Source organism: Trichosurus vulpecula, chromosome 2, assembly GCF_011100635.1.
Source record: "Trichosurus vulpecula isolate mTriVul1 chromosome 2, mTriVul1.pri, whole genome shotgun sequence".
Classification (NCBI taxonomy): domain Eukaryota; kingdom Metazoa; phylum Chordata; class Mammalia; order Diprotodontia; family Phalangeridae; genus Trichosurus; species Trichosurus vulpecula.
Genome location: NC_050574.1, coordinates 338,857,561 through 338,985,187, shown reverse-complemented (window position 1 = coordinate 338,985,187; position 127,627 = coordinate 338,857,561). Strand labels below are relative to the sequence as shown.

The 127,627-nt window shown below is 40.3% G+C and overlaps 1 protein-coding gene across 2 annotated transcripts; it reads left to right on the top strand.

The window, feature by feature from the left end:
- The first annotated feature begins 34,525 nt into the window (after positions 1-34,525).
- On the top strand, positions 34,526-103,451 carry LOC118835895 (protein ADP-ribosylarginine hydrolase-like). 2 transcript variants are annotated; one of them, XM_036743190.1, is made up of 15 exons: positions 34,526-34,992; positions 38,412-38,757; positions 43,268-43,628; positions 45,469-45,586; positions 55,389-55,473; positions 60,685-60,886; positions 64,097-64,274; positions 64,494-64,602; positions 66,746-66,847; positions 78,374-78,463; positions 82,862-83,029; positions 89,924-90,013; positions 91,610-91,718; positions 100,808-100,972; positions 102,922-103,451. In XM_036743190.1, exons 2-15 carry the CDS (start codon positions 38,445-38,447, stop codon positions 103,004-103,006), a joined length of 2,175 nt encoding a protein of 724 aa, XP_036599085.1. In that variant the 5' UTR covers positions 34,526-34,992; positions 38,412-38,444; the 3' UTR covers positions 103,007-103,451. The 2 variants fall into 2 exon arrangements, with proteins under 2 accessions (XP_036599085.1, XP_036599084.1); XM_036743189.1 differs by lacking the exons at positions 55,389-55,473; positions 60,685-60,886; positions 64,097-64,274; ... (6 more) ...; positions 100,808-100,972; positions 102,922-103,451 and having other exon boundaries at positions 34,527-34,682; positions 45,469-46,606.
- The last annotated feature ends 24,176 nt before the right edge of the window (positions 103,452-127,627 follow it).

Below are 127,627 nucleotides of genomic sequence, written 5' to 3'. Positions count from 1 at the left end.
AGTGAAAATGCAGTCCTCACACAAACACACCCTTGCTTCAGGGTGACCCTACTTTTCTGAAGAACACTGCTAGGCGAAAGCAGTGACCAAGAGACTGTAGCAAAAAGCAGGAGGTGTGTGTGTGGTAACAACAAAATTCTAAGGTGATGTTTGCAGAAGTCTCTGAGGATTAGATTGCTTTGACCAGGGCTAGGTTTAGGCAGATAATCAGGAGTCCTAGAGTTGCAAGGATATTTTAGACTAACCTCCTATCCTGTGAATAAATCCTTCTGTAAGAGCTCTGACAAATGGATATGTAAGTAAATTAAAATACTATCCAATTCATCTGTGAAGAGTGTTATAATAATTCAAAGAGAAAAACCAAAAAACCTAGAGTGGAGGACATTCAGTTTCATTGATCAATATAGCCATAATCAGTAGTAACTTTGGTAAGCCTTTTTCCAAAAACTAGCAGACACAACACTGACTTTCAATGGCTAGTCTATCAATGGTGCTGCATAATTTGATGGGGAGATGGGGCACAATATGGAAACCATATAAAATGTGTGGCCTAAGGAGAAGGAAATGTGTGAATGAATGTGCCAAGACATGGATCTGAGACAGGGATCAATGATCATAAGACGTGAGAGCCAAGAGTACGAAATTGTGAGGTCTAGAAAGTTTGCCTCTGCTGCCATTCTACATACCTTTCAGAACTCTTGTCTCCTCCTTCTCACCCTGCTCCCCTCTTTTTTTTTTCCAGACACAGTCCTGTGACCCATTCCCTAAGGAATTTTCTGAGGCCAACAGAGACTAGAGGGCAGCTAGGTGTCAGAGCGGTTAGAGTGCTGGGCTTGGCAAACCACTCCAGTATCTTTGCCAAGAAATCCCCAAGTGGGGTCATGAAGAGGTGGACGCAACTGAAATGACTCAACAACAACAGCTCTTTTTCAGGGATATTACAGAGGGATTTACTCAGGGGGTGGGAGGTTAGACTGACTTGTTGTGTGACCCTGTTCAAGGACCCTGTCCATCTCTCTGGGCCTCCACTTCCTTATCTCTGAAATGAAGGGGTCGGAGTAGGGCAGTGGGGTCTAACGCAAATAAAAACATTAGGCCATCAAATTGTACACAAGGATATTTACGGGCTTCATATTGACTTAGAAAACCACAAATTAATGTTATCTATGTTTTATTGTATTTTATTTATTTTGTTAAATATCTTCCAATGACATTTTAATCTGGTTCAAACCAAGTCCTACTGTTGTGGGCCATGTGGGCCCTGTGGCCACATGTTTGACACTTCTGGACAGATTCTAATCTTCTCCTGCCCTTTCCTCCACCTCCCCAACATTCTATGTTTGTCTGTTGTTGTTTTTTAACCATTCTAGGTTACCCAGTCTCAACTCCTACCTCATGCAGGCATCCCCTCTACAAAGTACATACCCAAAGAAAGTCCTTCTGCTCAGAAATGTCTCCCTCACCACTACAATACCTAACATTCCACTTTGGGGTCCAGAGGATTTCTCAGTCTTCGGAGACTCTTATTGACACGCACATGCTTTCAGGAGATGCTACCCTTTTGAATCATCAACCTGTAGCTAACACCTCAGCAGTATGGGTTTTAAGTGAGAGAAAACTCCCCAAACAATGAGTCATAAGACTTTACTACCTGAGAAAGGAAACTGAGATGAGAAAGGAGAGGTAGGGTAGGTGTGATGGCAGCAGAGACAAATCTCTGGGCTTCATAATCTTGCCTACTGGACTCTCCTGTCTTGCTCAGATCCATGTCTCAGTACACTCACTACATTGACATGTTTATTTCTTTTCAGGTCACACACATTCCCAGCAAATTGTACAGAACCATACATAGAACAGCTATTGAAAGTTATTGTTGTGGAGACAGAGGCAAGAGGTGGAGAGTTGGCAATTTTGCCCAGCTTGCTCAACACACTTCCTCCACAACAACCTAGAAAATCTCCCAGACCAAATTGTGATTGGAAAAACTAATAAAAAGTGACAGTATATAATTTTCCAGCCCAGGGCAGCTTAGGAAGTTAGATAGAGAGGTCTGTGGACACTGAGGAGGAGGCCGGCCAGGAGTGTAGCTGTAGACCTACTGGTGGGGAGCATTCTAGTGCCCAGGCATGGTAAGGAGACTGAGACTGAACCCAAGCCTGGAAGCAGCGGGGCAGAAAGAGATCCTGGAGGCCCCTTGAATCAGAGCTGGGGACAGGAACAGGTAACAGCTGGCAACTCAGTTGCCCATTACCCAGTTCCAAGTGACAGTTCCAGAGTAGAGAGTAATGGTTGTGAGTGAGAGAGACACTAGCTATGAATGGAGCAAAGAGCAAGTTTCAAAAACTTAGATTATGACTCTGAGCCCAAGGGCAGAGGGGAAACTCAGTTTTAACCTTTAGCCACACACAAGCCTGCAGTAGAATGACCAGGGCGGGAAACCAAGACCTAAAGGGAGTCAAGCAATTCAGTCACTCTGAGCCTACAGAACTTCCCAGGGGGATCACAATGAGTCAGGCAGAGGTCTGTTGAAACTTGACCACACACAATCCAACAGATCCAAACCTGGATCAAGAACTTGTAGGGCTTATACTAGGAGGTCATTGAACAAATCTCTCCCCAGATCACACCACCTTGGAAGCACTAGAAACTTTCAGGCCCTCAGAGTGAGCTGTGAAAACAGCAGAAGGACATAAAAAGACAGAAGCTCTGGCCAGACATTCCATCCCAACTCCCAATGGGACCAGAGCCCAACACTGACAAAAAGTCAAAAGCCAAGAAGTAGGATGGAATAAATGATTAAACAATAAAAGAAGCCAACCATAAAGAGCTGCTATGGTGATAGGGAGGCTTAAGACAAAAACAGAAAAAGACAATGACTTGAAAAGATCTATACAAAAAGCCTCAAAAAAAAAAAGTAGATTGGACCCAAGCCCAATAATAATTCTTAGAAGAGTTAAAGAAAGAGATTTTTAAAAAGAGTGGCAAAAAGATTTTAAAAAACAAATAAAAGCCATAGAGAGGAAACAGGAAGACAAATGAGAGGTATCAAGAAAATTATTTAAAAGATAATTAACAACTTTGTGAAAGAGCTAGGTGGTGCATTGGACAGAGTGCTGGGCCTGGAGTGAGGAAAACTCATCTTCCTGAGTTCAAATTGGATTTCGAACACTTACTAGCTGTGTGACCATGGCCAGGTTACTTAAGTTTGCTTGTGTCAGTTGAAATGGTGAACCACTCCAATATGTTGGCCAAGAAAAACCCAAATGGGTTCACCAAGAGTCAAACACAACTAAAACCACTGAACAACAACAACTACAAATTAAGGAAGAAAGTAGTCAGAAGAAAAACAGACTCTTGAGAAAGGATAGTATAAAAAAAGAAAAAGATACGTATAAAAAATAGGATGGAGAGAAATACACAATTAGCAATCAAAATTATGAATGTGAATGGGATGAATCCACCCATAAAATAGAAGATAGCAGAATGGATTAGAAACCAGAATCTAACAATATGTTGTTTATTATAAATACATTTGAAAAAGTCAACTCTATGCACATAGAGTTGAAATAAGGGGCTGAAGCAGAATTTATTATGTTTTAGAATTTATTTAGTTTAGTACAAAAGGCAGGGATTGCAATCATAGTCTCAGATAAAGAAAAAGTAAAAAATATATCTAATAAAAAGAGATAAACAGGGAAATGATATCCCATTAAAAGATATCATGGAAAACAAATTACTGAACATATATGCACCAAATGGCATAGCACTGAAATGAGAAATTAAATGTTATAGGTGGAAATAGATAATAAAACTATATTAGTGAGGGACTTCAATTTTTCTCTCTCAAACATAGATAAATGTGACCATAAAATAAATAATAGAGAAGTAAAGAAGATGAATAGAATGTTAGAAAAGTTAGATATGATAGACCTCTGGAGAATATTAAATGGAAAAAGAAAGGAACATATCTGTTTCTCAATAATGCATAGTACCTACTCAAAAACCAATCACGTATTAGGGCATAAAAACCTCACAAAGGCAGAAAAGCATACATATTAAGTGCAATTTTTCTGACCATAATTCAATAAATATTATATTTAATAAAGGACTTTTGAAATATGATTAAAAATTAGTTGGAAATTAAATAATCTAATCCTAAAGAATGAATTGGTCAAAGAACAAATCATAGAAACCACCAATGATTTTAAAGATAATGACAACAATGGGACAACATACCGAAATCTGAGGGATGCAGCCAAAGCAGTACTTAGTGGAAAATTTGTATCTCTAAATGCTTATATCAATAAAAAAAGAAAGAGAAGATCAATCAAATTGGGCATGCAACTAAAAAGCTAGAAAAACAAAAAATTTAAGCCCCATAAAAAAACAAAATAGAAATTCTGAAAAATCAAAGGAAAGAGAAACAAAATTGGAAGTAAAAACAACATTGAACTAATAAATAAAACTAGAAAATTTTTTTTGAAGGAAAGAAAAAAGATAAACCATTGGCCAATTTGATTTAAAAAGAAAGAAGAAAACCAAATTAGCAATATCACACACACACACACACACACACACACACACAAAAGATCAGATCACAACCTTTGAAGAATAAATAAAAACAACTGTTAGGAACTATTTTGCCCAACTATAGGCCAATAAAACTGACAACCTAATGGAATGGATGAATATTTACAAAAAATGTAGATTGCTCAGATTAACAGAAAAGGAAATAGAATACTTAAATGACCTTATCCTAGAAAATGAAATTGAACAAGCTTAAAAAAAAAAAAAGAACCCAGGACCAGATAGATTTACAAGCAAATTCTACCAAAGAGTTAAGGAACAATTAATTCCAATACTACATAAACTTTTTTGAAAAAAAATAGGTTAAGAAGAAGTCCTTCTAAATTCCTTCTATGACATAAATATGGTCTTGATATGTAAACCAGGGAGAGTTAAAACAGAGAAAAATTATAGACCTATTTACCTAATAAGTATTAATGCAAAAATTTTAAATAAAATGCTAGCAAGAAAAGTACAGCAATATGTCACAAAGGTCATATTCTGTGACCAAGCTGGATTTATACTAGGAATGCAAGGCTAGTTCGATATGAGGAAAATTACAAGCAAAATCGACTGTCAATAACAAAAAAAACATGTGATTATTTCAATAGATGCAGAAAAAGCTTCTGACAAACTACAGCAACCATTCCTGCTTTTAAAAAAAGCCACTAGAAAGCACAGGACTAAATGGAGCTTTCCTTAGAATGATAAATAGCAAGTATTTAAAACCAAGAGCAAGCATTACTCATAAAGGGATAAACTAGAAACCTTTCCAACAAGATCAAGAGTGAATTAAGGATGTCTGTTATCACCATTACTATTCAGTATAACTGGAAATGTTAGCTATAACAATAAGACAAGAAAAAGAAATCAAAGAAGTAGGTATAGACAATCAGGAAACAAACTATCATTTTTTGCAGAAGTTATAATGGTTTACCTAGAGAACCCTCGAGAGCCGACTAACAAACTAATCAAAACAATTATCCACTTCATCAAAGTTGCTGGATATAAAATAAACCCATACAAATCATTAGCATTTTGGAATATTACTAACAAAATCCAGAGGGAAAAGATAGAAAGAAAAATTCCATTTAAAATAACTACAGACTATATGAAATACTTGGGAGTCCACCTGCCAAAACAAACTCTATGAATAAAATTACAAAACACTCCACACAAATAAAGACATTTAAATAACTAGAGAAATATTGATTGCTTATGGGTTGATAGAGCCAGTATAATAAAAATAATAACTAAGTTTACTTATTCAGTACCATATCAATCAAACTACCAAAGAATTACTTCTATAGAACTAAAGAAAATAATGACAGAATTCATCTGAAGGAACAAAAGGTCAATATTAAAGGAATCAATGAAAAAAATGGAAAGGAAGTTTGATACTGGGTAAAGAAGTAAAAAAGTTGATTGACAGAATAGATTAGGTATATAATGTATACAAATAAGTGAGCACAGTAACTTAGTGTTTGATAAACCCAAAGATTCTAGCTACTGGGGCAAAAACTCACCATTTGACAAAAACTTTTTGGAAAACTGCAAAGTAGTCTTGTAGAAACTAGACATAGACCAATATCTCATACCACATACCAAGAGAAGCCCAAAATGGGTACATAATTGGGACATAACAGATGATATCATAAACAAATGAATGGAGCAGGGAAGAAATTGTCTGTGAGAGCTATGGATAGGGGAACAGTTCATGACAAAACAAGAGACAGAGAGGTTCATAGGAGCTAAAATGGATAATTTTGATTATATAAGATTTAAAAGTTTTGTGAACAAAATCAATGCAGTTAAAACTAGAAGAAAAGCAAGAAAATGGGAGGAGAAGATAAATATTTGCAACAGGTTTTTCTGATAAAAGTCTCATTTCTAAAATACATAGGAAATTGAGTCAAATTTACAAGAATAAGGGCCAATACCCAATTGGTAGTTGAAGGATATGGATAAGCAGTTTTTGGAGGAGGAAATCAAAGCTATCTATAGTTATACAAAAAATGCTCCAACTCACCAAAAATTAGAGAAATGCAAATTAAAACAAAGGTACCACCTCACACTCATCAGATTAACTAAGAGGACAGAAAAGGAAAATGACAAATGCTGGAGGGGATGTAGGAAAAAAAAATACACTAATGCACTGTTAGTGGAGCTGTGAACACTAGTTTGACCATTCTGGAAAGCAGTTAGGAATATTGCCCAAATGGCTATTTAATTGTGCACATCCTTTGACCTAGCAATACAGCTAGTAGGCCTATGCCCCAAAGAGATAAAATAAAAAGGAAAAGGAAACTTTTGTACAAAAAAATCTTCATAGCAAGTTGTTTTTTGTTTTTTAATGGTGGAAAAGAATGGGAAACAAAGCATACCCATCAACTGGGGAATGGATGAACAAATTATAGTATATGAATGTGATGGGTTACTATTGTGCTATTAGAAATGATCAGCAAGATGATTTCAGAAAGTCCTAGGAAGACTTATATGAACTGATGTAAAGTGAAGTGAGCAGAAGCAGGAGGACAATCTGCACAGTAAAAGCAATATTGTAAAGACAATCAACTTAAGAAGACTTAGCAACTCTGAGCAACACAATGGCCAACCACAATCCCAAAGGACTCGTGGTGAAATAGGATATCCACCTTGAGACAGAGACCTGATGGACTCAGAGTACAGATTATAGCCTTTCTTCCTTCCTTCCTTCCTTCCTTCCTTCCTTCCTTCCTTCCTTCCTTCCTTCCTTCCTTCCTTCCTTTCTTTTCTTTCTTTCTTTTTCTTTCTTTCTTTCTTTTTGAAAATGATTAATGCAGAAATTTGTTATGTATAACTACAGATTTTTAATAGGTTTTGTTTTTCTTGTTTTCATACTGGGTAGGGGATATAATTTGGAACTGAAAGAAAAAGTCTGTGCTTTTGAAAAAAAGATACTGTTGTTAACTCTGAAAGATTTAAGAACTCTGATCAATCAATGTTCACCCATCATCCCAGAGGGCAGAAAATAAAGAACATTACTACCGTCTGAGAGAGATCTGATAGACTCAATAGGGTGAGAGATGCCAGAGAGATGGACTCAATAGGCTGAATGAAATATACATTTTTGGACATGGTCAGTGTGGGAATTTGTTTTGCGTCACTATACATATTTGTAACAAGGTGTGTTTTTTCCCCAGTGAAAGCAGAAGTGGGAGATGAGGGGAAGAGAAAAATAAATAAAAAAAATTTTAAGTTACTGTTTTTCTTGGTTTCTGGTAAATAAGAAGAGAAGCATCCAAGTGGGAAAACTTTTGCATCGAATATTTCTGATCAAAGTTTAATATCCAAATTTATACAAAGAAGACAATTTCTTATTTAATAGAGCACTGTTAAGGCTTGTAAAATACTTTGACATACATTTTCTCATTTGGTTCACACAATATCACTGGGAGATAGATGTAAATATTAGCTGGATCAAACAGCTGAGGAAACAGAGGTACAGAAAGATTAAATGATTTTCCTAGGGCCACAGAGTAAATATGTGAATCAGAATACTGACCCCAGGTCTTCCAGACTCTAGATCCAGAACCATACCATTCTATCTCTCTCCTACTCTCAACCTCAAAAAATCAGTGGTCGTGGGATATGAATGATTTTCAAAAGAAGAAATGCAAACTATCAACAGCAATATGAGATGTTGGAGGGGTTATGGGAAGTCATACACACTAATTCAAAGTAGGTAGAGCTGTGAATCGGTCCAACCATTTGGGAAAACAATTTGGGATTGTGTGAGAAAAGGGAATAACCTATTTACAATTAACATTCACAATGACATAAATATAACAAATATTCACAGCAGCCTTTTTTCGTAGTAGGAAAAAAGGAAACAATGAATGTACATTGACAGCAATGGCTATATGAATTGTGGTATATTATGCACTATAAGAAATGACGAATGGATAATTAGGAGAACTGTGGAAGGACCTATATGAATTGACGCACAGTGAAGAAAGCAGAACTGAGAAATCAAAATGCATAGGCAGGTAGGTGGTGCAATGGATGGAGTTCTCGACATGAAGTCAGGAGGACCTGAGTTCCAACCTTACACACTTAGCTGAATGACCCTGGGAAAGGGATTTAACCTCTGTCTTCCTTAGTTTCCTCAACTGTAAAATGGGGATAATAATAATACTCACCTCTCAGGTTGTCATGAGGATAAAATGAGATAATATTTTTCAAATACTTAGCACAAAGCCTGGCACACAATAGACACTTAATAAATGCTTGTTTCCCTTCCCCTATTATAAACACAAGAATATAAATGAAAACTATGCTAAAAGATACCAGAAATCAGAATATGTAAATACAATGACTAGTCTTGGTACAGAGTAATAAGAATAAAATATGCCTACCATTTTCCCGTAGAAAAGAGGTGGACTATAAGTGTAGAATGTTGCAAGCACTGTCAGTCATAAATTACTCTGTGGCTTGGTTTTGTTTACCTTTTCTTCTTTGTTATAAGAGCTGGTTCTATGGCTTTGGAAAGGTAGTTACTGGGAAGTGACTGTGTTGAAAAAGCATCAATAAAATGTAAAAAAATACACAAGCAAAATAAAGGAAGATATCAGAATTTGTCTTCATCTGTGGCCCTCTTGCCTCTTTTCTGATGAGGGTCATTCACTAACATGCTCTTAATTATGGCCTCTGAACTGTCCATAATATTATAAGGTATTAAAATTACAAGACCCATTGTGTTGATTCTTCTAATTACAGGAGGCATTTAAATAGTTCTTACCTGGACCCAAACCTTGCCTTGGTATCAAGGCCACGTCATGGCCTTTCATGCCTTATCTATTGTATATCCATCTTTATGGAATCTTAGCCTATTTTCACTCTCACCTCTAGTAATGACTTGTTTCTTACACACCCGCTTGCTTCTGATGACCTGCTCTATCTGTAGACTCTTCTGCCAGTTTGCTCTTTATCTCTGGTGTTCTCTGATTTTGCTCCCCCCTAGCCCCCACCCCTGTTTACTTTTTGCCTTGACTTATGGGTATCTGGGTTTCTTGTGATTATTGCCTATATAGTTAAACCTTCTACATCACGACTTTCCACGTCACAGTTTCCATACATTGCTGGTCAGCATAAGAAATTAGATGGGAATTTTGGGGGGAGTTTTGAAGAATCCACAGATGACACACAAAGGCCAACAGACAACACAGAAGATGTTTAGGAACTCAGAAATGCACAAAACAGATGTATAATATTGTATAATATCAACACATTTTATCTTTTAATACTGTAAACACCCTAGAAAGGAAAAATAAAAAATTCAGACTTCTTCTCTGGTACAAAAGGAGGGCAAGTCACTGACCTGCTGACTGCCTCGGTTTCCTCACTGTAAAATGCGGATGATAACAATAGTACCTATACCTCACAGTGTTGTTTTGAGGATCAAACGCAAAAATATTTGTAAAGTCCCTGGCACGTAGAAGGTGCTTAATGATTGTTTCTTTCCTTCCTCCCTGCATTCCTCCTATTGCAGGTAGCACCGTCATTTGGGCTGTGCCTTAAAGGGGGGCTAGCATTCTAAGGGATGGAGGTAAAGAGAGAGATCATTCCAGATACAGGGGCAAGACTTATACACAGAGACCCATGATACAATAACTTGGGAAAGAAAGGATGGTGGCCCAATAGAGTGCAAAGAGCTTTGGACTTGGAGTGATGGGACCTTGAATTCTAGCTCTGCTACTTACTACCTGTGTGTTCTTGGCCAAGTCACTTGACATCTGTGGGCTTCAGTCTCTTCTTTGGTAAAATGAGGGATCTGGACTAGATGAACTGTGAGGTCCCTTCAAGCTCTAGATCAGGGGTTTCTTAACTGTTCTTTATATCATGGACTCCTTTGGCAAGTCTGGTGAAGCCCATGAACTCCCTTCTCAGAATAATATTTTAAAATGCATAAAATAAAAATACATAGAATTACCAAGTAAACCAACTGTATTGAAATATGATGATCAATATATACATATTTTAAAATTCACAGGCCCCCTGAATTCTAGCCAAGTAGGTCTGGGAACCCCAGGTTAAGAGCCCCTGCTCCTATATCCATGACCCTACAATTCGAGCACTTCTGAGTGATAGGAGCTCAGAGAAGGTTTCCTGAAGAAAATAGCATTTAAATTGGACTTGGAAGAGAGTAAAGGAGTTGGGAAGTCACAAACTGAGTATGAATCAATAGAACCCTGTACTTGGAAAACACAATGTGACTGTGGGTGGTGTCCATGAGAAAGTGATGTGCAATAAACACGAAATGACCTTTCTGAATTAGTGATATTCGTGTTAAACAAGAAAGGACCTTTCTGAGTTGATAATATTCATGTGAAACCAGTGAACCAGATTTTAAAAAGATGTGGAAAAACTGAAGAGGACTCTGGGAGAGCAACAAACATTACTGTAGGAATGGTGAAAGGAATCAGAATTGGTTAGTCTGGAGAAGGGAAGGCTAAGGAATGAGCTGACTACCCTTTTTAAGGACAGGAAAGACTTTTATGAGGAAGATGTGCTGAGGTTGTTTTTTAGTTCTGCGGATGACCAAATAAGAGGAAATGGTCTTAAATTAGCTCAGAAGAGATTCCGGTTGTGCTGGCTTTACTGAAGGAAGGTTTTCTTCTGATAAAACATTGGAATAATCCCTCAAGAGAAGTGGAGTGGCCTTGATCCCTGCAGATCTTTAAGAGAAGAGCACACAGGTCTTCCATCCCCACTGACTAAGGCTGCCTTTGGGCCCTGGGTTGGAGCCGATGAGCTCTGGGATCTCTTTCCCCTTGGGTATGGTGTGATTCAGGGTTTATCACAAGCAACTCACTTAACCTGTCTTGGTCTCAGTTTCCTTATCTGTGAAATGGGGATAACAAGGGTTGTCATGAAGATCAGATGAAACAACTTTGTGCTTTGTAAACCTTAAAACACTATATAAATGTGTTATTTACATAGTCACTATTACTATAATGTACTTTATATTATAATAATCTGATGTTATGTTTAAACATATTTTTAACAATAAGTTACCACCACCTCTACCATCCAATTTTATTGCCAGAGCTGAAACTCCATTTTCAAATTTTATCTTTTGTCTTCTCTGGTTAATGATTTGGTTCACGGGCTAAGTAAAGGGTTAAAGGGCTGAGTAACCCAAAAATCAGGCAGTAGAAGAAATAGAGACCAAAGATCTGGAGGATCTACAAATTAGACAATTAGGCTCCAAATAACTTAGAGGACATTATCATCATCATCATCACCATCATCATCATCATCATCATCACCATCATCATTACCATCATCATCATCATCACTAAATTTATATAGCACCTACTATGTGCCAGGCACTGCGCTAAATGCTTTACAATTATCTCATTTGATCCAACAACCCTGGGAGGTAGGTGTTATGATTCACATTTTATAAATGAAGAAACTGTGGCAGGCAGAGGTTGAATGACTTGTCCAAGTTGCACAGCTAATAAGTGTCTGAGGTAAGAGTTGACCTGAGGCCTTCCTGACTCCAGGTCCAGAACTCTATCCACTCTGCTGCCTCCTACATTCCCAAAGTTCTCAATATTAAATTAAAACTACATTTATTATTTTTTTCTGGAACCTTGTGAGTATCCTTGCTAGACACGTGGAATTACAGATTTAGGGCCGAAAGTGACCTTAGAGAGTGTCTAATCCAACCTTATGACTTTACAGATGAGGAACTGAGGCCCAGACTGACTTAGTGATTTACCCAAAGTCACAGAGGTAGGAAGGAACAAAGGAAGGGTGGGAGTCTGATTCCCCTGTGCCGTGCTGAATCTATAGGCTAGGCTGGTGCTCTGGAGCTCACCATTTCTGATCATCTACTCATTGAAATACCTCACATATGGTAGACCAAGATATTTGTAAACATTAAGATGCAGTATGGTATGTGAGCTATTATGACTGTTCACCCACCCTGCACCTGTTTTCCTCTCTGTAAAATGAGGCTCTCTTCTCTCTCTCTCTTCCGTCTCCCCTTAGGACTGTTGCAATATGAAAGAAAGATTGTTTGATTCTTACTGAAAATCATTAAGAACTGCTTCTCCAGATTCAATTCCCTTCATAAAATAAAAGTGAAATTGCTCTAAGGTTGAGTGTATTGAGAATGGAATGGGGATTTCCCAGGGCCCCCATCTTTATCTGACAAGGTAACAGAATCCCTTCTCAGGAGAGAGTGTACAGATGATGCCTCTATTTGAAGATGGAAGATGTATATGATTGGTTCATCCACCAGGCCTGGTGGGCAGTCCCATGGATCTTTTCCCTCCCTGCAGAAGGTCCCTGGACACACATACTTTTTAAAAGCAGATGCACTTATTTTAATAAAGAACCCCACTACTAAAAACAGAACTTGAATGAGTGGAAGGTAAAAAGGACAGTTTCAATTTGAGTCTTTTTCTGGAGTCTGAGCTAAAAATTCTCAAGAGACAGAGCAGTGGAGTGGCTTCCATAAGGACCTCAGAGAAAGGGCGATGATGTCTCCCACAACTGCAATTCTGAAAGTGTTGGACTTCCCAGGGGCCCTGGATTGTGGGTTCCATGCCTTCCTTCCAAAGACAAGGTTTAGAAATGAATCTGTAACACTTCAGGTCTCATTAGTTATATGGCTAACAGCATTTTTTCAGAGGCAGAAGGGAGAGAGGGTTGGAATGGTTAGACCAACTAGATGTTCCCTCTTTAAACTCCTTTTCTCTACTCCCACCACTTTTGCTCCCCCAGGATTATTTAAGGAGAGACCGGATGAGATATCTAGCTCTTCTTTCTGGGAATTGATCTGTGCAAAGCCAAGAGGGGGACTCTTCCCTGCCCTTTGGCTAGAGGACAGGGTTTTGAGAGACAAGGGCCTATGATAGTGGTCCCCAATCTTCTTTCATTTCCCCAAAAGTCTTGAGCTTGCCTGTGGGGTGCGTGTGTGATGGCAGTAGGGGAGTGGGTGGTGTAACGGTGAAGTCCCTGGGGCATGAGGGGAATGCTGAAGGTAAAATCCTGATGCCAAGCCAAGAAAGGGCTATTCCTGTTGGCTTCCTTTCCCTCCCCATGGAAATCCCAGAAGATATTGAAGACTGAGGCTTGGTGGAGACAAATCACTTGGAGACCTACCAGGTAAGTCTTTGAGATATTGTGGTATATCCTAATAGAATGGTTACAGGACTAGTGACTATAGAATCTGGTTAAGAGGCCAAAGAAGGGGACAAAACCCAGAATGGATTTCCCCCAGACTCTCAGTGCATTAGAAACGAGGACAAGTTCCCCAACTTTTTTTTTCTTTTTTACTGCCATATCGTAGAATTGGAAGGGCCTTAGTGGTAATTTAGTCCAACCCCCACATTTTATAGCTAGGAAAACTGAGTCCCATGTTGGTAAATGTCTTGCCCTACATGATATAAGTAATAAGAATCAGACATGGGATTTGAATTTGGGTTTCCAGGGTCTAATTACAACACTTTATTATACCACGCTGCTTTATATCCATCTCTTCAACCGTCATCCCATTCCTTGATATGTAATGATTTACTTGGCTCTCTCCCTCTGTATCCTGCTAACCCTCAAAAATGAGAATACTGATTCTCCATCATAAATTCAGACCCATCTTGGCCTCCAAGATTGTGTCTCTTATCAGACAGATTTTAAGGATCCCTAGGTCAGTAGTTCAGGTGCTCAGCATTCAATGAACCTTCTTGGTTTTCTTCTGACCTTGTACCTCAGGCATAATAATAAAAATCTTACCTTGTCCCTCATTTTCCAGTTCCTAGTTTATATATTAATTCTGATAACTAGAACTTGATTTGATCCACGTGTGACTGAATTCCTTCCTTAGCTGTCTGCTTTGCTTTTCCTTAACTCCTCAGTCTCTCAGAGGACTAGAGTCCCACCCCTGAACTGCTTATGGCTGGGTTCAGCTCCTTTAAGTACTTGCATCTCCCCCACCTCCCACCCCATGTTTTTATACTTATTCTTGTAGGAGCACAGGGTCTCTACGATGACAGATATTTTTTCCCCCATATTACATTTTAAAAAATGAAACCTCTTGTATCAGCCACTTCAACTCAAAGAGGACCAGACATTTCATTTTCCTAGATTATGCTGTCATTTCACACTTGTAGCTGACATTCTTTAAAATCATGCTTTAAAAAAATCTACTTTTTCCTCATTGTGCAAGTTTCGTAATGCTATGATGTGGGCAAGTAGAATGAAAGGGAAAAGGGAGACAGTTAAGGCTTTGTCCATTCATAGTGCCCAGGAATCTAACAGACAGGACCCCAACTATAATATAGTTAGTTACAATGGGGAGCCCATAACCAAGCATGTTCTTAGGCAGAACAAGAGGAAGGGAGGGATGTGATAGAAACCATGCTTTCACAAGATGACTCTGGCATCAATTTGCATCATAGATCAGAGCAGAGAGAGCCCAGAGTAAGATGAGCCAGTTGGGAGTTTCTTACAGTGATCCAAACCAGAATTCAGCACCACTGGGAACAGAGAAATAAGAGGGAAAAGCAAATCTTTAAAACTATACTATATACTATACTTTCACTTAGTAGGGAGGCAGCATGGACTAACATGTAGAAAGCTGTCCTAGGAGCCCAGAAAGCCTGGTCAAGCCTGACTTCCATGACTGTAGGCAAGGCCCCTAATATTTTAGTACCCCAGGGAGCTCTAAAAGAGTATAAATTACAAAGAAGCTGTCAATGTACATTGGTAGAGATGAGTCCTCACCAGGAGCTTTTACCAATAAAATCGCAGGTCCAGTAAAAAACAAACAACACCCCCTCCCCCAACCCAGACTTCTAGACCAGGAGTTCCTTCTAACTTTGAAATCACAAATTCAGGCCCTCTTTCTCTGCCTTCTGCCCCTCCCCAAACCCAAACCTTCCAAATAGAAGTCATATTTGAATCAGATGAATTTGGAATTAGCTGCATCTCTTTGCATTAATATATTAAATTCTTAAAATCAGATTATTTTCTAAAAGTAGATACAAAGGTAGCAATATTCTTGTTCATGTTATTAATTTGCACACAAACTATTTCTTCACAGAAACCACAAAGGTCAACTTTATAATTAACCCAAATTTCAAGTTGTGAGGAGTTTTAATTAATTTGATTTTACCATACAGTTATGGGAATCACATTATAATAAAGAGAGGGCTAGATTTAGAGTCTGTAATACTTGGATTCCAATCTTGACCTGGACGCTGACCAGCTCTTTGGCCACAGGCAAGAATTGGCCTCTCTGAGTGTTGGGAAACTCTAAGACTTACAAGTCAGATAGGAGTTGCCATTGGCATTGGTAGAAGACATTGCCACATAGACAAAATCATTAATGTGTTACACTGATGGCTTCAGTTAATTTCTAAGTTAGGCCCTTAATATGTTTTAGCTTCTATATATTGGCTTCCTTTTTGGCCAGATCTCTGTTTAGTGGTATGGATAACTCCCAGGGCACAAATGCCCTCCACAAATTCAAAATGGCAACTCCTCTGTCACTCATAGTCTTCGAGTTGTCTGATTTGCCCTTGTCTCACAGCTAGTCTCTATCAGAGGCGCTACTTAAACTCAGCTCTTCTTTAGGCTAGTTGTATATCTTCTAGACCCTGCTGTTTCTCAAAGATTATCCTTAGAGAGCTTTTAATAACTACTGTTTCTGAGACCATTGACGTGGGAAAATTTTCTAGCCAGCGCTCAGTCTATAGTCAATTCCTATGAAATAATTTTGGGCATACTTATTTGTTCTAGATTACCTACCAGAGCAGCTAGTACTAGGGCAGAACAAGATCTCTGTCCCAAGGACACTGAAACTCAGAGTTACCCATTGCAGCACTTTTACTCCTCCATCTAGATAAGCTTAGGACGTCGTTAGTAAGAATAAGAAAACTACCAGATGTGGGATGTCTTGAGGTCTCTGCTAATGAGGTTGTTGGGCTTTCCCTCTCCCACAAGCTGATTTTGTCTTAAAATGATGATTTTGGGGGACATATTTTATGCTGCTTGCTCAGGCACATTTCATGGACATTTTCCCAGGACACCATATTTTCCAGTTTACAGCTCTGCATTTTGACCTTGCAATTTTGTCTGCTTATGAGATTGGATAAAAACTACCACATATCAATACACTTTTTCTAAAAAGGGGAAACATACTTATCAAGCTAGTGATAGGGCCTGCATTTTAAAAAGATGCCTGCCCAATATGGGGTTTGTTATTAGATATGAAGCTACTGATTTAGGAAAAGTGTGTTGTTTTTATAATTCACTTCAGCCAGCATTTAATCAGGTTGCTGGTATGTTTAGTAGTAGAAAATTATTTATTATAAGTAGTTAACTGTATATGAAAAGTTAATTCAGTAAAACTAAGGCATCATTTGTGTTTCTATCAGTTTAATGACTCTTATAAATGAAAGCCTGGATATTATGTGGTATAGCAGATAAAAAGCAAGAAAACTTGATGTATACCTATTGTATGACCCAATGAAAGTAACTCAACCTTCCAGGGCTCTAGGTGGCTCTAAGTTATGGAGAAATTGCCAACCTGTATCAGTAGAGAGGGCTTTCTCATCAGAGAGTTCCCTATAATGAAATAACAGGTCTGGGCCCAATCTCTAAAAGCCAAAGTCTGCATATCAGATTCTTCTGAATTACCATTGCCCATTTTGGGGGACGGAGGGTGAAAGGAGGGGAATGTAAGCTAATATCATTTTACAAAGAAGAAATCCCAAGTGGCTCTTTTATTTCAAGGCAGCAAAGATATTCAAACATATTTAATTAAATTAATTATTTAATTAATATTTAAAGATATTCAAAAATATTTAATTTCAGCTCTCTGGTTCTGAAGATCCTTCCAGACACTGTTCCCAAGAGGATGGCGTCAGGGTGTGTCTGAGATAAGGGTTGATGGGATTTCCCTATATATCCAATTTCCCCTAACGCCTGCCACCACCACCTTTGTGCTTTTGGTTATACTATTCTTTGTGCCTGGAATGTCTTCCTTATCCATCTCAGACAGAAATCTCATCTGTCTTTTAAGGATAGATATCATTTTCAGATGATGCAAAACTTAGGGGGGTGGTTAATCTATTGGATGTCAGAATCAGGATCCAAAGTGATCTTTGTAGGCTAGAACGATATTGTTGAGTTGTTTCAATTGTGTCCGACTCTTCGTGACCCTATTTGGGGTTTTCTAGGCAAAGATACTGGAGTGCTTTGCCATTTCCTTCTCCAGCTCATTTTACAGATGAGGAAACTGAGGTAAACATGGTGAAGTGACTTGTCAAGGGTCACACAGCTAGTAAGTATCTGAGGCCATATTTGAACTGGATTTTCTGATTCCAGGACCAGTGCTCTCTATCCACTGCACCACCTAGCTGCCCCAGCTAGAACAATGGGTGATATCTAATAAGGTGAAATGCATTAGGAATAAACTCAAAGTCTCACATTTGGGTTATAAAAAGAAACACTTTCACAATACAGGTGGATAAAGGCATGGCCTAGACAATAGTTGTGGGTATTGAAACTGAAAGCTCAATGTGAGTGAATAGTGTATTATGGCATCCAAAAAAGCTTTTGTGATCCCTTAGGCCACGTTAAAAGAGGCATGATGTCTAGTCCCTTGTACTTTGCCCTGGTTAGATCCTATCTAGAATACAGGGTTAGCTTCTGGGTCCCTCATTTTAGATAGAACAATGACAAAAGGTAAATTGACTCAGGACCATACCATATGGAGATCAGTTGAAGAAATTGGGGATATTTTGTCCGGAGATAGTCATCTTCAAGTATTTTCAGTAATTTTCTTCTTATGGAAGAGAAATTAGCCTTTTTCTACTTGCTTCCAGAGGGCAGAATGAGGAGCAATGGGTAGACATTGCCAAGGCAGATGTGAAGAAAAACTCTCTAACAATTAGAGTGATCCCAGAGTGGAATGGGTTGCCTTGGAAGGATCCCCTTCAAATGGGGATGTCATGAAAGGGATTCCTCTTCAGCTAAGGGTTGGACTTTGCTAGATGACCTCTGAGGTTCCTTCTAACTCTGAGATTCTACACTTGTAGGAAGTGTGGAGGAGTGAAATATGTAGATAGAGTGAAGATGCGTAAGTTGCAGAATTTCCCAGCATGTCCGAGTTTGTTACACATGTACCTCAGGTTAAGAAAATCGATTTTAAGAAAATCTAAATTGAAATTAAGCATGAGAGTGATTTTTAACATTGTGAAAGGAGTCTTCCCAAAAGGATTCATCACTGCCAGAACCCATTCATTTATATAAAAAGCTTCCCTTCTCTTTGTCTCTTCTTTGTTTTTAGTATCTCAATTTTTTTTTAGTGCTTTGCTGTTTACCAAGAGCTTTTCTAATAATAACTCTGAGGGACAGATAGTGAAAGTACTTTTATGCCCATTTTGCAGATGAGGAACCTAAAGACAACAGCAAGAGAAGTACTGGACCATAAATATCAACCATAAATATCTTCTTTTTAAAATTTTTATTTATTTTATTTTCAATTTATGGATTTTGGGGAATTTTATTATTATATGTAATTTTATTTATTTTATTCTTAATTTATGGAATAAAACAAGCATTTTTATAACATAATATAATAAAAAAGATGATTGTACATGCAACTGCAAATCTATTATATACAACTTGCTATTCCTTTCAAAAATATAATAAAGTTATCATGTAAATTTCTTTTTTTCCTCTTCTTCTTCTCTCTCCTGCCCAATGGTTACCATTAGATACAAATATGTATATGTATGTGTCCTTTGTAGTTAATCTGGGTATTTATAATAGTCAAAATGTCTTATTTGCTCAGATTTGTTCTTAAAACAATATTGCTGTTAATGTATACAACATTCTCTTGGTTCTGCTCATGTTGCTCTTTGTTGTTTTGTGCAAGTCTACCCATGTTTTTCTAGGATCATCGAGCTCATCATTTCCAGAGCTGTTTTTCCATTACAAAGTGCCCATGAGCGCGCTACCACCAGCCTTCTGTACGCTTCATGTTGTTTTTCCCACAGTACTGGAGGACTTATGCTTATCTGATCACATTCTTTCATTAAAAGTATATTTAGATAGTTAGATTGAGAATTCGTTTAGGTACTTACTATGTTCTAGGCACTCTCCTAAGACTGAGGATACAAAAAAAAGCAAACAAGATAGTCCCTGCCATCAAGGATTTTATATTCTACATGAAACACAGAAGGGAAGAAGGGAGGGAAGGGAGTGGAGGCACGAAGCCTGGTAAGATAAGGCCAAAATTGGCTTATCAGAGCCCAGGGAGGTTCCAGGATCAGAATTCAAGGTTCTGGTGAGGAACTGGGATTCTAGGGTTGTGGGTAGAGATGATGGCTCCAGTGGAAGCAGAATGATCCATAGACTGGGGAGTGTGGAGGAAACTTGGAACTGGGCAAGGAAAGGCTAAAGTTGGTCTATCAGAGCAGGGGGCTGTTCCAGGGGAGTAGCCCAAGGTTTCCACGGGGAAGAGGTGGAGATGATAGACTTAGTGGAACCAGCATTTACAAAATGGCAAGCTGGTTTTAGAGATATATTCTGTGATCATAAGGCAGAGTGAAGCTCTGGATTGAAGCTTAGACCTAGAGGACTGCCTCTAAGATCTTTTCCTACTTAAGATTCTGTAATCCTAAGCTAATTCTGAAATTTGCTTAATTACTCTAGTCATACTTTAATCAGCTGAACTAACAATTTAAATGCTTCTTTGTGAATCAGATCATTACTTTCTTGAGAGGACGAGTCAATCCGTCAGTTAAAACACATTTAATTAAATGTTTACTCTGTGCTAGGCACTGTGCTAAATGCTGGACAGAAACAAAACCAAAGCATTTCTATGCTATTGTTACTATCAATTGGATTGAAGATAAAGCATTTTTGGAATTATACTAAAAATCATTTGAAAAATATAGATCAGTGACAGATAACTTTTTAAAAATGATATTTTGTTTTTTCCCAATTGCATGTAAAGATAATTTTCAACATTCATTTAAAAAAATTTGAGTTCCAAATTTTCCTTCCTTCTTCCTTCACCTTCCCCCTCCCTAAGATGGTAAGCAATTTGATATAGGTTATGTATGTGCAATCATGTAAAAGATATTTCTACAGTAGTCGTGTTGTGAAAGAAGAAACAGACCAAAAGAAAAAAAACCCACAAAAAATAAAGTGGCAAAATAGTATGCTTTTATCTGCATTCAAACTCCATCACTTCTTTCTCTGGATGAGGACACCATTTTTTTCATTGTGAGTCCTTTGGAACTGGACAGAAAACTTTTAATGAGTATGATTATTGCATTTAGTTCGAAATCAGGTGAATTCAAAGAACATCAGACAGCATCCTGAGTTTGAAGTATAATAATGCCACAGGTAGCCCTTATTAAGGGACAGTGTGGCATAGTGGGTAAAAAGCCCATCTTAGGGGCAGCTAGATGGCATCATGGATAGAGCACAGGCCCTGGAGTCAAGAGGACCTGAGTTCAAATCCAGCCTCAGATACTTACTAGCTGTGTGACCCTGGCCAGGTCTCTTACCCTCAATTGCCTTTAAAAAAAAATCCATCTTGGAGTTAGGACAATCCAGGTTCCAATCCTGCCTCACCCATACTGGCTGTGTAATTGGGACAAGTAGCTTGACCTTTCAATGCCCCCCCACCCCGGGTGACTCTATAAGACCATAAATTTCAGATCTGCCTTGATAGGGGGAGTTTCCACCTGAGAACTCAGTATACTAATAAAATTACAGGTCTAAACAACAATAACTAAAAATGAATCATCCAGCCTGATCAAGGATTAGACTCTGGACCACAGATGTTTAATTGCTGGCTAACACTTTCATCACCCAATGCCTTGGAATCTTCCTGATTTTATTGATATGTATAGTGATCTACTGACAGCACAAAAGCCTTCCTATTTCTTAAGAGGAAGTTTAATGAAATAGTTTTGTTGTTAAGTTGTTTCAGTCATGTCTGACTCTTCATAACCCCATTTGGGGTTTTCCTGGCAAAGGTACTGGCGTGGTTTGTCATTTCCTTCTCCAGCTCATTTTACAGACAAGGAAACTGAGAAAAATGAGGTTAAGTGATTTGCCCAGGGTCACACAACTAGTAAATGTCTTAGGCAATATTTGAAGTCAGGTCTTCATGACTCCAGGCCCAGAGCTCTATCCATTGCACCACCTAACTGCCCCCAATGAGATACTATGGCAAAACAAACAAACAAACAAACAAAACCCCCAAACCCCAAATCGTCACCTGGTGTATAGTGTTCTGAAAATGAGGTTTTCTGAGTTTAATTAGACTTGTCCTTGGAGGATAAACATTTAAATCAGTGGTGTCAGACTCAAATAAAAACCTTAAACACATATACATAAGGATCCCTGCCACAGCATATTGACTTAGAAAACCACATGTTAACATTACCTGCGATCTATTGATTTTTATTTTCTTTATCTTGTTAAATATTTCTCAATTAATTTTTTTATCTGATTTGGGCCTGGTGTTGTAGTGTGTTTGATATCAGTCATTGCCAGGTCTATATTGCCAGGTATGATTTGTCAGAGTTTGTGGCTTAGCCTTTGAAAAACCAGGGTCATCTTAAAAATTTGAGCTATTTTTATTTTCAATTTTTTGAAAAAGATGAAAATGTTATTTAAATATATAGATACAAATAGGTTTTGTGTGAGATAGATTATAGCCCCAAGGCCAGAGACATCTATGACAAAGGAATGCTGAATAGGAAGGTGGAGGACAATGCCATCTTGCCTTTTTCATTTAGCTTTTCTTTGTCCTCAACTTCATTTGCATGCCAATATTAGAGGATCTTGGGAGTGAAGTGTATATTACACTACCAGGCTCCTCATAGCTCCTGTAGGTTGGAATTTTTTTTGGCAGAGTCCTTGAAATCAGTTTTTTGAGGGGTGCAGGATTCCCATCAAGGATTGAACAGTAATTACAAGGAATTTTCTAACTCTATGTCATTTGTCTGGTACCGTGGATCAGTAACAAAAACACATAATTAAAAGAAAAATCTTAGCCAGGGACACTCTAGTCAGTTTTTGTTGGCTGCTTGGCTGTGTGTGGTAGCTCATACGGTTTTATACAAAAGGAGTTAGGTTGCCTTTGTCTAGGGAGGGGCTTTCTAGCCTCTGTACCTTAGAAGATGGGAGCCCCGAGAATTAACAAAGTGTGAAAGAACTAAAGCCCTAAAGGTGGTAGAAGACAGAAGCCTGGAGACCAGAGACCAGGGACCAGAGACAATGCATGCCCAGTAAAGATAAAAGTAAAGATTGGGTTCATTTACTCAATAGAGAAAGCACACCCAGTGGAAAGTAGGGATGTGATATCCAGTTGATGGTAGTATGATAACATCACCAGAGAACTTTGACAGTCCTGTAGCATCAGAAGTGAGTGTTGTTTCAACCACATATGTGTCTTGGCCACTTATTTCCCTCCATACTTGTTTGTTCCTGGCTCATACATGTTCTCTGTGTATGTGTGGTATGGAAACATGTAGGAGAATATGTCCCATGGGGTGATCTTTTCCTATCACTTTATTTGCTATGCTATTTGATTAATTATCTTTTGTTTTTAACTAATGTACCACTGGTTGATTGATGAAAGTAAACACGTTGGTGGGGGCTTGTAAGCTACAATTTTGAATGGGTACTAACTCGCAGAGTGCCTTGATCCTGAAGTAGTTTTTCTGAGTGCCCACGTGAGAGGTAGAGCCTTCAGGTCCTAGATATATATTATATATTTCCTCACCTTAATATTCAGAGTATAATAAAGTTAGCTTTCTCTTGCTGACTCAGATTATCATTATATATATATGGCTGCCTATGTTTTTCTCCCAACTATCGTTGTTTTCAAGGGGTCTATTTTTCACTCCATGACTGCCTCTAACCTCTGCCACCCCTTTCACTCTCAGTCTAGGCAAGGAAGTAGTGTACTTCACAGAGAGCCAAACTTGGAGTTAGGAAGATCAGAGTTCAAAACCTACATCAGACGATTTACTAGCTGTGTGACCCTGGGCTGGTCATTTAAATTCTCTATGCCTCAGTTTCCTCATCTGCCAAATGGAGACGATAATAATCATAGCTACCTCTCAGGGTTGTTGTGCGGTTCAAATGTGATGATCTTTGAAAGGCATTTTGCCAATTTTTAAACCCACATAAATGCTAGGTATTACTATTACTGTCTGAAACCTTTGCTATTTCTTTTCTTTCCTCTCCATTTATTTTTCCCTCTTTCTTGTTCCTGGTGTCTCATCTCCCTTCTTTGTCACTGCTTCCATATTTCTTGGTTTTGGTGCTAGCTTTTAGAGCAAACAGAAGCTAACGGTAGCATTTTTTTCTTCTGGTCAGCAAACTGAGTAATTACATCACCTCTCCCGTAATCTTTTGCATCTTGGGCTTTTCTCCACTTTTCCCCCCACTACTCCTACTCTGTGGTCATGTAGCGGTTCATAGGGTTATTTCCAGGTGCTAGCTGGTTGAGGGTCTGAGCATCTTCTTTTGGTTCACAGCTTCTACTAACTTCCCATGTTTTCTTGGTTCTCCATCTCCCACAAAGGACGTCAACATTTCCCTTTAGTCTATCACTTCCTGAGATTCTCATAGTCCATTAGTTTTTTCTCTCTCATATCAATCAATAAACATTAATTAAGCACCTACTATGTGCCAAGCACTGTGCTAAGCATTGGGGATACAAAAAGAGGCAAAAGACTATCCCTGCTCTCAAGGAGTGAGAGGCACTATTTACTATTCCTTTAATTTCACTATTGCTATTAACTGCAAATAGATATCTATATATCTATCCATATATGTGTGTATATATGTATCATATCTATATATATACATATATATGATTTTCTATGATCCTGAGACATCTCCAGGAGGGCAATAAGCTGGGGTCCTCATATCCAGGAAACTCCATAGGAAGTATAGGATCTGAGCAGAACATAGCCCATCAGTGTACTTAGTGGGAGGCATGTGGCTCAAGGCTTGGTATTTAAAATCATCATCATCAGCCAGATAAATGGGGAATTTAGTATGGTCAGTTAGTCAATCAATTAGCATTTCTTAAGTGCCTACTATGTGCCAGACCCTGTGCCTCCCCTCTGTCCTATTTTTGATCTGTTTTACTTGTGGTGTTGCCTAGTGACTTTTCATGAAGTCCTTTTCCTTTCTTTTAGAGGTAATCTCAGGTTTTCAAAGGCTATACCAATGAAGCACATTCCATAAGACCAGAAAGCTTTGAAGCACAGCCCTAGCATCAGACTATATGCATTCTATGGATCGGCCTAGCTTAGTACAGAGAGGCCCATCACTACTAGGCTGGCCACTTCGTGATGAATTCTTTGGCTGTGACTACCCATGAAAGAAAGAAAAGTACAAAGCAGTCCTAAGTTCTGGTTTGCAGAGTGGTAGAAAAGAGGGCATAGGGAGCTAAGAATCACACTTTTTTGTATCATCTATAAATATCATTTTAGCTGTTGGTACTCTAAAAGGGAAAGACTTGTCCCAGAGCAATAAGTGGATATACTACTAGAGAAAGAGAATGATATCTATTATTCTGTCTTCCCTTCAAAGCATAGTTCAGTTGCCACCTCCTGGACCAAGCCTTTCCTGAAACTTCCAGTTATCAGCATTCTTTACCTTTTTTTAAAAAAAATTTATTTTAAAATGAGAAAGTCATTATGTTTCTTTCCCTCCCTCCTCCACCTCCATTAAAAGGAAAAGAAAAAAAAGGCTTTGTAAGAAATCTGAGTGATCAAGCAAGACATTAGCCACATCAGCCATATCCAAAAATGTATGTCTCATTCTGCATCTTGAATCTACCTCTCAGGTGATCGATAGCATAGCTCATCCTCAATCCTCTGCACTCATGATTAGCATTGATTGGAGTTCTTAAATCTTTAAAAGTTGTTTGTCTTTACACCTTGTTGTTATTGTATAAATTATTTTCCTGGTTCTGCTCATTTTAGTCTGATTCAGCTCACATAATTCTTTTCAGATTTTTTTGGGAAACCATTCCTTTCATCATTTCTTGTAAAATAACACCACTCCATTTCCTTCAGATATCAGACTTTGTTCTGCCATTCCCTAGCTGATGGTACCTTCTTTAGTTTCTAGATCTCTGCCAACACAAAAAGAGCTACTATACATATTTTTGAGCAGCTAGGTGATATGATAGATTGAGTGCCGGACCCGGAGTCAGGAAGACCTGACTTCAAATCTGGCCTCAGATGCTAGCTATATGACTCTGGATAAGTTATTTAACCTCTGCCTGCCTTGGTTTCCTCATCTATAAAATGGAATAAAAATAATAACACCTAACCTCCCAGGGTTGTTGTAAGAATCAGATGAGATAATAATTATAAAACTTTTAGCACAGTGCCTGGCACATAGTAAGAGTGATATAAATGTTAGCCCATTCTTATTATTACTGTTAATCCTTCCTCTGGAGTATAAGCCTATTAGAGGTTATCAATGGATCAAAGTGTACCCAAAGATTAGTGATGTTTGGGGCAGAGCTCCAAATTACTTTCCAAAGGGGCTATCAAAATTCACAGCTCCATCAACAGCCCATTGATGTGACTTTTTTCCCCACAACTCCTTCAACATCTGTTATTTTCCTTTTTTTGTCATCCTTACCAATCTGATGGGAGTGTGAGGTGAAACTCCTACATATGATGGGTGTGAAGTGGAACTCCAATAGATGCTTTAGTTTTTATTTCTCTAATTATTAGTGATTTAGAGCCTTTTTTCCATGTGGCTTTTGGTAGCTTGGATTTCTTCCTTTCAGAAACTGTTTGTTCTAATCTTTTTATCATTGATTAATTTGGAACAGTCTTTACTTCTTGAAATGACTTTGCATTGCTTTGTATTTACTTTTCATTTATTTCCTTTATATACATATTGTATCTCCCAGGTAGAATGTAACTTCTTTTTTTTAAAATTTATTTATTTAATATATTTAGTTTTCAGCATTGATTTTCACAGGAGTTTGAATTACGAATTTTCTCCCCATTTCTACCCTCCCCCCCACTCCAAGATGGCATATATCATCCCAATCAGCCCTCCTTTCTGTCACCCCACTCCTCTCCCATCCCCTTTTCCCTTTCTTTCTTGTAGGGCAAGATAAATTTCTACGCCCCATTGCCTGTGTATCTTATTTCCTAGTTGCATGCAAAAACATTTTTTTTTGTTTTTGAACATCTGTTTTTAAAACTTCGAGTTCCAAATTCTCTCCCCTCTTCCCTCCCCACCCACCCTCCCTAAGAAGGCAAGTAATTCAACATAGGCCACATGTGTATCATTATGTAAAACCCTTCCACAGTACTCATGTTGTGAAAGACTAGCTATAGTTTGCTCCTTCCTAACCTATCCACCTTTATTGAATTTTCTCCCTTGACCCTGTCCCTTTTCAAAAGTGTTTGTTTTTGATTACGTCCTCCCCTATCTGCCCTCCCTTCTATCATCCCCCTTTTTTATCTTCTTCCTCCTTCTTTCCTGTGGGGTAAGATATTCAGTTGAGTGTGTATGGTATTCCCTCCTCAGGTCAAATCTGATGAGAGCAAGATTCACTCATTCCCCTTCACCTGGCTCCTCTTCCCTTCCTACAGAACTGCTTTTTCTTGCCACTTTTATGTGAGATAATTTACCCCATTCTATCTCTCCCTTTCTCCCTCTCTCAACATATTCTTCTCTCATCCCTTAATTTGATTTTCATTTTTTTAGATATCATCCCTTCAGATTCAAGTCACCCTGTACCCTCTGTCTATATATATATATATATACACACATACATATATACATACACACACACACACACATATGCATATTCCCTTCAGCTACCCTAATACTGAGGTCTCATGAATCATACACATCATCTTTCCATGTAGGAATGTAAACAAAACAGTTCAACTTTAGTAAGTCCCTTGTGATTTCTTTTTCTTGTTTACCTTTTCATGCTTCTCTTGATTCCTGTGTTTGAAAGTCAGATTTTCTATTCAGCTCTGGTGTTTTCACTGAGAAAGATTGAAAGTCCTCTATTTTATTGAAAATCCATATTTTGCCTTGGAGCATGATACTCAGTTTTGCTAGGTAGGTGATTCTTGGTTTTAATCCTGACTCCTTTGACCTCCGGAATATCATATTCCAAGCCCTTTGATCCCTTAAGGTTGAAGCTGCTAGATCTTGTGTTATTCTGATTGTGTTTCCACAATACTCAAATTGTTTCTTTATGGCTGCTTGCAGTATTTTCTCCTTGATCTGGGAGCTCTGGAATTTGGCGACAATATTCCTAGGAGTTTTCTTTTTGGTATCTTTTTCAGGAGACGATTGGTGGATTCTTTCAATTTCTATTTTACCCTCTGGCTCTAGAATATCAGAGCAGTTCTCGTTGATAATTTCTTGAAAGATGATATCTAGGCTCTTTTTTTGATCATGGCTTTCAGGTAGTCCAATAATTTTTAAATTATCTCTCCTGGATCTATTTTTCAGGTCGGTGGTTTTTCCAATAAGATATTTCACATTGTCTTCCACTTTTTCATTCCTTTGGTTCTGTTTTATAATATCTTGATTTCTCATAAAGTCACTAGCTTGCACTTGCTCCAATCTCATTTGTAAGGTAGTATTTTCTTCAGTGGTCTTTTGGACCTCCTTTTCCATTTGGGTAATTCTGCCTTTCAAGGCATTCTTTTCCTCATTGGCTTTTTGGAGCTCTTTTGCCATTTGAGTTAGTCTGTTTTTTAAGGTGTTGTTTTCTTCAGTATTTTTTTCAGTATTTTTTTGGGTCTCCTTTAGTAGGTCATTGACTTGTTTTTCATGGTTTTCTCGCATCATTCTCATTTCTCTTCCCAATTTTTCCTCTACTTCTCTTACTTGCTTTTCCAAATCCTTTTTGAGCTCTTCCATGGCCTGAGAGCAGTTCATGTTTTTCTTGGAGGCTTTTGATGTAGGCTCTTTGACTTTGTTGACTTCTTCTGGCTGTATGCTTTGGTCTTCTTTGTCACCAAAGGAAGATTCCAAAGTCTGAGACTGAATCTGAATCCATTTTCGCTGCCTGGCCATGTTCCTGGCCAACTTACTTGACCCTTGAGTTTTTCGTGAGGGTATGACTGCTTGTAAAGAGTACTTTGTTCCAAGCTTGAGGGGATGTGCTGTTGTTTTCAGAGCTATTTCTTTACAGCCGGCTCTGCCACACCAGCACTCCTCCTTCCCCAAGAACTGCCAACCCGGACCTGACTCAGTTCTTAAGCAGGCTCTGCACTTCCGCTCTGATCCGCCACTTAATTCCTCCCACCAGGTGGGCCTGGGGCCAGAAGCAACTGCATTTGTAGTTCCGTAGCTGCAGCACCTCTGCTGTCTCCAGGGACGGGCTGGCCAAATGGCGAACTCCTTTTACTCCCCACAGCTTTTCCCACTAACCTTCTCTGTTGTCTTTGGTGTTTGTGGGTTGAGAAGTCTGGTAACTGCCACAGCTCACTGATTCAGGGTGCTAGGGCCTGTTCTTCCTGGCTCCTGGTCTGGTTGGTCCTGCCCGCCCACGCTGGGCTCTGCTCCCAGCTGCATATGCGATAGACCTCACCCAGCAACCATCCAGGCTGTCCTGAGCTGGATCCCTGCTTCCCTCTGCTATTTTGTGGGTTCTGCCGTTCTAGAATTTGTTCAGAGCTGTTTTTTATAGGTTTCTGGAGGGACTTGGCGAGGAGCTCATGCAAGTCCCTGCTTTCCAGTTGCCATCTTGGCTCCGCCCCTCTAGAATGTAACTTCTTAAAGGCAGGGACCGTTTCCTTTTTGTTTTTGTGTCCCTAGAACCTTGCACAGTGCCTTTAATGTTGGTTGAATTGAACCTTAAAATTCCTACTTTAAATGTGGAATGAGGAACTGGGTTTGGGCACTCAGTGTCTAATTCCAGTCTCACGTTACAAATGAAATCAGAAAGAGTGAGAGATGGCCACAGAACAATAACCGTTCTCCATAGAGGTCCATGAAATGTTAAGAGTGGTCAAAAGACTTGAGTGTGAGTCTCAGCTTTTATATTTCCTAGCTGTGTTACCATGTAAAAGGCAATTCAACTCTGAGCCTAGGTTTTGTCATCAATAAGGAGGACTTTCTTTTTTTGTTTTATTTTTAAAAACATATTTTTATTTTTACATGTTTTTGTTATTTTATTTTTCCTGCTTATTAGTATTTTATTTTTTCCAATTACATGTAAAGATAGTTTTCTACATTCACTTTTATAAGATTTGAGTTCCAAATTTTTCTCCCTCCCTCCCTTCCTCCCCTCCCCCCTCTTGAAGACAGTAAGCAATCTGATATGGGCTATACAGGTACAATCGTATTAATATTTCCATATTAGTCATGTTGTGAAAGATAAATCAGAACACAAAGGAAAAACTGCAAGAAAGAAAAAACAACAAAAAAGTGAAAATAGTATGCTTTGCATTCAGACTCCATAGTTCTCTCTCTGGATGTGGATAGCATTTCCCATCATGAGTCTTTTGGAATTGTCCTGGATCATTGTATTGCTGAGAAGAGCAACATCTGTTATTATTGATCATCTCATGTTGCTGTTACTGTGTACAACATTCTCCTGGTTCTGCTCACTTCACTCAGCATCAGTTCATGTAAGATTTCCAGGTTTTTCTGAAGTCTGCCTGCACATCATTTCTTATAGCACAGTAGTATTCCATTACATTCATATGCCATAATTTGTTCAGTCGTTCCCCAACTGATAGTCATCCCCTCAATTTCCAATTATTGGCAACCACAAAAAGAGCTACTATAAATATTTTTGTACATGTGTGTCCTTTTCTCTTTTTTATGATCTCTTTGGGATACAGACCTCGTACTGGTATTGATGGATCAAAGGGTATGCCCAGTTTTATGACCTTTTGAGCATAGTTCCTAATTGCTCTCCAGAATGGTTGGATCAGTTCACAACACCACCAACAATACATTAATGTTCCAATTTCCCCACATCTTCTCCAACGTTCATCATTTTCCTTTTCTGTCATATTAGCCAATCTGATAGGTATGAGGTGGTACCTCAGAGTTTTGATTTACATTTCTCTAATCAATAGTGATTTAAAGCATTCTTATATGACTATAGATAACTTTAATTTATTCATCTGAAAACTGACTGTTCATATCCTTTGACCATTTATCAAAAGGGGAATGACTTGTATTCTTATGAATTTGACTCAGTTCTCTATATATTTGAGAAATGAGGCCTTTATCAGAAACACTGACTGTAAAAATTGCTTCCCAGGTTTCTGCTTTTCTTCTAATCTTGGTTGCTTTGGTTTTGTTTGTGCAAAAATTTTTCAATCTAATCTAATCGAAATTATTTATTTTGTATTTCATGATGTTCTCTAGCTCTTGTTTGATCATAAATTCTTCCTTTCTCCATAGATCTGACAGGTAAACTTTTCCCTGCTCTCCTAATTTCTCTATGGTATCACCAATAAAGAAGGCTTTCTGAGTTTTCTGTACATCCTTCTCAGCCCCTAGCAGAATTCTTTGTACATAGTAGGTGCTCAAAGAGCCATGAAGGGAAAGTTCAATGAAAGATATCATTTAGGGATTAAAGATTGAACTGAAGAAATTATCTTATTCCAAAGCTTGGTTGGACCTAGATGCAGTCCATTCCCTAGGATATGACATCATACATTATTTTCCAACCAGTGCAAAAGTGAACTTAAGTGTCTTTGTTGTAATGTCCGGGGTTTCCTCACTCTCCTTTGCCAATTTTTGACCAAGAGGATCATAGATTTAAAGGTAAAAGAGGCTTTAGAGGTCATCGTACATGCCATTCATTTTATAGGTATGAAAACTGAGTACCAGGGAAATTAAGTGATTTGCCCAAGGTCACCTAGGTAGTGTTGGGATTTGAATCCAGATTCTTTGATTTGAGATAACAGATTCTTTCCATTGTGCCACAATGCTCTTTATGCTCTCCAGAAAAAAAAAATTAATGAATGCACAATACACTTTTTGCACTCTTGGAGATATATTAGGAACACAGAAAATCCAAATAGCTACAAAGTGTATGTAGCTAAATAGCTACAACTTATTTTAATATGCATTTTTAACATTTTCTCCATTACTTTCTTAAGTCTAGATAATAAAGAAAACAATAAATCAAGCCCTGACTTAACACTATTTCCAACATGTAAATGCTCACACTGAAAATTTAACAATAGGTTCTCAAAAGCTGGTGGAGCTGGTGCCAGAACACTTCTTGGCTGTATCCCTTACCAGGTAAGGAAGGGAGGTGTTAGGGAGCTTCATGGGGTAATTTAAATCTGTTAAATTATGGGAAAGAACAGAACTGTGAGTGAGGGGGACTGCATTCTAGTCCCAAATTAGCCAAGAACTGACTATGTGATCTTGGGCAAATGATTTACTACATCTCTCTGGGCCTCAGGCTCCTACTATGTGCAAAGGATTGGGTTAAATTACCTCTAAGTTCCCTTCCCAGCAACTAGATTGGGCCTGAAGTTAGAAAAGCTCATTTTCTGGAGTTCAAATCCAGCCTCAGACACTTATTAGCTGTGAGACCCTGGGCAAGTCACTTAACTCTGCCTCAGTTTTCTCATCTGTAAAATGAGCTGGAAAAGGAAATGGCAAACCACTCCAGTATCTTTGCCAAGAAAACCCCAAAAGGGGCCATGAAGAGTCAAAAATGACTGAACAAAAGTTTCTTTACAATTTAAACATTCTGTCTTTTAAGACCAACTATTATCTAATTTGGCACGGATGGCATAAATAGAAAGGCTACTGGATTGCACTGTGTGAGGAAGGGAAGGGGAGATGACAAGCTTGTTTCAGTATACATGTTCTACATGTATTACACATATTGAAAAATGACTGAAAACCAGTCTTCCTATAAATTCTGGAAAAGTTCCCACAGAGTTCTGAGTATATTTGGGAAAACTTCCTTGCTACTAAATAATAGCTTTTCAAAATCTGGGAAATTCAGAAATTTCAATTAGGCTAGGCCAAAAGACTTGATTTGTAACTAAATCCTGAAAGTCACCAGAGGAGTAGGTGGGGAAAATCACTTTCAGTGGTTGCTTTGATGTCCCCTGACACCTGAAAGTTGACATGGTGAACTTACCCCAGATTTCCCTTCTTAATTACAATGGTTTTGCCTAGATCAATATAAAAGCTATTTGGTAGTATCTCCCAAGAGTGAACTGAGTGGGATCCATGAGTGTAACGATTTCATGTTTTAAATACCATTGAGATAGTAAACTGAGGTTACTATAGTATGGAATCGAGGAGCTAGAAAGTCACTATCCTTAGCTAATTTTTTAAAAATCTTTACTTTTTGATGTGTTTTATTTATGGTGTTGGATAGTGAAGAAAATCAGAAGACCTAGGTCTGAGTGCTGGCTTTAGCACTTCCTAGCTGAATGACCATGAACAATTCACATCACCTCTAGGAACCTCATTTCTTCAACTGTAAAACGGGTATAACAATACCTTCATCATGGGCTCCACAGGACTATTGTGGGAAAGGGTTTTAAGGTTGAGAAATGCGAGTTTCAAATTGGCAGGTATGAACAAAGATAAATAATCAGTGTTGCAGGAGGTAGAGAAAGACTAGTACACTGCTGATGGACCTGTAGACTGGTCTGTTCTGGAAAGCAATTTGGAAATCTCTCTCTCATTCATTCTCTCTCTCTCTCTCTCTCTCTCTCTCTCTCTCTCTCTCTCTCTCTCTCTCTCTCTCTCTCTCTGTCTCTCTGCCTGTCTCTGTATTTAAATTTATCACATATCCATGTATCATCTATATACCTATCTTCATCTATCTCTATGTATCAAACTACACTGATTCCATGCCCATTGTCCCAGAGATTCCACTCCAATCATATACTCAAAGGAGGTCAAAGAAAGAATGAAATATCCCATATGATCTGAAATATTCATAGCAACATTTTTTATTTTTTGTGTAACAAAGAACTGGAAACAAGGTAGTTGCCTGCCACTGGGGAATGGCTAAACAAATTGTGGTACATGAATGTAATAGAATATTACTGTCCTGAAAGAAATGATGAAAATGAAGAATCCAGAGACTTGGGAAGACGTATAAACTGATGTTGCATTAAATTAGCAGAAAGCCAGGAAAAGTAATATATTCAATGACTACAACAATGTAAACCAAAAGAGTAAAAAAACCAAACGGAATGCCCTGTCATTGTAATGATTGGACTTGGCCCCAGAGAAGAGCTGAGAGAATACACCTCATTTTCTCAGGAGGGGTAGGGAGATTAGCAATGTAGAACGTCGTATATCCTGTCAGACTTGGTTGTTGGGCTGGTTGGTTTTCCTGAACTGTTTTTCTCCCCTCTATCTTTTTAGTCTTTTTTACAAGGTATGGCTACCGAGCAGGGAAGGATTGCATTTGGCAATTAAGGAAATATAAAAATAAAATATATCAATAAAAAGAAAATTTAAAAAGAAAAAACAAAATGAAAAGAAAGCGCCCCCCCCCCTTTGTTACAAAGGATGACTACTGAGTAGGGAAGGATTGAATTTAAAAATGGAAATGATGTAAAAACAAAATGTACCAACAAAAATGAAATTTTAAAAGAAGATGGAAAATTGCTAAATGAAAAGAAAGCACATGACACTTTTTTGCAATGGCTACTGAGTATGGAAGGGGCAAGGAGGTATTGTGAAGTGAATTGAGGTAAGAACAAAAACCATCAATTAGAAGAAAAAAAGACTTTTTTTTTTTTTAAAGAAAAAGGAAACATGAGCTGCATTAAACTCGGATATATCAAAGGCTCCATACGATCCCTTCTGAAAGTCAAACCCTCCTGACTCCGGGCATGTTTTCCACGCCATCATAAGCCTCTCAGGAGCTCCTCCCTCTTATCTTGGTTCTGCCTGACTTTTGGGTGAAGTCTCCCTGCCTTCCCGGGGCCTGAGTTTTCTCATTCGTAAAATGAGATTCCGCTTTTAACATTCTCTGGTCCTCGGACCACCTTTTACCACCTCGGCCCTTTCTGCGGAGGAGCAAGGAGAAAGGAGAAACTTCGTTCCCAAAGGTTTGTTTTGAGAAGATTCAGAAGCTAACAGTTCTCTGGGGCTCCGCCGGCCCGCCCAGCTCCGGTCCCGCCTGCGTCCTCTAAGGGTGCGGCCGTTCCGGGAATGAACCTTCCCCACTGCAGAGTTCCGGCATGGGCAGAGCCCGAGCAGGCCGGGACACAGCTCTGGGCAGAGCCTCGTCCGCCTCAGACCCGCAGACTCTTTGAACTTCACCGCGATTGGCCAGCCGCTCTAAGCTGAGCCCGATCCAGGGCAAAGGCCGAGAGCGCTTTCTCTTTCTGAACCCCACGCCCAGCTTGCGAAGTGAAGGTATTGGGGGGAGGGGAGTTTGTTTCCCCATGGAGGCTTGGCACAGAAACGGGGCACGGCTGGATGGGTGCTGGCTCCCCGATCACAAGGCTGCGTGGTTTCTGTTTGATTGTGTTTGGAGAAGGACCCTGGGCATGGCTTGCTCCGAAACCGCAGCGTCGGGCTACGATTTTCTGATTTTGCTGTCCAAAGCCCTTGAGGAGGCGAGTGAGTGGCACTCAGCCTCAGTTTTGTTTCTCCACCCACAAAGCCCAGGATTGTCAGGAAACCACTGTCTGGCCCCTATTTTAGAGCATCTGATTCCGTAGCTGTGAAAGTGAAGGGGTCCTCACCCAGCTGGCGTATTTCAAAGTCATGCTCTACCCGTGAGGAATCTCTTTGTAGGCTATGGTTTTGTAGGCTATGGTTTAGAAAGGCAGCAAGAAATTGCTGCACTGAAGGGTCAGGAGAGGTTTGGGTTCAAATCCCAATTCTGAGGCTAGTTAGTAGATCCCAAGCAAGCTACTTAATGTCTTTGAAACTCAGTTTTCTTACCTGTAAAATGTGGAAAGCAATTAGCTCCCTTATTTACCTAAGGAGGGAGAAAGAGCTGAGTCTGAGGATCTGGGTTCAAATGGTAGCTCACCACTTATTGCTTATTTGACATTGGGCAAGTCACTTAGGCTTTCTGGACCTCAGTTGCCTCATCCGTAAAATGAATTGGATTGTATGACCGTCTATCTATGATCCTATGACCTTTCATCACCCGGAATAATAATAATCATAGCTAACATTTGTATAGCACTTTAAGGTTTGCAAAGCATTTTACAAATATCTCATTTGATCCTCATAAGCAACCCCGTGAAGTGTTGTTCAGTCCTGTCTGACTCTTCGTTATCCCAGGGACCATAGTACACCAGGTCCTTCTATCCTGCACCATCTCCCAAAGTCTGTCCAAGCTCATGTTTGTTGCTTCTGTGACAGCATCTATCCATCTCATCCTCTGCGGTCCCCTTTTCCTTTTGCCTTCAACCTTTCCCATCTATGAGGTAGGTGCTATTGTTATCCCCATTTGGGGTAAATGACTTGACTAGGGTCACACCCCTGGTGAGTGTCTGAGGATGGATTTGAACTCAGGACTTCCTGACTCCAGTGTTCTAGCCATTGTACCATCTCACTGAAATGATGGGATTAGATAATCTCAGAATCCTTCTAGTGCTAAATCTGTAATCATGTGACCTCACTGGGTTGTAAAGACCAAAGGAGGAATGTATATAAAGTGCTTTGTCATATTAAGGCGATATATAAATATTAGCACCACAGGGTAGAGGCTAAAGCCCCGGAGATGGTGTCAGGAAGGCTGGGTTTGTATCCTGTCTCTGACACTAACAACATGACCATGCAGGGGCAAAGTCACTTATTTCTCTAAGTCTCAATTTGTGTATTTGTAAGAGGAGGATAATACCTGTAGGACATTTCTCATGGGATTGTTGTCAGGTTGCTCTTTGCAAACCTTAAAGGGCTACGTTTGGTCATTTCAGTTAGTGGGGTTTTCTTGGCAGAGATACCAGAGTTATTTGCCATTTCCTTCTCCAGCTCCTTTTACAGATGAGGAAACTGAGGCAAACAGGGTTGAGTGACTTACCCAGGGTCACATAGCTAGTAAGTGTCTGAGGCCAGATTTGAACTTAGGTCTTACTGACTTCAGGCACAGCACTCTATCCACTGCCCACCTAGTGGCCCTGAAGGTCTATATAAATGTCGATTATTATTTTTATGATTGTTATTACAAAGCTCATGTTAAATATTTGATGATGTTATTGGTAAAAATGACCAATGATTGTGAAAGAAGAACCATACTAGGCAAGATTGGGGTAATGGTTCTGAAAATTCCCAAAGGAAAGCCCTGAGAAAGTAGAAACCCACACAGTCACTGGAGGGATTCACCAAGAGAAGCAAGAGTATTTAAAGTAGAAAAAAACCACTAGTTCTACAGTCAGAAGATTATACATTAGGAGCTAGAGGGGATCTTGGGGGTCATTGAATCCAATGAGAACTGGAAAAACTGGGACTTGTCCAAGGTCACATGGAGGGGTGAGTGGGAGAACCTGGATTTGAGCATAGGTTCAAATCTAACCAGTCAACAAGCATTTATGAAGTGCTTACTGTGCATCAGACATTGGGCTAAGTGCCAGAGGTACAAAGAAGAGGAAAAAAAAAAGGTGTCTGCCCTCAAGGAGTTTACAATCTAATGGGGGAGAAAACATGCATACAAATATACACAAAGCATGCAATAGACAGGATAAACAAAAACAAAATTAACAGAGGGAAGGCACTAGAATTAAAAGAGGTTGGGGAAGCCTGCTTATAAAAGATAGAATTTTAGTTGGGATTTAAAAGATGCTATAAAGGTTTGTAGGCAGAGCAAAGGAGGGAGGGCATTCTAGAGGTGTGTGTGTGTGTGTGTGTGTGTGTGTGTGTGTGTGTGTGTATCTGGAAATCATCTGCATTAGAAATGAAAACTGAACCCACAGGAGCTGATGAGATCACTGACTGAGTTAGTATATAGAGAAAAAAGAAGCGGGACCAGGACAGAGCTTTGGGGGTTGTTGCTGTTTTTGCTGTTGTTCAGTTGTTTCAGTCATGTCTGACTCTTCGTGACCCCATTTGGGGTTTTCTTGGCAAAGATCCTGCAGTGGTTTACTATTTCTTTCTCCGTCTCATTTTACAGATGAGGAAACTGAGGCAAATAGGTTTAAATGACTTACCCATGGTCACACAACTAGTAAGTGTTTGAGTCCAGATTTGAACTCAGGCAGATAGGCTTTCATAAGTCCAGGTCTGGCACTCTATCCATTGGGCCCCCATCTGACCCAGAGAAAGACAGAAGAGGATGGGATGAAAAGATATATATAAAGGAGGTGGTCTTGGCAAAGAGAAAGATTACCTTTTCATTGGACACTGGAGCAAAGGGAATGCGAAGGGAATGGCTTCAATTTTTTTGGTCAAGTATGAGGAAAGACCTTGAGCTAAGAAGGTGAGGGGAATATGTGGTAGGGTGAACATAATCTTAGATAAACAAGCATTCTGTACCTACTGTGTACAGAATACTGTGCAGGGGACTACTGAAAATGTAGGGTCCAGATTAGAAATAGGTCCTCCCCTCAAGGAACTTACAGATGAAACAATACTGATAGGTGTAACATACTATATTACATATAAGGCCTAGGTGCATTAGGGAGGTACAAAGCAAAATGGCATCTGAGGAGTACAGTAATTCTGAGTGTACACTAGTTATAGGTACAGTGACTTATAGGACATTCCAAAGGTCCAAGTGGGCCAAACTGAAAGGAGAATGTTATTTGACTTCATGAGGCCTCTCACAGAATTAAACTGGGCATTCACAGATTGTATGTTCTTTTACCTTGTATGTCATACAGATTTTCCCAAAGAAGACCTTTTTGGGATCCACCATGTCCACAGCACTACTAGAGAGATATATAGCTGCCATGGTGCTAAGTGCAGTAGGTGACTCCCTGGGATATTTCAACAGGAAATGGGAGTTCCTATTGGATGGTGAGAAGATCCACCAGCAGCTTGCCAAGCTTGGAGGATTGGATGCCATCAATATTGAAGGCTGGAGAGTCAGTGATGACACAGTGATGCACTTGGCAACAGCAGAAGCCCTCATAGCTGCTGGGAAAGAAGAGAACTTGACCCGGGTGTATTCCCTTATAGCAAGACACTATAAAGCATGCATGGATGACATGGCTGGCCGATCTCCAGGTAATCATCATTTTAGGAATGGGGAAGTCAGGTATGATTAAGTGGAAGAGAAATGCTGGCTGATTAGATTGGGATGCGGAACATTCTTCTGGTCCTTCAACCATTACCAGTCCATTTTGTAAAATAGCCATAACTCTAACATGGTAAAATGGAAGAACTATGGATTAGAGTCAGAAGACCTGGTTTCAAATCCTGCCTCTGCTCCTTGCTAAGCAGGTGACCTTAGGCAAATCACTTACCCTCTCTGGGCCTTAATTTCCTCATCTGTAAAACAAAAGATTGGACTAGATGACTTCTAATGTCCCTTCCAATTCTAAATCTATCATTCTGTCACCTTATAGGGAAATCGATACAGGCTAGTTGTTCTTGTAGTACTGAAAGGATATGATTCCCATCTCATCTAATCTGGTGACCTGCTGCCCTTGCCAAGGAGAGGTATTTCCTATTTCTGGAATCTAGTCTCCTTTCATTTCTCCAACATTCCATATCTTGCACCAACTCTCTAGTGGATATATCCTCTTTGATGTCTCAGAGTAAATTTAATTAAGAACAATCCCCCCCCCTTTGAACAACTCATCATTTCCAGCCCCCCCTCACCCCATGAATTGCATCTCTCTCCTCCCTAACTTCTCCATTTCTGTGGATGACTCCACTACCTCCTCAAGTCACCCAAGCTTGTAACATCATCAGTTCATGGTATCTTTTGATTTTTCTCTCTCCCTTCCCATATACTTCCATTCAGTCACCAAGTTCCTTTGACGCTACTGACTCAGTAACTCAAGGCTTCCCATAAAGGTGGCTTGCTGGGTTAGAGTCAACATGACACAGTTCCTAGAGTGCTGCACTTGGGAGTCAAAAAGACCCAACTCCTGAGCCAAATTCCACTTCAGATTTTTAGTAGCTGTGTGACCCTGGATGAATTATTTCATCTCTCTGCGTCTCAGTTTCTTTTTCTGTAAAATGAGGGAATAGACTTGATCGCCCCTAAGGTCCTATTTAATTCTGAATTTAAGCTCAATCTCTTCCTTTCTATTCCTGCTGCATCCATAGTTCAGGTCCTCAATTCTTCTGTTATAAATTTTTATAAGAGTCTCTTAACTCATCTTCTTGAATACAGCCTCTTCCCTCTCTGATGCAGCCTATAAACCATTACCCAAATCTCCTTCCACTCTGACCCCGTCCTTCCTTTTTACAGAAAACTTCAGCCACTCTCTACTGCTCACCAAACAAAGGACAGGCTCTCCATCCTTGCCCTTATGGCCCTCCCCCATCTGACTTTGGTTTACTTCTCCAGTTTTATCTCATCAGACTCTCCTCTTACAACTGTTGCTTCTCTTTGTCTCTCATTCTCTGTATGCCACTTGCCATCTGAACCTTTATTTACACCACACCTTATGCCTGGACTGGACTCCCTCCACCCCACCCTTATCTCCATTTGTTGAAGACCCTCCTTTGCTTCACCTCAGGTGCCATCTCTTCTATAAAACCTTCCCTCAACCTCCACAGGTGAAAGGGAGCATTCTCCTTATCATTTCTCGTGGCATTTTGCCTAAACCTCTTCATCTTTTTATACTATCTCACAGCTAGGTGGTACACTGGGCTTGTAACTAGGAAGACTCATGTTAAAGAGTTTAAATCCAGCCTCAGACACTTACTAGCTGTGTGACCATCGGCAAGCCACTTAACCCCGTTTGCCTCAGTTTCCTCATCTGTAAAAGGAGCTGGAAATGACAACCGCTTCCAGTGTCTTTGCCAAGAAGATCTTAAATGGGGTCGCAAAGAGTCAGACCAAACTAAAACAACTGAACAACAGCTTCCTAGCTCTCGACCCAGCATTTTATCTATGGCAGCACCTAGCTACCATCAAGTTCAAACTCTTCATTTTGCAGATAGGAAGGCTGAATTATAGAGTAGGGAAATGGCTTTCCCAGGGTCATGAAGCAAGTAAGTGTCATAGGTGAGATCTGAACTCAAGTCTTTCTGATCCCAAGTCCTGTGCTCCATCCACTAATCCATGCTGCCTCTGCGGGACTAGAGTCCAGTTTTTCTGATGCCTGCCTCTCTTCTTCTAGACCTAGATGTCTTTCTGTGATACCTAGAAACTTTAATTGTTAAAACTCTTGTTGGGAAATTGACTCATTTGCTGACTAATGATGTTGCATGATAAGTTGAGTTGGGTGACTTTAAACTTTTTTGTGTATTTTGCCTTTTCTTGAAAGTACTTCATGAGCATTAGTCCTCCTCTTTCTTCTTCCTCATCCTTTTTCTTTGAAGGCTATTTTTGCCCCAAATCTTATAGGTGATGCAATGTAAAAGAGAAGAACACTATTACTTTTTTTTTTTTTTAGCCAATGGGGTTAAGTGACTTGCCCAGGGTCACACAGCTATTAAGTGTCTGAGGCTGGATTTGAACTCAGGTCCTTCTGACTCCAGGGCCAGTGTTCTATCTATTGTGCCACCTCATGGGCCCTAGATGGGAATCTATTTTTTAAAATTTAAATAAATTTATTATTTTTATTTTTGGTTTACAATATTCAGTTCCACAGGTTTTTGGGTTCCAAATTTTCTCTTCCTCCCTCTCTTCCCGCCTCCACCCAAGACAGCATGTAATCCAATGTAGGTTCTACATATATGTTCACATTGAACTTATTTACATAATAGTCCAGTTGTAAAGAAGAATTATAACCACTGGAATGAATTATGAGAAAGGAGAAATGAAACCAAAAAAGGAAGAAAAAAAAGAGAGCAAATAGTTTGCCTCAATCTGCATTCAGACCCCATAATTCTTTCTCTGGATGTGCATAGCTTTTTCCATCATGAGTCTTTTGGAGCTGTCTTAGAACCTTGTATTGATGAGAGGAGTCAAGTCTATCAAAGTTAGTCCTTACAGATACAGTATGCCTGTAATCGTGTATAATGATCTAGTTCTGCTCCCCTCACTTGTATCAGTTCATATAAGTCTTTCCAGGTCATAATGAGGTCTGTCATTTCTTATTGCACAATGGTATTCCATTACATTCATATACCACAATTTGTTTAGCCATTGCCCAATTGATGGGCATCCCCTTGATTTCCAATTCTTTGCCACCACAAAGAGAACTGCTATAAATATTTTTGTACATACTGGTCCATTTCCTACTTCTATGATCTCTTTGGGATATAGCCCTAGAAGTGGTATTGCTGGGTCAAAGGGTATGCACATTTTCATAGCCCTTTGGGCATAGTTCCAAATTGCTCTCCAGAATGCCTGGATCAGTTCACAACTCCACCAACAATGTAGCAATGTTCCAATTTTCTCATATCGTCTCCAACATTTATTATTTTCCTATTTTGTCATGTTAGCCAATCTGACAGGAGAGATGTGGTACCTAAGAGTTGTTTGATTTGCACTTCTCCAATCAATAGTGATTTAGAGCATTTTTTCATATGCCTATAGATATCTTTAATTTCTTCCTCTGAAAACTGCCTGTTCATATCCTTTGACCATTTCTCAATTGGGGAATGACTTGTATTCCTATAATTTGGCTCGGTTGCCTGTATATTTTAGATATGAGGCCTTTATCAGAGACACTGGTTGTAAAGATTTTTTTCCCAGTTTTCTGCTTCCCTCCTAATCTTGGTTACATTGGCTTTGTTTATACAAAAACTTTTCAGTTTAGCATAATCAAAATTATCCATTTTGCATTTTGTAACACTCTCTATCTCTTGTTGGGTCGTGAATTCTTCCCTTTCCCATAAATCTGACAGGTTAAGCTATTCCTTGCTCTCAATGGAAATCTATTCTTGAAGAGTGATACTGACACATGGGGATGGTAGTTATGGACGGAGGACAGATGCCCATGGGGAAGAACAGAGGTATTCAGCCCCCACTCTTAGTAGTTAGGCAGGTAGCAGACAGCTGATGGCTCAGACTCTGATCCAAGGCCCAGAGCCACACAGGGCTCTGGTGTGACAAAGAACTGGTGTGACAGTAATAGGAGGCTTCTTCATCACAAGTGGGTTGAAAAAATGAGATAATAAGGACCACTGAAACAAGGTTATTCTCTGAATTGTCTGCTAAGGAATGAGAAATGAGCAGTAGGGACCCAAGAAACTTAATTCTAACTGTGCAGAGGGAGCTGATGGTATAGTGGTAGAGTGCTGGGCCTGGAGTCAGGAAAACCTGAGTTCAAATCCAGCCTCAGACACTTACTAGCTATGTGACCCTGGGCAAGACACTTAACTACTCTCTGCCTCAGTTTCATCAACTGTAAAATGGGAACCTACCTCCCAGGGTTGTAGTGACAATCAAATGAGGTAATATTTGGAAAGTACTTAGCACAGTGCCTGGCATATAATGCTTATTCCCTTTCTCCCCCCTCTTATCCCCATAAAAGAGGCTGAGTCAGGGTATGTCATGGTATGTGCCCTTACTATAGGTGCACCCTCAGGGCTGGGGCCAAACTAGTCAAGCTGTGTTTTACCAGCCCACAACTGGCACTGATACATTCCCAACCCTAATCCTTTACAGGTGGTGCCAGTGTGTCCAATGCTTTGAAGCTGGAGCCAGACGAACCCAATGGATGGAGGATTCCATTTAACAAGCATGAGGGGGGCTGTGGCGCTGCTATGCGTGCCATGTGTATCGGACTAAGGTTTCCACACCCTGAACAACTGGACACTCTGATCCAAGTGAGCATAGAGAGTGGCCGCATGACCCATCACCATCCCACTGGCTATCTTGGGGCTGTCGCCTCGGCTCTCTTTACCTCTTATGCAGTGAATGGCAAGCCACCTCAAGAATGGGGAAGAGGATTGATGGAGGTGCTATCAGAAGCCAAAAAGTATGTTGTCCAGGCTGGCTATTTTGTGAAAGAGAATCTTGAATCCTGGTGAGTCGATATGCATGCGTGTGCTATTTGTTGGTTTAATGAATGCCTTAGTCATATGGTGGGATTAACAACTTGTTTTCAACCCCTCAGTAGGTACCTTTACCTTCTCCTCTAGCCTGCTCCCCTCTCTGCCCACTCACTTGGGTTTTCAGGTTTACTTGCAGTTAACAGCTACTGAAAAGTTGGCTCTACAGGGAGACATCATGGTTCAAATCCCACCCCAAATGTTCATGCCTTCAAAATCTGTAGCCTCTGATAATCAAGGTGGTCCAAGTGATCCAAATGATCAGTCTAAGACACCCCTCTCCCATATTATTTGCTGAGTTAACATCATGCTTTCCAGCTTCCATTTGCTAATGAGAGGCATCCACGCATGCTGGTGATTTTCATGATGTATTTGTTAGTGCAAATGCAAAGATGTACTATTTTTTGTCTTCCCTTGATCCATGCTGCTGATGCATTGCAACATTTGGTGATGATCCCCGAGAGCTGGCTCTTTTCTTACCCACTAATTTTGCAGTGTAGGAAACCAGTTGAAAGGCAGCCATACAACTTCCTTTTTTCTCAGCATTCTAGAGGTCACTCCACACTGCCATTCTTAGAATAAGAAAGGCACAGACAGCTTTCTCCTGAAGACCTTGGTTGTGGTTATGTGAAAATCTAGTGTTCCCCTTTAAAAGGTGAAACTTTGCATAATACCCCTCCCCTCCCAACACCTCCCATAAAGATCTGAAATTTGGTTCCCATCCTGCTGTTCATAGTAATCTACTTCGTATCAATTTCATTTGTACTTATATCTCTATATGTTGCTCCACAGTCCCTCCAGTACATCTTAAGATCCTTGAGGTCAAGGGATGTTTCATTTTTATCTGTGTCTACAGGGCATCATAATACAGTACTCGGCATCCAGTAAGCACTCTATAAATGCTTGTTGAATTGAATTCATTTGGGTGAGGGAGAACTGGTTTTGAGTGGATAAATATCTATACCCATAGTTATAGCCATGTCACGTAGGAAGGCAGGAAGGTACCTATGAGGTCTTCTAGACCAACTCTTTTTTGCCTGTTTGGGAAACTGAGATCCAAAGTATTAAGTGGCTTGTCAAGGTCGCACGGATAGTGTCAGAGATGAAATTTAAACCCAGGTACTTGAGAGCCAGTATTCTTTCTCTTATCCTTTATATCTGTCTATCTATCTATCTATCTATCTATCTATCTATCTATCTATCTATCTATCTATCTACCTATCATGTCTACCTATCTATCCATCTCTATCATTTATCTATTATCTATTTGTCTATCCATCTCTGTGTATCATCTATCATTTATCTAACCATCTCTATCATTTGTTATCTGTCTATCCATCCCTGCCTGTGTATCTATGTTTCTATCATCTGTTATCTGTCTATCTAACCATCTCCAGCTTTCTATCATCTGTCTTTCCATCTCTGTCTTTCTGTCCATCTATCTATTGATTATTAAAGAGATTACTTTTTTGGAGACAGGATTCTTGGGTTTGAAACACAACTCTGACACTGTTTATGACCATGAACAATTCACTCATCCTCTCCAATTCTTATTTTCCATATCTGTAAAATGAGGCAAATGCTACCTGCACCATATACCTACCTCACAGGATTGTTGTAAAGAAAGTGCTGTCCAAATCCTAATTAAGCCTCAATGGAAATGTCAGTAATTTTTATTTTTATTCCTGTAGGCTGCTTGCTATGTCTGCAAATTTCCTTAGTAAGGCATCCGCTTTGGCTTTCTACTGTGGGTTGTTAACTTTGGGATTCAGAGATTACTGCAGATTTTTTCCCCCTTATTTTTTTTGGCTACAGGGACTACTTCAAAGATCAATGGGAAAAATACTTGGAACTTCGAGGAATTTCAAATGGCGGACCCCCTACTTTCCCAGAGCCCTTTGGTGTAAAAGAGAGAGATCAATTCTACAAGTCAGTGAGTTATTCTGGCTGGGGAGGCAGTAGCGGACACGATGCCCCCATGATTGCCTATGATGCCATCCTTGCTGCAGGAGATTCTTGGAAAGAACTTGCCCACCGGGCTTTCTTCCATGGTGGGGACAGTGACTCCACAGCTGCCATTGCTGGCTGCTGGTGGGGGATCATGCATGGATTTAAAGGGGTTAGTCCCTCCAACTATAAAAAATTAGAATACAAAGACAGATTGGAGAAAGTAGCCAGGGCTTTGTATGCTCTCCAGGCAAAGGAAAGTTCAGCAGTTACCCTTTAGCGAGAAATGTGGTTGTTTCCTAATTTGTTATCCCTCTTTGTTGAGGGAGAGAATGATTACAACCCCTTTCTGTCTAACCTAGCATTTAGCACAACACCTTTCACATAGCAGGCATTTGATAAATACTTATTGACTGACTAGCTAACTGCCTCACCTTTTCCAAAGCCAGGAGATTTAACCAAGTAGCCAAGGGATTTTAAAGCATTCAGTTGCATTAGCTTTAGAAGATTGCTTCCTGCCTATCCCTCTCACTGGACCATATGCAATCCTATACCAGGCTCCACACAGTCATTACTCTGTTGAGCTCCAAGAGTGACATAGCCAGAACTCTGAAAGATATCTCATCTAGTGTTTCAAGAGAGAAGATGGAGGCAGTAGGGTCTTTCTTACTCTTGCCTTGTTTGCAAGTCTCACTTTTTATCAACTGACAGAGACAGAGAAGGGAAAAGCAGAGGGAAGAGCCGAGCTAAAATACAAACACAGAATCAGGATTTTGAATTGCAAGGGACCTCAGACATTTGTTCACTTAGGCATATATTAAGGTTGAAGAGCAAGGGGCAGGCCAGGTGAGCCCATGATTTTGTTTTAATGGCTTGTGAGGCCATGAACAATACCAATGGCAGGTGCAGGTTGGTGGAATCTGTGTCCCTGTGTTGAACTTCAAAACTGATTGTTGTTTGGTTTCAGACTACTGTTAAAAATGTTTGCGTGGCAGGGGACATCAAAGTTTCTTTGTTTCAAGTGGCTTTGTCTGCTTCCTGACAGCAGGGTGCATGTTCCAGCTTTCCAGTTATGTCCACCAAGACAAGAATCAGAACTATCTTTTAAAAGAAAGGGCACCAGATCAGAGAGTCTACTCACATTTGATTCAAGCCTGTGCAAATGTGGTCCGTGTCTACACTGTTTTATTACTCGAGGGAATAATAAACTTTCAATGGCGGGGCGGGAGGCGGGGTACAAAAAACAAAGAAAAATGAAACCCTCCAAACTGGTCCTGGGATGTCATGCTGATTAGACTCCTGACCCACAAGTGCAAGTAAGAGGGCAAGGGTAATGGCAGGAGTGATTTTTGCCCCTGCAGGAGGTATGTCATTGCTGCTGTGCTTCGGTAGCCACATTTGCATTATGTGTGGCTGGCACTCAGGGAGATACCAAATGATGGTGAAACAGATTTCCCTGCCTTCGTGAAGTTTAACATCTAGCAGCATGTGTCAGAGGAATTTCTTCGTCTGTGGTTGCTCAAGTCCATTATGCACTGCTCTATGTATTTTCAAGCAAAATGTGCGGAACCATGATTGTAGTTGTCTGTGACAACTGAGTTCATTCTAGAGGGCAGGGAATAAAATGACATTTTCTGGGAATTCATTCATAATAAAATATTTTGTCCTGAACATTTTCATAGACCCCGTCTACATGTACCCTTCTTGTTCCCATGAGTTCCACTCGACCGTACCCACTTCCCTTTACTTGTCCTCTGTTTCACTACTAAAGGCAAACTGGAACATCTGTGGGCTTCAAGTTTCTGTGAGGAAGCCTTAGTGTCTCATGGAACAAAAAGAGGCCGGAAAGGAGATCTATATTTGTGTTTCAGATTCCATTCAGTGTGTCTTGATTTCTTTGAAGTTCATGAGCATGTGGGTTGTCACCACATGTCCTAGAGGCTCTTCTATAGTCCTAATTTCAAATCTAACCTTGAAGGACAGGAGCTGAGAGTGTTAAACCCACTCTTTGATCAGTCTCCAGGCCTGTGATTTTGATTGGGCTCAGTCTTGGGGAGCCTGGTCTTTTCTCACATACTTTAGTTCATTGAACCGGCCACTCATGTGCCACCAGAGTTAATTTTTATGTAAGGCTCACATCTAGGGCTTTCCCAAAGAGGAAGAGTAAAAAAAAAAAGTACACCACATACAGGATGAATAAAGAATAAGACAAGTAGTTTATTCCTCTACACACTGAACAGAACAGGATTTGATCTATAACTTGACTTAATAAATACTGGTACAATCTACTGGGAGGATGATGCTGAAACCCTATTAGAACCTAATGTAGTTTATTACTGCTGTTAATTAGACAGTTTACATTTCTTCCTTGCATTGCACTGTTCATACCATTCCTGGTCCACGTCTGATAAATTGGTGAGGCTTGGGCTGATCCCTCATTGGTAGTTGTCTTCTCTGATGCAGAAGGTTTCTCTACTGCAATCAACTACTCCTCTAATTGGATGCAGGACCCATGGGCCCCTCGGACCCACAAGGTCACCTCCAAGCTTCGACAAAATGTTTACCCTGAGAAGGGTTTTTGTTTGCCCATGTCAGAAAAGAAAACACAGGGCAGAAAAGACTGGTAGGGGTCCGATGGCAAGTTGAGTACAACACATTCCCCTCCTCCACCTCCCCCTTCCCCTGCTCCCATCTCCTGCACAAGAGGGACACAGCAATGTGCTTCCTCTTTGCTACACAGGATTGTTGTAACTAAAAGACTGTACTGGAGGCTGTCTATTGTTTTTTTTAAGTGCACCAATCAATAAGCATTTATTAAGCCCCTACTGTGTTCCAGGTACTGGGGATACAAAAACACAAAATATGCCAGAATAAGGCTGTCTATTCTTTTAACTGATATAGCCAGTCATTCAGTCAACTAAAATTCATTAAGCACTTACTTGTGCCAGACATTGCACTAAGTTCAAGAGATAGAGAAAAAGGTGAAAGATCGACCTTGCTACAGTCTAATGGAGACCCTGCCATCCCCCACCCCTGCTGTCATGAGGCATAGGGACAAGCAAAAGATCTCTCAGTATTCACCACATCACAATAAAATATCAAGTCCTTTCAGTGCCTGAACACCACATGGTTAGAATCAGGTCCCAAAGCACCCATGTGGTCACTGGAACCAGCAATGGTGACTTGAGCATGTTCTATGGGGGAGGGGGGAGAATGTACCTCATTACTCCTATACTTTTTTCTTGTCCCAATTAATGATCAACATTCCAGAATTCTAATAGTTTGACACATAATTGCTAAATGGATCAGGTCAGGGCTCATTGCAATAGAAAGATGCACGAATCACAAAAAAGCCATCTAAGCCAATGAAGCACTATGATCAGTTGTGAAAGGGGAGAGCATTAGCCTGTCCTATCATATATTTCTATAGCGAGTATATGTTATGGGTGTACATGTGACATTTGTGGTATAGTGGGGATGATGGCTGTCCCCAGTGTTTCTCATCATCTAACCCAGGGCTGTCCAACCTTAGGTTTTTATTGAGACATAGACAATATATTTTGATTTGCCATTTTAGTGAGAGCTCTGAGGTAGCTCAGCTTCATTTACAAAAGCATTTATGCAAATTTCTATGCTTATAGGTGGCCACATAAATCACACTATGGGCCTCATGCGGTGGAGGGCCCCATTTTGGACAGCCGATATAACCTATGATTTATAAATAGATTCACAAATGAAGAGGGGCATTCATCAGGTCACATGTATCAAATATTGGTTTAGACCATGTGACCATTTTGTCAATCGGGCAGGAGGAGTGGGACTTGAGGTTTGTAATTTCCTACTGTGAACATCTTTCACTTTTGATTTTTACCTTGCGGAAGGCACAGGTGGGGCAGCCCATATATGTCAACTCTTACTCCCCTCCAGACAGATAATGAGGACACAGTGACTAATGTTTAGTTGTTGCTACTGTTCCAGTAGCCAGTACCCCATTACTCAGGAAGAAGAGAATTCATCCTCTCGGATACTTGCGATCATTTGATGTCACTTAGCATCTGATTACAGAGAGTTAGAAAAGCTGGAAAGGACTGAATGCTGGAGGCTAAAGACTCCCTACCATCTACAGCATGATTTATAGATTGCTACAAAGCATTTACTCACACATTATTTTAATTTGATCCACCCTCTACCCACCCCAAATGTTCAGATGAACTATTTGTGCCTGACCTGTGGTAGAACATTCAAAGCTTGTATGGGTTAGATCAGCCATGATCAGACACATTGTAACTTGACCCTAGCATAATGATGTCACTTTGGTCCTCTTCAAGAATGAAGGACTACAACCAGCTAACCCTCTGTGGAGTAGGCAAGCAGGGATTGTCTCCATTTCACAGATGGGAAATTGAGGTTCAGAGAGGTTAAATTACTTGCTCTAAGTCACAGGACTGGTATGTCTCTATTTTTCATCTCCACTTCTCATTCTTCCCCCACTGTACCTTCCACCTCACCTTCTTCAAATTTCAATTCAAACTCCAAGTTTCTGCTTTTTGTCCATATTCGAGGATGCCTAAATCACATTTCTGGTCTAGCCCAGTGCCTAGCTAGGTGCTGATAGGCTAAGGCTACCAGGATTGGTGACTTTTAACAATCTCTGTCCTTTACTTGCCCTTCAGATTTGTCCTAGGTTCATTGCTCTGGGATTGCCTGCCTTCTCAATAGAGGATCTTGGCTCCCAACGAAGAACAGATGCATGAAGAACACTTCTATTTTTGACTCTAGGGTAAGGGGTCCTCCCCAGCTGGGGCGTGGCAGGGAGGACATAAATATTGGTACTCAGAGTTCTATACCTGACTCAGAAATAGAACAGGCAGTATTATTCCTACATAGAAAGGGAAACATTAAACAGTACATAATTATAGTCATTTGAAAGTCTAGTTTCCAAACCTCATTGGGACATTTTCATATCCACTGAAGACAGCCCAATCAACCTTAAGTGGGTTCTTTCCTTTCCACTGAATTGAGTCTTTCTATGGGTTATTCTATCCTTGCCAGCTGCTCTGCCCAGGCCTCTGCTGCTGCCAATGCTGCTGTGGCCACTGACTCATAGCTGATACCTCACTGATACCAGGGTGTTTAGGAAGGAGGGAAGATACCAGTTGCCTTTGGTGATCACACAAGGCCCAAAGGAAAGAAGACACAGAGGAGAGGCCTACCCGTCTCAGACACAGGCTTCCCCAAGAGGCCTTGCACTCACAGGTCGGGACTGGTAGGGGATGGAGCTTAGTGAGTCATTCCTACATCAGCAGTAAAGAGGGGCCTCAGAAATGAGGATTGTCCTTTCTTCCCCCATTACTGTGGAGTTCTGGTGCAGTAGCCAATTAAATGAGTCACCATGGCAATAAGAATCAGTCAGAGGATATCTGTGCCTGCTTTAAAGTGGGGGAAGGGAAGAACCTCGCCTCACCCTATCACATACTTCTAATGGGGTGCTACACTGAAAATGTGTGTAGGAGTTTGGTCATATCCTCTCATTGGAATTGTAGTTAAAATAGGCTGGGGAAAGGAGCTACAAAGTAGTCAATGCTTGTTCCCACCTCTCCTTTCAGCATCCTTTTTCTATCGTGGGAACCCTTCTCTTCTCCACTCAAATTCACGGGTGCCTTCATGTAATCATCTCTGTAAGTCAAGGTCCTCTCTCTCCCCAGTCTCCAACTCTTCTTCTTTTCATCTCTAGACCTCACCCACTCTCCTTCCTCCTAATTAAAATTGGCTTCTTTTGTTACTTAGGATCTGACAAACTACTTTGAACATGGAGGTTAAAGAGAGAGACTTGCTTACTCCTCCCCCCCATTTTTAGGACAATGACTTAACCCAGGGGTTATTAACCTGGGGTTCATGAACTTGTATACACACATAATTGGTTTCCTTCCCAATCCTACATATTTCATTTTATACATTTAAAAATATTATGCTGAGAAGGAAGCTTTAGGCTTCACCAAACTGCCAAAGGGGTCCATGATACTCAAAAGGATAAGATCCTTTGCTTAACTGAAATAATGAGCCTCTTGGTAGAATTTTAGGTATCAGTGGGAGAGAGAAGGAAAGGGACATTTTTAAAGAGGAGAAGCAACATAGTACAGTAGAAAGAACATTGTATTTCAAGTCAAGATATGTGGGCTCAAGGCCCAGCACCACTGTGTGTTTTGGAGCAAGGCGTTTAACCTCTGTGACTTATGGTTTTCTTATCTGTAAGATGGGGATGACAATGTCTGCCCTGTTTAACTCCTAGGGCTTAGGGATTAAAGGAGATAACAGATGTGGAAGGAAAGTGTTTTATAAGTTGTCGAGTTAGAGCTTTTCCAAGGGCCTCAAATGCCACCAGTATAAACCTGTTTTGAGGTACTGGGAGCCTGGGGACCTCAGGCAATGAGCAGCTTGTACTGTCTGTGATGTATACTTCTTTTCCCTGCCTATGGAAGAGTCTAGGCCCTGTTCCCCCCACCCCCACCCCCCAACCCCACCCCACTTCTTTAATATCAATGTTTAACAAAATATGGCCCAGGGCAATCCCCAAGCAGCCTGTTCCTAGTCTGGTTCCTGCCACTGTCTTAGGTAACTTGGAACTGCCACCATCTGGGAGAGCAGAGGGGATTTCTTCTCTAAAGATACCAAGGTGGGAATTAACAGCTTTCCCCCTTTCCACTCTCCTACAGAGTTCCTCTCATATGTTCATGCAAAACCAGCTATTTAAAAGTCTACTCAGTAGGGTTGAGGCAGGGGAGAATCACAAGGAATAAACACAGGATCATAGAACAGTTAGATCTGGCAGGCACTTTAGAGATTATCTATTCCCACCTGCTCATTTTATGGAGGTGCATAGAGAAGAAATGACTAGCCCAAGGTCACACAACCGTGTGGTGTTAAGAAAAGGATTAGACCCAGTGATCTTGGATCTCAGTCTAATGTCCTTTCTACTATACTAAGCTGTTTCTTAATAGGTTAGTTGCAGGCACAGGTCCTCATAAATCAATTCATTTATCATCCTGGAGATCCAATTCCACATAGCTCACTACCTGCAAATATAGACTTGTAGAATTTTAGAGTTGGATGGGACCTTAGAGGTCATCCAGAACAAATTCCCACCCAAAGCAGGTAGCTTCTCGGTAACATTCCTGACAAATGTTATCCCAGCTTTGGCTTGCAACAGTTCTAATAGCTGTTCTTTAAAAAATTCTTCCTTATATTCATACAAAATCCCCTTCACTGTAATTTCTCCCATTGTCTCCAGTTTTCCCCTGCGGACATAAATAGCTGGCCAGATGGATAGACAGATGACAGACAGACAGACAGATGACAGGTAAATAGAACATTTATTAAGCACTTACTATACGTCAGTCTCTGTGTTAAGAACTGGGGATACGAATACAAGCAAACGTGATAGACTCTATCCTCAAAGAGTTTACATTCTAATCAGGAGAAGCACCACATCAAAGGAAGCTGAAAAGTGGGAGGAGCTACCAGAATTAGGGCAAAGTTAGGGGAGGGTGGAGAAGAGAAGCAGAAGTCAGGAGAGGGAGTTGAGGTGTGAACGAGGTGAAGTTTAGCTGGGAACCTTTCTTAAGTAGGTGTCGGGGAGAAGGAATTGCCAATGGGGAGAGAGCAGGGCCTCAGGGCAGAGGTTTCTCCAGTGTGGGAAGGTTGCAGGTGAGGAACAGGAGACAAAATCTTGGAAAGCAGTTATCCTATTCCTCTTTAAGTCTTCTCTTCTCTGGACTAACCCTCTCCAGTTCCTTTAATAGTTTCTGACCACCCTACCCTTCACTATATTGGGTGTCCTCCTCCGGATAAGCTGTAGTTTGTCAACAACCCTCTTAGAATCTTGTGTCCAGATCAAAACACAGTAATCCACTTGTAGCACAGAAGACATTGTAATATACTGGACAGAACGATGACAGGCGGTAGGCAGTGTGGTGCAGTGGGAAGGGCCCTGGATCTGGAGTCAGAGGAACTAGGTTCAAGTCTGGCCATGCTGCTTACTATATATGTGACCTTGGGCAAATCACTTAGCCTCCTTTGGCCTCAATTTTCTCAACTGTAAAATGGGAGGATTGAACTAGATGGCCTCTGAAGTTCCTTCTAGATCTAGGATTCTATGACCATATTGCCTCTTCTGTCCTGGACACTAACCTTTAAATAACACTAAGAGTACTTGATATCTTTGTGTCTTTGATATCTTTGTGTCTTGTATTATTTGCCTCACAAAGTTCTTGTGAAGAAAGAATGTTGTAAACTGTATAGTGCCACATAAATGTGAGTGATGCTGATATATATACATTAGTGTTCACACTGAGCCTGTAGTCCACTAAGACCTGTAGGACCCTTTTCAAATAAACTATTATTGAGGTAGTTCTTGACTTCTCCTATACTTAAGCAGTTGAATTTTGAGCCGCAATGAAGTGTTTTTCACTTCTGTTCCTAACTGTGTGTTTTTCTACCAACTGAATTTAACTAGACTGAGTTTAAAATGACTCTATGATTATAAATTGTAGCCCTAGCCAGCCTTAGGCTGGTTATTTGTTAGTCACAGGGGTACTAGCCAAGAGAATGTGGATGGTTCGACCACCCAGAAAACAAATCAAATGTGTGTTTTCTGGGTGGTGAGATGTCCTAGTCTGCATCCTGCAAATGACTAGCTCCCCTTCAATGCCACTCAATCTGCCATCATTGAATTGCAGGTTCACTGTGGGGGAAAGAATGAATACTGAGGGGCTAGAGCAGCTGCCATGAAGCCACTACTACATCACCACATCGAGTCATGCTGTATGTGACAAGGTAATCATGATGTCAATACCCATTCAAGATATGCGAGTTGCCCTTTGGTCAAAGAGGCATTGGCACCATTCAGTAGCACCAATTTACAATTTTGTACAACAGCCTGATTAAGTAAGTCTGCTATTCACCTCCTTGCTTAGTCAGGCAGTGGTTGCAGCGGAGAGTCCAGGAAACACCAGGATCCTAGTCCAGTTCTGCTCCTAACTAGCTGCAAGTCCCAAGATTATACAGCTTTCCCTTGTTGAACTTCAGTTTCCTCCTCTATAAAATGACAGGGTTGGAATGGACCAGAAATCCTTAAACTTTTTTGTGTAGTGGACATCTTTGGCAGTCTGGTGAAGTCTATAATCCACTCTTCTCAGAATAATGATTTTAGATGCATAACATAAAATATATGGCATTGCAAAGGAAATCTACTATATTGAAATATAGTCCTCAAATATATATATATATATATATATATATATTTTTAAAAAACCATCATGTTTGCAAGCCCCAAGTTAAGGACCCTGGGACTAGATGATTCCATGAGAAGGGGGATGGAAAGATCTCAAAAGTAAGACTTTACCTATTACAGAATTTTTCCAACATTCCAAGTTGAAAGGCACCTTTGTTGTCACTCTATTGTTATAGACACATTATAATGGGAAGTGGGAGAGGTACAGGAAACAGTTTCCTGAAAATGTTTGATTCGAAGAGGAAGAAGAATATGTCTAAATATCCTCTGGTTTAAAACAAAGCAAAGCAAAACAGAAAGCATCCAGCACATTTATTTCCAATAAAGAGAAAACAAAACTTTGGCCATTGAACAAACGTTGATTGCTACATTTTTCTTTTTTTTGGGTCATAAGGCCAGTTAATGATTAGTGTAGCACAAGCAAATATTTGTGCCTGTCAGAGACTAGCTTATTTGGCTCTTCCACTAAGCAGGAGTTCACTTCATCCCCATGCCCAAGGACACCTGCTTCACAATGGCCAGCAGTTTCAGAAGATGCCTCTGTTTCCTGGGGGTAATGCTGTTATTCTCTTCTAAGGGTTCAGGTAAGGTGTTTTGGTTTGTTGTTGGCTTTTTTATCTTATTCTTCTTGATATCTTTTGTTTATGCATCAGATTAATTCCCAAACATATCCTATCCTTCTCCCCACCCCACTCAGCTCTATCCCTTTTGAACAAAGATTAAAACGGAAAGAAGAAAAAAATAGTATAGTGAAAGCAACACATCAGCCACATGTGACAAGTTAGGCAATATTCTACACACATGATCCCTCACCTTCCCAGAGAAGGGAGGCCAGGTAAGATTTTAATGGAAATGAGAAAGATCAGGTACCCCTTGTTAAGTTTTGTCAAGCAATGGCTTTGGCTCTTAATATTATATTAATGTGGTATTAACTCTGGGATGTCCCTGAAAAGCCTTTTCCCCCTAGTCAACCTGATTTTTTTTTAAGTCTGAAAATCACATGAGTGACAGTAAAGATGGCACTTTCTCATTCTAGAAACACCAACTTCCCCCAGGGTGTCTGACTCATTTTCTAAAAGTCAGTATTACTCAGATTCGCAGACTAACATTGGAAGGGACTATGGAGGCCATCCAGATTAAACTTTTGGCTTCACAGGAAACTATTCAATCTACTGGGGATGATGGGAGGATAGATCTAGAGCTGGAAGGGCCTGCAGATCCTGTTTAGTCCAGCCCCTTTATTTTACAGATGATGGAACTGAGGCCCTGAGAAGTTAAGTGACTTGCCTAAGATCACATATGTAATAAATGGCATGACCTGAGTTTTAACCCAGTTCATCTGACTCCAGACCCAGAACTCTTTTCATTGTACCGTACCACTCTCTCTTTGAGCCATCCCTTCCTTTTCATTCATTCTGCCACTATCCAGATCCAGTCCATTATCACCTCTGGTCTCTATAACAGGTGCTGGTCACTCTGTCTGTCTCTCTGTCTCTCACTCTCTCCCCTTCTCTCTGTCTCTCTCCTATCTCTCTTCTTTCTCTTTGTCTCTGTCTCTCTCCTGTCTCCCCCCTCTCTCTGTCGCTTTCCTTTCTCTATCACTCTCTCCCTTTCTCTCTCTTTCCATACACATATACATAAAACTTTAATTATAACTTTGTACTTAAATGTCACTATATATAGTTATGAATAACTATATGTAATTATGTATGTACATATATAGTTACTTAGAAAGCAATATACACACGCACACACACACACACACACACATACACACACACACATATATATATATATATATATATTTTTTTTTTTCTATATCCATTGTCTCATTTGAGCTTCACAACAAACCTGTCAGGAAGTTAGCACCGATACTCCCATTTCCATTTTACAAATAAGGAGACTGAAACTCTGAATTAAGTGACTTACCCAAGGTCCCAGAGACTGTAAGCAGCAAAGGGTGGGGGGACCCAGGCTGGGATTTGGAACTATTGTAATAGTTTCCTATTTGGTCTCTGTGGATCACGTGTCTCACCACTTTACAACCTCTGAAAAAGCTACAAAAGTGATTTTCCTAAAGCCCAGGTCTGGCCATGTCACTCCTTTAATAATAATAATAATAATAAATTCCAATGGTTTCCCTATTATCTCTAGGATAAAATATTACCTTCTCTGTTTATATTACAACCTGGTGTCCACTTAACCTTTCCAGCTTTATCATGCTTCAGTCTCCCTTTTTGTACCCGATAGTTCTGTCAATTTGCCCGTCGTGCTGTTTTTCGTACAGGACACCCTATTTCTTCCCTTTGTATCTTTCCATTGACCATAAGTTATTTCAGGAATGCCCTCTCTCCTCACCCCACTGCTTAAAATCCCTTGTTTCCTTCAAAGCTCATTTCAGGTGTCATATGAAGCCTTTCCAGATTCCCTCAGCTGTATTTAGTACCCTACATCCTCTTAAATTACCTAATACTTATTTTGTAGATACAATGTTGTATATACATGGTTGTTGTGTACCCTGATACGGTGAAGACTACTTGATTTTTGTCTTTGTATTTCCATTGTCTAGTACCTAGTAGACACAATAAATGCTTGTCAATCATTAAACAGCTTTCTTGTTCTTAATAACAAACAAACAAGCCTTCACTTTATGTTGCCATTCCTTTAAGCTCTCCTTTAGGCTCTCCTTTCTATGCCAAACCCGAAGAAAGAATTAGCTACACTTGTTGCCTCTTCTTCCTCACCACCTACTCACTTCTTATCTCTTCTCAACCCCTAACACACTATGGAAACAAATTTATCAAAAGTTACCAGTGATCTTTTCAGTGTGAAAACTAGTGTTCGTTTCTCAGTTCTCACTTCTGTTGACTTCTGTAGTTTTTGCTTGATGACCATCTTATTCTCCAGGATATCAAGGCTTGATTTATTGTGTGTGCCAAGAGCTACGAGCAATTTTGTCCCTATAAGAATCTATTGGATCCATCAGGGATATGCTGGTAAATCTTTAACAACTGACTCCAAAAAAAAGTATGTTCAACGCACTTTTAATATTTAATCTGCATAATTAACAAGTTCTTCATTACTTTCTTAAATCAATATCTTAAGTCAAAATCAAGCCCTGATTTGTAGCATTTACCGATTTCCAAGGTATAAACACTCACACTGAAAATTTAACAATAAGCTAAAAAACTGGTTCCATCATACCTTTGTACTTAATAATTCTTGGTCCTTGTGCCTCTAAACAAACTGCTACAAGCAGGGATTGTTGGAGATGAGAATTTAGGAACACTTTCTATGACTTTTTGAAAAAATATGAATTATTGATGTCTTTTGTCTTTATGTCACAGTCATTTCTGGAGAGCACAATTCTTTGTCCCACCCCCAACATACTGAGTCCTCCCTTGGGACAAAGAAAAAAATTGAACACAAATATTAGATACCCTGATGGCACCTGACAATGTAGATCGTATTCTGCCTAGCAGGAGGGAGGGACTTTCTGTTCTCTGGAACTTTTACTGGTTTTTCTTTCTTTTAAAAAAATCAGTTGTTAATGATTTATTTAGCATGACACTTGAAGAAGTTGCCTTGCTGTACATGTAGAAGTTTTTTTACTATATAGAAATTTATAACAACTGGTGTGTGTGTGTATGTGTGCGCACATGTGCATGCATGCGTGTGTGTCTGTGTCTGTGCGTTGTGTAAAATCAGGTCCTGTAGGAGGATTATGCATGGAAATTTGCTACAGAGAGGAGCTGATGTGCTCAACAAAGAATTTGCATCAAGTAACTAAAAATTCCTGTAATAAAGTAAATATTGTACAAAGAGACTTTGGGACAAAAGAACAATTGTAGCACATACGGGGCAGGCAGTGACGTATGTGTGTGTTGGGGAGGGGAGGTTGGATCCACTTTACACCAGCTACTTAATGCTTGCACAAAACAAGTATTATGCAGCATTCAGTGTGCAAACAATAAATGGGGGTTAAAAAGCACAGGGAACCACCTTACCATTTTTCATATCTAACTTTAGAAGGAGACTAAGGTATGTTTATAGCTTTTACATTTTTGACTTATAGTTAGTTCTTCGTCACTAATCAGATGAAGGATTTGGCCTACGTGAAAAGTCTGTCATATCTGGCTCCTTATCTATCATCATGCTCTTTAAACAGTTGTTATTATTCAGTCATTTTCAATCAGAATCAATTCTCCCTGATCCCATTTGGGGTTTTCTTGGCAGAGATATTGGAGAAGTTTGCCATTCCCTTCTCCAGCTCAGTTTACAGATGAGGAAACTTAGGCAAACAGTGATTAAGTGACTTGCCCAGGGTCACACAGCTAGTAAGTATCTGAGGCCAGACCATGAACTCAGGAAGATGAGTCTTTCTGACTCCAGGCTATCCACTTAAGCCACCTAGCTGGCACATAATAGATACTTAGTAAATGTTTATTAATTGACTTTTGGTTGGCATATATCACATATATTTTAGTGAAGCATTGTTGTCCAATGGAATAAGTGTTGGATTAGGAATTAGAGTATCTCAACTCTGTTAAAAAACTGTAATCTTGGGCAAGTCGCTTCATCTCTGGGCCTTAATTTTTTCATCTGTAAAATAAGAGGGTTGGACTAGCTAACCTCTAAGGTCCCTTCCAGCCGTAAGTCTGTGATCCTGTGATCAATGTTGATGACCCTTTGTACTATTGAGTCATGGAATAATAATGATAAAAGAAATACAAATTAAAACAACTCTAAAGTTCTGTCTCATACCCATCAGGTTGACAAAATGATTTAAAAAAAGAGGAAAATGGCAGCTGATGGAAGGAATATAGGAGGAAGAGAACACTAATACACTGGTGGTGGAGCCATGAATTGATCCAATCATTCTGGAAAACAATTTGGAACTGTACCTTAAAAATCATTAAACCACGAACAATGCTCTTTGATACAGCAATACCACTACTAGGCCAATAACCCAAAGAGATCAAAGAAAGAAGGCCTATATGTACAAAAATGTTCATAACAGCATTTTTTTGCAGTAAAAAAGAAGTGGAAACTAAGTGTGTGCTTATCACCTAAGGGGATGGCTGAATGAATGGTGGTATATGAATTAAAGGAATTTTATTGTGCTGTAAGAAATGGCAAAAGGAATGGATTCAGAGAAGCATAAGATAACTAGTATGAACTGATGCAAAGTGAAGTGAGCAGAACCAAAAGGATAATTTGTTCAATGACCAGGTCGTTGTAAAGTAGAATAAGTTTGAAAGACTTAATAACTCTGGCCAATGAAATGACTATGAGTCTAGATGATTGATGATGAGGCATGCTTCCCAGCCCTTAATAGAAAGGTGATGTGCTTGCCAGTGGAGCAGAATGAAATGCACATTGTAGATTATTTTGCTTGACTATATTTATTTGTTACAAGGGAAGGCTTTTTTGAGGGCAGAAGGGAGAAGTGATAGTGACATCTCCCCCTGCCTAAAAGGAAAAGAAAAGAAAGAAAAATGCCCCCCACAAGTTTTTTTAAATAAGGCACAGAGAGAACAGAAAAAAGTTCAGAAGGAGAAACAGATATGCATTATAGCTTTGGAATTAATATGTTGAATTTATTTTATATTTTTAAAAGACTATACTTCATATTCCTTTTTGCATAGAGAAATGTTTGTTGATGCTTGTCAAATTCATAATATATACAAATTTAAAAAGAGAATGTAAACTTCAAACATATATCCCTTTATTCTTTTCTTTGTCCCCTAAAGCATGAATAAATAGCTTTTAAATTTCTTTGTTTTCTTCCACAGGTCATGAACTTCCCCTTGTACCCAAGAAATGCTCTGACTTTCAGAATGCCAATTTTCTACGGGGCACCAATTTGAATGTCCAGTTCCTCCTCTTTACTCCTTTGGATCCTAGCTGTGGGAAGCTGATAAAAGAAAGTAGTGACCTTCAGAATTTTGGATTCAACACCTCTCTGGAAACCAAGTTAATTATCCATGGATTCAGGTAAAAACAAAGAGGTCAGCAGGAGCTCCCTAAAGAGCCCACACTTCCACCCACATTGTTACTTGATAATAAGTAGTATTGTGCTCAATGGTACCATGAAAATACAATGGGAAAAGGGTAGAGAGAAGAGGGAATGGACTGGTGGACCACCTGTTCAGATACTCAAGATTTTATACACACACACATATATGTGTGTGTGTGTGTGTGTGTATAATATTACCAGGTCCTGAAGAGTTACATATAACATAGCCTTTCGGGACCTCAGTTTCTCACCTGTAAAATGGGGCTATTGGATTAAATAATCTCAAAGATCCCTTCCATCCAATCATCTGCCAAAGTCATTTTCCAAAGTGATTTTTCAAGTCTGATTATGATACTATCACTTCCACCTCCCTACCCTCCAAACTCAATAAACTTCAGTGACTCCCTATTAACTCCAGGATCAAATATAATCTCTTTTGTCTGATTTTTAAAGCCCTTCACAGTCCAGTCCCTTCCTACCATCCCAGTTTTCTTACACATTACTTCCTTCCCCTCCTCTCTTCAACTCTTAGCTTCCCTGACTTACTTCAAGGCTCAGTTAAAAATCTACCTTCTGTAGATGATCTTACCTAACCCCAAGTTTCAATAGGGTCTCTGATAATTACTTGTTTTGTGGGTCTCATTCTCATTATCCTAGATGATCTCCTTTGATGCTGCTACAGCACAGTAGAAAAAGCATTGGACTAGAAATAGGGGTGTTAAAGAGCTATAGAAATGCCAGTTGGGGTTATTATTACTATTATTATTAGCTTAGAGTTACCAGGCCTCCAGTCTGGTGATAACTTAGTTCCTTGAACCTTTCATTGCATTTCTGCTAAGCTCAAGCAATGTTTATGGACCAATACAGGGGTATGTCGATAAATGTTTAACAACCAACCTCTCCAAGAGAAAATATATGAACATATACTTTTTAGAATTATTACTGAGGTATAAATGCTTTCACAGAAAATTTAATAGTTACCTCTCAGTTTCAGCTGAACAGCACACTCCTGATTATAACTTAGATAATCATTGGTAATCAGAGCTCGAAGGGACTGTGGAGATCATCTAATCAAATTGCCTCATTTTACGGATAAAGACATTAAAGTGACCAACTCTAGGTTATATAGTGAAATAATGACAGAAACAGAACTAATTCTCCTGGCTCCAAGTTCAGTCCTTCTGAGCTATGCAGAAGGCCTAGAAGTCAGTTCTAGTACATTACTTATAAGCTGTGCCACACTGAGGAAGTCACTTAACCTGTCCTGGAAAGTGTCCAGAAGGAGATGGCCAGGATGCTGAAGGGCTTCAAGATCGTGCTCTATGGTGATTGGTGGAAGGACCTGGAGCTGCTCAGCCTGGAGAAGAAAAGCCTTAGAAGACATGATAGCCATCTTCAAGTATTTGAAAGATTGTCCTGTGAAAGAAGGATTTAAATGGCCCCAGAGAGCAGAACTAAGAGCAATGAATACAATGGCAGAGATGTAAATTTAGGCTCAATATAAAGAAAAACATGCCTCAGGAATCCCAGCCAGGTTCTGGCTGGACGAGATGGCCTCTGAGGCAGGGACGTGCTGGTGTTTAACTGATTCTCCCCACAAAACCACATGACGCACTTTTAAGTTTAATTTGCATTGTTAACAGTTTCTCCATCACTTCCTTAGGTTTAGACAATCAACAAAACAATAAATCATGCCCTGATTTGTAGCATTTGCCAATTTCCAAGGTGTAAATGCTCACAATGAAAAGTTAATGAACTGCTCAAGCTGGTAAGAGCTGGCTCTAATACAACCTTGCTTTGAGTTTGTATCTCTGGGCCTCGTTTTCTCATCTGTAAAATGGGGATACTAATTTTTGTCTCATCTAACGTATAGAAATATTACAGGATCAAGTAAAATGATATGCATGAAAACTCTTCCAACTGTAATTTGCTATCACTATTATTTCTGTAATATTTTTAGACAATCAATAAGCACTTGGTAAGTACCTACTATGTGCCAGCCATTGTGCTAGGCATACAAAGACCAAAATGGAACAGTCCCTGCACTCAAGGAGCTTATGTTCTATTCAGAAAAATTACATGCACAGATAGAGATATATACAAAATATTTGTGGGGGAGAGGGAAAGGGAACAAGTACATGCCTACTATGTGCCAGGCACTATGCCATGCACTTTTACAAATTTCTCATTTGATCAAGGCACCAGCAACTGGGGTGATTAGGAAGGGCTTCGCGTAAAAGGTAGCTCTTGAGCTGAGTTTGGAAATGAGCTACAGAACTCTAAGTAGTGGAGGGGAAGAGGGTGTGGCAAACAGTCAGTACAAAGGTAGGAGAGAGTGTACTTGGTGTGAACAGTAAGAAAGCTGAGTGGGCTGGACAATAGAGTGTGTGAAGGGGAATAATGTATAAGGGAAAGGGAGGTTGGAGACTGAAAAGGGCTTTTTTGCTAGATGAGGGATTGTTGTTGTTATTCAGTCATGTCTGACTCTTCATGACCCCATTTAGGGTTTTCTTAGCAAAGATACTGAAGTGGTTTGCCATTTCTTTCTCCAGCCTATTTTACAAATGAGGAAACTGAGGCAAACAGGGTTAAGTGGCTTGCCCAGGGTCACACAGTTAGTGTCTGAGGCTGAATTTGAACTCAGGTCTTCCAGACTCCATTTCCTGTGCTATGTCCACTGTACCACCTAGATAGATAGTGCAGTGGATAAAGCATGGGGCCTGGACTTAAGTGAGGGATGGTTAAGAGAAATTTGAATATTTATCAGCAGTAGAATACAAATACATTCACCTGACATTTGCACTGATTGTCCCCTGTATAAAGACATGTATAATATATGTATGTATATATGTATAATATATGTATTGTGTACATGTATATATGTATATGTACATATATATGTACATATGTATAATATATGTATTGTATATGTACAATATACAGGACTGTCTCCTCTATTTAGACAGCTAGGTGGTACAGTGAATAGAGTGCTGGGCCTGGAGTCAGGAAGACTGCTCTTCGTGAGTTCAAATCTCACTAAGTACTGCTATGGTTTATGTTAATCTTCTTCCCTTTCTTTATGTGGGTTCTCTTCCTTGGTTTGGGGTCTTGTAATGAAATCAACCTTGTAATGGGTCCCAGCTTGGAAGGAAGGTGTTTCTTTTATTTCTTTTTACCACCTCCCATAGGGCATTAGGAACCAAGCCATCTTGGATTGATAAATTCATCCACACTCTTCTGCGTGTGGCAGATGTGAACGTGATTGCAGTAGACTGGGTTTATGGATCCACGGGTGTTTATTACTCAGCTGTGGACAACGTGATAAAACTCGGTCTGGAAATCTCCCAATTCATCAGTAATATACTGGTAAGACACAAACAGGAATGCTTGTGTATAGGGTGAGGTGGGGGTGCATAGAGCAGGGATTGGGGGTGTTAACACTTCAGATGATGAAGCCCTCCTAGTGTTTGGCTGAAGTGTTTGATCTGCAAAGGTATGGACTAGCTGAAGAAGTACTTATGATCTATGTTGCATTGGTAAGACCCGACTTGACTTGGCCAGCTCATTCTAGATATCCCATTCCAGGTGCTTGGTGTGTCAGAATCATCTATCCACATCATCGGGGTCAGCCTTGGAGCACATGTTGGGGGAATGGTAGGATATTTCTATAAAGGCCAGCTGGGAAGGATAACAGGTAATATTCTATCTTGGTTTTGAGTCACTGACTCGATGTTTAGGAACAGTCCCATTAGACTGGGAGCTCCCGAAGAACAGGGACTGTCTTTTACCTTTCTTTGTATCCCCCGTGCTTAGCACAGAGCCTGACACATTTGTAGGTGTCTAATAAATACTTGTCGCCTGACTGACAGATAGTACTATCAGCCCTGAATATGACTGAGGTAAAGAGAAGAGATTATAATAGCATATTGCTGATTTTAAACTAATAATTCCTTTTAAAACAATGTTATTTTATTATATAATAGCATAAACCAATATGCCTTGGTAGATAAGAGGGCTGACCCTGGAAGACATGGTGACCCTGGGCAAATGACTTGACCTCTTGGTGCCTTAGGCAACTTTCTAAGACTTTGAGTTTCAGAGAAAGTGTTGATCTATATTGGTAGAAGAATTTTTTTCATTGGGAGCTTCCTACACTATTGAAATAATTGTTCTGGTAAAAAAAATACATACTATATATGTATGTATATATACACACGCATACAACATGTATATGTCTACATATATTTATATTACATGCATGTATACATAAATACCTATACACACATTTGTAGGATATATATGTATATATAAGTATTATGATATAAAAAGCTGCAATTATTATCAGGATCACCAATCAAGAGCTGGAGGAGACCTCGGAGGCCATCAGTCTAAAATTCATTTTACATCTGAGAAAACTAAGGCTCAGGTTGTTTTACTGACTTGCTTAAGATCACACATATAGTAAGTGGTAGAGGTGGGTCTTGAACCCAATGCCTTTGACTCCAGGGCCAGTGTCCTTCCCACTATACCAAACGTCCTTGCTAGTATAATTTTATCAGTCTGTGTGGTCTAGGAGCATGTCATTGAAAGAACTCAAGATTTGGAGTCAGAGAGCCTGCATTAGAATCAGGGTTCTGAAATATGACCTATGTAACCCTGGACCATTTACTTATCCCAGTATTTATTAAATGCCTACTATATGCAAGGCAAGGCAGCTAGGTGGCCCAGTGGATAGAGCACTGGGCTTGAAAGCCAAAAGACTCATTTTCCTGATTTCAAATCTGGCCTCAGACACTTATTAGCTGTGTGACCCTGGGCAAGTCACTTAACCCTGTTTGCCTCAGTTTCCTCATCTGTAAACTGAGCTGGAGAAGGAAATGGCAAATCACTCTATGGTCTTTGCCAAGAAAACTCCAAATGGGATCAGGGAGAGTCAGACATGACCGGACAACAACAACATGTGCAAGGCACCACTGGGATACAAAAGTTTTAAAAAATGACCTCGTTCTTGTCTTCAAAGCACTTACATTCTACAGTCAAGTTCCTTAAACTTTCTAGGCCTCAGTTTACTTTTTAGTAAAATAATGGAGTTAGACTGAGTCATCTCTTAGACTTAGGTCCTTTTACCTTTAAACCCTATAACACTCTAGCAGAATGGACTGGACTTGACTTCAGAAGATCTGGGTTTGAGTCCCTGGCTCTGGCACTTACTGGCAAGCTTTGTCAAAGCCTCTCTGAACTTTAGTTTCTTTATCTATAAAATGGAGAGAGCAGAGCTTGGCACTCTCTATCCCAGGGCTATTGTGAGGAAAATGCTTTGCAAACCTTAAAGGATTACATAAAAGGGGACGTTATTCTTCTTCAGCAGTGGCTTAAGTCATTCTAATTTTATAGATACAGAAAAAGAGGAAGCAACAAGAGCCCCAAATTAATTTTAATAAGGGAAGTGTCTGAAGTAAGTTTACTTCTAAACTAGTTCTCTCCCAAACAATAATTAGCCCTTTTTCAGTGGGCTTCCTTGGGATGCAGTCTAATGGGACATTTCTGCAGGGTGGGGTGAAAAGGGAAGGAAGCATCTCCAGGACAGTGCTATTGGTCCCCTTTAAATCTTCTGCCCCAGATAGTGCCTTAGTTTCCCCAACCTAGTTATTAGAATTATCCTCTCAGCTATCCTCACTGAGTCTTCATCAGAAGACCCTACAATCTTCAAGAAAGTAAAACTCAGTTTCTTAGACCCAAGATGCATAGCTCTAGAACCTACAACAATCATAGTTTCCAGATGGCCTTCCACTTGTGGCAGGGGAAGGTGTTTCTGAAACCAGTGCTTTCATTTGCAGGCCTGGATCCTGCAGGTCCAGAGTACACCAAGGCTAGCCTTGAAGAACGACTGGATCCTGGGGATGCTTTATTTGTGGAAGCCATTCACACAGATACAGACAGTAAGTTGTGCACTCTTTCCTTCCTCTGGTCTCAGGTATGGTGGGTGGGGGGAGCCCAGAACCGAGCACTGGCTATGACTTTGCTACTAACTAGATTTGTGACCTAGGGCAAGTCACTTGACCTCCATGGGTCTTGGTTTCCTCATCTGTTAAATGGAAGGGAGAGACAAGGTTGGACTAGATCAGGTGTAGGGAACCTGTGGCTTTGAGGCCACATGTGGCTCTCTAGATCTTCAAGGGCGGCCCTCTGACTAAATCCAAGTTTTACAGAACAAATCAAAGCGCCACCCTTGAGGATTTAGAGGGCCACATGTGGCCTGGAGGCCACAGGCTCCACCACTGGACTAGGTGATCTCCAAAGTGCCTTCCAGCTTTAAAGTTCTCTAATCATTGAAGCTAGTGTTTTTTATTTTTGGCTCTCAGTGGGTAGGAATATTCTCATTCATAGACTAGAAATGTTTCCTTGGAATTCTTGTTTTCTGACTCAGGCACAAACCCTGTGCTGATATTTGTAAGTGGGAGGGAAGAGGAGAGAGAGCAGGCATAGCATGTTTAGAAAGTCACAGCTTTTTCTTTCTTCATCGATTCTGTGGTTTGGGGGATTTCATCAACACAGCAGCTTCTTGCGTCACCAAGACACTCGCTAAAAAAATGAGCTCAGTCCTTGATTCCAGTGAAGAGAGTGGTGGTTAGGATCTTCCACAGTGAGTTGCTGAAGCAACATGCTATAGTGAATACAGGGCTAGCCTTGGAATCCTGCCTCGGATGCATACGAGATATGTGACTCTGGGCAAGCCACTTAACCTCTGAGTACCCCAGATAACTCTCTAAGATGAATCATGTACAGATCTGTTGCTCATCTGGATCATGAGTTTGTTTCTGAGCTGAAGTCCATATAGTGATGAAATCACAGGTTTGGGGTTGGGGAAAAATGATTGGCTGCCATAGTACTGCAGTTGCCTACATAAGCACCAAGTAAATTAGAACTGTACTGGTAAGGGAACAAAATGTGGAAGCATTATTTATTATTTCCATTCTCATCCCTGATCCCAAAAGATGGGAGTTGGAGTTTCTTTCTCTTCTGATAAAAAAATTGCTCTTATTACCAGAGACTATTAGATCTGGGAAGGTCCTTAGAGATCAACTATTCCCATGCCATCATTTTACAGATAAAGGAAGTGATCTGGGTCCATGCCCCTCTATTTTGCCAAGTGGACAAACCCTTCTTTCCCTAAATTTATTAAGTAGGTGATTTATCAGCTACTCACTTATTCCATTAAGGGCTCTCACCTCTCAGGTCCATATTTCAAAGCTTAATTCAATTCAAGAAGCATTTGTTAAGTGCTACTATGTACAAGGTACTGGAGAATACACAGACAAAAATAATGGTTTTTTTCCCTCAAGGAGTTAATATTCTATTGGCCATTAGCTGATACCTCTTCCCAGGGTGTCTGAAATGAGTCACTGCCAGGATACCACACCAAAGAGCGATGGATACAAAGGTCTGAGTAGCAGTGATGATGGTTGAAGGCTCTCACTATTCTGGGCCCTTTGCATCCATTTCTTCCAACTGCTCTGAATACAGGCAGAAGAGCATTGGAGAAGAATCTTTGCTCTCCTGTTTGTAGTTTTTTTTAAGATAAAAAATTTATTCCAAAGCTCCTGTTGCCCTTCCTTTCTGGGAGGAGGAATAAGGGAGTGAAGAGAAAAATAATTTCTAATTCTATGCATCAACATACAAAGAGTTGGGGTAACCCCTTCAACTCTTGCCCATGTAGTAGTCACTAAATGTATATTTATTTAAAGTGAATCTCGTGACGGTGCCTGAGCCTCCACTCCCCAGCCAGCCTAGCAGTAAACAATAGGAGTCTCCAGGCAAAATTGCTAGAGCAGCCATTTGGGCAGAGGGTAGAGAGGGCATCCATGGGGCAATCAAGACTAGCCTCCAGGAAAACCACCCTCTTGACTTTGATCCACACTCCCCACCCTCCTTGGTAATAGAGAATCATTGGATTTTGAGGTAGAAGGGACTAACTTTGGGCAAAACTTTTCTCCTCTTTAATCTCAAATTTCCTTAGCTATAAAATAAGGAGATTGGACTGGGTGGTCTCTGAAGTCTCTCCTATTTCTAAATGAAGTTCCTTTCAGTGCCAAATCGTGTCCTAAAGTCAATGTGAGCATTGAAATGTGGACTGTTGACAAAAATTATACTACAAAGGAAAAAGTGTTGGATTTGGAGTCAGGATATATGACTTCAAGTGTTAGCTCTACCTTTGTGACTTTGAGTGGGTCACAACTTCTGGAAGCCTCAATTTCCTCATCTGTAAATTTGGGAGTGAGAGATAAGTTAGCCCCTTCTACCTGTAAATGATTCAGTGAGACAATGTGGAAATATACTCTAGTTGTCCCTCCGAGTGGGAATCACCAGCAAGCATGAAATTGATTCATAAACATCTCATTGAATATCAGAAAAGAAATAGGAAATAATAATCCAGCATGTCCTTTGCCTCCTCTAAGCATAGAAATATCTGCCAGAGTGTCGGTAAACATTCAATGACTGACTCTCTGGAAAAAAGTATGGTTAATATATTTTTAAATTTAATCTGCATTGTTAACATTTTCTCAAACATTTTTTTAAAAAAGAAATTTTTATTGATATCTTCTGTTTCTCATCATTATAGTTATCTCAAATATCCCTCCCAGAGAATCATCCCATATAACAAATAGTAATTTTTTAGAGAAGGGGAAAAATCAGCACAACTTAATATATTGAAAAAGTCTGAAAACATGTGCAATGTGTAACATCTGTGGACCGTGCACTTCCATGAAGTGGTGGGTGGGAGGGGTGTCATATCTCTTTAATTGAGTCCTGCTTAATTTTTATAATTTTTTTTTTGCATTTACTTTTGATTTTTTGGTGTGTCTTTTTTCATTTCCATTGTTGTAGTCATTGTATATGTTGTTTTCTTGACTGCTTAATTCATTATGTATCAGTTCATGTAGATCTTTCCATGCTTCTCTGTACTCATCACACACACATCAATGCTTACAACATTACGTTCATGTACCACAATTTGTTTTGCCATTTCCCAGTCAATGTATCCAAGTCTTTTGTTGTTATTGTTGTTCAATTCTTTCCAACTTTTCATGGCCCCTTCTGGGGGTTTCCTTGGTAAAGATAATGTAGTGCTTTAGTCATTTCCTACTTCAGCTCATTTCACATATGAGGAAACTGAGGCAAACAGGGTTAAGTGACTTGCTCAGGGTCCCACAGCTAGTAAATATCTGAGGACAGTTTTGAACTCAGGAAGAAGAACCTTTTTGACTGGTTCTCTTTCCACTGTGCCACCTAACTGCCCCTTCTAATTCTTAAGTATCGCCAAAAGTGTTGCTAAAAATATTTTGGTGTGTATAAGAACTTTCTTCTTATCAATGTAGTAATACAGTCTCTGGTTCAAAGGGTATGGACTTTTAAGATCACTTTATTTAAATAATTCCAAATTGCTTTCCAAAATGGTCTCGCCATTTCACAGTTCCACCAAAAATGAATGCTGCGGTGATTATTCCACAACCCTTCCAGCATTGACTATTGCCATTTTGGGGTCATTTTTGCCAATTTTCACATATGACGTGAAACCTTTGGGTTGTCTTTATTTGAATTCTTCTTACTACTAGTGATTTAGAGCATTCTTTCATATGATTGTGAATACTTTGCAATTCTTCCTTGGAGGACTGTTTGTGCATATCCTTTGGCCATTTATCAGAGAACAGCTACTAGTTTTCTATATATTTATTAATTGTTTATATATCTTAGATACCAAACCTTTGTCAGAGAAATTTAATCAAAGATTTTTTTTCCTTTTCAACAACTTCCCTTCTTATCCTAGATGCATTAATGACTGTGCAGAACCTTTTCAGTTTTAAGTAATCAGTTACCTCTTTTATCTTTTGTAATTGCCTCTGTCTCTTGTTTGGTTAAATATCTCCTACTCATAGCTGTGGGAAGTATACGATCTGTTTCTCTTCTGACTTTTTTTATAGTATGATCTTTAATATCAAGGTTGTGTATCCATTTAGAAGGTATTGTAGAATATGGTGTAAGGTGTTGAGCTAAGCCTAAATTCTGACAGACCGATTTTCAATTTTCCCAGAAGTTTTTATGAGATAAGGAGTTTTTCCCTAGGTAATTTATGTTTTCCATTTTACCAAACACTAGGTTATTGAGTTCTTTTCTCCCTTGTCTAGTCAGTTCCATTGATCTGTCTCTTTATTCTTTAACTAATACCAGATGGTTTTGATGATTGCTGTTTTATAAAATGGGCAACTAACTGGTATAGTAGATAGAGCACTGGGCCTGTGAGGAAAGTCTGAGTTCAAATCTGGCCTCAGGCACTTACTAGCTGTGTGACCCTGGGCAAGTCATTTAACCCTTATTTGCCTCAATTTTTTTCATCCATAAAATAAGGATACACTGGAGAAAGAAATAGCAAACCACTCCAGTATCGTCACTTAGAGTTGGACACAACTGAAGAACAAGAAGCTTGATAAAAATTATTCGAGGCCTGAAAGTGCTATCTTCCTTTCATCCCTACTTTTTTCATCATTTCCCTTGATAATCTAGATTTTTTGTTTTTCTAAATGAATTTTGTTATTATTTTATAAAATTCTATAAATTAGCCCCTTGGTGTAGCATTAAAAAGGTAAATTAACCAAGGTAGTACCGTCATTTTTATTACATTTGCACAGTCTAGCCATAAGCACAGAATATTCTTCCAGCTATTTAAGTTTTTCTTTATTTCTTTATCGAGCACTTTGCAAGTGAATTTATGTAAGTCTTTTATGTTCTTTGGTAGATTGATCCTCAGATATTTTATGTATTATGTTATTATTTGGAATGAGAGTTCCCTTTCTATTATTTCTTCTTTGCTTTTTTTCTTTTTTTCTTTAATATTTTTAGTTTTCAGCATTGATTTCCACAAGATTTTGAGTTACAAATTTTCTTCCCATTTCTACCCTCCCTTCACTCCAAGATGGCATATATTTGGATTGCCCCATTTCCCAGTCAGCTCTCCCTTCTGTCACCCCATATCCCCCCCCATCCCTTTCCCCTTACTTTCTTGTAGGGCAAGATAGATTTCTATGCCCCATTGCCTATATATTTGGTTTCCCAGTTGCATGCAAAACCAACTTTTTTTTTAAACTTCTGCTTTTAAAACTTTGAGTTACAAATTCTCTCCCCTCTTCCCTCCCCACCCACCCTCCCTAAGAAGGCAAGCAATTCATCACAGGTCACACATGTATCATTATATAAAACCCTTCCACAATACTCACATTGTGAAAGACTGACTATATTTTGCTCCCTCCTATCCTGTCCCCCTTTATTCAATTATCTCCCTTGACTCTGTCCCTTTTCGAAAGTGTTTGCTGTTGATTACCTCCTCCCCCATCTGTCCTCCCTTCTATCATCCCCCCTTTTTACCCCCTTCCCCTTCTTTCCTGTGGGGTAAGACACCCAGTTGAGTGTGTATGTTATTCCCTCCTCACGCCAAATCCAATGAGAGCAAGATTCACTCATTCCCCTTCACCTCCCTCCCCTTCCCTTCCAATGAGCTGCTTTTTCTTGCCACTTTTATGTGAGATAATTTACCCCATTCTATCTCTCCCTTTCTCCCTCTCTCAATATATTTCTCTCTCATCTCTTAATTTGATTTTATTTTTAGATATATCCCTTCATATTCAACTCTCCCTGTGCCCTCTGTCTACATACACACACACACACACACACACACACACACACACACACACACATATATATTCCCTTCAGCTACCCTAATACTGAGAAGGGTATCATGAATTACACACATCATCTTTCCATATAGGAACGTAAACAAAACAGTTCAACTTTAATAAGTCCCTTATGATTTCTCTTTCTTGTTTACCTTTTCATGCTTCTCTTGATTCTTGTGTTTGAAAGTCAAATTTTCTATTCAGCTCTGGTCTTTTCATTGAGAAAGCTTGAAAATCCTCTATTTTATTGAAAGTCCATATTTTGCCCTGGAGCATTATACTCAGTTTTGCTGGGTAGGTGATTCTTGGTTTTAATCCTAACTCCTTTGACCTCCTGAATATCATATTCCAAGCCCTTCAATCCCTTAATGTGGAAGCTGCTAGATCTTGTGTTATCCTGATTGTGTTTTCACAATATTCAAATTGTTTCTTTCTGGCTGCTTGCAGTATTTTCTCCTTGACCTGGGAACTCTGGAATTTGGTGACAGTATTCCTAGGAATTTTTTGGGGGGATCTCTTTCTAGAGGTGATCGGTGGATTCTTTCAATTTCTATTTTACCCTCTGGCTCTAGAATCTCAGGGCAGTTTTCCTTGATAATTTCTTGAAGGACGATGTCTAGGCTGTTTTTTTGATCATGGCTTTCAGGTGGTCCAATAATTTTTGAATTATCTCTCCTGGATCTATTCTCCAAGTCAGTGGTTCTTTCAATGAGATATTTCACATTGTCTTCCATTGTTTCTTTCCTTTGGTTGTGTTTTATAATTTCTTGATTTCTCATAAAATCACTAGCTTCCACTTACTCCATTCTAATTTTTAAGGCAGTATTTTCTTCAGTGGTCTTTTGGACCTCCTTTTCCATTTGGCTAATTCTGCTTTTCAAGGCATTCTTCTCCTCATTGACTTTTTGGAGCTCTTTTGCTATTTGAATTAGTCTTTTTTTTAAGGTGTTATTTTCTTCAGTATTTTTGGGGTGTCCTTTAGCAAGTCATTGACTTGTTTTTCATGGTTTTCTTGTATCACTCTCAAATCTCTTCCCAATTTTTCCTCTACTTCTCTTACTTGCTTTTCCAACTCCTTTTTGTGCTCTTCCATGGCCTGGGACAAATTCATATTTTTCTTGGAGGCTTTTGATGTAGGATCTTTGACTTCATTGATTTCTTCTGGCTGTATGTTTTGATCTTCTTTGTCAGCAAAAAAGATTCCAAAGTCTGAGTCTGAATCTGAGTCTGTTTTCACTGTCTGTTCTCTTCTTTAGTTTTTGTTATTATTATATAGAAACGATGCTAACTTTTGAGGGTTTATTTTGTAGCCCGAAATTTTACTGAAATTATTAACTGTTCCAATTAGTATCTTTGTTGATTTCCTAGGATTTTCCAAGAAAACAATGATATCATTAGCAAATAGGGATAGTTATATTTCCTCTTTACCTATTTTTATGCCTTTAATTTCTTTCTTGTCTTATTGTTGTTGCTAGTATTTATAGAACTATATCAAATAATAGTGGGGAGAATGGATATCCTTGCTTCATTTCCATATTTATTGGAAAAGGTTCTAGCATATCTACATTGCATATGATGCTTATTTTTAGTTTAACATGGATGCTTTTTGTGTTATTTTAAAAAAGGTTCCTCTATGCCTATACTTTGTAGGATTTGGGGAATAAAAGGATCAATTACAAAAACTTCTATTCATTTTTAAGAAATATGTATATTCTTTTACTGTCTCATTTAGAAGATGCTAGAAGTCTTTTAATGCTAGGTTCTCCAGGAATTTTTTCAGTTCCATATTTCCCATTTTATTTATCTTTCCTTTAGATTTATCCAAAACAGAGAGAAGAATGTTAAAGTCACCTGTCATTGTTGTGTTACTGCCTATGTCTTCTTGTAACTCAGATAATGTTGTCTTTATAAATTTGGGTGCTAAGACATTTGAAGCATATAAGTTTATTACTGATATTGGTTTGTTGTCTATGGTTCTTTTCAGCAACATGTCATTTTATCCCTTTCAATTTTTTGAATGTTTGTTTTTGCTTTGTCAGATAGCATGATGGTAAATCCTGCTCTTTTGGATTCACTTGAGGCATAGCAAATTTTTTTGTATATGTCTTTGTCTTTTAAATGTATGTTTTGTAAGCAACAGATTGTAGGCTTTTTTCCATTATTCAATTTGTCATTCTTTTTCATTTTATTTTCATTTTATTTTATTCACATTTAAAGTTATGAAGCATTTATATTTTTCTTCCATCTGTCTCTAATATTGTCTTTTTTTAGGTTGTGATTCTTCCCTCTTCCGCTGCAAACACTGTATTATGTTTCTTCCATTATTTTACCTTAATCTTTTTTAAGGTGAATCTGTTTCCACTGGCTCTCTTCCTTTCACCCCTGAACCCTTCTTCTCATTCATTTCCCCTTTCCCTTTGGAATTTTGTTTACTTGTTCCTTTTTCTCTCCTGCTTTTATCTGATTATATTAGTTCTTCTTTTCTTTTTTCTCTCTCAACTAGATAAGTAGATTTCTCCTCTCTGTTCTTCTTTTTTCTATCCCTTTCCAAAAAGATTTTTTCACTCTCTTCATTGTCTGTCCTCTCCTGTCTACTCTAACCCTCATTCTCTGATTCATGACCCCTATAATAATCTGGTCTCTCTCTTTTCTCTGTATTCCTCATGCAGTCGAAGTTTCCAAGGTAACCATTTTGGGTTCTCCCTTTTAGGTAGTTTCTGCCACAGCCTTGTAGAGTTTGTCTTGGGACTTCACTCCCAGAACAATGCCAGTTATTTCAGGTGTCAAGGAGGACACTTCCTAATAGTAAGGCCCTTCCCAAACCATGTCCCTGATTATGCAGCCCACCCTTGTCTACACCCTTTCCTTGTTTCCTTTCTCCCCCTGTTTTCCTTAGGTCTCCTCCCTGGGTTGATGCTCTGCCACTCTGGGGCTAGTTGCCCCTAGAAATTCCAACTTCCCTCTTTCTGAGGTAGGACAAATATACTTTTCGAGCACAAATTCCCAAGGCCACATACAGCATAAGGTCCCCATCTCTCTTCACCTCTAGGAGCATTCCCCCACTTTTCAATCCTTCCCTCTTCCTCTTCCTACTCCCCTGTAAGCTCTTCTCTTTCTGAGACATTAAAGGTCACCTTCCCTTCTTGTTAGCCCTAGATTTGAAAGGGGAATATCACATATTTCTCTCTGTTCTTCTGCTTGCTTCTCACCATTTCATGTACCCTCCCATTTATTCCCACCAAAAAAACATTGCTTCACTGGTAGATAGGATGTTGCCAGGCTATGTCCATAAAGCCTCAGGCCTATGTCTTCACTATTACCTCCACAGGACTTATGTTTTCATCTTTGTCTCCTTGTGTACATTTAGAAAGAAGTTTCTTACTGGTCTCTGTGCTGTTACTTTGTTGTTGCTACTGTCCTTGGCTGCTATATTTATTCATTCCTCTTGCATTTTGTTTGGGTTGTTTCAGAAGTAAATAATCTCTTCAGTTCCAGTTTTCTTTTGAAAAATGTTTCAAAACCTCTTTATTATTGGACATCCATCTTTTTTCACGTATAGTTAAGCTTAGACTTTCTGGGTAGGTCATCCTGAGATGAATCCTGAGTTCCATTGCTGTTCAGAACACATTATTCCATTCCCTCGTGTATTTATAGTGAGTACAAAATAGTCTTGTGTAATTCAAATCTCCTTTCCTTTGTATTTGAAGGTCTTTCATTCTCTCCTCCTTTGAATTTGAAGGTCTTTTTCCTGATGGCTTGCAGAACTTGTGGTTTCTGAGTTTATTGTTAAATTTAACCACTATGGAGTTTGCAACCTTGAGGTTTTTTCTGGAAATAATATGTGAATTCTTTCAATTGAGATTTCATTTTCTATGTTCAGAAGTTCTAGGTAATTCTCCTCTATTATTTCCTACATTATGGTGTTAAGGTTTTTGTTGTTGTGGTGGTGGTGGTTCTGTCATATTCTTTTGAGAGACCTGTGTTCCTTAGGTTATATCTGTGCATCCCATCTTTGATATTATTGTATTTTGTTTGCATATGAACATATTTTCTTTTAATGCTATTGTTTTTTGCTTCTTTTTTTCTAGATTGTCCTTCACTTCTGTTTATTTCCATTCCCAATCTATTATTCTCTCTTTTGTTTCTTTGGTGAGATTTTCCATTGCAGATTCTAGTTTTTCTACTTCATTCATTATTTTTGATGTGTAGGACATAATTGCTGCTCTTATAATTCTTATTTTGCTCTTGAAAATACTCAGAAATAGTATGTTGCAATTCCATAGGGTCCTCTGTCTCATCAAGTGTTGGATCATTTTCCTTTGTTTTGCAGTATTTATTTATAGATGCCTAAAACATATTTACTAGATCTGGAGGACTTTCGTTGTAAATGTTTTAACCCTGTTGATTTTTGTTTATGTTAAAAGTCTTTGAGTTTTCTTCTTCCTGAAATCCTTGGTCATTTCCCCCTTTATTTTTCCCTATCACTCACTTTCTGACTCCCACTTCTTTGAGGGTGATTTCCTTGGTGGCTGGATGTAAAACATCTCAGAATCTTTCCATACTGGACAATTCACAGTTCACCAATGTAGGTCTCTGTCCCAAATGACTTTTGGGTGTCAGAACCATTCCCAGCTAGATGCTGTGCTTTTCCCCTCAATCTTACTGGACAGCTACATATAACCTCCTTACACAGAGTGCCTAGTCCTCGTATCCTCTCACGCTTCCTCCTGGCAGTTCAGAGAGCTGTTATACTGGTCATGATATGGGGTTGGACATTTCAGAGCTTTGCAGTGCAGTGCAGGTGTTATGGGGTTGTATCCACTAGCATGATTTTTACTCCTCAAGGGCTGCTGTCTGTGACACTGGCCTTCTGTCATTGCCTGAGAAACTTCTGTCATTACCTGAGCAAACTTCTGTAGCCTGGAGCAAACATCTCAATAACACTGGAAAGAGGGAGGGAAGACTGGGGTTCAGTTTTGCTCCAAGCCCAGACTTGTGTGTCAGGTCCTTGGGTTTGATAGTGCAGCTCTGATGTCCATCACCATAGCATGGGAGGAAGGGGAGGTGTGCTGAGTGAGCTCAGGATCAGTAAGTTTCTCTTCTGTTTTTCTTTACCTGTTCCTGAATTTTAGGTATCCTAGGCCATGGAGACAGCTGAAGTTACTTTATTCTTGGTGCATAATTTCTGTTTTGGAGAAGTTTAAGAGAACATGGGGAATAAGAGAAAATGTCTAGACTTCCATATTGTTCCTCATGTGACTTTTCTACCACTTCCTTAAATCTAGGTAATTATCAAAACAATACAGCAAACTCTGATTTGTAGCATTTGCCAATTTCTGAAGTGTAAATGCTTATACTGAAAATTTAGCAATCTGCTCTCATGAGCTAGTTCTAGCACACCTCAGGAAATATACGTATTTTTAAAATTACAAAAAGTTGTAGTTCTTCAAAATATGGAACTCTGTTATATGTTCATAGATCTAGAGCTAGAAGGGACCTCAAAGGCCATCTTGTCCAAACTGCTCATTTTATAAATGAGGAAATAAAAGGCGACTTGTCCAAGTTCACACAGGCAGGACAGGGGGCATGCTGTCTATCTCTAGAACCAGTGTCTGTAACCTGCCCAATATACTTCGAAGTCTGGCAATAGGTTCAGTTAAAGTTTGTTTTCCCCAACTCTCAGGGGAAGCTCCTTTGGGCCCCAGAGAAAAAGATTAATAGATTTTTGACTTCTTTCAGATTTGGGTATCCGGATTCCAGTAGGACATGTGGACTACTTTGTCAATGGAGGCCAAGACCAGCCAGGATGTCCCTCGTTTTTTCGTGCAGGTATATTGGCATCTAACATCTAATTCATAGATTAAGAACTAGAAGGAATGCTAGAGGCTATCAAGTCCAGCTCCCTCATTTCACAGATGAGGAACCTGAGATCCAGGGAGGCTAAACAATATGCTTAAAGTCACACAAGAGGTAAGAATCAGAGGTGGGATTTGAATCTCTCCTGATTCCAAAGCCAGTGTTCCTTCAACTGTCAGACAGCTACAGAAAAGGAGGTCCTTAAACTTTCTCTCAGGAAACTCAGGAAATAACTGAGTAGTGTTGACCTCTGAAGTAATCTCCTGTAGATCACAAGGGCAGATGACTACAGTTTCCTTTAAAATTGTCTAATACATTTAGGATGATATAGTTTTTAAATTTTTATAATTAATTTATTTTTAGTTTTCAACATTCGCTTTCATAAGTTTTTGAGTTTTAAATTTTCTCCCCCTCCTCCTCCTTCCTCCGCAAGACAGTGTACAATCTGATTTAAGCTCTATTTATACATTCATATTAAACATATTTTCACAATAGTCATGATGTTAAGAAGAATTAGAACTAATAGGAGGAACCACAAGAAAGAAGAAACAAAACAAAACAACAAAAGAAAAGGAGAGCAAACATTATGCTTCCATCTGCTTTCAAACTCCAAAGTTCTTTCTCTGGATGTGGATAGCAATTTTAGGATGATATTTTTAAAAGAATCTTTTTATTTTATTTTTTCCCAATGACATGTAAAACAATTTTTAACATTTGTTTTTTTAAATAATTTCTGAGTTCCAAATTCTTTTCCTCTCTACCCTCCCTCCTCCTTGAGAAGGCAAGCATTTTGATATAGGTTATATATTTCCATATTAGCCTTGTTTCAAAAGAGAACACAGACAAGAAAAGGATAAAAAAGTTAAAAAAAAAGCTTTAATCTGCATTTAGACTCCATTAGTTCTTCTCTGGAGAAGGATAGCACTTTTTATCATAAATCCTTTGTAATTGTCTTGTATCATTATTTAGCTGAGAATAGCTAAGTCATTCACAATTAATCACCATACAATATTGCTGTTAGTATGTACAATGATCTCCTGGTTCAATTTGTTTCACCCCGAACCAGTTCATGTAAGTTTTCCCAGGTTTTTTTCTGAAATCATCCTGCTTGTCATTTCTCACACAACAATAGTATTATATCACAATCACATACCGCAACTTGTTCAGCCTTTCCCCAATTGATGGGCATCTCTTCAATTTCCAATTCTTTGCCACCACAAAAAGAGCTGCTATAAATATTTTTTGTATAAATAGGTTATTTCCCCTTTCCTTTAAAATCTCTTTGGAATACAGACCTAGTAGTGGTATTGCTGGATCAAAGGATACGCACAGTTTTATAGCTCTTTGTACATAGTATAGGATGATATTTTGAACAAGGAAGAGCACAGGGGATGTTGAACAGGTGCCTGGTCCTGGGTGGCAGGACTAAACCTAGGTGTTTCTGAGATAGGGCTATAGTAATCCAGAGAGCCCAGCCCAGTTTTTAAGAACCGTAACCACTCCTTAACTAATCACCTAAGCCAGCAACATCTCTCTGCCTAGGACACCGACTTCTGGCTAAGCCACACTTGCAATACCCTCTACAAAGCCGAGTAGGATGATTTCTCAGTTGCCTGACAGCTGGGTTGTAGGGTGGGGAAGTGAGAAATATTTATGTGGATGACTAAGGTGAACATAAAAATGTACTCTGTGGGAGACTTGAGGACATTTTTGCAGGGTGACAAGCAGAGTCATTTTAAGAAAGTGGCATAGAATTTCCAGCAAGATGGGCAGACAGCTGCTCTCTCCTTAGAGCTTTCTCCAAGAAATAGAAAAGCCCAGAAGGCACAGGTTGAGGTCACTTTATCTGCCATCTTGCATTTTAGGGGCACAAATACTATAGAGAACCAAAATAGGCACTTTGGTGCCTTATTCTAAAGGCTCTAAAGGGCAGCATTCCCTGCTTTGAGGACAGTTATTAAGAACCCTCAGCCATGAACATAATACAGCTATTTTTTCAGGGGGGTAGTCTAGACCTCTGATTTCATTGATATATTGGTGAAGGGAATCCCACCCCCACGGAGAAATTCCTTTTACTGACACAAATCAGCAAATCATTTGTAAGGAATAGTGTTAGAGGGTTGCCTGAGACAAAGAGGTCAAGTACCCATGCTTACCTATGTTTACATAACTAGTATATATTAGAAGCAAAGGAAGCAGCTAGGTGATTCAGTATATGGGGTGCTGGGCCTGGAGTCAGGAAGATCTGAGTTCAAACCCAGCCTCAGACACTTACTAATGGTCAAGTCAATTAACCTCTGTTTGCTTTTACCCACTGGAGAAGGAAATGGCAAACTACTGCAGTATCCTTGCCAAACGGTAGGTAGGTGGCAGAGTGAATAGAGTGCTGGGCATGGAGTCAGGAAGATTCATCTTCTTGAGTTCAAATCTGGCTTCAAACACTTACTAGGTGTGTGACCCTGGTCAAGTCACTTAACCTGGTTTGCCTCAGTTTGCTCATCTGTAAAATGAGCTGGAAAGGGGAATGGCAAACCATTCCAGTACCTCTGCCAAGAAAACCCCAAATGGGGTTATGAAGAACTGGACGCAGCTAAACAACAACCCCACCTTTTCATTCCCACCTTTTAACCCCCTCAGCTAGCAGGGCTTCAGTTCTCCCTCTGTAGAATAGAGAACGTTATATAGGCCATTTGTAGTAAAAAAAAAATCATTGGATTTAGAGTCCCAAAACCAGGGTTTGCTTTTGAGCAAATCTCCCAGCCTTATCAGGCCTGAGTTTCACAATCTGTAGAGTGAGAGTAGTTGGAGGAGATGATCCACAAACACTATTCTTGTTCTAGCATCCTTCCATTATCTGAGGTTATACAAATCAGGAGTTGAAAGTGAATGTCTCATTTTCACTCTCCGTGACAGGTTCTCCCAGGGTTTACCACATTTGTTCTTTCTGCAAAATGAGAGGCTGCTTGACCTAAGGGATAAGAGGCTGGCCTCCAAATGGGTGTGACCCGGGTTCACTTTCCACTCTCACTAGATCATTTAACCTCTCGGTGTCCCAGGCACCTCTAAAACTATAAATGGCTAAGAAGGTGCCTGTCCATATTGGTAGAAGGAGTTCCGCACTTTGAGTTCCCAATTTAAGTCCAGTCTCCCCCTCCTCCCATAAACCCCAAAATATAATGAGCCACAGGGTAGGCAACCAATAGTTGGCCTTCAGAAACTTCAACTGCTTCAGGCAGCTAGGTGACCAAGTGGTTAGAGAATGGGGCCTTGGGTCAGGAAGACCTATTGTATTTCACCGCATAACTGTCTTCACTGAATAATAGTCCCACCCTGTTTTTTCCAGTCCAAAAAATGGTTTATAACCTTTCATCACATAACGGTATAATTCTGCTCATTACACTGCTTAAAAGGTAAACAGAGCAGCAATGTGTTCACCTACTGCATATGGATACGCATTTATCTCTCCCGCATTGCAAGCTTTGAGCCTAGAATTCTCAGCCCACATACATTGTCGGTATATTTCTGAAAGCTGACTTGTGTGGTGTTTTAGAACACTGCAGTACTAATGGAATTGCCATTCAACCCAGTGAAAACCGTAGAGGCAAGGGGAGTAGGCGGTGAAGGTGCCCAGAGTAAGTCACATGGTAAGACCTGCATCTTGTCAATTTTGCTGTATATTCAGGAATATTTTGTGCATCCTGATCTTGCACCAAAGACAGTTTAGTAATAAATGATTTTTAAGTAATATTGGCACAAATTTTTAAAGTTTCACGTAATGGTCACACCCCACTTTTTTGCGCAACAATTTGTCATAAAATGTGCAATGATTATGCGGTGAAATACGGTTAAGTTCAAATCCTGCCTCAGGCACTTAGTAGCTTTGTGACCCTGGGCAAGTCTCTTAACCTCTGTCTGCCTCAGTTTCTTCCACTGTAAAATGAAGATAATAGTAGCACTTACTTCACAGAAGGGTTGTTGTGAGGATCCAGTGAGATAATTTCTCAGGCTCTTAGCACAGTGCATGGCACAAAGTAGGGGCTATATAAGTGATGATTCCCTCCCTTCCTTCCCTTTTCAAATCTCTCTGTGAAGACTGTTTGTTTCCATGTTCTGAAGAACAGGCTACTCTATTATGTGGGAATTTGGCTCAGATTGAGCATTTTTGGGGGATGGGGGCGTGGCAGTGGTACAAGGAAATCAGATCCAGTACAGTCCCTATCACTTAATATTCAAAGCAGTGTTTCAGTGGGGGAAGTCCCGAATACTTACAGTCTGACAATTTAGAGGTGAAGGAAAGTTACTGGCAGTCGGTGGAGAGGGGGAATTTCCATCCGCCTTCATCCGTTGCCTCACTTTTACATCTCTGTTCAGGTTACAACTATCTGATCTGTGACCACATGAGAGCTGTTCATCTCTACCTCAGTGCCTTGGAGGATTCCTGTCCACTGATGGCCTTCCCTTGTGCCAGCTTCAAGGATTTCCTTTCAGGACGTTGTCTGGATTGTGCTGACCCTTTTCAGCATTCCTGTCCCAGAATCGGTAAAGTCTTCATCTCTACTGGGGAAAGTTCAAATGCTAGGAACTGCCCCAACTTTAAGTCCCAATCCCTTGTGGTCAAGAATAATCTTTTCCCTAAGGGAAAGCAGGAAATAGTTGATGAAATTCTAAACTGATTCTAATTTGCAGAGTTGTATTCTGTGGTCAGCTCCCTACCATCCTCCGATTCATCGATTCATTTATTCACTTGTTCATTCATTCTACAACTACTGTATGAAACACCCTAGAAGAAGATAACAACCAGGAATAGCACTTTCACTCAGGAGACTGTCGGATTTGTCTAATCTGGGTTCAAATCCCAGCCCTGACACTTATTTACTTTGTGACCTTGGGCAAGTCACTAAACTTCTCTTAGTTGTGGGAAGTTTTGTTATCTGTAAAATAAGGTGGTTGACTAAGTCTGAGGTGTCAAACTTCCTTAAAGCTAGAACCAGATTAAAATGTAATGGAGAGATGTTTAACAAAATGTTGTTCAGTCATGTTGGGCTCTTTGTGACCCCATTTGGGGTTTTTTTTGGGCAAAGATACTGGAGCGGTTTGCCATTTCCTTCTCTAACTCATTTTATAGATGAGGAAACTGAAGATGACAGGTTTAGATGACTTGTCCAGGGTCACACAGCTAGTGTCTGAGGCTAGATTTGAACTCAGCTCTTCCTGACTCCAGGCCCAGCACTCTATCCACTGTGCCACCTAGCTGCCCCAAATAAATTTAACAATATAAGGGGTAGCTAGGTGGAGCAGTAAGTAGAGCCCCAGCCCTGGAGTTAGGAGGACCTGAGTTCAAATCCAGCTTCAGATGCTAGACACTTGGCACGCTAGCTGTGTGACCTTGGGCAAGTCACTTAACCCCAATTGCCCTGCCTTCCCCCCTCAAAAGCAAGAGAAAAAATACTCCAATATAAATAAATACAAGATAACATAGGGAATGTTAACTTGTGGTTTTCCAAGTACAGCCTGCATGGATCCATTTCTATTTGAGTTTGACATCTCTGGACTAGACGACCTCTAAGGTCTCTTTCAGCTCTAATTCTTTCTGATCTTATTTGATCCTCATAACAAGTAGGTGATGATAACAACCCATTTCTATGGCACTTTAACCTTTATGAAGCATTTCCTTGTGTAGTGAAGGATTCCCACTCCGAACCCCAGTCTAGCTGATGTAATCACTAGGTGCTGCAGTGGATAGAGTGCTGGGCCTAGAGTCAGGAAGACATGAACTCAAATTCAGCCTCAGACACTTATGAGCTGTGTGACTTTGGGCAAGTCACTTAACCTCTCCCTGTTTCCTCAACTATAAAATAGGGATAAGAATAGCACCTACCTGCCAAGGTTGTTGCTACATAAATGCTAGCTATTGCTGTCATTAAGGGAGTAGATAACAGAGAAGCGGAGATGTTAATATGGTAAAGAAAATGTGAAGGTATATCTATGCTGTTATCCCTTTGCAAAGGGTGAAGAAGTTTCCCAGATGGAATTACAGAAGTAGCTTGCCATTGCTGGCTTGAAGATTGGCCCTTAACAAGCTAAGCTTGCCAGTCCTCCAGAAGGTGAAGAAAGGAAACAACTTTGTGAAGTGAGACTCCTGACCTCCTACCAGAAAGGGGGAGGAAATTTCTGTCTCCATTCTCCTGTCTTGGCCATGGTGTCTTGTAGCAGAACTACTTGCCCAGTAGGAAATACCATATCTAGTAGGGAAGGAGAAAAAGTCAAGAGATAAGTGGAGGAAGCTCTTAAGGGAATGTGAACCCTGGCAGAAGAGAAGAGAGCTAACTGTGGATTCAAGAAAGAATTAACTGTGGAAGTCAGAAATTGAGCTGCAAACAAGAGAAAGCTCAGAGAGCCCAGGAGGGTACCCAGGAGGGAGCAGCATGAGAATACCAAGAGAAAATATCTATATCTATATATCTATATCTATATCTATATCTATATCAGGGCTCTGCAGGGTTAAGGGGATGAGTTTGCTACCACATGTAGTCCCTATACCTCACTACCAGCATACTCTCTAGCTAAGCCCAATCTTCCCACTGATGCTGTATGTATTTGGGGGAGAATGTGTCTGGGGTAATTTGGTGGTGGTGGGGGGTATCTGTAACTATCGTTCTTACTAGTCATCTTGGCAAATTTTCTTTGAGCTAATTTTATTTAATTTTATTTGCTGACTGACTTAAAGGTAAGTACACTGGTGGGAATTGGTGAGCTATAGTTTTAGGTGTGTGGATCCACTTTGAACCCTGGGTAGTAGTAGTCAGCCCCCTGGGGACGGAATTCAATCTGCAGATGCAATTGGGAAAAAGCACTACACTTAGAACAACCCTGTGAGATAGATGCTACAGGAACTACAACCTGTAGGTTAGAATTATATACATATATAAAATGTAATTATATAATTATAACCTACAGGTACCACAGGAATTATAGCCCCCATTTGGCAGATAGGAAAATTGAGGCTAAACAAGGTAAAGCGGCTTGCCCAAATTCACCTAGGAAAGAGCCCTGGATTTGAGCCCAGGGATTTTGATGCCAAGTGCAGTGCTCTTTTCCTTCTGCCATATTGCCTCTTGTTATCTCCTTTTTTCCCTCTCTTCCTCACACATCACACACACACACACACACACACACACACACACACACACTTAATGCTCTTTGAGACAAAGTGGACTTGGAGTAGGGAATATGTGGGCTCAAATCCTGACCTTAAAAATTGCTAGTTTTATGATCATGGCCAACCTCCCAGGGTCTCAGTTTCCTCATATGGAAAAAGGGTATTGAGTGGAAAGGTAACCCAGTTAGACTTACACTTTAGGAAAAGGCACTTTGGCATCTGCATGGATGATGCATTGGCATAGGGAGAGATTTGGGGCAAGGAATGTACTAGAAGGCTGTTGCAATAATCCAAGCAAGAGGTGATAAAGGCCTGAACTAGGGTGGTCACTGTGCGAGTAGAGAGAAGAAGGGAAGGCATTCCAGGCATGGGGGACAGCCAATGCAAAGACACAGAAGTAGGAGATGAAACTTTGTATGCGAGAAACAGCAAGTACGGCTAAATTGGAGTACATGGATGGGAATAACAAGTAAGAAGACAGAAGGAACTAGGCTGTGAAGAGCTTTAAAAGACAAAGAGTTTATATTTGATTCTAGAAATAGTAGGGGATCATTAGAATTTATTGAGAAGAGGAGTAACATAGTCAGACTGGTACTTTAGGAAAAGTACTTTGGCATCTGAGGGGAGGATGGATTGGAGTGGGAAGAGATTTGAGGCAAGGAGTTGTGTTAGAAGGCTAATTCCAGACAAAAGGTGATAAAGGCCTGAAGTAGGGTGGTTGTTGTGAGTTGAGTAGAGAGAAGAATTTATATTCTAGAGATGTTGTAGAAAAAGAAATTATGCAATTTGGCAACTGATGGTTTATGTAGGGTGAGTGAGAGTGAGGAGGTTGTGAACCTGGGTAATTGGAAGGATGGTGCTTTCCTCAACAGTAAAAGAAGAGGGGCAGGTTTTGGGGAAGGGAAACAGTGAATTCTGTTTTGGACTGTTGGGTTTGAGATGTCTAGATGACATTCAGTTCAAAATGTCTAATAGGTAACTGGTAATGTTGCTCAGGAGAGAGACTAGGGCTGGATATTTAGGTCAGGGAGTCATCTGTATAGATACAAACATTGAACACAGGGGGGTTGGTGAAAGAGCATAGAAAAAGAAGAGGGTCCAAGACAAAGCAATGGGGGAGGGAATACCTACAATTTGTGTATGTGACATAAATGAAGAGGCATCAAAGTAGACTGAGAAGGAAGACAAGTAATAGAAGAACCAAGGAGTAGTGTCACCAAGATCCTAAGGGGAAAGAGTATCCAGGAGGTATCAACAGTTTTAAATGCTGCACAGAGGTCTGGGAAATGAGAAAAAGTCATTACATTTGACATGAAAAGATCATTGGTAACTTTGGATGGAGAAGTTTAATTTGAATGATGAAGTAAAAAACCAGTTTGCAGAGGGTTTGGAATTGAGTGACAGGACAGGAAAGTAAAAGTTAGCTGAGAAGAGGAGTAGATATAGGGGCAGGGTGAGCAGGAATCATCAGATCAAGTGAGGATTTTTAAGGAGGGTGAAGACTTCAGAGTATTTGTAGACAGTAGGAAAGGAGTCAGAAGATAGGAAGAGATGAAAAATGAGAGAGAAACAGAGACAGACACACACAGACAGGGACAGAGAGAATGATAGTAGGAACAATCTGTTGTAGAAGACGGGAGGGATAAGATCGAAGGCTGGCCTTACCAAGAAGGGTTACTTCTTCATCTGAGAGCACAGTGGAGAAGATAGTGAAGGGATGATGTCAGAGGGATATAAACTAAGAAGTGGAAAAGAGGGAATTCACCCCAAATTGCCTTAATTTTTTCAGTTAAGTATGAAGTAAGAGCCTTACCTGAGAGAATGTTTGAGGGGGTTTCCTGGGAGGCTGAAGGAGAGAAGTAAAAATTTGGATCCGCTGCTATGGTGAGTTGAATAGAGAATCAATTGGGAAGGAATAGGATAGTGTTACCTAAGTGAGGGTCCAGCTAAGATTAGATAAAACAGATTTGTAGGGCACTCAACCAGCATATTTTTGTGACTCTGTGACACCATTCAGTAGCATGTGGTAGGAACAAAGAGGGATAGGTAGTGGGACTAATCCAGGCTTTGGATTTACCAATGTCTTAGTGGAGATAAGGTAAGGATATTCAGGGATTCAAGACAGAAGGTGATCAAGAATTTAAGTGGTTCAGAAAAGGGTTGAAATTGTCAGAGGAGGAGAATGCAACCAGAGGAAGAGTAATGGCCTAGAAAATGCTGAGAGGCAGAGGAACTAGAGACCACCATGAGGATATAGAATAATTTTGGGAGTAGTAATGCATAAAGATGCAATGATTAAAAATTATGATTAGATTAGGGCATTTTGGTGGAAGTGGAACACTTGTGGGTGATGACAAGGTCAAGGGTATGATTGCCCTGTGTGTAAGTAGCTGAGGTTGAGTGGGAGGAGGAGGTCATGGGGTTGAGTAGACTGAGGAACTGGGAAGTCAGTGTATTGGAGGGAACAGCAATATATTTTTGAAATCCCATAGTATGAGAACAGGAATTGGGCTGGAGAAGGAGGCACTGAACTTACTGAGAAAGAAAGGAAAATGTTCTAGGAGTCAGTAGATAATGGCTGCCAGGGTCTGGGTTAGGTGACAAATTTAGATAGAGTGAACCTCAAGGGAGAAGCTTCTGAATGAAGATCGTAGAATATTCCAACTCCTCCAATGGGACCAGTGAGTTGAGGAGCATGAGAAGAGATCCAACCAATACTGGAGAGGGTAGCCCAGAACACAGTGACATGGAAGGAACCAGTCTTTGTGGATGCCAGAAAATGAAAGGAGCATAAGAGGCACCATGCTAAATTCCTTACAAACGTTATCTCATTTGGGCCTTACAACAAACCTGTGAGGTAGGGGCTATCATCCCCATTTTGTAGCCCCTGAGGCAGACAGAAGTTAAGTGACTTGCTCAGGATCATACAGCCAATAAAAAGTGGAGTCTAGATTTGAATTGGTGTCTTCATGACTCCAGGCCCAGTGCTCTATCCATCAGGCCCGCATCGTTGCCTCAGTAGAAGAGGCGGGAAGAGCTGAAGTGGGACCATGTGGATTGAGCTGGAAATAAATGAGGGAAGGGACAACTCTGGTTGGAGAGGAAGGCTTATTTTTCCACAGATAAAGGTTTAATATCTCTGCAACAGGAAGAGTAAGAATGGAAGAGAATATACTGTTCAGGGGATACTGGGAAAGGGTGGGGAGGGGGAATGCATCTAAGCAGAACATCAGTGGTTGGGAGGAGGTCTGCTGATGAAGGCAACTATTTAGAAGGTTCAAGGCCCACCCAGCCTATCCTCAAGGTCTCGGCACAGAGACAGGAGGCAGTGTTATATTGGAGAGTATCTAGAAGATTGGCCTAAGAGAAAATGTGACCTGGGCCTGGCAGTGTTGTGGGAGGATACAGAAATATTTGAAGGATCTATGATTTTCTTAATGTAGAGAAACTCTTGGTGTGGAAACTCTCCACTGGTACAAATCACACGCCATCTGTGACTTAGTAGCTAAAACCTAAGGAGTTGCTTGAGTTACCTAGTAATTTGCCTAGAGTTACCCTGCTAGTAAAGGTCAGAGGCAGGATTTGAACCCAGAACTTTTGGACTCTAAGTCTAACCTTCTATCTACTATACCAGTGGTGTTACTACGATTATGTAACATTTTTGTGTAACTACACCATGTGTTACACTACAACCAGTGGGGTTAAACTCAAATAGAAACAGAGCTGCTAAACTGTGCAGAAGGATCTCTGTGGGCCACATGTTGATTCCAAAAACTATAAATTAACATTATCTACATTTTATTGTATTTTGATTTACTTTGTTCAATATTTCCTAATTAGATTTTAATCTGCTTTAGGCCACACTCTGGAGTGTAGTTGCCCATGTCTGACACTTCCGTATTACTCTATGCTGCCTCTACAATGTGGGCACTTCAGGCCAGAGAACCCATGAGAAACACATTCCTCAGTCATGGTGTCATCTAAGGCTTCCAAATGTAACTGCAATGGCCAAGACTCCTGCCTTGAAAAGAAATTTGTTTTGTAGCAGCTCAGTAACATTAAAACAAAACAAAACAAAAACAGTTTCCTATACTCAGGCAGTCAAATCAAGTCACATTTTTTACTGAGAAAGGGAGATCAGTATTTCCCATGAAGAAATAGGGCTGTTTGCTGGATTGCTACAATGAGCAAATATGACTAAAGAGAAACCAGAACACTCTCGCTTCTTGATGAGACCTTTGAAGGCTCAGCTCTTTCTGTTTCTTTTCTTCTAGGTTTACTGGAACAGGGAGGGATCAACATGGAAAAGCCTCCCAAAGAAGTGAAAGTCTACCTCCTGACCACCGCAAAGGCTCCATACTGTGGTGAGTAGCAACTTCCTCTCCTCCCAAACAAAATCCAACAACAATGATAAAAAAGAAAAAAAGAAACCCACCTCATCTCAGATCCTAAGTTATTAGCCAGTTGTTTTCAACTGAATGTCCAACTCTTTGTGGCCCCATTTTGGAGGTTTTCTTGGCAACAATATTGGTGTGGTTTGCCATTCCCTTTTCCAGTTCATTTTGCAAATGGGGAAACTGAGGCAAACTAAGGTTAAGTGACTTTTCAAGGGTCACATGACTCCTGAGTGTCTGAGGCCAGATTTGAACTCATGAAGATGAGTTTTCCTGACTCCAGGTCCAGCGTTCTCTCCGCTGTGCCACCTAGCTGCTCCCAACAGCCTATTATGGAGGAAATTTGGTGTCAACATGTTTGATTTCAAGTCCCAGCTCTGACCATTAGACAATGCCACATGAGGACTGACTTAGGAGTCACAGTATCTGCATTTAAATCTCACTTTTGCTGCTTACTACTTCTGTGACTTTGGGCAAGTCACTCCCCTCTCTGGACCTCAGTTTCCTCAAGATAACTTTTAAAGTCTTTTTCAGATCTAAATCTATGATCCTATGTTTCAGATCAGACCTGTGTCTACACAGGCCCTCATGCTCTTCCTAGACACCTACTCCCTTCTATATTGGGAGAGAATCAAGTTCTATGAAGAGTGACAGACCTTTTCTTTTCATCTATATTGTGCCTCAGTGGGGAAATTATGCTATGTGACTGAATAGTCATTGGGTAAACTCAGACATGGGGCAAAGCACAAATCTTTATTACTTACTGGCCACTGGAGGCTTTAAGCCTTCATTCTAATATATGACTCTGCTTATCACAAAATAAATACTTTTAAGCCATAAGAAGTCAATCAATCAACATTTCAGAGCACCTACTATGCGCCAGGCACTGTGCTAAGTCCTAAGGATACAAAAAAAAGGTAAAAGAAAGTTCCTTGCTCTCAACAATTTAATGGGGGAGATAACAATCTAAAAACCTATGTGTGTGTGTGTGTTTGTGTGTGTGTGTGTATAAAGTTCAGGGTTTTTTGCTTATCTGCTTATTATACATATATAGTTTTTTGCTTGTTATCTATGTATATATATATATATATATGTATATACATACATACAAAGAGGATAAATACAAAAGAATTAACAGAGGGAATCCTCTACATTTAACACTGGATATAGATTCAGAGGATCTGGGTTCAAGTTATACCTCTGATGCTTACAACCTGTGTATTCCTGGGCACATCACTTAATTTCCCTGGGTCTGAGTTCTCTCAGCTGTAAAATGATGGGATTAGAATAGATGGTCATTAAGGTGCCTTCCAGGTCTACAGCTGTGTTCCTATGACTCTACTCCAAAGTGTCTCTCATTGTAGCCTCCCTGGGTCTTGTGCCTTTCAGCACAAGATAAGGTGGACAATATCTATCCCTAGTCCTAGCTCTGGAGGCACCACCACCATTTTGGATGATACAAGTAGAAAGTTTCATGTTCCTAATCTCCCACCCTCTCACCCCCCACCCCCGAACCCTCACCCCCATCTCACTCTCCTAGTTCTCTGGTATGTTTTGCTTTCGTAGTTTACTATAGTCTCGTGGAGTTTCATTTACAGAAGGTGAGAGACAGAAACACCAACATTCAAGTCACTTTGCATAGCAGTAATCTTACGACTTCCATAAAGATCACCATGTAAGTAACCTGTGTGTCTGACTCCTCCCACCCCAAGCATTCTCTTTCTTTTTCTTGGATGTTTACATGTGTGGCCTCACCCTATTAGGATGTAACTACTGGAGATCAAGAACTGTGTTTCCTTTTCCTTTGTATCCCCAATGCCTACTATGGTCCCTGGCACATAGTAGGTGTTTAAAAATTGCTTTTTTTCATTCATTCATTCATTCATTCATTCATCCTGGCATCTGAGGTTAGGAAAGGGACCATGGGACGTCAGTGCACTTACTAAACAACTGAATAGGTAGCAAAAGTACAAGCTTTCCTAACACAACATGACACCATTTTACCCTCAAGAAACTCCCTGATTTAGATCATAGACCTAGAAGTGTTAGGGAGCTCTGAGGCCATCTAGTCAAACCTCTTCATTTTATAGATGAGGCCAAGGAGGGAGAAAACAGCAGAGCTGGGACCAAAGTGCCAAACATCTGTGTGCCCGACCATGGTTATCCTAGTAGGTCACATTCACATAGTGAAGTGAGCTTTACAGTGTCTTTCCCTAATAACAACCATTGGGGTGCAATGAAGAGTACTGGATTTAGAGTCCAAGCACCTACATTTGAATCCCACCTCTCCTACTTACTGTCTTTGAGACCTTGGGCAAGTGTAACAACAATTCGGCTAGCAGCTGTTGTGGGGCTGAAAGACCAACACAAGCCCAACAACAAGAATGCTGCTAGCACAAGTTCTTTGATCTGCTTTACTAAGGAAAGCAAAGTTAAAGGGTTAACAATCTTATTTTAATCAAACATGTATATACATATATATATGTATATATGTATATATATAAACTCACTTAGTTCAGGAGGAAAAGCCAGCAATCTGAGCTTCAGAGCAAATACAAATTACAAACATACACAATATAAACAGACCAAATCACAATTCATAGCATCAACATCTGGGTTGACAAGCCAGGAAGCTCTTAACACCAGCTTGCTCAGAGTCACACACCACTCTTCCAGTGATTGAGAGCCCCAAAAGTCAAAGGCCAACCTTGGATCTTATATACCTGTGTCAGGGTCCGAAGGATTAACATCTAATCAGCAAAAGGGTGTGAGCCTGGGCCTTTGCACCAAGTAAGACTTAATCAAAGGCATCTGATTACTTTAGCATTTCTAAAAGAGAAAACAGTAAAACAATCTCACCTTAATTACCAATACAGCAAGTCATTAGGCCTCACGTTCCTCCTCAGTGCAATGCATGAGTTGCACTACTTTCAATCAATGAGAACTTATTAAGTGCTTACAGTATGCCAGGCATTGCATTAGACACTGGGTGTACAAAGACAAAAATGAAAATAGTTTCTCCCTTTGAAGAGCTTCCAATCTTGCTGGAGAGGCAATATATACATGCAAAAGTATATATAAAATAATTTGGAGGGAAGGTTGAACAATCAGGGTGCATCAGGAAAGGTTTCATTTATTGTAGACCAGAGGTGTTGAATACCAGGTCATAGTACTCCTGGTGGAACTAATTGTGAAATAGTTAACAAAATAAATAAAAATACAATAGAACATACATTTTGTTAATATGTGGTTTTCTAAATTAATATATGGCTACAGAGATCTTTGTGTATGGTTTAGTGACCCTGTTTCTATTTGATTTTGGTACCACTGTTGTAAAAAGTGACATTTGGGCTGAATCTTAAATGATACTATGGATTTTTAGAGGCAGAGGTGGGCAGGGAGTGAATTGAAAGGATAGAATGAAGGATGATGTCAAGAGGTTGTGAGATGTAGGGAAGGGAAGAAGAGGGAGCCCAGGGTGATTGGCCTCTATTTTCTTAATAAAAGATGAGGCAAGGTCCTCAGTTATTAGGGTCAAGGGAATAGATGCCCTCTAGTATATGCCTTTCCAGGGCAGCTAGGTGATGCAGTGGATAAAGCCCTGACCCTGGAGTCAGGAAGACTCATCTTTCTGAGTTCAGATCTGGCCTCAGACACTTACTAGCTGTGTGACCCTGGGCAAGTCACTTAACCCTGTTTGCCTCCATTTCCTCATCTGCAAAAACGAGCTGGAGAAGAAAATAGCAAACCACTCCAGCATCTTTGCCAAGAAAACCCCAAATAGGGTCACAAAGAATTGAACACAACTGAAATGTCTGAACAATAACAAGGAATAAATTACCCAAGTAATAGTTACTAGCTGACTCATTTCCCTTCTTCGATGCTATTAGCACTGAACATCTTCTTTGGGACTATAGATTTAGATCTGGAAGGGACCTTAAAGATCATTTCATCCCTCAGATTTTAGATGAAGAAACTGAGGCCCAGGGAGACTAAATGATTTGTTTAGGGCACAGGTTTCCAAAGTGAGTGATGGTGCCTCCTGGGGGGTGCTGGAGTGATCCAGAGGGGCAGTAGTAGCCTTGGGTGCATTTGGGAGGGCATTGAATAAAAATAAGTCTGTGGTGGAAGCATAAGGAAAGAAGAGAAGAAAATCTGAAAAACTGTTTGTACATGTTTCATCTGTTGTGTAACAGAGTTAAAGTCATAGTGATTACGTTATTTTCCAAATAAACACACGAAATGCAAGTTATAATCAATCAGTGGTCACATCTGCCGACAGGTCTTAACAAGCATGTTTCATCATGAGTCCTTGGAATTATGGTGGGTCATTGTATTGATCAGAGTTTCTAAGTCTTTCAAAGTTGATTATCTCTATAACATTGCTGTTACTAGGTAGATTGTTCCCCTGGTTTTCCCAACTTCACTTTATACTTTCAGATAAGTCTTCCCAGGTTTTTCTGAAACCATTCTTTTCATCATTTCATGATAGTATTCCAGCACAACAGTATTCCATTGTATTTATATGCCATAGCTTGTTTAGCCATTCCCCAACTAATGGACATTCCTTGAGTTTCCTATTCTTTGCCATCACAAAAATTGCTGCTATAAATAATAGTTTTGTATATATAGATCCTTTCCCTCTTTTTTTGATGTGTTTGTATATAGACCTAATGGTGGTATTGCTGGGGCAAAGGTTATGGACAGTTTAATAGCTTTTGGACATAATCCCAAATTGCTTTCCAGAATGGCTAAATGAAGTCACAGCTCCACCAATAGTGCATTTGTGTACCTGTTTCTCATAGCCCCTCTAGCATTTATCATTTTCCTTTTTTGTCATCTTAGGCAATCTGATAGGTATGAAGTGATGCCTCAGAGTTGTTTTTAACTTGCATTCATCTGATTATTAGTAATTTAGAGCATTTTTAATGTGGCTGTTGATAGCTTTGATTTCTTTCTCTGAAAACTGCCTATTCACATCCTTTGAGCATTTGTTGATTGGAGAATGGCTTATTCTTGTAAATTTGACTCAGTTTCCTACTGAGTCAAATTTCCTTAAAAGTGATACCTCAATCAGAAAAACTTGCTTCAAAAACTTTTTTTCACATTTTTCTGCTTTTCTTCTAATTTTAGCTGCATTGGTTTCATTTGTGCAAAAACTTTATAATGTTATCCAAAATTATCCATTTTATCTCCAGTTAACCTCTCTGTCTCTTATTTGGTCATGAACTCTTCCCCTATCCATAAACAGGGAAAAAACTGAAATCCAGAGAGGTTAATTAACTTAGCTGAGGTCACGCAGAACTAGCAGATGAACATGGTTGTTCTGATTCCAAATTCAGAATTCTTTCCACCACACCATGTTGTCCTGGGTGATGCAGAACCTTACTCACAGAGAAGAAACCAGTTTAATTAACCCTTGTGCCTAAGAACAAACTTGCCCTAACTCTGATCAGGGTGGAAATGGAAAGAGTCCTTAACCCATGTGAGCCTCCCTCTCCCTTTCAACATTATACTCACAGGGGTGGGAAATCTGCAGCCTCAAGGTCACATGTGGCCCTCTAGGTCCTCAAGTGCGGCCCTTCAGCTGGATCCAAACTCCACAGAACAAATCTGTGAACAAATCAGATTTGTTCTGTGAAGTTGGTGTTCCGTGAAGTTTTGATATGGCCAAAGGGCTGCACTTCAGGATCCAGAGGGTCACATGTGGCCTTGAGGCCAAAGATTCTCCATCCTTCTATGAGAAGAACTCAAAGGACACCCAAGTATAAATGCCTGTCTCTTCTCCTCTCTCCCTTTGCTTACATCAGAACTCAGAATGTGTTGAAAAAGAATTTCATCAGAAGAAATCTGGCAAGGGGCAGCTAGGTGGCACAGTGAGTAAAGCACCAGCCCTGGAGTCAGGAGGACCTGAGTTCAAATCTGGCCTCAGACACTTGACACACTTACTAGCTGTGTGACCTTGGGCAAGTCACTTAACCCCAATTGCCCTGCCTTCCCCCTCCAAAAAAAAAAAAGAAGAAGGAGAAGTCTGGTAAAGAAGGAGCCACCCTTTACCCAGCCATGTAGGCCTGCTCTGCTCCTTCTAGTCAAGACTCATAATTCTAGCCTTTCTTTATAACTTGTATGACTCTCAGTTTCTTACTGGGCTCTTTCTAACCACCCATCTCAGTCTTCTTCAGATCCTCTGTTCTTTTCCCTGACACCCCATGCTTTCTTCTCCTTGCGTTTCATAAAGAGATGTAGTGGCTAGAGAGCTGGCCTTGAAGACAAGAAGCCTTTCCTCTGGAGGGCACACACTGGCTGTGGGACCCTGGGCAAGCCACTCAACTTCTCAGTGACCAAGGCAACTTTAGAAGACTTAATTGCAGAAAAGGTGCTGACCTGCATTGCTAGAGGGAATTTCTTCACCTGGGAGTTCCCTATACCCTGAAATCAGAGATCAAGTTCCTTTCTGGAGTTTCATATCTCTTTTAATCTCCCTGGTTCTGATCTGGTAGCTCATAGTCCCTCTTTCTGTCATACTACTCTGCAGAGCTTAGGCAATATTCATGCAAATCTGGGCTTCAAGGCAAGGAGGGTAGGAAAATGGAGCCCTGGCTTTATAAGGACAGAATATAGAAAGAGGGCATCTAGTCCTCTATTCAAACTTTCCCCTTAATTTGAAAGATCATGCATACTCATCCTTATCCCTCCAAACCTAAGGGTGGGGGGCAAAACTCTTGGAAACTTTGCTTTTTTTAAACTGATTTAATACATTCAAATGCTGCCACTTAAGGTCTGAAAAAGGCTAGTCTTAAAGGGACTTGGTTACAATCCTCACAGCCAAAAAAACTTCCCAAGCCAAAACCCAGACAACTGACAACAACAAAATCAAGACTCATTCTGAGCTCCTAAGAAAGAATAAACCTCCTGCAAAATTTGTTGAACTAAGAATTTTAAAATAAACTTTCCATTTCTAGATAACTGAACCTGGAAGTGAAGCTCCTTTCCAATCTTATTTTTGCCTCATGTTATTAGGAACCCAAGTGGGTATTTTCCCCCAAGTCATGAAAATGTCAAGAATTAGGAGAGCTCCTTTTTGCTAAAGTTTTCCCTTTCTCCTTCTTTTCCTCCTTCTCACTCTCTGTCTCTCTCTGTCCCTCTTTTCTCTCCCACTCTCTCTTTCATTTTCTCCCAAACCGTATCTCCCCTTTCTTCTTTCTCTCAACATAGCATCAAATTTTTATTGGGTACCTACTGTATCCAAAGGACTTTGCTATCTCAATGGCAAATCTGATTCTCTGCTTTCCAGGACTTCATGCTCTAGTACCATAGAAAGCATCATAGCATATCAGAACTGGAAGGGAACCCCAAAGTCCATCTAGTCTAAAGATATCAAACTTAATGTGTACTAAGCTCCCTAGCTCCTCCTTTGTCCTTTGTTCTGACGCAGTGGTATGTAGTTCACAGCATGAAGTTAGGAGAATGGGTTCTAGTCTCTTCAATACGGGGCCTTTAACAAGTCACTGAGTTTCCTGATATGATATATTTGTATATATGTGCATGTATATGTGTGTATGTGTGTAATCCTTTGCATGTCCCACCCATTAGGTTGTGGTGAGGTTCAAATGAGCTAAGATCTGGAGAGCATATTGTAAAGTTTGAGGTCTATACTAGTTTCAGCTATTAATATTTACGTACTCCAACAGATATCAGAATCAAATAAAAACAACTTTAGAGACAGAAACAAATCTATGTGTTAGTAGTATACAATTGACTCCGGTAATAAACTTAAAGAGCAAATTTGAGGCTAACCCTTACTTGCTGCATGAATTCTCCTAGTGAACATCCTAGATGAGAGGCCATCCAGTGACTTTATGGGCAGAAAAGAGAGAAGGGAACTTTCAGAAATACATGTAACGTAAAAACAAAAGGCATCAACAAGCTTGAACAACTCCAGTGAGGGGGAACTATCTAGCTGAAGAGCTAAGATAGACATGTTCAATGAGGGGTTAATTAAAAGTACCAGGCAATATCTGGTCTTCCATTATAGGTTCGCTGTGATGACTGGTTATGGGGTAGAGGTGATTTTAAGTTCTCAAAGGAAATACCTAAGGAATCCAATCTTCAGCAGGTCCTACTACATTGGAAAAGCTTTGAGCACCTGACTGTCAATTTTAAATGATTAAACATTTGTTGTTATTCAATCGATTCTAGCTCTTTGTGACCCCTTTTGGGGTTTTCTTGGCAGAAATACTGGAGTGGTTTGCCATTTCCTTCTCCAGCTCATTTTATAGGTGAGGAAACTGAGGCAAACAGGGTTAAGTGACTAGTAAGTGTCTGAGGCTGGATTTGAACTCAGGAAGATGAGTCTTCCTCACTCTAGGTCCAGTGCCACTGCAACACCCAGCTGACCTCATTAAACGATGATTTAGTTCCTACTATGTGCTAGACACTGTGCTAAGCATTGGGGATACAAAGAACGGTAAAAGACAGTCCCTGGGGCAGCTAAGTGGCTCAGTGAGTAGAGCACCGGCCCTTGAGTCAGGAGGACCTGAGTTCAAGTCTGGCCTCAGACACTTTACACACTTACTAGCTGTGTGACCTTGGGCAAGTCACTTAACCCCAATTGCCCTGCCTTCCCCCTCCAAAAAACAAGACAGTCCCTGACCTAAAGGAACTCAAGGTCTAATGGGAGACACAGCATGCTAACAACTATGTACAAACAAATTATATCCAAGATCAATTGGAGAAAATCAGCAGAGAGCAAGGAGCATTAGAGGGGATTGGAAAAGGCTTCTCATAGAAGATGGGATCTTACCTGGGACTTAAAGGAAGCCAGGGAAGCCAAGAGGTGGGGATGAGAAGGAAGAACATTTCAGGCATGGAATACACCCATCTCAGGAGAGGAAAAAGCCTAGTGCTTTATTTGAGGAACAGCAAGGAGGCATCACTAGATCTTAGATTTCAAGCTGGGTTTGTAAGAGGTAAGAAGACCAGCCAAGTAGGGGAGGAGGACGAGTAATGAAGGCTTCAAATGCCAGAGAGAAGACTTTATATTTGATACTGGAAATGACAGGGAGCCACGGGAGTTTAATGAATAGGGAGGTGACATGGTCAGATCTATACTTTAAGAGGATCACCTTGGCATCTGAGTGGAGGATGGACTGCCGTGGGGAGAGACTTGTGGCCAGCAGACCCACCAGCAGGCTATTACTTTAGTAGAAGCATAAAGTAATGAAGGCCTATGTTTCTGTTAGGTGATGATTAGTCTAGCTAAATTTAAAGAGGTTCAATGCTAGAAAGATGACCACAGGTGATTAATTTATTCTGGGGGCATAGTGTTTAATGAAGACAACGTCCTAAAAGAGTCACGTATAAATTTCTTTGATTACATACTCCTAAAAAATGTAAAAATGTTGTGAATGTGCAATTCCAAAATATGCATATCTATTTCTTTATAAATCATATATATGTACTATTGTACTAATAATTAGGCACATTATACAGTTTACAGAAAAAGAAAAATGTTAAAAGTATGAGATAAGGATGGTAATAATATTTGATCATAGAGTGAATAGAGAAGCCACTAGAATTCATTGAGGGTGGGGGGTGATATAGTCAGAACTGCACTTTAGGGAAATCACTTTAACATCTTCATGGAGAATGGATTTGAGAAGAAAGCTGCTTGAGGCAAAGATGGTGGTGAGAGTTCCAACTAGGGTGGTGGCTACATGAGTGGAGAGAAAGAGAGATGTGGGAGATGTTGTGGAGATACAAAGATTTCACAGCTGATTGGATCTGGGGGATGAAAAAGGATGAAGAGATAAGATGATACTGAGCTTGTGAGCCTGGGTGACTTGGGAGGACGGTAGTGCTCTCCACAGAAATAAGGAAGTTTGGAAGAGGAGTGGTTTGGGGGTAGGTGGAATAATAAAATGACATCACAACACATCCCTTCTTGCTCAATCTGTGTGCCTCACTCTGTCTCAACCAAAACGGAAAGGGAGAGGTGGGGATCTTACTAGTTGGAACCTGTGGTTCACCAACTCTCTGAGGGGTACCTTCAACTGTCAAAAAGTGAGATGGGGGTAGGAGGTAGGTATGGGGGTGTAGGTTTCTTAAGAAAGCCTTCTGATGTACATGCCTGGGTGGTGGTTAGTAATGACCAAAAAGGGCAGCATACTACAGTGGAAAGGCTTTTGGCAGTTAGAGGACATGACTTCCAATCCTACTTCTGCCCTGTTACCCCTGGGACTTTGGGCATGTCATTACCCCAACTTCCCTGGAACACAGTTTTCTCATATATAAAATGAGGGGAATGGACTAGATGGCCTTTGATGTCTTTTCCAGCTCTAAATCTATGCTCCAATTTCCTCTTCCCTGCTTGTTGATCTCCCCTCACCTTGACCCACACCCCAAGGAAGAGGCTGGGAGCTTGAATAACAGAGGGAGGAGGTAGAGTGTGGGTGTTGGAGGCAGGTGTAGTTGTGTTGTAGATAAACCCCAGTAATATTTATTGTCAGGAGGGTGGGAAGTGACCCATCTTTCCACCTTCTGATTGATTGATCACACACCACTTGGGTTCAAGCCACAGACATGTCCCCTACTTTGGAGACCATTGTTCTGAGGATTAGAGGGGTTTTTCTCAGCACTCATAGAAGGCTCATTCTTATCGATGAAATAAAAGATACTTGGAATATAATATGGAAGTACATAAGTGCCAGATAGGTAGCTTGGACAATAGATTCTCCAGGACTTGACTCTTGTGTCTCCTTACAGATTGAAAAACCAGATCATTGGCAAAGGACTGATAGCTCACTCAACCCCACATTGCCAAATAAATCAAGTGATCCTGAAAGTTCTTTCTTCCAACCAAGTTTGGAGGAAAGACAAGAGCTCCATCACTGGGAGATTCTGCGCCATCCCTTTGCCTGCTAATCACAGGTAAACAGACCCTTTCAGTGACCATTGCCAAGTACAGACATTTATACTTTCCACCTGAATATAGGACTCCTAATATCAAAAACTCTCCAAAACAAACCAGGGCCAGTAAGTGGACTTGCTCTGGCCAAAACCTATTTCAGTCTTGGCTAGCTGAGTCGTCCTGGGATGCCGTCCTGATTCCCTAGGGCTTCTGGGTGAGGGGAACAACAAGATATTTGATATGACAAGATGCCATTCAGTTACCACTTTCCAATATGGAAATTTACTAGTATGAGTAAGTGATGAGCAGAACTTCCCTGCCCTGCTCAGTACCAGGTACTTCTGGCTTGCCACTCAAAGCTGGAAGTCTTCCTCTGAGTCAGCCCTTTACTTGTTCCCCTTTATTCTCTATTTATATTTCTCTAATGCGCTAGTGGGTCTGTTATACACTATGTCAGAAGTAACTGCCAAGCTGACATTTCAGTAGCATGGAGGCTGCTTCTAAATTAATGACTACTAGTAAGGCTGGAGGAAAGGAAAAAAGAAAGAAATAACTAACTTGCAGTAAGAACCTGCTTATTGTCCATCAGACAAATATTCTATTGCTACTGAAAAAAAAGAATATCCTATAAGATGCTACAGAATAGGGCTGAATTGGATTCTCTGATGAATACGCTAGAGACATGTTTAGTCCTGTCAAAGAGGGAGAGGACTTGCTAAGGTTCCAGTGGCCCAGTGATGCTAAGAAGTTTATCACCTTCACAGGAGGGTGACTTCATCCACATTAACCTTTCCTATTGTCCTCCCTTCCAAAAATGAAACTGATCGAAGGCAGACCAACAAAATGGGCAGGTGCGGCTGAAGAAGATCCCACGGGACCTTCTGTACTGAGAACGTGTAAAGAGAGAGTGATGGAATGGTGAACTAGAGTCAGAGAAAATCTTGGTTCAAACTTTGCCTAAGACTAGCTCTCTTGGGGAAGTTAAGCTCTTAGCCTCAGTTTCCTCATCTGTAAAATGGGAATTAAAAATAGCACCATCCTCCCAGGGTCGCTTAAATGAGATGACATATCACAAGCCTTAAAGTGCTAGGTAGAATAAGCATGAGCTATTATGACTACTATTATTCACTTGGCCACTAGAACCTCACTCTGAGGGGCTCATTCCTAGGTGATGTACCACTCCTGGTCTCAGAGGTGGCCAGAAGCCTTCGATAAAAAGAGAAATTCTGTTCTTTATAGTGCCATGCCAGCTGCTTTGGGCCGATGGTATCTAAAGCTAAAAACATAAAAGGAAATGGAAACTTTGGAAAGTGAAGTGACTTTTCCAAGATAACAAGTGGCAGAGCTGGGATTAGGTCTTCAGATTCAGATGGAGACATTGCCTCTCACCAAGTTTCCCTAGTGGTTGTTTTCCAGTGGTCTGAATCATAACAATAACAAACAATAACAACACAGTCAGAATAGTACTTTAAAGTATGCAAATCACTTTGCATACTTTAACTCATCTGAGCTTCAAAGTTTTACCTGGGAGATAAAGTCATAGACTGAGAGCTGGAAGGGACCTAGTGAGTGCAAGTGAGTGCAACCATTCCCTTTTCCAGTTGAGAATGCTAAGGGTTAGAGAGATTAAGTGATTTACATATGGTCACAGCTGGGAAACATCAGAAGCAGGATTCGATCTCTGGTCTCTTTCACTCCAAGTCCAGCACTCTATCCACCATGTCACACTGCTATAAGGACTTCATAACTTATGTGTTAGAGTACTGATCTTGTAACCCCTTTTTAACTCTGAAATTATGAGTTATGAATCTCGCAGTTCCATTAAAACAGCCTCAGCACAACCCAACACACTTCTTTTTTTTTTCCAACACACTTCTAATCTTGCTTGGCTCACTACCATCCATTTTGCCCAGTTGATCACTTAAAACGTGATGGCCACTCCTAACCTCTTGCTGTTCTTCCTTTGTAGCACGAAGATGTGGTGCTCTTCTGAACCAATGAACTTGCAAACAAATGTAAATGTTTTTGCAAAGCTGGAAATACCATGTGCATAGTATAATCCCAGGAGATCTTTGGAGGGGAGTAAGCAGTTTCATTCAGAGTGCTCTTATCAGATGAAGAATACCCCCCTGTCATTACGTACTAAGTAGCACAAAACATCATCAGTACTTTTAATACACAAAAATACACAAAAAATATATCAGTATTTTTTATTGATGCATTTTGTTTGGATATATGTGTCAATTAGTACCCAATAAAAAATGCCCCCTCCTGCCCAGGACCTTTCTATTAAAAAGTAGTAATTAGGCAAAGCCATCTAAGACAGCTTTTGTGATTGATAGCACACATAATTTTCTGCTTTTATAGTTTCCTCCTTCTTAATTGAAAGGAAATATGTCATCTGGGACCAATGCGGGCCATTGCTATTGACCCAAATTTCTTTGCCTTTTAGGTTGTCTTTATTTGCATTATTAAAATCATTATGTATATTGTTCTGTTGATTTTGCTTTCCTCACTCTGTATCAGTATATAGGTCTTCCTATGTTTCTCTAATTTCTTCATTTTTGTCATCACTTACTGTCTAATAATATTCCTGCTCCCAACCATTCCCAAGTCAGTGAACATAATTTGTTCCCAGCTTTTAACTATTATAAGTAGTGCTGCTATGAATATTTTGATACCTTGGGGACCATTCTTTCTGTCACTGATGTCCTTGAGGGTATAAACCCCAGTAATGAAATCACAGTGCCTGATGCATAGTAAGTGCTTAATAAATGCTTGTTGACTGACGAGATCAAAGGGTATGAACAATTTAGAAACTTTTCTAGTGTAATTCTAAAAAATTTTTTCAGAACAGTTGGACCAATTTACTGTTCAATCAACAGCGAAGTATTATATCTGTCTTCCAGCATTGTCTTTTTCTTACTAATATTATAGGCAGAAATGACCCCATATCTTCAGGTTTTCTACCTAGAACTGTTCCTGCTATTCAGCAGAAACATTTACAGAGGAAAGTCCATAAATTCCATAAAACAGTCCAATTGTTTTGTTTTAATGAAATTTTGTAACAGTGAGTATACCGAGAAAAAAATATCACATTTAAAATTTGTAGGACTTAGAGGAAAGGAAGATGAAGTGAATCTTCTCTAAAGTACAAGGGAGAGGGCGTATTCTGAAGTAATAGGGGAAAGGCATCATTCAAGCACACAGTATTCCACCTCTCTGTGACCTATTTCCTCCTCTGAGTTTCAGGATTTTTTTGTCTTTTATTTTGGTGTTTGCTTTGAGAAATTAGATGGGTCTTCTCTAGGGAGCTTGAATGTTTAAGTAGACAGAAATGAAGGGAGCTGATGGGTAAATTATCTGACGGCACATCAGGAGTGAAATTTAGCTATTCTCTCCCAATTTCCAATGCAAACAACAAGCCATCAGGGACTTTCATTATAATGAATGACTTGGACAAGGGCCAGAGAGCATTGTATAGAATCCAACAATGACAGCATTAAGAAAACACTTTCTCTTAGATGACCATTACAAGACAAAAGTGGCTCACTTAGAGTTATAGATTGCAAGAGTTACAAAGGATCTCACAATTTATGTACTTGATCATCCTGCAGGCATCTCCTCTACAATCTCTGGCAAGTAAGTCTTGGGGCCTCAGTTTCCATGTCTGTGAAATAAGGAGGTTGTGTTGATTGGTTTAAGGAGGAGATTACTAGAATTAAACCCCTACCTATTTGCACAAAAGTATTCTTTTTTTTTTGGAGGGGGGAAGGCAAGGCAATTGATGTGAAGTGACTTGCCCAAGGTCACACAGCTTCTAAGTGTCTGAGGCTGGGTTTGAACTCAGGTCCTCCTGACTCCAGGGCCACCTAGCTGCCCCTCCAAAAGTATTCTTTAGCAGGATTATTCTTCAGAGTAAAACAACTAGAGACAAACTATGAACCCAGTGACAAAGGAATGGCAGGATAAATCGTGGTAGTATGTGAAGGTAGTGGAATGTTACTACTCCACAAGAAAAGACAATTATGAAGATTTCAAAGAAATATGGGAAGGCATATGACGAGATGCAGAGTGACAAAAGCAGAACCAAAAGCATGACTGTAACCTCATAAATGAAAGCAGCAAATCCATGTTAAAGATATAGAATGACTTTGATAGTGCCATATAGAAGTTCATACACACATCTTCTGTTTAACAATCAAGTCAAGTTCAACAAGTACTTGTTAAGTGCCAGACACTATACTAAGCACTGGGGATACAACTATAAGCAAAAAGAAAGATATCTGCCCTCAAGGAGCTTACACTCTGAGGAAGAAAGACAACACATAAAAGGGAGTTAAAATAAGTAAATAATAGAAATGTATGCTTACACGTGCAATCATTTGCAATCACTTTTTTATTCCATTCATTTGTTTTTATTTTTGCATTTTATTTCTTTTGTTATCGTTTATGTATTTAAACACACTTGTGAATGAAAGTTAAAATGTATTAATAAAATATATTAATAAAATAAAGAAAAGTGAGGGTATTGTTTCCTTCTGCCTCTAAAGTCCCATGATCTGGCTTTCGCTTTTGAACATTTTCAGGAAGTGTAAACTCACTGCCCCTTAAGAGCACCCATTTCATTTTTCAATAGTTCTAATTGTTAGAAAATTCTGCCTTCTATCAGGTTGAAATTTGCTTCCCTGTACCTTCCTCTCATGGTCTAGAGCTCTAGAGCTACACACAGTAAGTCTATTTTCCTTTACATGTCATTCTTTCAAATGGTTGAAGATAGCTCTCGTATCCTTCTACATCTTCTTTTCTCCATGGTAAAAATCCCCAGTTCCTTCTCCTGTTCCTCATATGTTCTCCTCCAAACACACTCTAATTTTTATTTTTATTTTTTTTTGCTTTTTGGCAGGGCAATCGGGGTTAAGTGACTTGCCCAAGGTCACACAGCTAGTACATGTGTCAAGTGTCTGAGGCCGGATTTGAACTCAGGTCCTCCCGACTCCAGGGCAGGTGCTCTACTCACTGCGCCACCTAGCTGCCCCACACTCTAATTTTTTATTATCCATTTCAGAATGTTTTATCTAGAACTCAAATAATATTTGAATATATATAATATTACATATGTAATCTGATCAACTAGATGCTAATTTCTATGAATGAAACCTAAGATGGCATAATTATTCATTATCGCAGCCATATTATGCTACTGAGTCTTATTGGCTCACAAAGCTTAGAGCTAGACAGATCATCTAGTTAAAACTCTTCCTTTTACAAATATGAAAACAGAGGCCTAGAGAAATGAAGTGGGGTGGCTTGAAAACAGGAACTCACTTAAGCTCTCCCTCAAATCCCTCCAAACACCTATAAAAATGATTCCAAACAAATTCTAGAGCTACAGAACACATGAAATGATAGAGTTAAATAAGTCTCCCACCCAAGATGGCCTGGATGGTCACTGGGAAGGGTCTATCGCACAGTGCTGGGAGTGGAGCACAGCCCAGCTTAGGCCACATGGGAAGAGACCAGGCTGGAGTAGATCAGGTGGAGCAGGCCTCAGGGTCCTGAATCACTGAGCTGTGGCAGATTCCAGACTCCTCAAACCACAAACGCCAAAGACAATGGAGCAGGTCAGTGGGAAAACTGTTGGATTTGGGTGAGAGAAGTGTGCAGTCAGGGCCCAGCCCCAGGGCAGTGGAGGTGGCTACAGCTGCTGCTGCTGCCAGAGCTCCAGGCCCACAGATGGGGGTGGGGGGTGGGAATCAGCAGGCTAATCAGAGCAGGAGTGCAGAGATCTCTTTGCTGGTGCTAAGGCAGCATTCTCTCACTTTGCCCTGCTTGGTCTGGGTCACAGTCCTGGTTGGCAGTCCTTGGGGGAGGAGGAGCACTGGTGTGGCAGAGCTTGTGGTGACTGTGGAGAGGGAGTCCTTCTGGTAGTTACACAGCAGAAAGGAGTGCTTGCACTCACAGACCAGAGCACAGGCCAGGGGAGGAGTATTGCACCACCTCATAACAGAAGTAGCTCTGAAAATAGCAGCGTAAAACCCCTGAAGCTTGGGACATAGCACTCTCCACTCTGGGAGCAGTCATACCCTGACAAAGAGCTCAAAAATCAAGTAATTGGCTGGGAAAATGAGCAGGCAGCATAAAAGGACTCTGACTATAGAATCTTTCTCTGATGACAAAGAAGATCAAAACATACAGCCAAAAGAAGTTCACAAAGTCAAAGATCCTACATCAAAAGCCTCCAAGAAAAATACGAATTCGTCTCAGGCCATGGAAGAGCTCAAAAAGGATTTGGAAAAGAAAGTAAGAGAAGTAGAGAAAAAATTGGGAAGAGAAATGAGAGCAATGCAAGAAAATCATGAAAAACAAGTCAACAACTTGCTAAAGGAGACCCAAAAAATAGTGAGGAAAATAAGACCTTAAAAAATAGACTAAACCAAATGGCAAAAGAGCTCCAAAAAGCCAATGAGGAGAAGAATGCCTTGAAAGGCAGAATTACCCAAATGGAAAAGGAGATCCAAAAGACCACTGAAGAAAATACTGCCTTAAAAATTAGAATGGAGCAAGTGGAAGCTAGTGACTTTATGAGAAATCAAGAAATTATAAAACAGAACCAAAGGAATGAAAAAATGGAAGACAATGTGAAATATCTTGTTGGAAAAACCACTGACCTGGAGAATAGATCCAGAAGAGATAATTTTAAAATTATTGGACTACCTGAAAGCCATGATCAAAAAAAGAGCCTAGATATCATCTTTCAAGAAATTGTCAAGGAAAACTGCCCTGATATTCTAGAACCAGAGGGTAAAATAGAAATTGAAAGAATCCACTGATCTCCTCTTGAAAAAGATCCCAAAAAGAAAACTCCTAGGAATATTGTAGCCAAATTCCAGAGTTCCCAGGTTAAGGAAAAAATATTGCAAGCAGTCAGAAAGAAACAATTTGAATATTGTGGAAACACAATCAGGATAGCAAAAGATCTAGCAGCTTCTACATTAAGGGATCAAAGGACTTGGAATATGATAGTCTAGAGATCAAAGGAGCTAGGATTAAAACCAAGAATCACCTACCCAGAAAAACTGAGTATAATACTTCAGGGCAAAATATGGATTTTCAATGAAATAGAGGACTTTCAAGCATTCTTGATGAAAAAACCAGAGTTGAATAGAAAATTTGACTTTCAAATACAAGAATCAAGAGAAGCATGAAAAGGTAAACAGGAAAGAGAAATCATAAGGGACTTACTAAAGTTGAACTGTTTTGTTTACATTCCTACATGGAAAGATGATATTTGTAACTTATGAGACCTTTCTCAGTATTAGGGTAGTTGAAAGGAATATATTGGGAGAAGGAGAAAAGGAGAGATAGAATAAGGTAAATTATCCCACATAAAAGTGGCAAGAAAAAGCTGTTACAATGGAAGGGAAGAGGGGGCAGGTGAAAGGGAATGAGTGAATCTTGCTCCCATCATATTTGATTTAAGGAGGGAATAGCATACACACTCAATTGGGTATCTTACCCTACAGGAAAGTAGAGGGGAAGGAAACAAGATGGGGGGATGATAGAAGGGAGGGCAGATTGGGGGAGGAGGTAGTCAAAAGCAAACACTTTTGAAAAGGGACAGGGTCAAAGTAGGAAATTGAATAAAGGGGGACAGGATAGGGTGGAGGGAAATATAGTTAGTCTTTCACAATATGACTATTATAGAAGTGTTTTCCATAATGATACATGTATAGCCTATATTAAATTGCTTGCCTTTTCAAGGAGGGTAGGTGGGGAGGGAAGAAGGGAGAGAATTTGGAACTCAAAGTTCCAAAAACAAATGTTAAAAAATGTTTTTACAAGCAAGTAGGAAATAAAATATACAGGCAATGGGGTATAAAAATCTATCTTGCCCTACGAGAAAGTAAGGGGAAAAGACATGGGTGGGGGGGAATGGAGTGACAGAAGGGAGGGCAGATTGGGGAAAGGGGCAAGCAGAATACATGACATCTTGGGGTAGGGGGAGGGTAGAGACGGGGAGAAATTTGTAACTCAAAATCTTGTGGGAATAAATCTTGAAAACTAAAAAAAAAAAAAAAGAAAAGAAAAAAAAAGAAATGAAGTGGTATATTCTAGGTTACACATGTAGTAAGTGGCAGAGCCAGAATCTGAACCCTCCCTGGGGCCCTGAGCTCAGGATTAGGGCTTGACCGAGACCTGAGGTGCTGTTGGCCTACAGCCATCTTCATGTCATGCCGCTGTCCCATACCATTTCTCAGCCTCCAGCCCTTTTCAGCTCTTGCTTTCAGAAAGCTAATCAAATACTGCCATTCTTGGAAAGGGCATGTTAGTGAATTGCGCTGTGGATCTACCCACCATCTCTCTTATTTCCCATTCCAAAACACCCCTCCCTGGTCAACTCTCTCTTATAGGGAGTATCTTTTCTCATTAGAATGTAAGCTCCTTGAGAGCAGACTATCTTTTTATATTTGTGCCCCCAGCCCTCAGCAGATGTCAGGTATATAGTAACTGCTAAATTAATGTTTTTAACATTCATTCATTCTTCAGTTAATCAATTAAAGGATACTAGTTGGAGAGTAAGTCTGGCTTCAGACTGACTGACATTTTGTCTCTCCCCTATTCATCTTGAAAAAGTCCTGGTGTTGACCACACCTTCTGCATAGCCACTATCAGTCAGCTCAGGGTGGGAGTGGGAGGAGGGTCATCCAGTATAGCTGCAAATGTAAAGTTCACTGGGACAGAGATCCAGTGGACATTCAGGAATAATAAATAAAAAATAAACTTTCTTTCTATTTTCTTTCCCTTCCTTCCTTCCTTCCTTCCTTCCTTCCTTCCTTCCTTCCTTCCTTCCTTCCTCCCTTCTTCTTTCCTTTCCTTCTTTCTTTTCTTCCTTCCATCTTTCCTTCCTTCTTTCTTTTCTTCCTTCCTTCTTTCCTTCCTTCCTTCCTTCCTTCCTTCCTCCCTCCCTTCTTTCCTTTCTTTCTTTCTTTTCTTCCTTCCTTTCCTTCCTTCTTTCTTTTCTTCCTTCCTTCTTTCCTTCCTTCCTTCCTCCCTTCCTTCCTTTCTTTCTTTCTTTCTTTCTTTCTTTCTTTCTTTCTTTCTTTCTTTCTTCCTTCCTTCCTTCCTTCCTTTCTTTCTTTCTTCCTTCCTTTCTTTCTTTCTTCTCAGCATAGTATTAAAAAGTGTTGCTGTTTGCAGTCCTATGGCCCCTCAGTCTTAACTAGATTGTGAAAGTAGCTTCAGAGGAAGGTCATGGATCTGGAGCTGGAAGGGACTTCAGAGAACATCTAGCCCAATCCCCCACATTTACAGATGAGGAAACTGATAAACTGGAAAGGGATTTTTGCAGGGGCACAAAATCCCTAAGTGTTAGTGGCTAGATTTGAATCTAGCACCTTTGCCTCTTGAATAACTTTCTACTATATCATACAGCCTCCCCGTCCATGTTAGGATTAAGCACATAGAGCAGAACATGAGCTGAAATACAGAAAACATTTTCTGAGTGGTTCCTTTCGCATATTGAGACAGTTTGGTCCAGAAATGAAATGCATTGCAGGGTCCTGTTCTCCCAGGGACCTTGTAGTACAAGCCTCTGTTTGGCTTTTTAAAACATTCCTAATCTGTTCCCTTCCTATCTTTCCAATCTTCTTTCTCTTTATCCCCCTCCACATAATCTATGAGCCAGCTACCTTGGCTTTCTTGTTGGTTCTCACACATAACACCCCATCGCCTCACTACATGTCTTTTCACTGGCTGCCCCCATACCTGGCTCCTTACTTACACCTTCTGGTTCCTCTTGCTTCCTTCAAGACTCAGCTCCAAAGCCTACCCTCTGCAGAGGACTTTCCCACCTACTCCCATCCCACCCCTAGTGCCTTCCTTTTGAAATTACCTTCCACTGTTTATAACATGCACTTACAGTTTTTCCACGATGCCTCCCCCATTAGAATGTAAGTTCCTCGAGGGCAGGGACTATTTCTTCCTTTCTCAGTATCAGCACTCAGTACAGCATCCAGCACATAGTAAATACTTTATAATTTTTTTTTACTGACTGATTGACAAATGAGCTGGCACTAAAAAATATCCGCTACAGAATCTGGGTCATTCATATCGCAGCTCAAGATCCCGTGGAATTGATTTGGGGCCTTGCTCTATGATATGAGGGTGTAGTAGAAGCAGCATCTATTTACCAGGGTCTCCTCTACCATGTCGATTAGTCTAATATTTTCCCCAAAAGGCAGAGTAGCTGTCCCTGAGGCTTAATTGGTCCTAAGCACTAAGGCCTGAGCTGTGAACCCTTCACTCTTGACCAGATACATTCCCCTGTGAAGAGGAGGTGTATGGCATCTACCTGAACCAATGCTATATCCTTGCTGAGTACCCTTTCCATGCTATGACTCAGTAAACCTTTTGATAACTGTTAGATGATCTACAAGCATCTCATTACATTCTAGTATTGAAACTGAAGCCCTAGATTGGCCTGAGTGAGGCCTGACATAGAGATTTTTTTGTTTTTCATTATTTTATCCATTTCCCTCTTACTGAACCACACTAAGGTCAAGAAGGAAACTGCTCTTTGAAGAAGGTGTCTATAAATAATGATGGTTTAAAGGCAAGCAAACTGTGATTGAAAAGGATTCCAAGGGGTTCTTTCTAAAACCACTCAAAATCCCAGGGGGCTTTCAGGAGGAGAGCCCCACTTGGTTTTCAGGAGAAAGATAGTCAAGATACTCCAATCTTTTCTGAATCTATCCCTTTTTAGAACCAGACAAGGAGAGGAATTTTTCAAAAGAGCTCCTGAAAGCAGAAAATCTCCTGACAGATCAGATAGGGAGGGCATGGGTTGGCAAGGCAACCGTTGCCTAGTTGGTTGGGGAAAAAAGTGTATCTACCAAAAGAGGCCTTCCTTCTTTCCTTCCTTCCACAAAACCTTAAATCCACTTCACTCTGAAACTCATGTATAGGTCCCTGCCCAAGCTCCACTTAATGGCTGCATTTTGGGCACTCCTAGCTTAGAGTGAGTGTCAATGTTAACTGTTTCTCTTTGGAACAGCAACCCTGAAGATCTTCCCCTCCCAGCTTGTTTTTTTCCCCTTTTTTCTACTTAAAGGGGCTATCCCTTGACTCACTTCTTAAAAAGGCCTATTCACTGAATGAGTGTTACCTCACTCTAAGTGAGTTCATGAAAAGGCCTTCACCTAAAAGGGCCAGGGTCTCCCATTGCATCCTGGGTCATCTCCAGTCATCCTGGTGCATATCAGGCCACTGGACCCAGATGGCTCTGGAGGAGAAAGTGAGGCTGGTGACCTTGCACAGCCCTTCCTCATTCAAATCAGTCAACTGCAAGTCATTTCATCATTTCCCTGATGTCATGGTCCTCTTTGAAAATGAAGGACAAACATACAACAACCAATAACCAGGTGAAAATGGAATGAGGTAACAAAGGGAAGAAACATACATGTGTTTTCAATCTTTTGCTATCTCCAAGCTGAGAAAAGCTCTCTTCTTTTCATAGGCACATCTCATGAATATGGCCATGAGAAGTGACCTTTGAGAAAGCATGTTCCCGGAATCACATAAAACTTCATAATAAAAACCCTAGTGAGGACACAGCTATTTAGCATTTACCAGTACTCCTCTTCAAAGACTGTGGTCTTAAATTAGAATTAAAAATAAGTGTCATTTAACAGGCAACAGAAGAGGTGTATGGTGTGTGTGGGCAGCTTGCAACCCACAACAAATTAGGAACTCTGAAGAAGAACCAGAGTAAAGGACATCATCCAAGTAGTATATGATTAAAAAAGATGAGACAGTCCTATGGTGACAGTTGTGTTTGTCCTTCATTCTCGAAAAGGACCATGACATCAGGGAAATGATGATATGACTTGCAGTTGACTTTGATTTGAGTGAGGGAGGGCTGTGCAAGGTCACCAGCCTCACTTTCTCCTCCAGAGCCATCTGGGATCAGTGGCCAGATATTCAGCAGTACGACTGGAGACGGCCTAGGAGGCATTGGGGGACTATGTCCCTTTTAGGCTAAGGTCTTTTCAGGTTCTCACTTTGAGTGAGGTAATACCCGTTCAATGAATAGGCCTCTTTAAGAAGTTAATCAAGGGATGGCCCCTTTAATGAAAAGTCAGAGAAAAAAAAATTAAACTGGGAGGGGAAGACCCTCAGGGTTCCTGGCCAAAAGAGAAACAGTTACTATTTAGTATTTACATGGTGAGAGCAAGGACTAATTGATGGAGAATCTATGAGCTCCACTGGTGTCTTTTTGATGTTGAAAAAACAGGAAGGAGGTTCCTAGGATGTTGAGTAGGACCTCTTTGATGAATGAAAGGGAAAAATATATTTATTAAGTGCTTAGTATGTGCCAGGCTAAGCACTTGAAATATAAATGTTAAAAGGACAGTCCTTGCCCTCAAGGAGCATACATTCTAATAGGACGAGGGCTTGGCATCAAGAGTGGTGTCCAGGAAGGGGGTTTTGGGAAGTCACAGGGCAGTTAATTGATACATTCTTCCTGGAAGAAGTATTATCAGAGCAACAGGATGGAAAACAGGATAGAAGGAGTGGAGAAGTATGATTCCAGGGAGTTTGGAGATGAGTGGTTTAGTAGCTGGGGTGAGGAAGCATCAGAGTTGAGCGGCTCAGTTCCCCATGAGCAACAGCCTCTGTAGGTCTATTCTGGAAGGTGGAGGAGCAGTAGTGAAATGACTGGGTAGAAAAAATGGTGAATTGATGGGAACATGGAAGAGTCACACAAGCTTAATAGGTTGCAATCTGTATTGCTGTAGAGAGTATTCACATCTATGTGGTCACATACAGCTCTTCTCGTCATAGAATGGTTTAGGGTTACCCTTTTGTGACTACTCTTCACTTCTGGGGAAAAGTTGTTTTTAATCCAAGCTTTCTTAGTGAGTATGTTGAGTTCCCAACAGGTGATGGCCAAAGTCACAATTCATTAAACAAGGAGTGCCTTCAATCTGTTGCTTAGCCCACTGAACCACACACTTTTCCAGGAATAGATCATAGGGTGTTAGAGCTGGAAAGGTGCATTAGAGACCACCTAGTCCAACCCCCTTATTTTACAGATGTGGACACTGAGGCCCAGAGGAGCCAAGTAACTTCGCAATGATCAGAAAGTTAGCCAGAAGCAGAGCCAGGATCTGAAGCCATGTTGAGGCTATTCAGATTTCCAGCTCTCACCATTCAAACCAAAGCAGGTTCTATTCTTCATCTTTTCCCCACCTGAGCAGTATATGACCTCCTGACTTCCCATCAATTCCCTGTCTACCTCTTCCTTCCCACAAGGTCTTCCATTAGCTGATATTTATTGTAAAAATCTGTTTTGTTCAAAGGGACACCAAACCACCCAATCCAACACACCCAATGGGGCTGTGTTACAATTAGAGAAAAATCATCAGAGCAGAGAGTATGTTCATAACTGAAAAAACAAACCTGGCTGGCTAAGCAGAAAAAGAGAGGAGAAACTAGGGAAAGGAAGGTGGAGAAAGCAAGATAAAGGTGGAACTAATGATAACCAGAGGTGGCTCATGTTGGTGCACATAAATGCAGGTCTTCCTGGCGTTCCCCAGGGACCTGAAAGCAGTTTCCCTTGGTCATTGGCCCACAAACTGTGGTTTCAACATTTGAGTAATTAGCTTCCCTCCAAGGGCTAAATTTGTCCTTCCCACCCACCCACTGGCCTCTGATATATCTACATTTAATTTGCCATCTGAATGTGAATATCCTGAGTGTGACTGCCGCCTGGTCTAGCCTTGAACCTGTACATTTCAAGGGACAGTTTGAGAGCAGGGAATCTTTTTGAGCCACTTGGGGCTCTCTGTGACTGCACTCTTTCCCCATCATTCAGTCCAGATTTCAGTTCTATAGTTCCTCTTTGGGTTTCTGACTGATACCTATAGTCTCTATCTCTTTCCTGGCTTTTCTATACCCCATTTGGGAGAAGTGACTGGGGAGAGAATGGATGGGGCTTCCTTCCTCGCAAAAAATAAATAATCTTTTTCAAGTTTTTGTTTGAAAAGAGTTTGCTACCATATACTGTGAGGGAATACACATAATGGAATAAAATAACAAGAGGAAAATTACATAGTAATAATGGTGCCTCTGCTGTGGTTTCAACTTTGCCCACCCAGGGATGCCAAAAACTGTTATAGTTTCATGATGCGTTGTGGTGGAACTGTCTCAGAGAATTCAGTCAGACCACCTTTAATCCAAGTATAGGAATTTATTGAGATTGATGCCTCTCACGAAGCGGGCTAAGTTCCAAGAGGAACCAGCAAGTTCAGAGAAAGCAAGATGGATTTCAATAGGGTAAAGATGCAATTACATAACAGAAATTATGAATATTAAAAAGACAGGAAGGGTTTGTTAAGGGATTAGGTAATAGGGGAGGGGTCCCAGTCACAGTAGAACTGCACGTGCAATTACCCACAATAGGAGGGTACGTATGTATGATGATATTATAATAAGCCTTTCTACATCATAAGTTCACTCTAGGTCAGTTCTTTACTACTACTTCTCAGGCACCTACTTAGGGAAAGTCCCTTCTATTGTTTTGAGGTCCACATCCTGCCTGGGTATCCTGGTGGTGCTGCTTTCTGATTGGCTGGCTATTGTGGTCCTGTCCGAGACTAGATGGATGTGGTTGTTGTTGAGTGCATGGACACACACACACCTGCTATGTCTGTGGGAAATTTGAGGAATGGGTCTGGGGGCAGTGACTAGCTAGAGGCGGTGGCTGGGATCCCATCATACGGACACACCTGCTGTTTCTATGAGAAATATGAGTTCATGGAAACATCTTTTGTTCTAGTGAGCAGTGAGGTATATATGGAGAAGTTAGGATATTGAGGGGGGAGCAGGGGAGGGGGAGTGGCTAGGTAGAGCCAGTGGGCCTGCTGTTCAGCGGGGCTTATAAGGAAGTTAGAATATTGGGGCTGGGGCAGGTTTATTAGGATTCCCTCACCTCAGTTAATCATGAAATCATAGATTTAAGAGCTGGAAGGGATCTCAGAGGCCATCTCGTCCAGTTTGCTCATTTTATAGAAGGTTCTTTATTCAGTCAGTCAATTTGTTGCTGTTCAGTAGTTTCAGTCATGTCTGACTCTTTGTGACCCCATTTTGGAGTTTTCTTGGCAAAGATACTAGAGGGGTTTGTTATTTCCTTCTCCAGCTCATTTTACAGATGAGGAAACTGAGGCAAACAGGGGTAAGAGATTTGCTCAAGGTCATACAGCTAGCAAGTATCTAAGGCCAGATTTGAATCCAAGAAGATGAGTTTTCATGATTCCAAACCCGGTGCTCTATGTGTTGTGCCACCATTTTTGCGTGCATTTTTGCATGCCCAGGCATTGTGCTAAGCATTGGGGATACAAAGAAAGGCAAAAGACAGTCCCTGCCCTCAAGGAGCTCACAATCTAATGGGGGAGACAAGAAGTAAAGAAATAGGTACAAACAAGCTATAAACAGGGTAAATAGAAATTCATCAACAGAGGGAAGGCACTAGAATTAAGAGCAATTAGGAAAGGCTTCCTGTAGAAGGTGGGATTTTAGTTGGAACTTAAAGGAAGCCAGGGAAGAGAGCAAATGAGATAATATTTGCAAAGCACTTAGCATAGTGCCTGGCACAGAGTAGGAGCTATATAAATGTTTATTCCCCCTGCCCCCTTCTTGAATTACAACATCTTCCATTAGCTGTCTTCTGCCTCGTTTTGTATCCCCAGTGCTTAGTACAGTGCCAGGCAGAGACATTAATAAATGTTTAATCGATTGATCTTCCAGGAAGATCTTCCCAAGTAATTTGTGGAGTAAATGATGCTTTTTCCCTCCCAGTGTACAATATTCCCAATGCCATTTTCAATCACTGTTAAATGCCTTTAGCTTCTGGCTTGCGCAGACACTGCATACAGATATATAACACACCATAATATGGTATTATTATACCATATGGTAACTTGTACACGTTGCTATTCAGTCATGTCTTACTCTTCGTTGTCCCAGTTTGGGTGTTTTTGGCAAAGTTACTGGAGAAGTTTGCCATTTTCTTCTCCAGCTCAGCAAACAGAGTTAAGTGACTTGCCCAGGATCACACAGCTAGCAAGTGTCTGAGGCCAGATTTGAACTCAGAGCCTCCTGACTCCAGGCCTGGCACTTTATCCACTGTACCACCTAGATGCTTGATATTTAGTATCTGCTTAACACTTATTTACTGAAAGAATGAATGATGCAAACACTTGATTCATTTGTTGACCATTTCTGTACATATAATTGTTGTCTATCTAGCTCTCAGAGGGAAGAATGTTAAATATATTTATCAGTAGACCTTATTCTTTCTTAGTCCTCTATTCCCCGCTCTTAACAAAATTCACTTTTCTTTCATACCTTCCTTGTCTTCCAAAACTTTCAGCCCCCTTACTCCTATCTCTCAGACTTGGAGCTTTTAAAGTTATATTACCCTTTCCCTTGATCAGAAAGTTTATTCTTTTCTCTCTATCCGCTGTCATATTGATAACAGCTGTCTAACACTTTCTAGTATTGGATATGTGTGCATATAGCACACATTGGGGTAGAAGGTGAAAGGTTAGAGGCTAGAATCAGTAACTCTTGACTGGTCTCCACCCTTAGGTATGAGGTGCCCTGTGATCTCAGCACCATCCTCCAGGTGTGACTTTCTCTTAAATCAATAGTCCCACTTCTGTCCCTTGAGAATATGTTTCTTTAACAAAGCAATCTAATTCATCTGAAGTAACTATCCTCAGAGCCAATGCTAGCTCTTCCTCCATAGAAACTATTGTAAAGTTCAGTTGTGCCTAGGTTTCTTTTGGTCTAGGTCCAATTGGTCTTTCTCAATGCTTGGGAAGTTATAAAATGCTAATGAATAAAATCTCTTTCCAGTGCAGTTTTGAGGCATCTGTTTGATTGGAATATTTTCAGCAATATGGAGGTTATTGAGGAGCCCCACTCACCTACATATACCCCAGCAAAAGAAAACTGAAGACTAACATAGGTAAGTTCTTCTGGAACTACATAAAAAGGTGGCCAGAACCCTGAGGAATCTGGGAGAGAGTTTACACTCTCTACAAGTAAACAGAAAGAAAACGTTCTACTACAGAAAAGTAGTTACTCTTGGGAAAAATGAGTTAAACATAAGAAAACACCACCAACCACCACGAAATATGAGTTAAACACATCAAATTACCACCAAAAGTGAAGAAATATTATGGATTAAGAAAAACCTAAGATGTAATTCCAGAGGAGAATAACTCCCTAGCAAGTATGAGCAAAGCTGTGGAGAAAAAAAATTACTTAGTTGTAAGAACTTTAGGAGTGGCTGGAAGAAATAACAAAATTTTTTTAAATGGAGGAAAAAATTGGAAGAAGAATGAGAACTTAGAATAACTTAGAATTTGTTCTTTATAAGAAACACAGTAAAAACATAAAGACTTACATAGAATTAAAATGAGAGATGGACACAAGATTTACTATTCTTTAGGCATATTTTTTAAAAAGCTAGAGTTAAGAGACAACAAACAAACAGATACATACAAACTAAATAGGAAATTTTTAGTGGAGGGAAAGCACTAGAATTAAGATGGAAGGAGAATGACTTCCTGTAGAAGGTAGGATTTTAGTTCAGACTTGAAGGAAGTCAGGGAAGCCAGGAGGTGGAGATAGGGAGGGAGGGCATTCAGGCATGGAGGACAACCAGAGAAAATGCACAGAGCCAAGATATGGAGTGTCTTTTTGTGGCATAACAAGGAAACCAGTGTTCTGAATCAGAGTATACTGGGTTTTAGGGGAGATGTAAGGTGATCCGTGAAATAGATACACAAGAACCAGAGGCGACCAGACCTGAAAATATTTTTATTATCTTTGTTTTTATATTACCTATATTTTCCTTCTCATTTTTTTTAAATAGAAGAGGACCCTGAAGCCCAGGGAGATTAAGTGACTTTCAAAAGTCATATAGGTAGTAAGCATCAAAAAGTGAGTTTTGCTCCTTAGGCCTCTATCCATCACCAGTGCACCACACTGCCTGCCTCACACATTGGTATATTCAAAAGGTATCCAGGTCTGTTCACCCTTGATAGGCTCATTTTTCCTTCTGTTTCTTCTCTCTGAGCATAGAACAGTGTTATCCCCCATTAGACTGCAGTTGCCTTTAGGGCAAGGGCTGTCTTTTGCCTCTTTTATACCCCCAGTGCTTAGCACAATGACTGGCACATGGTAGGCACTTAATAAATGTTTATTGATTGGTCAATTGATCATCCTTAACCTCTGTTGCCACTCAGCCCTAGCCTGTAGTTTAGGACTGACCTGATTTTCTTGGAACTCCCACATGTGTTGCTTTGCTTCTCAGGGACCAGAATATACAGCAAGGAAACTGGGTGGCAAATAAACCCAAAGGTATCCTTACTGAATGTGTGTACCATCATTGATTTGTGTATTACAAAAAACAACAACAAAAACCTCTTTGATAATAATAGTTAGATTAAGGAGTACGGGGACTCTGTTTCTGTTCCGTATATCTAGAATTGGACTCAGTCTTACATGTTTCCCTGCCTTAGCAAATATAGTATATTGAACATTATGCAAATTTTCCATAAGGGGATATGTGATATCATTAGCCCAGGGAATTTCCACCACCAATGCAAATGGACAGCTGTTTTCGAATGTATATACAGGCTTAGAGAGTTGCCCGGGATGCTGAGAGATTAAGCATCTGGATTAAAGCCACAATCTGTCAGAGGCTGCACTTGAACCCAATTCTGTCAGATTTTTAGGAAAGCCCTCAATCCACTTCACCAAGTTGCCTCTCCTTTCTACTGTGAACACAAATTATTGGTGCTGTAATTGGGTGGTCCCTTCAGAGGCTTGCTATTGAGGTATTTGTGTGACAGAGCAGCCCCGAAATGGGCTCAGCAAGCCCTCACATCAGAGGTGCTAGTCCTTGGTGAACACCCCATACACCCCACTGGACTTCTATGACTCTGGAAGAGAGAGGCTGACAACTCTCTGCAGCTCTGCCTCAGTTAAATCCAACTCACACAAGAGTCAAGACATCACCCATAGTGTCACCGGTCCTCTTCAAAGGACGAACAACGTTGAGGTATTTAAGGCTCACTTTGCACCTGTACTCAAAAGTCCCTGGATTCCAGTGACATTCGAGGTCCTGTCTCTTGTTCTTCTGTCTCTTCCTTTGTGGCCAATTTTGTCCTCCGCTGTCACTGCTTGAACATACCGGAGGGGTCTGCTTCTCCTTCTCACCTTCTCTGCTATTCTTCCTCCCACTCTCCATTTGCACTCTTGAGTAGAAGTAAAGGTTCCCAGGGGAAAACAAATAGGCACATCTTAATATTATGTATAATACATAGTAAGTCAAATTGGCACTTTGCTGCTGAAGGGAGGTAACAGCTGTACTCCCCCCTCACAGAGCAGAATGTGTGGGTTTGTGACAGCTATTTTCACCCCTGCTCACACTAGCATGGTCATTTTCTTTTTTTCTTACTTCTAGGATAAGTTTCTGTTCTAGATGGCTAAGGCTGCCAGATGCCCTGTTACTATGCGTTACCCATAGATCTCTATTCATCATTCAACAACAAATGTAATATTGCAACAGTTTCTAAACATCAATTAATGAACAAACATACTATATTCCAGGCACTGTACCAGACTACAGAGATAAAAAGAAAAATAAATAGTCCCTGACTTCAAGGGGTTTACAGTCTATCAAGGGAGACAATATGCATATATATAAGTAGGTTTAGAATAGACACTGGACTTGCAATTTCATTGGTATAGAGAATTCTTTTTTTCTGGGTAATTTAATCATCTTATTAATAAGGTAAGCACACTATTAATAAAAGAATGGCCATTTGGCCCTTCCTCTTAGACCAAAGACAATCATGGCTGTGGGCTCAGGGCTTATATGTTCTTTTGGAAGAGGAGTGGCAATCAATTCTGATCAGCTAACACAATGGGAGGCGGGCTGTATTAAAATGAGGGCCTAAGACTGACATCATGTCACCCTTGGACAGAGAAACTATCTCTGGTATAGAGAATTCTTGATGAGGAAATTTCTCCTCCCAGATTAGTAACTTTTCTGCAACTTATCTTCTTGTCGTGCAGTTCACGTCCACCTCTTCCTGGGTTTTCTTGGCAAAGATACTGGAGTGATTTGTCATTTCCTTCTCCTGATTATTTTACAGATGAGGAAATGGAGCCAAACGGGATTAAGTGACTTGTTGTCCTGCTCCTTTGTATAAAGCCTGGAGAAAGTGGGGGGTGGCCACCTGGCTCCTCTGTCCAGCCTGTCTTGTCCCAGGAACCTCCTTCACCCAGAGAAGGAGAACAAGTTCAATACTGCAAAGACAGTGGCACCTTGCACCTGATTACTCAGGGAAGGCCAAATGTTCACAAGGGGTGGCATGAGTACAGGCCTGATCTATGGTTCATTGGGGCTGGTAGAGGGCAACAGATCAGCATAGATGTGATGCTGCCATATGTGCATGCCCCCACCCTCCAAAGGAAGGTCCCTGGCCCTTTCCAAAGAGGCTGGGGCTTACACCTTGATCATTCTAGGCCTGTGTGAGTCAGAGTTCAGAAATCATTGACTTTGGCCTTTCTGACATCTCTGAAGATTGGAAATAATTGGCCAAATCAACCTTGCTTTGGTTGAGTCTAATTTGAGCTCTACTTTCACTGACAAAAAAGTGGCTGTATTTATGCATGAAAATATATGTAACTAAAAAATATCAGATGATTCTGGCCATTGCTTCAACCCCTCCCCCCAGAGTTGCCTACCTCTGTGAGGGGAGAGAGCATTCCCTGCACAGTTTGGAAAACTGTTCTATTTTTCGTATGGGGGGAGGGGTGAGAGTAACAAGGAGGAAAGCACCTTGGACAGAGTACCCTTCAGTTGGCCAGCCTTTGACTTCCTCTCAGGAAAGGGAGGGATAGAAATATGAGACCTTGGTAAGTATCATCTTCTCTACACTGATTTAGGTTCTGCTGGGAATACTCCCAGAAGCTCAAGGGAATCAAATTTGAATATGTACCTCTCGGAAGAAAAGAGAAGCTGTGTGTCCTTTGCCCAGGGGTGGTCAATTGGGAGTAGTGGAGTGGTAGATTAGTACTTTCTATTTGGGATTGTCTAGTTTCCCAGACAGAAATGACTATGTCACTGGAGGATGGGGGTGGGGTGTGGGAAAGGCACTGAGTGGCTGTAAGGGAGACTGCTTGCCATAGGCTCATTCTGGCCACAGGAAACACTTGTAGGCAGCTCTTGTGGGGCACCCCAGTGAAGTGCCTGTCATATATCCCTGAGGCATCTGCACTTTCCAGATCTATACCCTGTAATTTCTATGACTGACAGCTCCAGGACAAGGAGACACTTTCACAGTTACTCCCAGAACCCAGGTTAGAAGAGGTGAGAACCATAGCAGAGACCACTGCCTGGTCTGAAGACAGCTGTAAGCATGTACTATGATAGCCTATCCATTTACAGATGGTCAGATGAAATACTTAGTGCCATTTGAAACCATCAGTCCTGACTTGAGCCAGGCAAAACAAACAAATCACTGTTTAAAAAAATATCATATTGAAATCTTTTGTTTTTGTAACCCACCTTTTACAGGAAGCCTTCCCCAACTCCTCTTAAATCTAGTGCCTTCCCTCTGATAATTATTTCTTATTTATCCTGTATATAGCTTGCTTCGTATATATTTGTTTGCATATTATCTCCCACATGAAGATGTGAGCTCCTTGAAGTGTAGGACTGTCTTTTGCCTCCTTTTGTATTCCCAATGCTTAACACAATGCCTGGCACACAGTAGGTGCTTAGGAAAGGTTTATTGATTGATTGCTATTGCCTAGACTTCCCCCATATCTGTCTCCCTCCCTTTCCCAGAGAGTCTTCTCTCCTAGCAGAGTTGTTTTTAAAAAGAGGAAGAGAAAAAAAATCAGCAAAACTAATCAATACATTGAAAAAGATGCGCTATATGCAATATTCCATGCCTGTGGCCCCTGTGCTCTTCAAAGGAGGGCAAAGGGAAGTGTTGTCTCCTATCTCTTCCCTAAGAATACTTTTGCTGTCGTTGTTTTTTAAATAATTTCACAAGATTCACTTTTGATTGTCTTTCCATTGGTTGTTTTTTCCATCTATATCATTGTGGTCATTGTGTATGTTTTCCTGGCCCTGCTTGCCTCACTTGGAGTCAATCAGCTCTTGCGCTTCCATGCTTCTCTCTAGTCACCACACACATAACTTCTTACAGCACAGCAACATTCCGTTCCATTCATGTACCACACTTTGTTTAGGCAACGGGCGTTTGCTTTGCTTCCAGTTTCTCACTACTTCAGAAAGGGCTATTATAAACATTTTGCTGCAAATGAGAACTTTAAAAAAAATTGTTTTGTCAATGATCTCCTTGGGGAACAAATCCTTGTTAAGCTACTTTGAAAGGCCTTTCTCTGCTTTTCTTTTTAAAATGTGTTTTTTTTAATTTAAATAAGTTTTTATTGACATCTTTTTTTCTGTCCTCCCAGGAAGCCATTCCTTATAATCAAGGATATTAAAAAGAGGAAGAAAAGGAAACATAGCAGATAGAGCACCAGCCCTGGAGTCAGGAGGACCTAAGTTTAAAACTGGCCTCAAACACTTAACACTTAACTGGCTGTGTGATCCTGGGCAAGCCACTTAACCTCAATTGTTTCTCAATTAAAAGAAGAAGAAAGGTCCTTACCAGAGATATGATACAGATATCTCCCCCCAGCAGATCGCTTACCCCATTAGCCTAGGTGCATTGATTCTGTGTTAGGGAGCTCAGTAGAAAGACACTCAGATGTGGAGTCAGGAGAACCCCTGTTCAAATTCTGCTTCAGACACTTGCCAACTCTGTGACTATGGGAAAATCACAACCTTTCTGAGTCTCAGTTCCCTTAATTGTAGAGTAGGGATAAAAATAGCACCTACCCTACATGGTTATTGGAACAAGTGAGATAACATATAAAGTACTTTGTAAACCTTTTCTCATTCAAAGTCATAAAAGCAAAGTTCTCAAAGCCTGACTATCTATAGATAGCTTTATGTGAATTCGTAGAATCACAGGTTGATGAAGAAGTATCATGGACTCAGAATCAGAACACAAGATCTGAGAGTTGTAAGGAGTTCTAACTACTTAATCCAATCCAGACCTTTACAGGATTGTGTTCAACACCTCCAATAAATGGTCACCAGCTTTAGCCTTAAAGTCCTCTACTGATGAAGGGAACCCACTGCCTCAAAGCCAGGAAGAGCTGGGTTCAAGTCTTGCCTCTGATGCATACTAGCTATGTGGCCCTGGGCAAGTCACTTAACCTCTTAAGAGTTCTATGCATCTGTCTAAGACTATAAATTACAGAGAAGTCATCAATAAACATTTTTTAAGCAGGCACCTTGCTAAGCACTGGTGATACAAAGGAAGGCAAAAAACACAAAAGATAGTCCCTGCCTTCAAGGAGCTCCCAATCTAATGTAGGAGTCAACATGAAAAGAACTATATACAAACAAACATATACAGGATAAACTGGAGATAACCAACAGAGGGAAATGTGCTAGCTTTAAGGGGGGATCAAGAAAGGCTTCCATTAGAATGGGGTGATTTTAGTTGGGACTTAAAGGAAGGCATGAGAACCAGGAGTTGCAGATGAAGAAAGGAGAGCATTCCAGGCTGGGGGAAACCACCAATGAAAAGGCCCGGAACTGGGAGATGAGAATCTTGTGTGAGGGACAGCAAGGAGTTCAGTGTCACTGAGCTGCGGAGTATGTGGGGGGTTTACAGTGTAAGAAGATTGGAAAGGGAGGGGGCAGGTCATGAAGAGCTTTGAGAGCCAAGCAGAAGATTTTCTATTTGTTCCTCTCCAGATGGTCAATGGCTCTCCTCAAATGTGACTCCCTGAATGGAATACAATACTCTAGGCATAGACTGACCATAAACAGTGGTTCTATCACCACTGTTTCTCTTAATGCAATCTAAGATCAAATTTGTATTCTTCCCTGCCATGGCACACTGGCTGCTGCCACATAGTGAGTAGAGAGCTGGCCTTGGAGTCAGGAAGACATGAGTTCTAATAACTACCTCTGGTGCATAATGTCTGGGTGACCCTGGGCAAGTCACTTAACTTTTTTTAAATTTAATTTATTTAATATATTTAGTTTTCAGCATTGATTTTCACAAGAGTTTGAATTAGGAATTTTCTCCCAATTTCTACCCTCCCACCCACTCCAAGATGGTGTATATTCTGGTTGCCCTATTGCCCAGTCAGTCCTCCCTTCTGTCATCCCACTCCCCTCCCATCCCCCTTTCCCTTCTTCTCTTGTAGGGCAAGATAAATTTCTACACCCCATTGCCTGTGTATCTTATTTCCTAGTTGCATGCAAAAACTTTTTTTTTAGTTTTTGAATGTCTATTTTTAAAACTTTGAGTTCCAAATTCTCTCCCCTCTTCCCTCCCCGCCCACCCTCCCTAAGAAGGCAAGCAATTCAACATAGGCCACATGCATATCATTATGTAAAACCCTTCCACAATACTCATGTTGTGAAAGATTGACTATGTTTTGCTCCTTCCTAACCTATCCCCCTTTATTGAATTTGCTCCCTTGACCCGGTCCATTTTCGAAAGTGTTTGTTTTTGATTACCTCCTCCCCCTGGCTGCCCTCCCTTCTATCATCCCCCCTTTTTTATCTTCTCCCTCCTTCTTTCCTGTGGGGCAAGATACCCAATGGAGTGTGTATGGTATTCCCTCCTCAGGTCGAATCCGATGAGGGTAAAATTTACTCATTCTTCCTCACCTGCCGCCTCTTCCCTTCCCACAGAACTGCTTTTTCTTGCCACTTTTATGCGAGGTAATTTACCCCATTCTATCTCTCCCTTTCTCCCTCTCTCAATATATTCCTCTCTTATCCCTTAATTTGATTTCTTTTTTTAGATATCATCCCTTCATATTCAACTCACCCTGTGCCCTCTGTCTATATATATACACATACCTACACATATATACATATATATATGTATACATATACATATACATATATACATATATATATATGTATACATACACACATTATATATATATGCATATTCCTTTCTCAGATCTCATGAATAATACGCATCATTTTTCCATGTAGGAATGTAAACAAAACAGTTCAACTTTAGTAAGTCCCTTGTGATTTCTCTTTCTTGTTTACCTTTTCATGCTTCTCTTGAAAGTCAAATTTTCTATTCAGCTCTGGTCCTTTCACTGAGAAAGCTTGAAAGTCCTCTATTTTGTTGAAAATCCTTGGAGCCTTGATACTCAGTTTTGCTGGGTAGGTGATTCTTGGTTTTAATCCTAGTTCCATTGACCTCCAGAATATCATATTCCAAGCCCTTCGGTCCCTTAATGTGGAAGCTGCCAGATCCTGTATTATCCTGATTATTTTTCCACAATACTCAAATTGTTTCTTTCTGGCTGCTTGCAGTATTTTCTCTTTAACCTGGAAGCTCTGGAATTTGGTGACAATATTCCTAGGAGTTTTCTTTTTGAGATCTTTTTGAGGAAGCAATTGGTAGATTCTTTCAACTTCTATTTTACCCTCTGGCTCTAGAATATCAGGACAGTTTTCCTTGATAATTTCTTGAAAGATGATATCTAGGCTATTTTTTTGATCATGGCTTTCAGGTATTCCAATAATTTTTAAATTATCTCTCCTGGATCTATTTTCCAGGTCAGTGGTTTTTCCAATGAGATATTTCACATTGTCTTCCACTTTTTCATTCCTTTGGTTCTGTTTTATAATATCTTATTTTTCATAAAGTCACTAGCTTCCACTTGCTCCAATCTAATTTTTAAGGTTGTATTTTCTTCAGTGGTCTTTTGGACCTCCTTTTCCATTTGCCTAATTCTGCCTTTCAAGGCATTCTTCTTCTCATTGGCTTTTTGGAGCTCTTTTGCCATTTGAGTTAGTCTATTTTTTAAGGTATTGTTTTCTTCAATATTTTTTTGGATCTCCTTTAGCAATTCATTGACTTGTTTTTCATGATTTTCTTGCATCATTCTCATTTGTCTTCCCAAGTTTTCCTCTACTTCTCTAACTTGCTTTTCCAAATCCTTTTTGAGCTCTTCCATGGCCTGAGAGCAGGTCATGTTTTTCTTGGAGGCTTTTGATGTAGGCTCTTTGACTTTGTTGACTTCTTCTGATTGTATGTTTTGGTCTTCTTTGTCACCAAAGAAAGATTCCAAAGTCTGAGACTGAGTCTGAGTTCGTTTTCACTGCCTGGCCATGTTCCCAGCCAACTTACTTGACCCTTGAGTTTTTCAGCAGAGTATGACTGCTTGTAGAGTAAAGAGTATTTTGTCCCAAGCTTGAGGGGATGCGCCATTGATTTCAGAGCTATTTCTATACAGCCAGCTCTGCCACACCAGCACTCCTCCTTCCCCAAGAACTGCCAACCCAGACCTGACACAAATCTTAAGCAGGCTCTGCACTCCTGCTCTGATCTGCCACTTAATTCCTCCCACCAGGTGGGCCTGGGGCCAAAAGCAGCTGCAGCTCTAGTTCTGTGGCTGCACCTCCCTCCACTGCTCCCCGGGTGGTGGCTGAACTGTGAACTCTTTTCACTCTGTCC

Bases quoted from the DNA above. Each gene is read 5' to 3' on its own strand.
- LOC118835895 (XM_036743190.1), top strand. From the start codon at position 38,445: ATGTCCACAGCACTACTAGAGAGATATATAGCTGCCATGGTGCTAAGT. The intron at 55,474-60,684 runs GTAAGGTGTTTT...TTTCTTCCACAG, and splicing joins ATTCTCTTCTAAGGGTTCAG to GTCATGAACTTCCCCTTGTA. The intron at 64,275-64,493 runs GTAAGACACAAA...ATCCCATTCCAG, and splicing joins AATTCATCAGTAATATACTG to GTGCTTGGTGTGTCAGAATC.